Source organism: Adiantum capillus-veneris, chromosome 22 (genome assembly GCF_014529385.1).
Source record: "Adiantum capillus-veneris isolate H3 chromosome 22, ASM1452938v2, whole genome shotgun sequence".
Classification (NCBI taxonomy): domain Eukaryota; kingdom Viridiplantae; phylum Streptophyta; class Polypodiopsida; order Polypodiales; family Pteridaceae; genus Adiantum; species Adiantum capillus-veneris.
This window is the reverse complement of record NC_140952.1, coordinates 61,997,786-62,141,964: the sequence shown is the minus strand read 5'-3', so window position 1 is coordinate 62,141,964 and position 144,179 is coordinate 61,997,786. Positions and strand designations below refer to the sequence as shown.

The 144,179-nt window shown below is 43.6% G+C and overlaps 1 protein-coding gene and 1 pseudogene across 3 annotated transcripts; both read left to right on the top strand.

Moving 5' to 3' along the window:
* Nucleotides 1-43,856: 43,856 nt before the first annotated feature.
* Nucleotides 43,857-44,484, top strand: LOC147429462 (uncharacterized; annotated as a pseudogene).
* Nucleotides 44,485-59,588: 15,104 nt separating this feature from the next.
* Nucleotides 59,589-141,041, top strand: LOC147429461 (lipid transporter). Of its 3 annotated transcripts, none has more exons than XM_086495723.1 (15): nt 59,590-60,193; nt 60,285-60,356; nt 116,482-116,573; nt 116,655-116,815; nt 116,895-117,046; nt 138,626-138,774; nt 138,850-139,007; nt 139,083-139,166; nt 139,240-139,293; nt 139,371-139,508; nt 139,624-139,779; nt 139,860-139,912; nt 140,043-140,221; nt 140,358-140,516; nt 140,601-141,041. In XM_086495723.1, exons 4-14 carry the CDS (start codon nt 116,692-116,694, stop codon nt 140,419-140,421), a joined length of 1,311 nt encoding a protein of 436 aa, XP_086351849.1. In that variant the 5' UTR covers nt 59,590-60,193; nt 60,285-60,356; nt 116,482-116,573; nt 116,655-116,691; the 3' UTR covers nt 140,422-140,516; nt 140,601-141,041. The 3 variants fall into 3 exon arrangements, with proteins under 3 accessions (XP_086351848.1, XP_086351849.1, XP_086351847.1); XM_086495721.1 differs by having other exon boundaries at nt 60,277-60,356; XM_086495722.1 differs by lacking the exon at nt 140,601-141,041 and having other exon boundaries at nt 59,589-60,193; nt 60,277-60,356; nt 140,038-140,221; nt 140,358-140,510.
* The last annotated feature ends 3,138 nt before the right edge of the window (nt 141,042-144,179 follow it).

Here is a 144,179-nt window from a genome sequence, read left to right as displayed (position 1 = left end):
GGTGTTTTCTGAGAGGATAGGGGTATTGTGGATACCCTGAGCTATAGAGAGGCCCTTGTGTTTGTGTTGGGCATGTTCCCCCATCCCCCCCCCCCCCCCTCCATCTTTTGGTGCCCCCACTGAGGAGCATGTTGATGCTCCTAGTTGATGTTGAAGCGGTGATTTTGGTGATGCCAAAGGTGTGGCCTTTGAAGAGCAGGTGCTGCTAGTGGTGGCTTGGGTGAAATTTCCCATTTTCACTTGGGTCAAAGATGCATAAACCTGGCTTCAAGACTATGGATTGTTCGTGTTGGAAAGCGGTCTATTGAGAGAAGACGGTGCGGTACAAGTGTTCCCGCTCCTAGTTCGTGGTAAAGTGAGGCTATGGTTTGATAGCCTTGGTGAAGAAGAAAAGGTAGATTGCAAAGCCCTAGAGGTGGCTTTCAAAGCACATTTGTAGCAGATGCGCATCTGGATGAAGTAAAGCGGAAGCTGGACGGGTTGAAGCAAAGCTTGGAGGGTGATTTTCAAGCGTTCGACTGGGAGTTCGAAGCCCTTTGGGGGAAATTGATCAAGGTAACTGTTGCAAAAAATGCCAGTTTTTTAAAGTTGAGTAAATTCATGGATTGCATGCATGAGGAAGTGTGTGATAAGGTGGAGATAGATGGCCCAATGTCACATGAAGAGGCAGTAGCTCTAGCGAAAGGGCAGACCAAAAAGATTTTGAAGAAGCGCAAAGCTAGGCAGGGCTTGCCAATCACTGTGATGCCAAAGCAGTGTGATGCGGTGGTAGCCGAGCCGCAGGTGGTGCAAAGAGAAGTGCAAGTGTGAGAAGAACCAAGGGTTCTTTGGGTACAAAAAGACAGGGTGGTTCCTATGCCGAAGATGCCGGCTAGAGGGGCTCCAATTGTGGAGGAAGTGCAGGTGGTTCCAGAGTGGACAAGGGAAGTGCTACCAAGTTTGAGTGCAGCTTTAGAAGCTCCATTGAAGTGTGATAAAGGGCAAAGAGTTTGGTTTGCAGACGAGGTCAAAGCAGTGAAGCTAGAGGAGATTCCCGAGCTTGAAACAAAAGAGGAGATTGAGTCGAGTGATGGTAGGTCTATGGATGCAGATACAAGTTGGGAGACTGAGTCGTCTCAATCCAGGTATGACGAGTTTGACCTCTTGCATGTAAGTGGGGAAGCAGTAAATGTGTGCGAGGAGCAGCATGAAGTGCAAGCCAAGTTGCCTAGTGGATACCAAGTAGAGCAATCTAGACGTACTGGTGAAAAGCAGGTAAAGCTGGTGTGCAGTGCCATGCTAATGGCCATGTTGGTGAACGTGGCAGTGGAATGTGCCATAATGGTGCAACAGGTGCAGAGTTTTGCCAAGAGGGATAGAGCAGTCGTGCCTATGGTAGAAGACAAGGATGATGCGATGGAGAACGAGTTTCTCTCTTCCTTGACAGAGCATGATGCGATAGAAGAGTAGGCGGTTGCAATCGACAAGCAAGTGGTGTTGTTTGACCTTGAAGGGCCAGTTGAAGAGGAGGAGCTCAATGATGCTAGCATTGAGTGCATGGAAGGTGAGAAGGGTAGTGCGAAGTCAAAGATAGAGGTGCTTCCTATGCATCAAGTGAACTTTGTGACAGGTGATGCGGATTCCAAGGTGGTGTCCAAGCTTTCCAAGGAGCTTTGTGAGTGGTGGTTGAAAGGGATGGTAATAAAAATGGATGTGCATTGGGCCGTTGAAGAGGTATAGGATCTGCTAGATGAGGATCTAGCTTTACTCGGATGGGAGGGTGGGTCAGGTATGCCAGGTCTATTTGGTGCAAGCGATGGTGCAAGTATGTCTTTGAATGGTGAGCAAGATGGTGCTCTATTTGGTGTTCTTGGAAGTGCATTGTTATGAGTGAGTAGTTTGCTAATGAATGCTTGGAGTGGTAAAAGTACACTTCTGGAGGTTTGGGTATGGAGTTGGCTATGTGCCCTAGTATGGCACTATGCAAGGGTGTTATAGGTGGGTCACAAGACCAGTGCAAGGTGTTTGACCTTGACGGTTGATGGCAGGGGGTTGGGCAACCCGCTTGAGCAACAACGGAGGGTCACTCATGCCAGTTTTGTACATATGCTAGGTGGTTTTGTGGTGTACAAAGAGTTTGTTTTGGGTGTAGTTTTTTGGTGCAATAAGCCTATGTGTGGTTGAACATAAATGTTCAACGAAGGAGTGGGCAATGATGGTGCAGCCAAAGTTGGTATGAGCTAGAAATTAGTCTATGCCAAGCAAAGGTTGCATGCAAGTGTAGTGCAGAAGGCTAGGGCATGTACCAAGGTCCTGGGCAACCAAAGGGCAGCAGGAATGTGTGTCTAAAGCGGTTTTTTAGGCCAAGAGAGCTAAAGGATGTTCCAGATGGGATGACAAATCAGAGTGCCCAAAGTGCCAAGTTAGTGCTCCAGAATGTATTGTTCGATGTGCTCTAGAATCCGATCCAGACGGCTCGTCAAATGGAGCCCCGGTGCTCAAGATATTGAAGCTCAAAGTTAGAAGGTGTTGCAGATTCCCGACGGACAGGGTTGCTGGGGATAGATGGCTCAAACAGATGTCAGTAGATAGATGCATAGAGCTCAAATTATGGAGCATGCTTGTCTTCTCCGATTGCGGATCGAAGCTCTGGATAGCAAGTTATGATCAGTTGAAGATTTTTCGGGGGCGGGTCTGTGCCCACTTGCTCGCATTGGAGGATGCACCCTCTAGCATCTTTTTGCCTTGCCAAGGCTCTCAGTGATAGTGTGCATCAGGTGAAGGTAGCAAAAATCAATGGTCTGTCCATCAGATGCTCGGTCAGCAAGATACAACAGGATGAAGTTGGGAGCATTTGGCGGTGGTGAGCTGGCAGGTGATTTTTTTTGGTTTTGACGGCCCCGGTTTGCAACCCCAAGAATTTTGGAACGTGGCCAAATACTTGTGATTTGAGGTCGGTATGGTAAAGCTTTGGCCAAGCCTTATGGCTTGGGAATCCCAGCCCGATCCATAATCTAGCATGCAAGGTAAGCAGGGCAAAGAGTTGGGTTGCAGAGGGGATTTTATTTAAAAAAAAGATATCTTGGAACCTTTTGAAGGCTTGGAGGCCATGGTCTATAAATCTGCCACATGGCTGGCATTAGTCCCATATGCAGAGAAGGGAGACAGTTTGGCGGGCTATATGAGCCAAGGAGCACCCACATATGGGGCCTCAAAGAGAGAAAGGGAGAGCTCCCTGTCCGTGGGTGATGGCGGCATTGTGTGCGCGCGAGCTTGGCATTAGCGATGTCGCTAATGCACCCCCTCTTTAGTGCAAAAGAAAGAGAAAAAGAGCAGATGAAGCCAAAGGTGGCTACCTCCTCCCAAAGTTACCAAATGTGGATGCAAAGTGGACCAATCAGAGCCCTGATGCCCAAATTGAAAGCTGCACCCCTATATAAACCATTTTTGAGCCATTTTTCAGGTGTTTTGCCAGAGTAGGCTTTTTGCCAGGGCCGTGAGCCGGTGAGCCTACAGAGAGCCAAGATAGAGAGTATCTGTGAGTTCTTGGATTGGCTTCTTTGTGCAGAGGTGTGTGCCTACAAAGCCCCAAGTGTGCGTTTTCTTGCTAGGCGACTATGTGGGTGCACCATTTGATGTAAATGAGTTGTAAAGAGTGTTTGAGCAGTGCGGAAGCCTCCATTGTGTATGTTTTGTTGTTGTTTCCCCTTCTCTTTCTCCTGTTCTAGTGTTCCCCCTTGGTGTCGACAGTGTGGATGTGTGTGCCCCCCCTGGACTGATGGTGTTTTGTGTGAGAGAGTGAGATTGAGTGGTTGTGTGTGTGTGTGTGTGTGTGTGTGTGTGTGTGTGCGTGCGTGTGTGTGTGTGTGTATGTGTTTGTGTGTGTGTGTGTGTGTGTGTGTGTGTGTGTGTGTGTGTGTGTGTGTGTGTGTGTGTGTGTGTGTGTGTGTGTGTGTGTGTGTGTGTGTGTGTGTAAAGATGGAAACAGACCATGGCATTAAGTGTGCATTGTGTGGTGGACTTGTGGAGTGAGTGAGCAGTGGAAATTGAGCAGGCGGTGGTCTGCTAGTGAGAAGTGTGTTTTTTTAAGGTGTTTTCTGAGAGGATAGGGGTGTTGTGGATACCCTGAGCTATAGAGAGACCCTTGTGTTTGTGCCGGGCGTGTTTCCCCTTTCCCCTTCTCCAACGTTTGTACTTGTCACCTTTCACAATTGATACAAAATCTTCCAATCCTTTCTTAACCATACATGCTATCCCTCCTTGCCCTTTTTGTTGCTTGAGATTCTTTGACCACATAATGAATGTACATTGTAATCCTGCAAGCCGTTAATCCTTTGTGTAACATTCTCCCAAGTTTCAACAAGAAGTAGAACATCGGCTTTTCTTGTTAGTTCATCAATGCCAACCCCCGCATTCCATGGGTATCCATTACAATTCCAAAAGTATATTTTCAATTGTAACTCAGCCTCATAGGTCGTGCATCCCTATTTGCTCAAGGAACTTGCCTTCTCCTTGGGCACATTTTCTTTGTAAGAGATCTCCTTGTTCTTATTATTTGCTTCATATGCCTTGCAATGCATATTTTGTTGCTTAATAGTGTGATCTTCAGATACAAAACATTTTGTATCCCTCAAATAGATCCAACTATTATCAAGAATAATCTTTCGTTGTCTCATCTGGCATGGTGCATACAATTGGTCGTTCTCTCAAGCGAGGAGCTCCTTGCTTACCCACTCTATGTGCTCCATAAACCATAACTCCGGACACGCCAAAGTGGGTTTTGAAGAAATCTTTGATAACAATGGCAAGAGAAGGAGGTGTCTCTAACTCCTGTTCGGGAATTCCACAAATAACAATGTTCTTGGAACGTCTCTCTCGTTCCTTCAACTCCTCCACATCCACATTCTCAACATTTTTTGTTTGAGCCATAGCTTGCATGAGAGAGGAATTAGGAACCACATTGCTACCACATATATCAGCCCAAGACTTGTTTGTGCATACATTTTTCATGTCCAATACATCCCGACTCATGGTGTCAAATTTCTTCTCTTTCAATACATGGTCATGCTCTACTTTGCGCATGTGCTCCTTCAAAGCATTCAAGTCTACAAGAGAGCGGTTACATTCCTTGACTTCCTCTTCAAGTTACATCAAACATGTTTTTTGCATCTCAAGTGTCCTCTTGATATTCTCATTCTCAACCACAAGAACCCTTAGCGTGCCATTCTCCATTGCAACAAGTGCCTGTAAGTCTTCACCTTGTTTGTTTCCAATGTCGTTGGTTGAGTGGTTTGTTGGGGTATAAAGCCCAATGTGGTCGCCCAGGTAAGTGGGCGGGCCGCCAAGTATGTACTCACTATGCTCTACACATTACAGTAGAGCGAGTTCACCATATCTTCGTGCTCTTCTTCTCGCACTCTCTCTCGCGTCGCACTTCCGCTCATACTCCTTCAACTGGTATCAGAGCTCAGATCGAGGCTCGAGGCAGCATTTGCAGGTAGCCAGAGTCACCTGCTCAGATTGGAGTGAGATTCGACAGGCGAAGACACGGCCCAAATTCCTGTGGGCGATTCCGATGGGCTCGGTGTTCTCATAATTTTATTCTGAGATCATCTCGGCCACCGTTCGGCTTCGACAAAGTTCTGCGCAGGCCATTTTCGACTACGTGGTCTTGGCGGGTGCAGATCCCGGGTGCAGATCCGACTCTGCAAATTTTGGGTTTTCGGCCTACGACTATAGGTTCTGAGGATATCGGCACTCCCAGAGTGTTGATTTGTGGTTGTCTACACATCTAAGGACGGCTCACAGTTCTTGGAGGAGTGTCACATACGACACGGGCGTATCTACACACAGACTGTAGGCGACATCCACTAGTTCATCAGGTAGCTTGGTTTTGCTGCTTCATATTCCAGATTTCATCCTGACATTGCAGATACTTCCACATGGGATGTATTGTCAGAGATGATGTATGGCTGTTGAGGGTTTGCTGGTTGTGAGTCACGCAGCAAACAACCGCTGCAGCGGTTATAGCATACAGTGGGAAATTTGTGGATGTATGACTTTGTGGGAAGTCTATGTATTGTCAGATTTACTGCAGCCTTTGTTGAGGGTCGAGTGAGGTTTTATTGAGCTGGGGGATTCTCGAATGTTGAGATCCTTTCCGTGATACAGGTCTTGGAGCGATCCCTCGAGCACCCTTAGATAGGCAGCTAGGATATATTGACTGTGAGTTAGACAGTTGGGATTACATCTTTGCTTTACTGCCGTTGAGGCATTGTCGCAGTCTATGCTTACAGGACAGTGAGAGACAGTACAGGTGCAGGACAGGTTTACCCACAGCTTACAGTGTTAGAGAGATAGTGGTTTTTTGAGCTGTTTTTGGTCTGTTTTTGAGTACACCAAAGCCATTTTACAAAGGAGACTCTGCCGAAATTTCTGCAGAATCTGAAGCTTTCTTGGTTCATTTGACATGTTGATATTGGTTCAGAGGTCAGTTTACAGGGGAAACTCTGCCGAATTTTTCCCAAGAAAGTAAACTACTGTGAAGCATAGCTATGGCTGGATCACAGGACACTTCTCTTTACAATATCAAGAAACTGGATGGAACCAATTTTCCATTGTGGAAGAAGCAGATTTGGCACGTGTTGGTACAAAAGAAGCAGATAAAACCTATAAAGCTCAAGGGGATAAAACCAGAAGATATGGACAAAGATGAATGGAGCGAAATGGATGAATTGGCACTTTCTACCATTATGCTGACTTTGGCAGAAAGCGTTTACTTCAATGTAGCAGACGAGATGTCGGCTTATCAAGCATGGTTAAAGCTGAGTGATCTTTATGAGAAGCAGAGTGCAGCTTCACAGGTATACTGGCTTAAGAATCTTGTTGACTTGAAGATGAAAGAAGGGACACCTATGTCCAATCATCTGAATGAATTCAACACAATCTATAGTTAGTTGTCAGCTCAAGGTGTCAAGTTTGATGAACCTGTTAGAGCTATGTTCCTGTTGATCACATTGCCGGAAAGCTGCGACACTTTTCGCATAGCTTTGACTAATTCTGCACCTCCAGATGGTTTGAACATAGCAAGTGTAGAAGGAAGTCTGCTTACTGAAGAAACCAATAGAAAGACAATGGACAAAGGCAAAGGAACAGCCTTAGTTGTCAGGGGAAGGACCAAAGAAAAGTACAAAGGTGGAAAGAGGAATCAGTCTCGTAGCAAGTCCCGCAGTGCTAAAGGCAAGAGTGACATAGAATGCTACCATTGTGGCAAGAAGGATCACATGAAAAGAGATTGCAGAGAATGGAAAGCAGAAAAAGGCAAAGAGAAAGCTGAAGGCCATGGTGAGAAGAACAAGTCCTCAGTGAAGATTCAAGAAATACATGTGACAAAAACTGTTGCAGAGGATGACAATCTAGTGTCAGGAGACATCTACTTCTTGAAGAATACAATGGACTCAGCTCTTCTTACAGTATCTGATGGAAATACACTGAGTGACTGGATTATAGACTCAGGGGAATCACTTCATGTGTCTCCAAACAAGGAGTGGTTTACCTCTTATGTGACCACTAAAGATCATGTTCGGCTAGGCAATGGGCAGACATGTGAGATCTTAGGTGTTGGAGATGTTCAATTGAAGTTTCAGAATGGCTCTTCTTTCACGCTGAAGAATGTGAGACATGTTCCCGCCATTACAAAGAGCTTGATCAGCACAGGTTTACTTGATGATGCTGGCTACGTCACCACTTTTGGACAGAACATGTGGAAGATATCCAAGGGTTCTATGAAAGTAGCACATGGAGTAAAGTCTGGAGGACTTTACATGATTTATGTATCAAATGTCTCTAAAAATGTAATCAATGTAACCGAGCAGCCGAACGTTTCTTTGTGGCATAGCCGGTTAGGACATATGTCCAAGAAGGGAATGGAAATCTTGTCTCGTTCTGGTTATTTGCCTGGCTTGTCATTTAATGATTTTGAATTCTGTGAACATTGTCTGTATGGTAAGCAAACACAGCAGCCACATAAGCATAGAAGTAGTAGAAGAGATACACAGTTGGCACTTGTTCATAGTGATTTGTGTGGACCTATGCCTAACCTTCTCTAGGGGGAGCTTCTTACTTTATGACATTTATAGATGATTACTCGAGGAAAGTATGGGTTTACTTTCTCAAGCACAAGGATGAAGTGTTTAGTGTTTTCAAAACGTTTGTGACACTTGTGGAGAATCAGAGTGGCAAGAAGCTTAAATGCTTACGCACAGACAATGGTGGAGAGTATGTTTCAAAGGCCTTTCAGGACTTTTGTGATTCAAAAGGTATAAAACTTGAACTTACTGCTCCTTACAATCCTCCTCAAAATGGTGTTGCTGAGAGGATGAATAGGACCATACAAGAGAAGGTCAGAAGTATGTTGTCTAATGCACAGCTGCCAAATGGGTTTTGGGCTGAAGTTGTATCAACAGTTGTTCATCTTGTAAATAGATCTCCTAGCAAGGTTTTGCAGAAGGATTCAGTGCCAGAGATGGTATGCTCAGGCAAAATGCCCTCATACAAGCATCTCAGAGTCTTTGGCTGTGAGGCATATACTCACGTTGCAAAGGAATTTAGGAACAAACTTGAGCCAAAGAGTAGAAAGTGCATCTTTCTAGGCTATGGTAATTCTGGTGAAATGGGGTAAAGACTTTGGGATCCTGAATCCGGAAAGGTTATCCGCAGCAATGATGTTCACTTTACATTAGGAAAAATATGAACCCTCTAGGGGCCCTTTGGGATTAAGGTTAATTAGAGGCCAGCCAATGAGAAGAGGGTGGTGGACACACTCTATGCCCTCAAAAATGTAGGGGGACAAAGTAGTCTTACACTTTTTAAATGGGCTCTTACCTAGTGAGAAGGTGGGGTGGGGGGGGGGGGGGGGGGGGGGGGGTGGGCCATATGGAACCTCCAACTTCCCTCCTTTTTGATCCGGTTTTGAAAAAATCCCAAAAATTTGAAATTTTTCAAAAATTTCAAAACTCAAATTTCATCTTCTGAAAACCCCCCTAAAACTATTTTATGGTCAAAAAAGCATTTTTTGATCTCAAAAAGTCAAAACGTGCATCCAAAAACCCTAAAATTCAAAATTTTTAAAAAACTTTTAAAAATCTTTTTTTGCTATCCAGAGCTCCCCCAAAATTAGTTATTAGGCAAAAAGGGATTTTCTCTCTCTAGAACCCCTTTTCCAACCCCTCCTTGGTTGCAACCATCACACTCATCCTCTACTCCAACACTCTTTCTCTTTACACCATCTCCATTGCTACAGCAAGGAAGCTCCTCTCTCCTCCCCTACCACCTTCCATTGCCACACCAAGCAAGGCTTATCCACCTTCTCCTCCCAGTGCAACACCAAGCAAGGGTTGTCCACCTTCTCCTCCCATTGCCACAAGGGTTGACCATTTTCTCATATCACTTTATCACACCTACATTGTAGCAACAAGCAAGGTTCTTCTCCTCCTCCTAGTTTGCTTTTCTCAACCATGGCCAACTCTACTTCGCAAAGGTGACCAAAGGATGAGGTCACAGCACTTGCATGCCACAACACTAGAGGTGTAGATGATGAGTGGGTGCCACAAGAGTTCACCAAAGGTGCTTGGGTATACATGCAACCATCTACTGTTGGCCCTCATCGTGTGCGGAATCGTGCAAACTTGGATCTTCATTGGAAAGGAAAGCTCCTTGGCTTCAAGAACCGCAAAGACAAGGGGACCATAGCCATTGTGCAACATGTTTTCTCAATGTCAACCATGCACTTGCAACAACCACCTCGATTTCCAACACATTGTAAGTACATGTTTTGAGAATACAAAGGTAGGTGTGAAATCACAGTGTAATGTTATTATGGATTCATACTTAACATTTGTCATGCATTTATAGTCATATTTCCATCCACGTTGGTGGAGGAGCAGCCACTACATAGTCTCTCCAGCACATTCAATGCTATACATGCGGATATTGGAGCAATAATGTTCCCGCATCTTTGCCCAACCAAACTGGTTCAAAGAAGGATTTTCTTCTATTCTCACTCCTATATTGTCCCTACTTCTACACAAGCATTTGGAACGCTTGAACCCATCAAAGTAACTTCCTTATTAAGTATGGAGTGGCCGGTCCCAGATTTGTGGTCGGTAGCATCTTTCAAGCAAAAGATGATAATGGATGTCCAAAACTCTTTGAAATACTCTAAAGCTTCTAGGTCTGTGGGCTTGAGTTGGTGTTTGCCTATTCATTGTTTTGTGCACATTTTTAAAGAGTTTGGATTTGTGGAGACTACCATAATGCTTGTATGTAAAGATGCGCATTACGAGGAATTAGGAAGGCTTTTAGAAGAGAACTGGGGTTTTGTGGAGGGCATACACAACGGGGACCGGTACCGTTGTAAGGTTGGAGCTTCAGGTATTGGAATGCGCTATTTGAAATCCCGCACTTCCTTGTACATACGATTTCACTATGATCGTTGGATGTGCAAGCTTGGAGTGTGGACTCCCTTACAGAGTGTAGACGGTGCTATTGCAAGCTTTGACATTGCACTGAAGATGCCCAACGATGCTTCGGAGGCAGTCCAAGTGAACAAGCATTGGACTCTCAGTAATGTTCGAGAACATTTGGTTATTATGGGTTTTGAGGCCCTTCAACAAGCACAATTTCGTTTACAAGGTCACAAGGTGAGAATCCTTCCACCACATTTTCAATACATCATGGTTTGTCGATCATTAGATGCTTATTGTAATGAATGTCCGCAGATTGGGAAGAGAATGGAAGACAAATTGAAGGTCGAGGAGGACTGGGGGATAGATGGAACTATGCTATCGATCTTATAACTTTGTAACTCTTGAAATTTTCATATTGATCCCCGTTGTAATCAACATGATTTGCTTCGGCAAATCATGCCTTTGAATATAATTTTTTGCATTGGGATGAGAAATCATTTTTTGGTGAAAGTGCCTTTTTTTTTTAATGCCTTAAAAAAAGGGTACATTATAAAAGGGGGGCCACCTAACTCATTCACTATTTTCACTTTTGCAACTCCTGAGCTCCTCCACTTTCTATCCACACCCCAGGCTAAACATGGATGCTGCCACAGCCTCTGCATCTGTACCCACATCCACCCCTTTGTCACGCTTCATCCTCTTCCTCGAGGACACCAAATACAAAGGGAAGTTGGACCTCCACACCTTTTTTACTCGTCTCCCTGACCTTGACGCCACAGTTGCCCTTCACATGGATGCATTTGAGGAGATTTCTGCGTTCATGGAGGAGCACATCATAAAATATTCTGTATCTATCCCCCCACATGCAGGGATCTGGGTGCCTTGCGATCTTTTGCGCTATATACACAAAGGTGATCGCCCATTCGCCAAGCGGTTGCAACGATTCCAAGAAATTGAAACCAATGCAGGCCATTACTTGGACGAGCAAGCCCCTGGGGTGTCAGCGCTCAAGAAGCGCAAGTTGGGGGTGGAGTACCTTTCTCGGCTCGCAACATTTATCTTCTTGGTGAGGGAGGAACCTGATTTGGAGGAGCTCCGCTTACTACACCTTCAAGTTGGGTCCTTTATCAAGGACACCAAGGAGCAGCAGGTTATCCCCATGAACCTTGCAGCGGAAGGAAAAGCACACCAGCTCGAGTACCCTAGGGGTCTTGAGGAAGTGGTTGAGAAATGCATAGTTGCGGCTGGCCCTAGTGACACTCCAGTGCCACTACCACTGACGGATGAGGCTATCCCAGAGGTAGAAATTAGCCGCTTCTCCTCAGTGTTAGTGGATAAGGAGGAGTTTGTGTTCCTGCATGATTTGGAAAAAGCATTTGGCCTGCGCATGGATGAATGCTTGAGCGTGCTATACAACAGCAGCAAATTTCCCTTAGACAATACGCCAGATGCCCTAGAAAGCAAGCTCTTGCCAGATGGGGACTCTGTTGCTGACACTATTGCAGTTGTATGTGCGGAGGTCCTGGCAACAGAGCAGTTGCACGTGGCTGATGAAGATTTCCAAGCCACGCAAGCCAAGGTTGAGGCTGCTAGGATGCCTATGCCATTATGCAACCTCCCATCTGATGATCCAAAGCTTGTATCTGTGGTGCATGGGACCATTGACTTGGATGCAAAGGGCAATAGGGAGGAGGATGACAAGGAGCAGGAGGTAAACTGTATCCTAATTTTCATGTTACTATTTTATCCTTCATTGTCTTTTTTCTCAACCTTCATCGGTTTATGACAGGATGTTGTGGAGGTTGATGATTTTGCTGCAAGGACGGGTGGCAAGCGGACGGGCTTTGGACCTCAAGCTTCCCTTGCGCATTACCTCGGACAACTCCCCCCTGGCGATGTGGCCATTATCCATAATGAATTTACTCCCCAAGCCCATTTTATGACTTGGTCGTTAAAAGCTTTGAGCAAGTTTTTGTGTTTGAGTACCATTGCTCAAACTGCGCATCAAGTGTTCCTACTGCGTAGATCCCTTGTATGCACAGCATTTGGCACTGGCTTTCGTGGTAAAGTGCTTGCCCAGATAGGGATACATGCTTCCATTGGCTCAACTGACCCAAATGCCATAGCGCAGTCCCTCTTGACTGGGGAGTTGCCTTACGCGCAAAATAGACGCCAGGAAATGGTCAAAAAAATTCTGAACTCCTCAGATACATGATGTAAAATCACCGTGCTAGAAGGAATAAAAAATATTTGAAATTGTCTCCATATTGCAAATTCTTTTCAATCTGATTTGTCAATCTTGAAAATTGTTTCAATTGGTGATATGAATTGTGTTTTGACTTTGTTATTTCAAGGTATGTAATTGCAGTCAATTTGAGTATAATTGTGATTTTTAAGTACCCTAGGGGGTTAGATTAGCCTATAAGGGGCAAAAAATGCCTGGCCACAAGGGCGCGCAAATGGCCCATCCATCAGTTTTGGATGGGCCATTTGCGCGCCCTTGTGGCCAGGCATTTTTATGCCCCTTATAGGCCAATCTACCCCCTAGGGTACTTAAAAAGCACAAATTTATTGCAATGGATTGGTTTTGCATCATTTATTTAAATGCAACCTTTTTATGGCAATTCCAGTATATGTTCACACTCAAGGACACTAGAAAAGCTCAAATCAATTATGAAATGAAGTTTCCAGCAAACTATCACTTGCTTTAGTTCTACCTACTACACCCTTGCACCAAAAGTCAAATTACATTGGACACTTGGTTTCACAATATGTTATTAGTTTTGATATCCTATAAGGAATTCAAAGCTTGAAATGACAAAAAAAAGGTGTCCATAAGGATCCATATAAAATATTGATGCAAAACCAATAGGTTTTAGTAAATTTGGTTATTTTAAGTACCCTTGGGGGTAGATAAGCCTACAAGGGGCAGAAAAAGGCCTGGCCACAAGGGCGCGCAAATGGCCCATCCATCAGTCTTAGATGGGCCATTTGCGCGCCCTTGTGGCCAGGCATTTTTTTGCCCCTTATAGGCCAATCTACCCCCTAGGGTACTTAAAAAGCACAAATTTATTGTAATGGATTGGTTTTGCATCATTCATTTAAATGCAACCTTTTTATGGCAATTCCAGTATATGTTCACACTCAAGGACACTAGAAAAGCTCAAATCAATTATGAAATGAAGTTTCCAGCAAACTATCACTTGCTTTAGTTCTACCTACTACACCCTTGCACCAAAAAGTCAAATTACATTGGACACTTGGTTTCACAATATGTTATTAGTTTTGATATCCTATAAGGAATTCAAAGCTTGAAATGACCAAAAAAAGGTGTCCATAAGGATCCATATAAAATATTGATGCAAAACCAATAGGTTTTAGTAAATTTGGTTATTTTAAGTACCCTTGGGGGTAGATAAGCCTACAAGGGGCAGAAAAAGGCCTGGCCACAAGGGCGCGCAAATGGCCCATCCATCAGTCTTGGATGGGCCATTTGCGCGCCCTTGTGGCCAGGCATTTTTTTGCCCCTTATAGGCCAATCTACCCCCTAGGGTACTTAAAAAGCACAAATTTATTGCAATGGATTGGTTTTGCATCATTCATTTAAATGCAACCTTTTTATGGCAATTCCAGTATATGTTCACACTCAAGGACACTAGAAAAGCTCAAATCAATTATGAAATGAAGTTTCCAGCAAACTATCACTTGCTTTAGCTCTACCTACTACACCTTTGCACCAAAAAGTCAAATTACATTGGACACTTGGTTTCACAATATGTTATTAGTTTTGATATCCTATAAGATATTCAAAGCTTGAAATGACCAAAAAAAGGTGTCCATAAGGATCCATATAAAATATTGATGCAAAACCAATAGGTTTTAGTAAATTTGGTTATTTTAAGTACCCTTGGGGGTAGATAAGCCTACAAGGGGCAGAAAAAGTCCTGGCCACAAGGGCGCGCAAATGACCCATCCATCAATTTTGGATGGGCCATTTGCGCGCCCTTGTGGCCAGGCCTTTTTCTGCCCCTTGTAGGCTTATCTACCCCTAAGGTTACTTAAAATGCACAAATTTACTAAAATTGACTACAATTACATACAGAACTTGAAATTACAAAGATAATAGACAGAGTAGACACAACTGTTGATCATATTGTCATTGGAAAGTCAAATCATTACAAAGATAAGGGTGTGCAATACAAAAAGAGGGGTAACTTCGGCTAATGCTCGAAGTCTCGTCGCAATCGTCGTGCAAGCTGCATATCTTTTGGCTATATTGTCACTCGCTTTGCATGAATGGCACATAGGTTGGTATCTTCCAACACTGAAATGATGTGGGCCTCTGCAGCTTCTTGAATAGCCTCTAGCGCTATTGCTTGCATTCTATACTGATTTCCATAGCTTTGAAGCACTTCCTTCACAGTGCGAGCAAAGGGGGCGCATCGAATCAAGAGCTCCGTCGTCTTCTGGTAGTGGAGGATTTTTGCAAATGCCCTTGCTATTTTTCGGCGCCGCTGTGGTTGTCTTGGGGGCACTTGCACATTTGCTGGCGGGCGGCGTGAAGGCTTCTTGAAAAACTTAGACTTGCGTCTGTTTACATGCTTAGGGGCTGGTTCTGCAGCCTGTTCTGATTCTTCCTCTTCCCTTGGTTGCCGATCTTGTCATGTGGGGAGAGCTCCCTTGCCTTGAGGCAATGTCTTTCCCCCAACGGCCACCCGGTGTGTGCGTGGTATGTTTTCTCGCAGCCATGGTGACTCACTCTCTGATTCGGTGTCTGTATTGACCACTCGAGTCCTGGATGGTCCTGCTTGTGATTGGGGGCGCGGCAGCTGCTCCCTATCGGACTCTGATGTTTACTGGCCCTCTGCTTCTCTCCAGCGCTGGGCACGTTGCTTCATTCTCTTTCTAGGTGTTATATCTTGAGGAGGTGGAGATTCAACAGTCCTTGATGACTCTCGTGCCCTACCACCATGCCCACTACCAGAAGAGTTCCTGGAACGGCCAGGTGTTCGTGGCCGTTTTCTTGTGCCTTTAAGCTATGATGGCTTCTCACATCCTTGGAGGGTGTTTTTGTTGGCAGGCGGATGCTCTTTCGCGGTTTGTTTGGTGCGCGCCATTTTGTTGGTAAGATCTCACGTGTTCTTAAGAAATGAGTGATTTATGAGAGCATGCAATATTTATAAGGGCCCATTTAAAAAGGGCCCTGTTCACACTAATTTTTTTAAAAGAAGTATTATTTTTTAAATAAACATGTCGCTAAGAGTTGGACCCTGCGTTCACGTTTAGTGACTCGCGCAGTATCCACTTTGATCCTTGTCGCACTCTGCATCGCCGCCATGCAGCATGCTTGGTGGGACCTTGCGACATTTGCCACTTGTTGCTATGCTCTTGACGACTCCATTTGCGCACTTCAATAGCAATCTTGGATTGTCGCGCACGCTCCATTGTGAGCTTACGAGCAAATGTTGTGCGAAAAAACCAGTTGAACATCTCCTCCAAATAATTGGATTGCACCATTCCACCACCATGTCGAGTATTTTTGAAGTACACTCCCCTTGCTCGATAATGGGACTTCTCCATGCCTTGAGTGCTAAAAATTTCAAGCGATCCATACTTGTGCATAAAAAATGCACCATGCGCAAACAAGATATGCTGTTCACATGAGCAAACGATCCACATTAGTAAATAAAAACAATCCCTTGTAATGAATACACCATGAATGACTTACCATGTAATGTGTGATGTTATTTTCACCCCAAGAAAGGGTGAAGACCTTGGTAAAATCCACCAAAGCTTCTTGAAATGATTGCCGTTGTTCTTTTGTTGTGCTGTTAAGGCTCATAAGCTTGACCATTTTATCAAAATGGGCCCAAACTTGCTTGCGCTTGTTTGCAAGCTCGCCATTTGAATCATTGTCAGTAGTAGCTTTGCATAACTCCTTCCAAAGCTCCCAAAGGTTACCTGCCTACTGGTTGGAGCTGCTTTGAGCATCATATCGACTTGGCTTTCCTTGGGAAACCTTTTTCAAAAAGTGTCTAGATTTTTGTCCACTCATTGACACTTGTTGAGCAATTTCATGGGCCTCCCCTGTGTTCTTTGCAGCAACTATAGACACATTTCCACCATGACAGCCAATGGAATTCAAGAGTACCTCCACTCTTTCGATCGCTTCCTGGGACTTTTCCAACGGTTTCATTGTGAAAGCATAGTCAATGTGGAGCTTCAATAGCCTATCAAAAATACGCATGAATGCGTGTAATGTACAAAAATGTACATTCGATAGAGGAAATCGAAAGATTGGATTCCAAGTGTGGTCCTTTTGATCACGGTCTACGGCATTGAGCATGGGACATCTCAGAATAGACGCTTCCCATTCTCTACCTTCATCTCCGACATCATGACAATCTAACCCTTGTTCTCCATGCCCTTGCCATGGAAGCATGTAACTGGCCTTTGCAGTGCTCTTATGTGATTTTTGTCCATTAGGTTTGTACCCTCGAGTGCAAAATGGACAAGGCATGAGAGAAGAAGCCCCTTGTTTACAACCAAGCAAACACTTTATGGTCTTCAAATCCCCACCTAAGTGCCACTCCACATCATAACTACCAAAGCCCTCAATCTCCAACTTCTGACCTGCAATTTGGGAGTATATTACTTCTGTGATCCATGGAGTTCTCTCAAAAATCCACGAAAGTACTCCATTGGTCTCTTTGGGCACCTCAATAGCACCCAACCACCAAATGTCTTTCTCTGATTGCACGCTAAAAGATAGGGTGGGATATGGCTCGACTGAATCCCTTCGTTTGGTTTGCAGAATGGCTTCGTTCATTAGAGTGACACTTACCCTCTCTAACCTTCGGCCTTTCACTATTTGACACTCATCGAGTTTCAGCACAAAAGCGACTTTTGTACCAAGCACTACAAAATAAATAGTGCTAAGACCTTAAACTTCAGCTTCTATGAAAAGAATAATACCAAAGAAAAAAGTAAAGTGTGTCACCTTCTTCAGGTAACTCGTAAAATCTAAGCATGGCTTCTTGAAGCCTTCTAAGATCCACGAAAATATTGTTCCACATTGTGTAAGGAAAGCCCTTATTCGAAGGTCTTATGGATTGTTTCTTACCTTTTCCCCTTGTCTTTGTTGCGCACGAAGCATAAAGGGAAGTTGGCATTGTGTCCTCAATGTGTAGGTATGTCCCAATGCGAGAGAACACATCTTCGTTTGTGGCCTTCTTTGCGAGCTTGACCTTGTGAGGAACGGGAAATAGGTTTTTCACAATGCCATGTTCTTTGAGGGCATCCTTTAGGAGTTGAAAAATAGCCTGATAGGCTTTGGTGCTGATTCCAGCCTCATCACAAGCTTGTTGAACGTCATCATCATTAACCACATTTCTTAATTTACGCATAAGGTCCTTGGTGACTGCATCCTTAATGTGCTTACCTCCAGGTGATTGTAAGATAGAAATAACGTCCTCGGTATTGAGACAACTAGTGAGAAGGTTGACTCGATTATCTTGGCTTGTTCCACCGCATGCCTCCTGGATGAAGTTTCTAGCAACAAATAAACATACATGTTAGAAAATAGTGTGAAGTAAGAATGCAGCATGCAAGTAAAGACCAAATCACCTTGTGGCTGTAACTCGTCGTTTGCGTGCTCCTCCAGAATGTGCAAGAGTTTCAATGGATGAATACGGGCGTTTGCGTTCCCTTGCACCAAGGGGTGTTTCTTTCAAGTATGTGATGGTGTTGGTAAGCTTCTGGATGTGGGACTCCTTTTCTTGCATTTGTTGTTCAAGACTTTTAACTACCCTCTCGGAAGAGGCAACACTCTCTTGTAATGCCGTCGTCTTGAGGTGAAGAGCTTGATATTCGTGCATCCACATATGCAAAGAAGCACCTACACCCATACACAGCCGCTTGCAATAGCCTAACAAGCCTGCTTCTCCCCTCCCAAGAAATTGAAGAAATGTGGAAAGGCTATTAAACGGTGGATGGAAGCGGCTTATAGGATCGTAAGGGTACAAATGGCCATCCACCCAAATGTCAACATTGGTCTCACAAGCGGTGGATGGGAGGAGAGAAGGAGGGAGGGAGGGGAGGAGGAGGAAGGTAGGGGCATAGAGGGAGAGGAGAGGGAGAGGGAGAGAGGAGGGAGGAGGGAGGAGGATGAGAGAACAAAATGTTTATTACTTTTTGGGGGAAAAGATTTTTGAAAAAATCGACTTTCTAAGCTTGTGGGTTAAAAAATGGGTCAAAAAATGATTTTTGGATATGTATATATGTTGGGAGGGAGTTTTAAGTAAAAAATAAATAAAAATAATTTGTTTTAAAAAAAGTCAAATTTTGACTCTTTTTGACCCACGGAATTGCTGATGTGGACACACCCCTATGCTTCCTTCACTTTAAAAAAAGCTAGAGAGAGAAAGCAACCTTTTAGGTCCACATCCTACATTTGTCTTAAAAAAAGGCTAGAAAAGCCTACTCAAAACTACCTTCTTCAATGCCCTTGTCCCCTAAACCCCACACAACATTAGTCTTCATCCCTAAAAATTAGGATTCCTTACAAGGCCCATGCAAGGTTCATATTTCTCCTAATGAATGAAGCCAAATATCATTCTAAACCAGAGAGGGTTGAGGAGATTAGAAGAGTTGTCTTCCAAGAAGATGGACCTGCACGTGCAAGAAAAAATGTCAGGGCTCAAGAGGAGCAAGGACAGGATAGAGTGGAACCACAGGTTGTGGCTGAGCCTGAGCCACCTATTGTGCGTAGATATGGACGTATCATGCGACCTCCTGATAGGTTTGTTCCATCTATGAACTATGTCATGTTGACCGATTGCAATGAGCCCTCATGTTACAAGGAAGCATTGCAAATGAAGGACTCCGGGAATTGGCAATTGGCCATGCAGTCAGAGATGACAGCTCTGCATAAAAACCAGACATGGAAGCTAGTTAAATTACCACAGGGCAAAAAGGCTCTACCTTGTAAATGGGTTTACAGGTATAAGATCACCACTCATGATAGTAAGCCAAAGTACAAAGCAAGGATTGTTTCCAAGGGCTTTAAGCAAGAACAAGGCATTGACTTTGATGAAGTCTTCTCTCCGGTGGTCAAGATGACTACATTGAGATGCTTTCTTGCATTGGTTGCCATATTAGATTTGGTGTTGCACCAAATGGATGTCAAGACAGCATTCTTGCATGGTGATTTAGATGTGGAAATTTTACATGCAGCAGCCAGAAGGGTTTGTTGAGAAAGGCAAGGAAGATTGGGTATGCCAGTTGTTAAAGAGTCTTTATGGCTTAAAACAATCACCGAGGGCATGGTACCATAAATTCCACAAGTTTATGCTTTCTCAAGGCTACAAACGTAGTGAGTTCGATCACTGTCTATATACAAAGAAGACTAAGGATGGTAGTTGGCTGATCCTTATTTTGTATGTGGATGACATGTTGATTGCTGGCAAGCACTTGGAAGAAATTTCAGCTTTGAAGTCAAAGATGGCAAAATCGTTTGACATGAAAGACATGGGTGAGGCAAGTCATATACTTGGTATGCGCATTGAGAGAGACAGATCAAAGAAGTTGATTTGGTTATCTCAAACAGAGTATATTGACAAGGTTTTGCAACGTTTCAATATGGAGAAGGGAAAGGCATTGAGTGTTCCATTGCCACCATATGTGAAACTTAGCAAACAAGATTGTCCTGAGTCTGAGGAAGAACAGGCTGAAATGGATAATATTCCATATGCGTCTGCAGTGGGTAGTTTGATGTATGCAATGATTGCTACTCGCCCAGACATTGCATTTGCATTGGGAGTAGTAAGTCGATACATGTCAAACCCAGGCAAGAAACATTGGAAGGCAGTGAAAGGAATATTGAGATACCTGAAAGCTACAAAGAGTATGCGCATATGCTATGGGAGTCAGGAGCTAAGTGTAAAGGGTTTTACAGACTCAGATTATGTAGGTGACTTAGAAAACCGAAGGTCTACGTCAGGGTATGTCTTTACATTGGCTAGTGGAGTAGTATCATGGCGTTCTAGATTACAAGATTTTGTTACTCAGTCTACTACAGAGGCTGAATATGTTGCAGCATCAGAGGCATCCAAATAATCAATTTGGCTTAATCGACTAGTAATAGATTTGGGAATCAAAGAAGAGATGCCTGTGTTATATTGTGATAGTCAGAGTGCTATACAATTGGCTCGCAATCCAGTTTATCACTCAAAGACAAAGCATGTGGATGTGAAGTATCATTTCATCAGGGAAATGCTCGAGGATAAGCAAATTCAGCTTGTCAAAGTTCACACCACAAAAAATCCTGCTGATCTACTTACAAAAGGACTTCCCTCAAAGAGCTTTGCGCATTTTCGCAAGCAGTTAGGTGTAGGGTAGTACATCGCTCTCTACATCTCTTGTATATTAGCTTGTATAGTAGCTTCTCTCACACTGAAAGTACCACATTGGACTTTAAGTGGGAGGTTGTTGGGTATAAAGCCCAATGTGGTCGCCCAGGTAAGTGGGCGGGCCGCCAGGTATGTACACATATTCTTTTGTAAAAACCTAATAAGAACTCACTATGCTCTACACATTACAGTAAGGCGAGTTCACCATATCGTCGTGCTCTTCTTCTCGCACTCTCTCTCGCGTCGCACTTCCGCTCGTACTCCTTCATGGTTGTGTTTCTATCTCCACACTTAGGAGATTTTGGATCATTTTCTACAATGGTTGTGGACCTTGTTGAAGAAGAAGAACCCTTGCGTGTGCCGGAAGACATTGTATGTAAAAGAAGAGATGAGAGTCAACTTTTTTGAACCTGCTCACTTTGGATATGCTGCTACAGAAACATCTTCCATACCTTTGATTTTTTTTTTTTTCCATACATCAATGCATAGAGGACATTGTGCTCTTTGATTGAGGCTATAGATCACCCAAGTCGGAGTTTGGATGAAGAAGTTATGATCAAAAGAGTGAACTGTTGTCTACTATGTCAAAAAACGGATGCACTGGAGAGAGAGAGAGAGAGAGAGAGAGAGAGAGAGAGAGAGAGAGAGAGAGAGAATTTGGAGGACCTTCCAAAAAGAAGGATCCTTCAAAAACCTTGACATGACCACAATCAGTGGAAAAAAATGTAGCAGCCACCAATTGATGACTTGCCACTGCTACCATAAGCATAATGACTTGGAGACAGTTTGTTATAGACTTGGACACTCCTGTTGGAATTAGGGTTTCAAAGAAACACGAACATCTTGGAAAAGACAAAGGAAGCTCAAGGCACACGATAGAGAGAGAGTGTTACTTAGTGTGCAATGGAAAGATAGATAGCCCTAGAGTGATGGGCGTATATACAATGCACGGGGGAAAAACATCCTGAAGAGGGAAAACATTCCCCGGCGGTCCTAATGCGTTCACACACATCACTACCACATGTATATGGTAACAAATCCCCCCCTGGGGTGATGTGGTGAACAAGAGCTGGCACATGAGTAAAGGGAAGTGCCATGCCCTGAGGACATGATCAGTTCACAAAGGGGAGTAAGCCCAAAGCTTTCCGGAAAGCTTCGAGCTTCTTACGAGACAATGTCTTCGTGAAAAGATTTGCAAGGTTGTCTTCTGGTTGCACATAAGCCAAGCTGATCTCTCCTACTAAGAGCCTCTCCCTGACATAGTGGTAATGCACCTCAATGTGCTTTGTGCGAGCATGAAAAAGTGGGCTCCTCACAACTACCAATGCGCTCTGACTATCAGTATAGATAGTGCTGGCAGTGTTCTGTCCAACACCCAAATCATCCATAAGGTGTATGAGCCGTACACACTCAACTGTAGCTATGAAGACTGCCCTATACTCAGCCTCACCACTTGAAGTGGCCACAGTAGGTTGCTTCTTCCTCAACCATGATATACATGAACTGCCAAGCATGAAACAGAAACCACTTATGGACACTCACGTGTCAAAACAACCAGCCCAATCTGAGTCCAAAAAAGCATGTAAGTTTGGCGGCAATGATCGCCCCTTGGGATAAAACAAGCCAAGATGTAAAGTGCCACTAAGGTAGCAAAAAATCCACTGGACAACCTGCTAATGCTTAGACCCTGGGCTATGCATAAATCTGTTGACCTGTGAGACTGCAAACTGAATATATGGCCTCGTGTTGCATACATAAATGACGCATCCAACAGTAGTTTGGTAAAGAGTGACATCAAGAGAATGACTAGCATCATGTAGACTCAACTTCAAGCATGTTTCCATAGGAGTGGCAATAGGTTTGCAATCCTCAAGTCCAAACTTACATAGCAATGTCTCTATGTGACTTTTCTGACACAATGCAATACCACCATCACACTGCTTAAAATGTATACCCAAGTAATGATGCAACAGCCCCAAATCTTTCATCTTGAAAGTAGCATTCAAGTTAGCCTTAAATTCAGCAATATACCTCTCATGTGGTCCAATGATCAACAAATCATCTACATAAAGAACCACAATGAGAAGTACATCACCCTCACGCTTTACATACAATGTGCTTTCTGTTGGACTGTTACGAAAGTCTTATTTGACCAAATGAGTGTCATCTTTCTCATACCAAGCATGAGGAGATTGCTTCAACCCATACAAAACCTTGTTACATTTGCACACTTTGTCCTCTTGTCCTTTCTTGACAAAACCGTGAGGTTGCGTTACATAAACTTCCTCAAATATGTCAACATTCAAGAAAGCAGTAACAATGTCTGATTGATGTACATCCCAACCAAAATGAGCTACCAATGCACATAGAAAACGCACAGTAGGCATACGACAAGTGGGAGAAAAAGTCTCTTCATAATCTATGCCTTTTTGCTGTGCATAACCCTTTGCAACAAGTCTAGCCTTATGGCGATCGATCTCACCATCCGGCTTGCGTTTCAACTTGTAAACCCACTTCGTACCAATGGCCTTTTTTCCAAGAGGCAAATCACATAAAGTCCATGTGTCATTTTCTATACGTGCATCATATTTTGATTGCATGGCAGCCATCCAATTTTTTGAATTTTGTGCTTCATCAAAAGATAGAGGCTCCTCAACATCATGTAAGCTAGACACAGCCAAAGCATAACAATCTGATGCATAAGATGTACGGTGAGAGCCTGAACGAGGACGACTAGACAAAGGTACATCCAATTTACTGTCACGCAATGTATGCACCAGCCATTTTGGCATACCTCTACCCTACTCATTTTCAGTCCTTTCCTCATCAAGTACATCATGTACATATGCATCAGTAATAGGATGATCGGTAACATTTTCAGAAACCCCCATACGTTGTACATTTGCCTCATTGGAGTTTGCATTCGAACTTCCACCACTGAAAAGAGGCAACAAAGTGTCATAAATGTCCTATGAGCTTACATTACTGTCTCTAGTACATGACAGCAAGGGCTGAACAAAATCCTCCACAAACACTACATCCCATGAAACCAGAATACGCTTTGTTTGCAGATATTACAACGTGTAACCTTTGCTTTCAACACTATAACCAACAAAAATACATTTGACAGCCTTATCATCCAATTTTCTATGATGTGTTTGTGGCACCAAAGCATATGCCAAACAACCAAAAACATGCATGTGCTCAATAGAAGGCTTTCTATCATGCCATGCTTCATATGGAGTAATAGACTGCAAAGCTTTCAGAGGACACCTGTTTAGTACATAAGTGGCACACATGATGGCCTCAAGCCAAAAAGAATGCGGCAAAGCTTGACTTTTGACCATACATCATGCCATTTCCGTAAGTGATCTGTTTTTTCTCTCAGCAATACCATTTTTCTTAGGTGTATAAGTCACTTTACATTGGTGTTTTATCCCAGGACTAGCCAGAAATGCATTGAATTCATGAGACATATACTCCCCCCCTCGATCGAAACGGAGGGTGCCCATAGTACATTTCGAGACATTTTCTGCCATAGCCAGAAATTGTTTGAAGCATATAAAAAATTTGGACTTCTCTTTAAGTGTGAGGACCGGTGAACTGACACACTAATCTCCACCCAGCCATGCCCTATATAGACCCCTGGCCTTCTAAATATAGGGACCCCCTTGACTGCATGTCCGTCCTGGCCCTTGGCCCTGGCCCTGGCCCTTGGCCCGGACCCGTGTCCTGACATTACTCCCCCCTTAAAGAAGATTTTTTGTCCTCAAAAACAAAAGTGGGAAACTTCTTCTTAAGAACACTAATGTTTTTCCAAGTGGCACCTTCTTCTGGTCGGTTGGAGCGGAACCCGATTCAGTAAGAGGTTCAATGAAACCAAGAGTAACATCTTGATTTTCTACATTGTTGTCCATTTGTAACCATCTGATGGTACTGGTTCCTATCCCAACGAAGTGTGTAGACTCCATTTAGAACGCTCATGAGCATGGTAAACGAGTTTATCACAACTCAGGTGTACCAAAAGAGTACCTCTTGTCACTTTCCATGAAAGTAACTTGCTGACATAACTCATCAGCCCATTTTAAGTCCTTGACTTGATCTTAATTTTCATCATCAGTAAACAACCCCACTCTAACCAGTGTTCAAGGTTGAGAACTTGAGTTATACATGAAGAGACTACCTAGTCGCAACATGCGTTAACTGATAGTAAGTAAACTCCAAAAAGAGCATTAAATGCTTATGAATTTGATTGCTTGGTGCTAATGTACGCACTTTGCATATCCTTTAGCCCAAGATTACACTTTGTAATCTGTCAATCCCCTTGGATACTGACAGTACTGAGGTGTGTTTCCCCCATGGTTTACAGATAGTCTTCCCAAACGACTGCAAACGGGAAATCACAATAGCGTAGAACATTGTTGAGGAATCAACAATGTGCGAAATAACCATCGTGGTTAACGTGAAAATATTTACAAACACCCAAACTGAGCCATGACCTCTATTGGTGATTAGTAGACTCAAAAGTAATCTCATAGAGATAGTGCACATAGAGTGAAAAATGCTTCATAAGCAACAGCCTGAGGAATATGCATGCCGTTCCAAATCAGTCTTTGCTAAAAACTAGGGCTCGTAACACCTAGTGTGCATCCATTTAGCAAAAACTAACCCGAACCTGTATATCCATAATGATCCTTGCCAATACTTATGGCAAATGTGATGCGCCTAGCACACATTAAAGAGGAATGTAAATAGTTCGGAAAGAAACTAAATACTTTCAGTTGCAATCTTTTTGCAAGCCTTGCGGAAACGTTTGAACCATAATAGAAGGTGAAACAGTGATCACTTCTAGGTACAAACAACGAAACTTTTTCATTAACAATTTAGAGCCTTGCTATATGTATGAACAACCATCTGTCATGTTGTTTAGCAGTACTTGTACCTTAACAAGTCATTCTAAGTATCCGACAATTTTTGCCACGAAATTGCTCCTGATACGTCGTGCTGAAAATGGTCTAGAACACAGATGTGACCAGCACCTAGGGACTTTGTCGTGACACAATTGAAAAAAATGGCGCCAGTGTCAGTCTAGAGACTCATATTCTCCACATGTGGAATATGTCTCAACTAAGGATGTCTAAAAAAGAACATCCTACAAGTACAATATGTACTTGTGTGTGGAGGTAGCTCTAAACACTTTACGACAAGAGTGAGAGGGACCCTCAGTATCTTGCTCCACACTGGCTAAACCGAACTCCTGGAGTTCCTAGACCATGTTGTATCCCATGTGACAACATGTGCCAAATTGAACCCTACAAGTAGGTTCGTAACAGCATAAGGCAGAAAAATAGATTGGACCCTTGGCCCAAAATACTTTGTGCTGACATGCCCTTGGCATGGTTCTGTAACATTCAAGCGTAGTTATATGTCTTGAAAAACCAAGTAAAGCATACTGAAAAAGGAATAACACCAAATCAATAGATACGTACCTGGAGATTTGAACATAATGTTCACTTACCCGTATTCAAACGGAGAGGAGCACGTCTCCTACCTGAAAAAAACAAACAGTATTGCACTGGGAACCATGGGTGTTGCCCTCGCAATCCAGCCCCTTTGGTTAACATCTACGTAGTCAAACCCCTTGGTTTGATCCTCTGTAGAAACTGTACAACTAGAAGTTAACGGTAACCAACATAGTTAACCGTGTACATACTGATTGGTATCAACTTGAAAAGTTGAGTTTGTCTGCTACCGCGTGGTAGATTGCGGAATTCTTTCCTTGAAAGTCTAACTGGGAGAGATCAAACTATGATCCTCAATGCCTATGGGATGATGTAGCAGTCACTCACCGGGTCGTACCCCAAAACAGTATGTCCATAGACACTCCGTAGAGCAGGAAATCCACACAAGTGAACTGCCTAGCTCTTGTGGACAGCCTTGCTGTCTCAACTGCTTGCTTCATCTATACTCTGTGGTAGAGATCAACTGATGTGAGAAACTCGATTCGAGTGTCACACCAAAACAAGTTGTGCTTACAGAACACCCAAAAGGTCTGGAATGGCGAGACTCTTGCTTGGCCATTAACATCGATGGGGACGTCACTGAGTAGCTCTGTTCAAGTTGAAGAACAATCACCCAAGACATGTAAGCATTGGGATCTTACCCTAGGGCTGACAATGGCTCTTAGCCTGTGTGGCTCATAGCCCTTATGCTAGTAACAAATTAGTATTCAATCGAGGAACCGATAAAGATGAATTGGAGTGGCGTCTTAGCCACTTACTAGCTGAGAGTTAGAGCACCTTGGCTCAGGCTGACGCACGAGCAAAACATGTAGCAAAATATTCTTAAAAGTTTTCATTATTCTTGTAGAGAAATAAGAAATAAAAGCATGTTGGACTGAGGACATGCTCTTGTGCATCTTATGCCGAACGTGCAGCTTATCCTATAAGCATACAATGGTTTTCTGTTATGACTCTCTCATCGAGAGAGGTAACAGGAAAACACAAACAAGTCACAAAGTGACCCACTTACCATATAGGTGGTTGTGACAACCCAAAAATCATGGTAAACAATCCAGAACTTATCTTGTCCTTGACAAAGTATCTGGTGTTATAGCGGAAACGTGTTTCATGAGGCGGTAGAAGTGAATCCACCTAGCTAGCATGCCGTGCATAAAGAATTTGAAGCCCTTGGCAAAAAGTGATGGCCTCAAGCGTGAGAGCCAAAACCGTAACTGCCTTGCACAGTCTAAACTAGTCGGGATTCTGTGAGATGACAACATGATTAACATAACCTCGGCCCCCTTCATGTCAGCAAGCAACAGGTTGTGCCAATCTCCTTGAGATTCTAGACCTTGGCGTTGCCATAGCAAGCAATCACATCCAAATAAAAAATGTAAAACAATTGCATACCTCATGAATTGCGTGATGACGTGGAGTAACATGGTGTCAATCTCTAGCAGCATGCATGAGCACTCATGCCCAGATATGGCGTGCCTTGACACCTTGCTTCCATGCCATCATAACTTACCCGCACAACTGTTGTTGTCATCGGGCATGTTGTGGTAACATAAATGCCTCAAACTTGATTGCTACTACTCTTGACGCCAAGTCAATCGTAGCAGAAGTGGAAGCCTGGTCATCCAACAATTGTCTGGAGATGTCGGAAGAAAAGATCGTTCAACTGTAGCTCATAGCCATTTGTGTTGCACCAGAGAGAGTTGACGTATGTATCATAAAAAGTTCAATGCAAGATTCCAAAATGGAAGTCGTACTTCCAATAAGTACTTTAGCGTCCTTGTAGACTGAGGTGTATGTGAGAAACTGGAGCCCTTCTGGCTCATAGCCATGGCTTCCAATAGAGAATGAATGCCCCTTGGCTTCACGCATACTGAAAGATCCTCCATAAATACTTGCAAAGTGTTGTCATGTCAGCACTTTGAAAATCAATATGCGAGAGATCGGGAATCACCTCTATCGTCGGCTGTTGCAAATGGTGACAAATAGTCGCCCATGCGGAACATATTTGACATCATCAATCAAGTCTAGACGTGAGGAAAAGAGCTTTGTCGAATCTACAAAGAAGCGGCCCTGCCAAACAACTCTGTACCCTTGAGTAGTGAGAGTTATTGGCCGTGCCGATCCCTGTAAGTATCAGGTACTTTTTCATGGCTTGAATATTGTGTAGTCAAGCTGGGCTCTTTGCAAACAAAGCAGTGGAAAAAAATTGACTGCGTACGGAACTTGTCACAAGCTGTGCTTGTGCTTGCATGCAAGAGCTACATAGCATGTTTGAAAACGTGATCAAACCAAAACAAAAGCGATTGCATACCTTGGCGATGATGTCTGTTGATGCTCGAGTCTTGCTTGAGGAAATGTTGTAGCCCTAACCATGGTCCTTCCCATGGTATGGTATATCCTTGTCGATTTTCCACCCTGCCGGGTGTTGTATAAACTTTGCTCACACAAAATTGTGCTCCATGCTGGAAGACATGGCCTTGCCATTGGCTTCCCAAATGCAAATTCTAACATGAGTGTTATCCGCCTTGATCCGGATATCATTCGTTGAAAATTGAGAGTCCCTTGATATGTTTGAAAGCTTGTGTTCGGGCCACCACGTCAAAACCCTGCACCATTGCTGCCTTGCCAAGCTTATGACGATGGTCTTTGCCGCATAATGACATGCAAGGGTCGAATGCAGCCTCTGCTGCTTGGATGTCATCATGAAACTCGTAGCTTCTCGGCCTCGGATCTCCAAACTTGGTAGCTCCTCGGCCTCGGATCTCCGAGCTTGGCATAATCAAGGGCCAAAATCTTGACGGGTGTGTGCCCGGGGTGGGCATGCACCCTTGCTTAGGGTTTAATGTAAAAAAAAAAAACAAAACAAAACTTGGAAAACCTGCACAGTATGACGGCCGCCTGTGTGCGCCGATGAAGAAGATGAGTGACGCGTCGCTGCAGGCCCAATCAGGGTGAGCCCCTGTGTCGACAATTTACCAGCAGGGCCGGGCGACCTCAACGAGCCCGACACCCGCCGTTTCTGAGAGTCCAAAATTCCTCTTCCTCCGGACATAGGGGCGGTTTCCCGCGGCCTGTGCCCTTTGTTCTTGTCGACTTCCCATGCAAGGACTCGGTCCCGCGACCCTCTGTCCTCTGTCGATTGCCCCTTCCTCGGTTGAGCAACCCCGACTTTGCATGCCTTTGCATGTTGCTCGTTCCTCCTTCCTCAAGGCCAGAGATAGAGAAAGGGACGTCATGCTTAAACATGCAGCCATAGCTGGGCTTTCCCCTTCCTTGCAAGCTCGCCCAAAGAGAAAAAGATAACGAGAGAGAAGGCCATGCTTTCTCTTTCACCTTGACTCCACCTTCCCCCCTTCCTCTCCACCTTGCTCTGGTACCAGTGTGAGGACCGGTGAACTGACACGCTAATCTCCACCCAGCCATGCCCTATATAGACCCCTGGCCTTCTAAATATAGGGACCCCCTTGACTGCATGTCCGTCCTGGCCCTTGGCCCGGGTCTTGGCCCTTGGCCCGGACCCGTGTCCTGACATTAAGTGGAAATACCCATGCATGCCTGGAGTAATCATCAATGACAGTCACGAAGTACATGTAATTGCCCAAGGACGGAGTTTGCATGGGCCCACAAACATCATTATGCACAAGCTGCAACCTGCATGTGGCCCGAACTGAGCATCCTTTGGAAACTTAGAATGCCGCATCTTACCCAAAATACAGCCTTCACAAACATGTTTGATAGGTGCTTCACGAGGTGGCAAAGAAGCAACCATATCAGATTTCTGCAAACGCAGCAAACTGGCAAAATTCAGATGGCCAAAACGTGCATGCCAAAGTTTTGCATCTGAAATAGCCCTTGAATATGCAACTGCATTTGCAAAATTTTGTCCACACTTGTCATACAAGGTGATCTTATACAGCCCATGGCACAAAAGCCTAGATGTAATGATTTCATCACCAAAACTGAGATCATGAATTGTACATCTGTCATCCACAAATTTGACTACAAGTCCAAGTCTAGCAAGTGCAGATACAGACAAAAGATTCTTCTTGATCCCAGGTACATAAAGTGCATCAACAAGTGTGAAAGAACTCCCATTAGCAGCAGTAAGCACAATCTTTCCAACTCCCTAAATTGGATAAGAGGCATTGTTGACACAAGTGACAAAATTCCCATGAGGGACAGACTTGAGAGAGGTGAACAATTCACGATGTGAGGTAATGTGCTTTGTAACACCATTCTCGAAATACAACACATGTTAATTTGCAGCAATTGACATGCATGCATGCATCATAGACAGCAGGATTGTAAGTGCACTCTACCCATTCTGCATCAACATCAGTATTATAGTCTCCTTTTACAGAAGACTCAACAATGGCTGCATTTGTAGTGGAACCAACATTTTTAGTGGAACCACCCTCTTTCTTCTGAGCCTCTTTTGCCTTCAACTTAGGAAACTGCTTGATCAAGTGATCATTAGCTTTACAATAATGACAGTGTATCTTCTTTTTTCCCTTATCACCAGAATTGCCATACGAAGTGCTGCCAACAGAAGCATTGGGAACAGAAGTTTTGCCACTCGCAGCAGAACCATAAGAAGTGGATGCATTGCTGTTACCGCCCTTTCTTTGAGAAGCAATAAAAGCCTATTCAACTACACGATGTCTAGTCCTATTCTTTTTTGGAAAGTGACTCTTGCAACAGCAATGTGCATAATGCATCAAACTTAACAACTTCAGGATTTCCTTGGGTCATAAGTCTCCCAAGTACTAGCAAAAGTCTAGTAAGAATCTGGTAAGGCATCAAGAACAGTCTGCACAAGGGAACTGTCTGAAATGACTTCACCTGCAGAAATAAGTTGGTCATTGATATCCTTGAAACCAGCAAGAAAAGTGTCCATATCATCTTCCTCATGCATAATCTTCGACTCCAGCTCTTTACGCAGCAAAGAAATTTTAGCCTCATTCGGCTTGCATAAAGACCTGCTAGAATATCCCAAGCCTGTTTTCCAAATTTTATTGAACGAATGTGAGGAACAATGGTGCGCTTCACAGACAATGCAATCAATGCATGAGCTTGCGCATCCTTTTCATCCCAACTAGATTGTTCTGCCGTAGGAAAAACAACTCTAATAGCAGCAATCCTTGTAGCAAGACCTGCAACATCCTCAACATTGCCTACATCCTCAAAACCAGGATGTACATCAATGCCTTGCACAATATTCTAGACGCCCTTCGACACAAGAACATGTTGCATCATGTAAGCCCACATAGGGTAATTGTCCCTATCCAACCTGTCCTCAGCAGCAAACATCTTGAACACATCTGTGTTGTTTTCAGCCATGGTAAATGTTGCACCTGATATGAAAACTGTCGAAAAAGAGGAGAAACAGAGTGGGAACAACACGTTCTATATAGCACAAACCGTAGAAGACTGTTAGGCACGTGGTATGAAGAAAACGGCACTGACAGAAATTTTGCACAAAATGACAAAATTGCCTGTGCATACCTACCTGTAGTGGAAACGAAGACCTAAATGAGCCCAAATCAGAAATCTGAGCAGACTAGCTCTACGAGCCATCCCAAAATATTTATCGACCTACAACGCTCGCCAAACCTCACTCAAATCAAAGAAAGTGAGCAGGCATGTGCTTGAGCAGCTGGCGACTAAGCCCCGGGACGATGCAACCTGCTCTGATTCCAATTGTTGGAATTAGGGCAGAGAAACGCACACAACTTGGAGAAGACGAAGGAAGTTCAAGGCACACAATAGAGAGTGTGTTACTTAGTGTGCAATGGAAAGATAGATAGCCCTAGAGTGGTGGACGTATATACAATACACGGGGGGAAAAACCTCCTAAAGAGGGAAAAAATGCCTCGGCGGTCCTAATGTGTTCACACACATTACTACCACATGTATATGGTAACAACTCCAAGGAAGAAATCAATAGCAACACACAAACAAAAACTTCAAAATCACTAAAGTTTAATATATATATATATATATATATATATATATATAGAGAGAGAGAGAGAGAGAGAGAGAGAGAGAGAGAGAGAGTAGACACAGCACCACGAAGTTCCGTGCCCAAAAGCATTGGCCCCAAATATTTGCCCCCCTTTTGGTATTTCTTTATTATTGATCACATCAAGGTACAACTCATGAGGGCCCTCTGCTCTCAGACTCTACGTCTAGATGCTCTGCAGAGTGAGAGGCCCAAGGGCTCTTTTATTCTTACAAGGGATCCTCAAAAGCATGAGATCAAAAGCACTTTAACCCAAAAGCATCTCATCTATTGAAATCATCCAATGCAATTTGCAGAAATTATTACAGCCTACCACATGGCACCTGCAGTGCAAATCGCAGGAAATTCGTACACCATGCCACCTCAACATCCATACGACATGCCACGTTAGCAAGTCGGAGTGTTTTACAAAAATCATCTCGAGAGTTCAAGCTTCATGATTTTTAGGGTTAGGCCCCACGATCGGTGCTTCATAATTTCTTTTCAGCTTGTAGTCCCACGGCCCATCTTCTGGCCTGGGGAGGTCACCTAATAAAAATGAAACCTATCAGGTGAGTTCAACAGAAGGGTATTTAAAGCTCTTGAAACTTACATAAATATATATACAAAAGGGCATTCTTTTTTCAAATTTGAAAACAACTTACAGATTTTGAGAGAAAAGGGTATATTATATTCCTAACAAAATTTACAGATAAGGGGTTTTACAAACATGTCTTGAACGCACGTGATATGGTAGTTTTACACATAGTGAACCCCTCGAGTCTTCTGGGTTCAGTTCCTCTTGTCCACTCGGCCATTTCTCTTCCAGTTGGACATGCCATGTCATTACTTTGTGACATTCCCCCCTCTTGAAAGAATTGCAATCACCCTCAACTATGCCTGCAAAAATAGCCAAAGGAGAGAAACTATTGTCAGTAGACATTGATTCTATGTACTGATGCACCAAACTCCACCAATCGAGCACTTCTACAAAGACGTCATTCACACTAATCAATAACATTTCCATCAAGAGTCTCAGATTCAAAGCCTGATCATTGTAACCATCTGGCAATCACATCCAGACCGCATTGATCTTTCATGGATGTCTTGATCTACTAAATCTTCTAACTATTAGATTCATATCTTTTCACATTTCAATCAATCAAACCATGCCCATCACCATGCTCACAAGACAGTACATCCACATAGCATGCGGTGTCGGGGATAATGTTCGCGAGGTGAGTCAGGTCATCATCGGGCTGCTCGTTGTGGGAAATAAGAGAGACAACATACACAAAACAAAGCAAAAGACTCTGATGACACCTTAAATGCTTAAAATTGACAACTTGAATGCTTTATGTTGCTAATGATTAGCCGAAGTGGAATTCGATTACAAATGTTACCATTAACAGTGTTGATAGAATTAAGAGAGTTTAATGCTCCCTAATTTGACCAAGACTACAAATTTTCCACTTATGCTTGCCATTAGAGCTTTTTGAAGCTAATTAAGAAGGAGGTATATGGAAAAAATTTCGTGCCTGATGCTCTTGTATCTCCCAAGTACGGTAGAGAGAGGTTATCCTCTCTCCTTCTTGCCTTACTGCTCCTCATGCCATAAAAAACCTCTTCCCTTCGTTATTTACCCTCATGCTGACATGCCCTTTTTAATCCTTATCCACCGAAGTCAAGAGGGATCGTGCTTGTTTGAAACCCTCAAGATAGAGATAGATTCTTCCATGGCATGGTTCCTCACTGAGCTTGTTGACCTTTTCTTGCTTCACTAAGTCGACAAAGAGAGAGACGGATTGTGTGTGTGTGTGTGTGTGTGTGTGTGTGTGAGAGAGAGAGAGAGAGAGAGAGGGGGGGGGGGTAATCAACCAATCCCTTCTTCCTCTTCTTGTTCTTTACCTGCTCTTGCTCCCTACAAGTCTTGAGAGAGCTTTTCTTTGCTAAGCCGAGAGAGAGGGAAAGAACTTCCTTCCTCTTCTTCTCTGAAGTGGAGTGAGAGAGATTATCAAGTTGGGAGAGAGATTGAGAGAGAGAGAGAGAGAGAGAGAGAGATTTCCTTGCTCCTTCGCTCGAGCTTGCCTTTCCCTTTCTTCTCCCGTTTGTCTTCCTTCCGTATGTTTTTTACACACCTTATCTTGCTCCAAGCAAGATAAGGTTTCTTGCTATTGATTTCTTTCTCCAAGCAAGAAATCAATAGCAACACGCGAACAAAAACTTCAAAATCATTGAACTTTAATACACACACACACACACACACACACAGAGGACACAGCACGATGTATTTTTGTGCCCAGAAGCATTGGCCCCAAAGATTGGCGCCCCTTTTGGTATTTCTTTATTACTGATCACATCAAGGTACAACTCCTGAGGGCCCTCTACTCTCAGACTCTATGTTTAGATGCTCGGCAGAGTGAGAGGCCCAAGGGCTCTTAAAATTCTTACAAGGGATCCCCAAAATCAAAGCCTTAATTTAACACTAGGTTGGTAATGGGACACTTTTATGTCCTGTTAAGTGACCATTTTCCTTGAATTATGTCAAGAGTTTCAAAATGGATTTTGAGGTGCTATCTATCTAGAAAGTTGTCTCATGAGCTGAAAAAAACTCGACATTTTTTTGGAATATCAATTCCATCTTTAATCTTGTCCTTGCACAACATTTCACAACCTAAACTGTGTGAAAAAACGGGTCCTGTTTTTGGCTTTTTTCAACTTTTTGCAACTATACCACTCTAGAATTCATGTTTGTGAGGTCTATAATGCTAGAGAACTATGTTTAGTAGTCCTCAACATGTCCTGATGCTTCTAGGGAGAAATAAATGTTAAAGTTGTAAGTTATGACCAAATTACAAAAATTGTCAAATCCTATTTTTTAGCCAATTTTAGCTCTTCTATGATTTTTTTGGTGGCTTTCATGATATCCAAATGCAGTTTTGATTTTCTATGTCGCATATTGTAACATAAAGCTAATATTCCTTGAGTTTTGGGGCACCTAATACCCTATTTTGCATAGTAGACAACGATGGTTGATTTTTTCAATTATATAAGAAAACGAAACATTCTAGTATATCAAGTATAGCTTTTTCAATATTGTTAGTTTCTTGTGACAACTACATGCATTTTGTAGGTAGTAACCATATCTAGTCATAAGGATCAAATTTGGCTAGATATTGAATTCTATGGGATTCTACAACTCATAATGTTGAACCCAGTTCTTTCATGTTTGCTGTATTTAGCACTTCATCTTTGTCCCCAAGATTCCCCTTAGTAAGAGATGTATTATTCTTTTGACATGCTCCATGGCTCCTTATGAACCTAAAGGACAATAGGGAACTAAGAAAACATGCATATATTATTTGTATTGAGCGTGGCTATAGAAACTTTGATGATAGGTTTGCAGAATGGTAAAAATTCAACTTTTTTGTACCTATTTCTTTTGGAAAAACAAAAAATAGTGAGTGAGAAGCAATCATATGTTCTGATCACCAACCCATTGAAGTTAACTAGGGAATTTATCTCAAGTCCTACAAAAATCCCTAATCTTATTTTTATGCAACAAAACGTAAGAAATGACTGTTTTGATGAAAATGTACTGGTCCATCAACTTTGGAGGCTTGGTGTGACCAAAAGATGAGAAATTTTACAAGTTTCTTATTTTTTCCATGTGTAGTAGGCCTTGAACTATAACCTCATGAAAGGATTTTACAAAATGAGTGGATCTACTACGGTTTTGGAGGTTTTTTTCAAAACCTTGAAAGGACACTTTTATGTCCTGTTAGGTTACCAACCTAGTGTTAAAAGCATGACAACAAAAGCACTTTAACCCAAAAGCATCTGATCTGCTAAAATCATCCAGCACAATTTGTGAAAATTTCTACATCCTGCTACATGGCAGGTATAGTGAAAATTGTAAGAAATTTGTATAGCATGCCACCTCAACATCCATACAACATGCCATGTTAGCAGGTTAGCCTGTTTTATGAAAATCATCTCTAGAGTTTAACCTTCAAGAGTTTTAGGGTTAGTCCCCACGATCGGTGCTTCATAACTTCTTTTTCAGCTCATAGGCCCACGGCCCATCTTTTGGGTTCAGTTCCTCTTGTCCACTTGGCCATTTCTATTCCAGTTGGGGATGCCATTTCATTACTTTGTGACATTGCCCCCTCTTGATAGAATTGCAATTACCCTCAATTATGCCTGCAAAAATAGCCAAAGGAGAGAAACTTTTGTTAGAAGACATTGATTTTATGTACTGATGCACCAGACTCCACCAATCGAGCACTTCTACAAAGACATCATTCACACTAATCAATAACATTTCTATCAAGGGTCTCAAATACAAAGCCTAATCATTGTAACCATTTAGCAATCACATCCAGACCGCATTGATCTTTTATGGATGTCTTGATCTACTAAATCTTGTTACTATTAGATTCATATCCTTTCACATTTCAACTAAGCAAACCATGCCCCGTAGGACCATGGCCCATCTTCTGGGTTCAGGTCCTCTTGTCCACTTGGCCATTTCTATTCTAGTTGGGCATGCCATTTCATTACTTTGTGACATTACCTCCTCTTGGAAAAATTGCAATCACCTTCAATTATGCCTGCAAAAATAGCCAAAGGAGAGAAAATTTTGTTAGAAGACATTGATTCTATGTACTCATGCACCAGACTCCACCAATCAAGCACTTCTACAAGACATCATTCACACTGATCAATAACATTTCTATCAAGGGTCTCAAATACAAAACCTAATCATTGTAATCATTTAGCAATCACACGTCCAGACCGCACTGATCTTTGATGAACATCTTGATTTACTAAATCTTGTTACTATTATATTCATGTTCTTTCACATTTCAACCAAGCAAACCATGCCCATCACCATATCCACAAGACAATACATCCACATAGCATGCGGTTCACAAAATCACACACTTAGTTCACACTGAACATCGTGTTCTAAATCATTCAATCTAGCCATCTCATCTCGTCCATAAATTTCTTGATGCACTCACATTTGTATCGAATCATTTCGTCCAAATACACATCTTGATGCACCAGAATATCATTCACTTAGGCATCACATCTAGATCTCACCGATCTCTAACAGATATTGAGATGCACTAAGTTCAAATCACATCCATTCTTCATTCACTTAGCATCACATCCAAATTTCACCAATCTTTGACGGATGTTGAGATGCACTAAGTTCAAATCACATTCATTCTTCATTTAGCCATCACATCCAAATCTCACCAATCTCTGACAGATGTCTAGATGCACTAAGTCCAAATCATTCATCAAACAAAATGTTGTAGACATTTCATCTTTCTCTACGTGTCTCTAACAATACTCACATGAAAGAGCACATATTTTCAATTCAATCAAGGAAATTTTCAATTCAGTGCTGCACAGGATTCATAAAGTCATTCTGCAAATACTATCAGCACATCAGTACCCTAAAATCTCAAAGAGACATCAGTGACTTTATTCAATCCAGGCAATGTGTGAGAAATGAGTGGAGTGGCTCCCCTCTGGTGTAGTCTGCATTTCACCAAATTCAACCTTGTTGATTCATCGATAATTTCTGGCATAGACACTAATAATAGCCCAAAAAGCTTCAAGGTACAACTCTCTTCGAAGAGAATTTGCAAGGTTCTCTTCCTTCATCCTCTTTGCATCGAGGGCCAAAAAGTACCCTTGACCAGATTATCCAATGGACTTAGCTTACCTTTCTATTCCTTTCTCATGTATTGGGACCTGTTGGTAGCCCTTCTAGTCTCCCTATGCTTGGAACCTCAATCTTGATCTATAGAATTCTCTGATCTACCAGTAGCTGATTCCCTTTCCTTTCTTCCCTTGTACCCTAGGACCTGGGTAGCCTCACTAGCCTGCCCTATCCATTGCCATGTCATTCTCAATCATCAAAAACTTGAGATGCACTATCATCTAATCCCTTTCCTTCTCTAGAATCCTCTAAACCTGCATCTGGTTCCCTTAGTTCGTCGGAACCCTTGTATGTGCTACCATCTAATCCTCTTACTGCTCCAAAATCCTATAATGAGCTATCATCTGGTGCTCGTGATTCAGACTCTTGCCTGGTGAGGTGGATATTATCATGTTAGTAGGATAAGTCAATGAGCCGGAATGCATTCCAAATCCTTGCTTATCATGTCCCATAAGTCTCTAAATAGAGTTAGACTTCTAGCTTAGACAATACTCTTGAATCTCTTTTGAAAATCGATAGTAAAACCGCTCCATTTGGTCTCTCAAATTAATCTTCCAAAACAAAGACACTAGCAAGTAAGTATCCCAAAACCTTTGCCAGTAGTCATCCAATGTATCTTTCTTAGTCAGTCTCAAGTGATGCCAAGCCATGATGACATCTCTTTCATATTCATATGATATCCAAGTTGATGCAAAAAATTTCTTGGATTTTACCCACATTGCGGGTGCTTCTTTGTGTAACAACAAAGGAGCCCACCATGTCTGTGCAATTCCTTTCAAGTAAGATGTCACCCTTTGCACCTAGGAATGTTCTGTGAACCAACCTGTAGAGAAGGCAAAATCAAATTGTTGTACAAATTCAAGGGCTTGTGGGTGTCTTGGTAGCCTGCAAATGTCTCAAACCCGATGGCCTAATCCCCTTCCTTGAACTCCTTGGTCTTCTTGCTCATCCGTTCACTATCAGAAGAGGATCGGCTCTCCTCCTTTGAATTGCTAGATGGCCTCTCATGCCTTCTAGACTTTTTCAAAAATCTACTTTTCTTGCTTCTTCCACCTTTTCTCATCCTCTCTAGAACTAGAGGATGACAAACTATCGAAAATCTTTAAATACAAAGAAAAATCTAAGTCATCCTCAAAACGAGCATGCTTGTTGGATTTGCTTGCCACCTCAAAACTCAACTTCCACCCCAAAAAACTAGGGAAATCCACTAATTTCCTCTTCTTTTGAGAGTGCTTCAAGCCTTTCCTTACATGGTTGATCTTCTTGTCAAGAACCCACTTTTGTGCACTTGTCTGTCCTTTCAATTTTCTTCCCGACCTGATAGGATAATCAATGGCCTCTCCCCATCTCATGTGAATCTCAGCCATCAGGTAAGTCTTCAAATAATTCACATATTTTGGGTTCTGGGAGTACTTCATTAATCTTCGCACACATGTGTCAACATGCATTTTGATGTTTGTACTCCGCTCTGGAAAACTTCCCCGCCAAAAATTTGCCCAATTCTTCATTCTTTTCTTCATTTCCCGTGCCGGATTTCTTCATCATCCCACTAAGAGGTGTTATTTCTGTTAGATTCTCTACAAGAACCCATGTGTACTCTTGGGTTCTATATGGCTTATTCCCCTCAAGACAGAGCCATGAAAACGAGAGCATGCCCGATGCGCGATGGACAAAGGGTGGGAGTGGCTAATAAGTCCTAGATCGGGACACAAATATTCTTTCACAAACAAAATCTTGATTGCTCTATCAGATTCTCCTTGAGAATTGGTGTGTACTACAAAAGCGATTGGATCCTCCATAGAAGAAGAATCTTTGTGAGCTTTGATACAACTGTTTGCAGGCTTGGACACACCAACCAAGAAATCATAACAACAAACGAATAGATTTTAGGGTTAGGCCCCACAATTGGTGCTTCATAATTTATTTTCAGCTCGTAGGCCCACGGCCCATCTTCTAGGTTCAATTCCTCTTGTCCACTCAGTCATTTCTCTTCCAATTGGGCAAGCCACATCATTACTTTATGACACAGTTGACTTGTTGTACCTTGTCACATGGTGCATCTCAACGTTGGAGGGTGATTGAGACACCGTCTAGTTTGGAGGTGATTGCAAGTAGAGATATCATCTGATAGTACCTCTATCGGGTGTATGTGCCTGCAACTCTAAGTTAGAAGGCCAGACATAGGCAATTTTAGAAGGCTTTTGGGAAGGCTGTCTTACTGCATCATCGTCAATGCCTCCTACTCATTTTAATAGTTTAGGGGTATTTTGGAAGTTCTCACAAAAATATAAGAGCAAGGTCTGGCTGTTTATCAACAATATTAGTGAGATTAAATCCTTGAAGTAAACTTTTCAAAGAAGGCATTGTTCTATTTTTGCATCGTGGAACACCCACAAAGGGGGGATACAATTAAGGCTTGAGTTCTCATTGGTTAATCATACAAGAGGCCTCTAAATACAAGGGAAATAATTCTATACTATATAGGCCCGCTCAGATTGTTCAATCACAGTGATAGATGCCTTAGACGACAAAGAGCCACAAGCTGTGTAGAGATGCCACCAACGAGGATATTTCGACGATCCAGATTAGGGTTTCCAGCACCTGCAAGGACGCTGGGCTGACTACGTGCAAGCCGACCGAACACATTACATATTGAAGAGCGAGCGAACCAATGCTCCTTGAGGTCGAGGGATGAAGATGGACACGAGAGGGACTTTTGCTTTTGAAATTGTTTTAAAAAATGGAATCTTGCAACGTAATTAATGAATGGATTCAAAGTAGACCCGTATGTGGGTTCAATTTTTGACACAAAACCACAAATTTTGCTTGAAACATTGTGAGAAATGTTTTGGTAATGAGGTTTCTCAAGATCTATCCTCACATACTTAAACATAGCATGAAAAGTTTGCGACCCCTTTTGTTTTAGAGGTGCATGTGAGAAAAATTATGTTAAATCAAAAAGGATACAATTGCCCTCGAGCACTACATGTGCCTTGGGGGGACTAAAATTCCAACAGAGGCTTGTACACAAACACAAGGACCAGGACCAGGCCAGTGATAGGATTTGACGCCCATCTTCCCTTCCTACGGCCCTCAACCCTTCGTATGATGGGCTAGCAAAAGATGTTTCCGTCTTTGTACGTGTTCAAAGGAAATTTTTCTTTCAACCAAGACGGGGTATCTTCTCAATAATCTATCTTTGGAAGGGCAATCTTACAAATTGTCCGTCAAAAACCAATTTGCATGTTAAACATTGTGGGGACTCAGCACTGGGAACTCGAGGGTTGGGAGTCGGAGCCTGACACGGAGGTTGGAGCCTAGAGGGACTAAAATATGTGTGGGACTTGGACCTAAACCTTGGAAGTTGGCCCTTAAGGATTGCAAATTTGCATCATGCTACTGAAAGTGCTGATTCATGCATGCATGCAACATTCAATGTCACCCAGGGGCTAGGACAACATCTCTTGACTCCTGAGTCCTCGTTGCTCGAGTCCCGACTCCCCGCTCAATCAATCTAAAGTTCTAAACTTTAAAGACTAAAGTCTAAAGACTAAATAGTAAAGACTCGAGAGGCCACTGCCAGAGTCTCGATGCTATCCAGATTCCAGAGGCCTCCGGCCATTGAAGATTTTGAACTACCTGGGCACAACTCAGTAGTCCTCAGGACTCAGGAATCGACAGAGTCAGGACTCAACAAGCAAAGTGCAGGGGCCTTATTACCAGGCAATCACGATTCGCAAGAGGTTGTTGCCTTATTAGCAAGCAGAACATAGATGGCAATGGGCACTGTCTGAGTCACGGCAAAGGCTCAAAGATATCGAGTCCTAGGCTCTAGCGACTTATAGGCTCAAAATCTGGGGGGTAATATGTAATCGAAGACACGAGACTCAGGACTCGTGTGCTCAGAATCTGGGGAGTAATCTGTAATTGAAGACACAAGACTCAGGAGTTGCTTGACGCCGACATAGGTTCACCATGCATGCATCGTGAGGGCATTTGTCAGGAGTCCTGGCCCGGGGCCCTAGAGTTTGGACTTGCACAGTACACAAGTCTGAGCCTTGAGGGCAGTTTTTGGAGGGCGTTGAGATTTGGGCACCATTGAGCTTCTCTTCTTTGAGCGCAAGAAATCCACACATGATACAACATACAACCTTACAAGTTACAAAGTTATAAGCTACAGGTAAGTTCCCCATCTTTCAAGTTATGACTTGGTATGCGTGTGATTTTAATGTTAGTGTATATCAATGTCAATGCTTAAGTTGTCTCCTTTTTTGGATTTTAGCATTTTGTTATTTGTTAAGAAGGAAGTCTATTAAAATGCTTATGAAAAAGAGGAGCTCATAATGCTGCCATGCATGTTTGTGGTTTAAAGATCGGAAGAGATTGTCAGGAATCAGGATACACATATCTTTATGCATCATAGATGCATCATTGCATGCATGATAGAGAATGAGATAGGGCTATGGAAGAGGAAAGTATATCAAAATTCAAATCACTAATTCTCTTCTTTCAACGTTATAGATGACACAACATGGAACCATCAAGAGAAAATGAAAGAGATAGAGAACAATGGAGCAAGAACTTGGCCTTCACAGTACACTTGTGAATGCAATCACACAAACATCAACACATCTAGGATAAGGTGAAAATGCCAATGAAGGTGCTGGTACATCCTCTTGTGTGACCACTAGTGCATCTGTAACAGCAGTTGAGGAGGCACATCAGGCAAAGAAGAAGTACAAGCGCGTATTCCTTCAGAGTTGGAAGATAGATTACCCTTGGGCCTTTCCAATTCTAAACAAGGCTGGAAGAGAAAGGGTAAAATGCAAGTGGTGCATTGATGCAAAAAGAAACACCCCATTCGCTTCATCAGAAGGAGCTTCAACAAAGCAAAAAAGTGCTCTATTTGACCACAACAACTCAAAAGAGCACAAACTAGCTGCAAGTATGTGGATTGAGAAGGAGAAAAGATCTACAATGCCCATGGAGAAGCACATTGACACAATGGCAGATGAAGAGAAAGAGAGGATTGTTATTGTGATGCAAACCATGTGGTACGTTTTAAAGAGGTATTTGCCTTTAGAAGAATTTCCATATCAATGCAACTTCCAACGCTTCTTTGGACACCAAGTATGCCAATAACCAATGAGTATTCAGCTTATACAAGTAAAGATGCAGGGATCGCATTTGCAAGGGCATTAAAGTTTGTCTATTGGAATCATTTGAAGAAAGAAATCAGTGAAAGTCCCTTACTCTATCCAGATCGTTGAAAGTACTGATATCAGCAATCAGCAGTGCATGATCGTCTATGTTACTTATATGCAGGGTTCAGGAAAAGGATTGGTTTCAACAAGGTTTTGCGATCTTTTGCAGGATGAAAAGGGTAATGCAAAATCGTTACATTTTATACTAGTTTCATTCTTGAAGTTTGCACATCTATCGAAGAAAAAGATGATTGCAATTGCAACAGATGGAGCCAGTGTCATGACAGGATTTGCAACAGGTGTAGTCACAAGGCTAAAACAAGACACTCCACATTTATTGAGCTTTCATTGCATTGCCCACAGGGAGTCTCTTGCAGCCGGGGATGCTTTCAAAACTTTTCAAGAGTTCAAGCTTGTGGACAAGATTGCCAAAAAGTTTTATAAATGGGCATGCAGATAAGCCAAAAGGCATGCTATCCTTGCAGATGTTGTAAAAGACTTTGGCATTGGTAGACATGGAAAGCTACAACTATTGAAAATGCATGATGTTCGATGGCTTTCAAAAGTCCAGGATATCATAAGGCTTGTCTAAATCATGCCAGCATTGCTTTCAATTATGCAAAAGGAGGAGCATGAGTTGTACTCTTCATTAACAAGTTATAAAGTTCAATTTATCATGCATTTTTTTGCTGACATACTTGGAGAATTGAATGTGCTTAGCTGCAAGCTTCAAGAGGAGCATCCAGACATCTCCTCGATTGGAAGTCATCTCAAATCAGCAGTAGAAATGTTACAACTATCATTTCTTAGTGGCACCTTTGGGTCAGATGCAAAGCACACCGCAGGCTTTATCAAGATGGTGTATGAGCAGAATGGAGCACTATCTTTTCAAGATAAATCAGGTGTAGCACATTATCATCCTCTCCATCTGGGTCCAATTGTGACAAAGAACTTGTGAATTCACATGAAACACTTAACAGTGTCGTCAACAAGTTGGTGTCAATGTGTGGTTCATACATAAGAAGCTTGGTTCAATCTTTATCTGACCGTTTTTTGGTAGACTTCAACTTTTTTGAGGCAACAAAGTATTTCAGCCCAAAAGACTATTGTGAGGACTTGTCAAAGTTGGAGGATGCATCAAGAGGCTAGCTCAATACAGTATGTAAGTACTTTGCTGAAGGATCAAGCACATTAATCAATGATGTTGAATGCAAAGGGGAAAGGCGATCTTTCATCACAAGAATGAGAAATTTCTTTCATGGTAGGAGCATGCACTTTGCATGGCAGGAGTGTTCTGATCGTGTTGAATGGGAGCAATCATTCCCTTGCACAATGATTCTTTGGCGGATCTTGCTTGTCTTACCTCTTTCATCAGTAGCATGTGAGAGGGGTTTCTCCAAAATGAACAAAATCAAAGATAAGCTACGAAATCAATTATCCTTGGACATGCTGGGACTCATCATGTTTGTTGGGATGAATACACCAAAGCTTAAGCATCCAAAAGAGGTATCATGGGAGGAATGCTTTGACGCTTGGAAGTTGATGAAAGACAGGAGACCAGCAAGACTGAAGACAACGTCAACCTTGAAGGCTTAAGAAAAACCTGCTTTTTGTATCCGAAACTTGTGTTATTTATTGTGAGGTGCCATTGTAATATTGTTTTGGCGAGCAGGTTTTAATCATATCCATCTTCCATGTACTTATATGTATATATGTGTGTTGGAGGAAACTCAATGACATTGTTTTGAAATCATCTAATATGTAGTGACTCGCTTATTTAGTTTACCTTGTCTATTTGCCATTTTGTTAAAGTTTGAGTCCGAGTCTTGAGCGTTGTTGGTCCAACTCTTGCAACACCTCCTACCAAGGTAACTCTAAAGGTTATCCTATGGCTAACTCTTCGAAGATACTCAAAGTTATAAATTGTAAGCTTTATATATATGCATTCTTTTGAAAAATGAAATGTACAGGTGATGACAGTCTAGATATTCTTGGTGAGGAGACCAAAGAGGAAAAGCAGGTTGTAGTTAAAGGGAAGCACAAAAGATGGCTGATGCAATTGAAAAGAATGTATTCCTTTGAGCTTTCTTACTAGATTGTTTAGACTTGTAATTTTGTAGATAATGCAGGGTTGATTAAGTTGTTAAGTGCATGAGATTGGAAATCATCAATCAATGAATTCAAGCCTTGTGATGACAAAATAGCCATTGTGAAGTGGTTGTTTGAGTATATTGTTGGGCAATCCTTTTATAGGGGCTTTGGTAACCAGGCAACAATTAAATACTCTTTGATGGATCAAAATTTGATGCTAGTTTTGTGGCTAATTATGCTCCATGATATCTCAGGATTGGAGCTAGGATTTTAGTCCGAGAGGTCTAAGGATGATCAGCTAGGCATTGTGGCTAGCTAAAGCCACTTGTTGTTTGATGTTCATCTCCAAACTTCAGATATTGTGAGTCTTGACTGGATCTCCTTTTAATGTCAATGTATGTAAGATATCATTATGATATAAGTTCAATGCTAGGTCATGTTTTGAAGGCGATGAGGAAGTAATCTTTACATCTCATCATGGCGAGCTCGAACAAATGCAAAATTGACCTCAGGTAAGTACCTCACAGAATTTATGATTAACACAGGTGCATGAAAGGTAGAACCAATTTATATGTGTTATGTTGTTTCTTCCTACATTACTGATCTAAAGGGTACCTCAAGGATTTGTGATTGACAAAAGTGTATGAAGGTAGAACCAAGTTATATGTGTTATGTTTCTTACTTCATGCATTGTAGGAATTTTTCTTTTAAATGGAAAGGTAGTTTGAACACTCTTTGAATAGTTTACATAATGTGTGAAATAGGAAATGTTTAGGGAGAGATCAAGGCATCATTATCAACGTAATTTACATTGCAAAAAGGTTAGGTAGAGCCGTACTTAGATGAGGTGATCTCGTTACTTGACTCCTAAATCCCAATTAGTGCTTTTGCTTGTAAGCTAAAAGAGCACAAGGTTGAAGATATTGCATTCAAACACCTCTTGCAAGAGGTTATAAGCATATTTATGAGGATCTATAGGCTACAACAAGAATAAATACTAAAGTTGTACAAAGTACAAGTTTAGTATGAGTTGCATGTTAACTATGGAGCCTGATTTACCCTTGTAATTTTCTGTGGTAAAAGCACACATTTGTAAGGCCCCCATTATAAGTAGAAGCCATCGTGCGTGAAGGAAAATCACTCACCGGAAACCAAAATTTTCACGGACAAGAATCAAGGGCAACTTTAGAGGCCTCGGGGGCGGAGGCCCCCGAGACTTTTTTTTTTTCGCTGGAATATTATGGCTGGAAGACAGCCGAAAAGTGGTCGAAAAACAACCGGTCGGTTGGCCGGCCAGTGGCCGGTAGTCGATGACCAATGGCCGGTGGCCGAATTCAAAAGCGGACTTGTCTTCTCAAGGGCGGCCACACATGGGCGGATTGGAGGGTCCGATTTGGACTTATTCGCACAAGGGCGGCTACACATGGTTGTCTCTCATAAGAGAGGACAGCCCTTTTGGCCTATAAAAGGAGGCCATTTCTACACACATTTCATAGTGTGAAGTTGATGCAACAAGGTGAGTGTGAGGTGGTGAGAGTGAAGCAAGGCGGGAGCTCTATCAAGGGTTTAATCCCTTTGTCAACTACTTCTTCTTTTGAAGTGCTAAAGCCATTGAGTGGCTGCTTTCCCGTGGACGTAGCCCACATTGGGTGAACCACGTATATCGTGTGTACTCTCTCTCTCTCTCTCTCTCTCTCTCTCTCTCTCTCTCTCTACTCTATAATCTCTTGTGTGTGAAATCTATCTCTCTCCATTAAGTAATCTACTCAAAAATCTATTTAGCTACGTCTTTTTTTTTTAACAACTGGTATCAGAGAAAGGTTTGCTCGTAGCTAAATTATCTCAAGGAAAGGATTCCTTGAATTGAGTGGGAGTTATGGCGGAGGAAGGGAAGCTCAAGATTGAGAAGTTCAACGGAAAAAACTACCAACATTGGAAGATGCAGATTGAAGACTATCTCTACCAGAAGGACCTCTATTTGCCACTAGGCGGTCTTGCGCAGAAGCCCGCAACAATGGCAGATGAAGCATAGATTGTCCTTGATCGAAAGGCACTGGGAACAATCCGGTTAAGCTTGGCGTCAATGGTGGCCTTCAATGTTTCAGAGATGAAGACCACGGAGGACTTGATGAATTCACTTGACGACTTCTACGAGAAACCATCTGCATCCAATAAGGTATTTCTTATGAAGCGCTTGTTCAATCTAAAGATGGCAGAGAATGGTTCAGTTGTAGAACACCTAAATGACTTTAACACAAAAATAAGTCAACTTCGATCAGTGAAAATCAATTTCGATGACGAAGTGCGAGCTCTCCTTATACTATCATCTCTACCGGATAGTTGGGACAGCCTTGTGATAGCTGTAAGTAATTCTATCTCTGGCACAAATACTCTTAAGTTTGATGATGTTGTGGGTGTTCTCCTAAGCGAGGAAATGCGAAGGAGAAGCGCAGGAGAATCATCAAGTGTTGCACTATCAGTGGAAACAAGAGGAAGGCCTAGGGAGAGGTTCAAAAACCAAAAGGGTCGTGATCGCTCAAGGCAGAGCAAGTCACGCACAAAGTCAGTTCTTGAATGTTGGAACTGCGGCAAGAAGGGCCACGTCAAAAAGGATTGCTGGTCCAAGAAGAAGAAGGAGACAGAGTCTCAAGACAATAAGCCAACATCGGAGGCCAATGTGGCAGGTAAAGTAGAGCAAGATGCTCTAATTCTCTCATTAGACAATGTGTTTAATTCCTGGATAGTAGATTCCGGGGCTTCATTCCATGCGACACCACACAAGCAACATTTCCAAGACTACACCAAAGGTAATTTTGGGTATGTATACTTGGGAGATGATGAAGCTTGTGAGATTGTCGGCAAAGGTACAGTTTCTGTCAAAACTGCTAACGGAAATGAATGGAAGCTTAAAGATGTTAGGCATGTTCCTTCTCTTCGCAAAAATTTGATCTCTACAGGACAATTGGACAATGAAGGTCACAACATTGCATTCGGAAACAAACGGTGGAAGATCTCAAAGGGATCTTTGGTGGTTGCCAAGGGAGAAAAAGTCGGTACACTTTACTTGTGTACTGTTAGCACGAAACCTTCAGCTTGTGCAGCAACTACAGAAGTTGACAGTGCGGTGTGGCACTACCGACTTGGGCATATGAGTGCCAAAGGAATGCAAATCCTTCAAACAAAGAAGCTTCTACCAGGTTTGAAAGAAGTGGACTTAGAGTTCTGTGAAGATTGTGTTTATGGTAAACAAAAGAGGGTAAAATTTCAAAAATCACGAAATGAAAGAAAAAATTAAAAACTTGAGTTGGTTCATTCTGATGTTTGGGGTCCTGCAAGTACACCATCACTTGGTGGCTCATTGTACTATGTAACATTCATAGACGATGCGACTAGAAAAACATGGGTTTATGTCATGAAGAATAAATCCGATGTATTTTCCATATTTCAAAGGTGGAAAGCCTTTGTGGAGAATGAAACAGGTACCAAGGTTAAATGCCTCAGATCCGACAATGGAGGCGAATATTGCAGCCAAGTTTTTGAAAGATTTTGTGCTAGCAATGGCATTCGGAGGCAAACGACAACCCCAAGGACACCTCAACAAAATGGGATTTCGGAAAGGATGAACAGGACAATCATGGAACGAGCACGAAGCATGCGGCTACATGCAGGCCTACCGCTTGAGCTTTGGGCGGAAACTGTAAGTATGTTTGTGTACTTAATCAATCGATCACCCTCAACGGCATTGGATGGGGGAGTTCCAAAAAAGGCATGGACAGGTAAACCGGTGAATTATGCATTTCTCAATGTGTTTGGGTGTGAGGCTTTCATGCACATAGATAGAAGCCTAAGATCAAATCTAGATGCAAAGTCCAAAAAGTGTTTCTTCATTGGCTATGGAGAAGGAGACTTTGGGTATCGCCTATGGAATCCTGAAGATGGTAAAATCTTAAGGAGTAGGGATGTAATTTTTAACGAACAAAATATGTACAAAGATTACTTGGAAAGAAAACAAACAAAAGAAACAGGTGATGAGTACATGGAGCTTGAGGACGGTGCAGACTCGAGGACTGCAAACGGTGACAATTGAAGGAGTACGAGCGGAAGTGCGACACGAGAGAGAGTGCGAGAAGAAGAGCACGATGATATGGTGAACTCGCTCTACTGTAATGTGTAGAGCATAGTGAGTTCTTATTAGGTTTTAACAAAAGAATATGTGTACATACCTGGCGGCCCGCCCACTTACCTGGGCGACCACATTGGGCTTTATACCCCAACAACCTCCCACTTAAAGTCCAATGTGGTACTTTAAGTGTGAGAGAAGCTACTATACAAGCTAATATACAAGAGATGTAGAGAAGTGATGTACTACCCTACACCTAACTGCTTGCGAAAATGCGCAAAGCTCTCTGAGGGAAGTCCTTTTGTAAGTAGATCAGCAGGATTTTCTGTGGTGTGAAATTTGACAAGCTGAATTTGCTTATCCTCGAGCATTTCCCTGATGAAATGATACTTCACATCCACATGCTTTGTCTTTGAGTGATAAACTGGATTGCGAGCCAATTGTATAGCACTTTGACTATCACAATATAACACATGCATCTCTCCTTTGATTCCCAAATCTGTTACTAGTCGATTAAGCCAAATTGATTCTTTGCATGCCTCTGATGCTGCAACATATTCAGCCTCTGTAGTAGACTGAGTAACACAATCTTGTAATCTAGAACGCCATGATACTGCTCCACCAGCCAATGTAAAGACATACCCTGACGTAGACCTTCGGTTGTCTAAGTCACCTGCATAATCTGAGTCTGTAAAACCCTTTACACTTAGCTCCTGACTCCCATAGCATATACGCGTACTCTTTGTAGCTTTCAAGTATCTCAATATTCCTTTCACTGCCTCCCAATGTTTCTTGCCTGGGTTTGATATGTATCGACTTACTACTCCCACTGCAAATGCAATGTCTGGGCGAGTAGCAATCATTGCATACATCAAACTACCCACTGCAACGCATATGGAATCTTATCCATTTCAGCCTGTTCTTCCTCAAACACAGGACAATCTTGTTTGTTAAGTTTCACATATGGTGGCAATGGAACTCTCAGTGCCTTTCCCTTCTCCATATTGAAACGTTGCAAAACCTTGTCAATATACTCTATTTGAGATAACCAAGTCAACTTCTTTGATCTGTCTCTCTCAATGCGCATACCAAGTATATGACTTGCCTCACCCATGTCTTTCATGTCAAACGATTTTTCCATCTTTGACTTCAAAGCTGAAATTTCTTCCAAGTGCTTGCCAGCAATCAACATGTCATCCACATACAAAATAAGGATCAGCCAACTGCCATCCTTAGCCTTCTTTGTATATAGACAGTGATCGAACTCACTACGTTTGTAGCCTTGAGAAAGCATAAACTTGTGGAATTTATGGTACCATGCCCTCGGTGATTGTTTTAAGCCATAAAGACTCTTTAACAACTGGCATACCCAATCTTCCTTGCCTTTCTCAACAAACCCTTCTGGCTGCTGCATGTAAATTTCCACATCTAAATCACCATGCAAGAACGCTGTCTTGACATCCATTTGGTGCAACACCAAATCTAATATGGCAACCAATGCAAGAAAGCATCTCAATGTAGTCATCTTGACCACCGGAGAGAAGACTTCATCAAAGTCAATGCCTTGTTCTTGCTTAAAGCCCTTGGCAACAAGCCTTGCTTTGTACTTTGGCTGACTATCATGAGCGGTGATCTTATACCTGTAAACCCATTTACAGGGTAGAGCCTTTTTGCCCCGTGGTAATTTAACTAGCTTCCATGTCTGGTTTTTATGCAGAGCTGTCATCTCTGACTGCATGGCCAATTGCCAATTCCCAGAGTCCTTCATTTGCACTGCTTCCTTGTAACATGAAGGCTCATTGCAATCAGTCAACATGACATAGTTCATAGATGGAACAAACCTATCAGGAGGTCGCGTGACACGTCTAGATCTACGCACAATACGTGGCTCAGGCACAGCCACAACCTGTGGTTCCACTCTATCCTGTCCTTCCTCCTCTTGAGCCCTAACATTTTGTCTTGCACGTGCAGGTCCATCTTCTTGGAAGACAACTCTTCTAATCTCCTCAACCCTCTCTGGTTTAGAATGATATTTGGATTCATTAAAGTGAACATCATTGCTGCGGACAACCTTTCTGGATTCGGGATCCTAAAGTCTGTACCCCATCTCACCAAAATTACCATAGCCTAGAAAGATGCACTTTCTACTCTTTGGCTCAAGTTTGTTCCTAAATTCCTTTGGAACGTTAGTATATGCCTCACAGCCAAAGACTCTGAGATGCTTGTATGAGGGCATTTTGCCTGACCATACCACCTCTGGCACTGAATCCTTCTGCAAAACCTTGCTAGGAGATCTATTTACAAGATGAACAGCTGTTGATACAGCTTCAGCCCAAAACCCATTTGGCAGCTGTGCATTAGACAACATACTTCTGTTCTTCTCTTGTATGGTCCTATTCATCCTCTCAGCAACACCATTTTGAGGAGGATTGTAAGGAGTAGTAAGTTCACGTTTTATACCTTTTGACTCACAAAAGTCCTGAAAGGCCTTTGAAACATACTCTCCACCATTGTCAGTGCGTAAGCATTTAAGCTTCTTGCCACTCTGATTCTCCACAAGTGTCACAAACGTTTTGAAAACACTAAACGCTTCATCCTTGTGCTTCAGAAAGTAAACCCATACTTTCCTCGAGTAATCATCTATAAATGTCATAAAGTAAGAAGCTCCCCCTAGAGATAGGTTAGGCATAGGTCCACACAAATCACTATGAACAAGTGCCAACTGTGTATCTCTTCTACTGCTTCTATGCTTATGTGGCTGCTGTGTTTGCTTACCATACAGACAATGTTCACAGAATTCAAAATCATTAAATGAAAAGCCAGGTAAATAACCAGAACGAGACAAGATTTCCATTCCCTTCTTGGACATATGTCCTAACCGGCTATGCCACAAAGAAACGTTCGGCTGCTCGGTTACATTGATTACATTTTTAGAGACATTTGATACATAAATCATGTAAAGTCCTCCAGACTTTACTCCATGTGCTACTGTCATAGAACCCTTGGATATCTTCCACATGTTCTGTCCAAAAGTGGTGACGTAGCCAGCATCATCAAGTAAACCTGTGCTGATCAATCTCTTTGTAATTGCGGGAACATGTCTCACATTCTTCAGCGTGAAAGAAGAGCCATTCTGAAACTTCAATTGAACATCTCCAACACCTAAGATCTCACATGTTTGCCCATTGCCTAGCCGAACATGATCTTTAGTAGTCACATAAGAGGTAAACCACTCCTTGTTTGGAGACACATGAAGTGATGCCCCTGAGTCTATAATCCAGTCACTCAGTGCACTTCCATCAGATGCTGTAAGAAGAGCCGAGTCCAATGTATTCTTCAAGAAGTAGATGTCTCCTGACACTAGACTGTCATCCTCTGCAACAGTGTTTGTCACATTTATTTCTTGAATCTTCATTGAGGACTTGTTCTTCTCACCATAGTCTTCAGCTTTCTCTTTGCCTTTTTCTGCTTTCCATTCTCTGCAGTCTCTTTTCATGTGACCCTTCTTGCCACAATGGTAGCATTCTATGTCACTCTTGCCTTTAGCACTGCGGGACTTGCTACGAGACTGATTCCTCTTTCCACCTTTGTACTTTTCTTTGGTCCTTCCCCTGACAACTAAGGCTGTTCCTTTGCCTTGTCCATTGTCTTTCTATTGGTTTCTTCAGTAAGCAGACTTCCTTCTACACCTGCTATGTTCAAACCATCTGGAGGTGCAGAATTACTCAAAGCTGTGCGAAAAGTGTCCCATCTTTCTGGCAATGTGATCAATAGAAACATAGCTCTAACAGGTTCATCAAACTTGACACCTTGAGCTGACAACTGACTGTAGATTTTGTTGAATTCATTCAAATGATTGGACATAGGTGTCCCTTCTTTCATCTTCAAGTCAACAAGCTTCTTAAGCCAGTATACCTGTGAAGCTGCACTCTGCTTCTCATAAAGATCACTCAGCTTTAACCATGCTTGATAAGCCAACATCTCGTCTGCTACATTGAAGTAAACGCTTTCTGCCAAAGTCAGCATAATGGTAGAAAGTGCCAATTCATCCATTTCGCTCCATTCATCTTTGTCCATATCTTCTGGTTTTATCCCCTTGAGCTTTATAGGTTTTATCTGCTTCTTTTGTACCAACACGTGCCAAATCTACTTCCACAATGGGAAATTGGTTCCATCCAGCTTCTTGATATTGTAAAGAGAAGTGTCCTGTGATCCAGCCATAGCGACGCTTCACAGTGGTTTACTTTCCTGGGAAAAATTCGGCAGAGTTTCCCCTGTAAACTGACCTCTGAACCAATATCAACCTGTCAAATGAACCAAGAAAGCTTCAGATTCTGCATAAATTTCGGCAGCGTCTCCTTTGTAAAATGGCTCTGGTGTGGGTAAACCTGTCCTGCACCTGTACTGTCTCTCACTGTCCTGTAAACATAGACTGTGACAATGCCTCAACGGCAGTAAAGCAAAGATGCAATCCCAACTGTCTAACTCACAGTCAATACATCCTAGCTGCCTATGTAAGGGTGCTCGAGGGATCGCTCCAAGACCTGTATCACCGAAAGGATCTCAACATTCGAGAATCCCCCAGCTCAATAAAACCTCACTCGACCCTCAACAAAGGCTGCAGTAAATCTGACAATACATAGACTTCCCACAAAGTCATACATCCACAAATTTCCCACTGTATGCTGTAACCGCTACGGCGGTTGTTTGCTGCGTGACTCACAGCCAGCAAACCCTCAACAGACATACATCATCTTTGACAATACATCCCATGTGGAAGTACCTGCAATGTCAGGATGAAATCTGGAATATCAAGCAGCAAACAGCTACCTGATGAACTAGTGGATGTCACCTATAGTCTGTGTGTAGATGCGCCCGTGTCGTATGTGACATGCTCCATCTCAAAACTCCCTTCACGTTCTTTGATGATATTTTTTGGGTTAACAATGAGCAACCGAGGTATTTCACTATCACCATCCCCATTTATCCTCCCTGCCTCTCCATAGATGACAGAAATACCATTTTTTTCGAAGGCAAAGGTATCATCACAACTTTCCTTTCCAAGAACTGTGAGTCGTCCTTCGATGTGTAGACAGCCACAAATCAACACTCTGGGAGTGTCGATATCCTCAGCATCTGCAGTCGTAGTCCGAAAACCCCAAATTTGCAGAGTAGGATCTACACCCGCCGAGACCACGTAGTCGAAAATGGCTTGCGCAGACCTTTGTCGAAGCCGAACGGTGACCGAGATGACCTTAGAATGAAACTCTAAGCACACCAAGCCCTTTGGGCGCCCCCACAAGATTTAGGTCCGTGTCTTTGCCTGTCAAATTTCACTCCAATCTGAGCTGGTGACTCTAGCCTCCTACAGTGCTGCCCCGAGCCTCGATTTGAGCTCTGATACCAGTTGAAGGAGTACGAGCGAAAGTGCGATGCGAGAGAGAGTGCGAGAAGAAGAGCACGACGATATGGTGAACTCGTGCCGATGAAGAGGATCTTTTAGGACTGAGTTAATGTAGTTGTATTCCAATGCATGTAGGTAAAGGTTACACCAAATGAAAGAGCATGCAAGTCCCATGGGGATCCATTAATCTGCCTGTAAATCTTCCCATAACATTGGATGTACATATTGTTAATCAGCCAAGAGTTCAGTTCTAGGACTTGTCTTTTGTCAAAGGATAACTGATTTTTGTAAGGTTGCTACGACCAGTTTCCACTTGCACACTTACTTGGAAATGGTTGAGTGAGTGTGCCCTATTTTTTAGGCATGGGATACATGTTTTGAGAATACATGCTAAGAGCAAAGAAACCTCCGAAAAACAACAATTAGACCCACATGTGATCCACCTAAAGGCGTTTTTATGGGCTTTATAAATAGCCATTAGGTAGGGTAAAGGAGAGAGGTTTTTAATTGATACTTGGTGAGGAAATCACCAATTGCTTGCAAATGTCAGTTTGGGGCATATTAATGGGCGGAAAATCAGATTCTGCTAGCCTCTTCTTGGCTTCTTGAGTCATGAAGGCTGGACATATGAAGACAGGGTTATTGGCAGCTTTGTCCAAGCATGTAATAAAATATTTGCTTTTGAGGGCCTCAATGTGTTGATCCATAGGGGCAATCATTTTTGTAGAGTGTTTAGATGGCAGTGTAGTTTCACAGTATGCCCAAAATAGGTTTTTAATCCTATCTTCTTGAAGATGGGGAGGTAGGGGTAAAATGCCACTCTTAATTATGTTGGAAAAACATATCGAGAGTTCATTTATGGCAATATGTTTGCACAAAGGTTGGGAAGGGATATGATTAAGCCCTTTCATGAGAATGCTTCTCATATTTTGATCATCAATGTACTTGAGATTAAAAAATAGTACATGCTTTAGACTGCTCAAATAACCGGGGGTAGCATCATTGCACTGACATGGAGGTAGTTCAGTAGTGGAAAAAACTTCCTTAGCATTGCATATCTGTAGTTTAATGGGGTCCATAAAGGACCAGGCAAAACATAGTTTGTCCCATAGCTCATTAGTTGGAATATCTAATCCATACAAAAAAAGGCCAAAAAGGCATGGATAGACCTTACATCCATAAAGGCATTTCTGTAGATAAGATGCACGAAGGTATAACACTTGGATGGCTGATTTGATACCAGACAAAATCTACCAACTTCATCCTTGGTAACATCCTGCAATCATTAGAAATACATCAAATTCTTAGCACTAAGAACACATCCTGGGGTGATAGCAGAGCAAGCACGAGAAGTAGCAGTAGGGGTAGGGGTAAAACAAGGGGTAGTAGGGGATGGTTTGGTAGCTTGTGCCACATGGCGGCTAATAGTAGAATAACTAGCTGAGGATTCAAAGGGTTAGAATACTGGGTTCCAAGGGGGGGTAGTAGGTGGTTGAGTTAAGTATCTCGGGTTTTGACCCTTCCTCGGTCTACCTCTTCCTTGGTCAACTCGTCCTCTCTTGCCATGCCTAGAGTCAAAGCGAGACTCTCTGGTAGGCAACACAGCTTTTTGAAGGAAGGCTTCCATCTCATTATTTGGAGCATCAAGAGGGGTTTGTTGGAATAAGGCAGCTTGTTTGATATATACTTGGAGCCTTTCCCTATACATATGGTGAATGAGAAGTGCTTTGATTCCTTCTTGTTCTTCAGTAGACACCCATTTCAGGAATTTTAGGGTGGACAGAGTCAACTGGAAAAAATGAAGCAACTTCAAACATTATTAGCCATAGAGCATGATCAAACCAAAGAACGTTGCCGTCTCTGCATTGATCTCCTTCACCATTGAGATCACAACCACATTTGATGAAGGGGCGGTGAATGTTCCATAGCTGTGTAGTATAGATAGGGTCCCTCCCAGTTAGGGATATAACACCTTTAACTCCTAAGACACACCCAAGATTGATGGGGCATCATTGTGTCTCAAACTGCACCATGGTGAAGGGACATCCAATAAGATAGGGCTCAATGATATTTGAAGAAATCGTCATGAGGATTTGCTGCATGCCAATTCTTGCTGCCTCTTTGTCCTTATCATTGAGAAGGGTAAGTAAGAATTTCTCATTGATGGGGGCAAGTAGGGTTTAATTGCCAAAACCCCAAACTTTCTAATGAGTGCCATGTAACATAGGTTCCAACCGTCTATGTGGAATGAAAGGGTCAGTATAAGTTTCCATTGGTTTTGAAGATTTTTCCAAAGCTGCCCCTGCAACAACAAATTCCTCCTTGACTGCCTTGCTCCTCCTCATCCAATTCGTCAGGTATTAGGTTGCTCATGGGGTTAGAGGGTGGTGAGAGGATGAACATGGGGGCACCCTGCAACATGCCCTTCTTCCTTTGTCTCACCAAAGGGTCATTCCTAAGCTTCTTCCCATGCATCTCCATAAATCTTCTCATGATAGAAGGTGATCCTTCCCACCATTCCCTCCTTTTTCTGGTATCCTCATTAGTGATGTTGGGGATAATGTCACTAATTTCTCTAACTTTATCAATAGCCAGTGCCGGGTTTTCCTTGGCTAATGCATAGATGCAAAGCCAAGCGGGTATGTCCATAGTAGAGTTCTAGAAGCATACTCTCAAAACCTGCACCAGTAGTGAGACATGCCAAATCATGCTCAATGATAGTAGTATGGAAAAGAGGGTCTCTGATATAGAGAAGAAGGCCTTGTATGAAGGATGCAACAATCGGTAATTGCTCAGAATAGCCCAACCTTATAAGATCCTCATGCCAGGAATTAGGAACATCCTGTAATAGGAGAATTAAAGGTTATGTAAACTCAGAAATTTAACAAAGGATCTTGGTCAGCTTGGAAGGCTGCCAAGACCATTAGTGTGTGTAGGATGAATTCAACCATTAGAGCATAACACAGACAATCATCCATAGGTAAAAAAGTCCAAAAAATGTATATTCATCATGTGTAACTTGGGCAATGTACAATCAAGGAAGAGAAAACACTCCCATTAAACCACTTACATGCAAGATATGGTAAGTCCTTCAAATGTTACCTCCCACAATCACAACCAACAACAAAAAAGAGTTAGAATTGGTAGGCAAGTGTCATTAATGAAGGACACTTGTTATCGATGTTCGCCATAGCTTAAGGCAAGAAATTTAAAGGGGAAGTAATCCTATGATGAATGCCTAGACCTGATTGGGAAGCTCCATATTGAGATGGTTAGGGAAGTATGGTCCAATCAAAAAGTCTTGCAAACTCAAGCTCTCAATATCCCACGCTGCAACCTTCATATAGATCTATAGATCTTCATGTAGGCGGGAGTGGTTTACTCACGCAGAGTGGGGTGGTGGGAGTAAGGGGCGATGTGGGAGAGGTGGTAGGTCTCCTTCTTTGATATAGCCCTGACTTAATACCTGCCATGCAAGGATGTATGCCAGGGTAGTGGTCTAGTGGAAGAGTGTGAAGGTGATTTGTAATACTTCCTATTAAATCCACTCACTTTAAGCCATAGATTCCATAGGAAAACAAATTCAAAGTGATTAGGTATGTGTGTGTTTGTGGGCGCCACAAGCAAGGACCAGGATTGCTGTGACCAAATTCTACATGGCATACCCTCCTTATGCACGACCTCTGTCATTATGACCAAATTTTACATGGCATATCCTCCTTATGCACGGCCGCATGCAAAGTGTAGTTTGGCGCTAATCTTCAATAAGTTTGGTGATCTTTAGAGTCATTGTAAATTATAAATGATTTTGTTATGCAACGAGGTCCAGGATCTCTCAAGATTCATCCTTTTCAAAATGTGTAAGACATTAATAATTAATTGCTGTTTAATCAAAGGGAAAATTACCAAAATACCCCTCTAATTTGTGAAAATTCCCAAAATACCCTTGTATCTATTTTGGTTGGGTTGCTCAAGATTTTCTAATCTTTATTTCTTTTTGACAATCGAGATCCATGTTTGAGTGCTTAGCATGTAATTTGTCACATGTTACCTTGCAAAAAAAGGCAATTATGTCTAAAAATAATAAAGCAATTCATCTCTGAAGCCTACATAACCCACTCAAATTCTAGTTTTTAATATCTTGTATTGATAGACAATCAGTCTGCTTATGAAAAGCTACAATTTTTTTAATCTTTGGAGAAATTTAATCTCATAACCAGGGGTATTTTGGGAATTTTGGAAAATTTGAAGGGAATTTGTGACAAAATATTGGGGGTATTTTGGGAATTTTTGAAAATTGAGGGGTATTTTTACAAATTTTTTTTATCTTTGGAGAAATTTAATCTCACAACCAGGGGTATTTTGGGAATTTTGGAAAATTTGAAGGGAATTCTGGGAATTTGTGACAAAATATTGGGGGTAGTTTCGGAATTTTTGAAATTTGAGGGGTTCTTTTACAAATCTGGTTATCTTTGGAGAAATTTAATCTCACAACCAGGGGTATTTCGGGAGTTTTGGAAAATTTGAAGGGAATCTTGGGAATTTGTGACAAAATATTGGGGGTATTTTTGGGAATTTTTGAAATTTGAGAGGTATTTTGGAAATTTCCACAAATTAGAGGGGTATTTTGGTAATTTTCCCTTAAACAAATTGGAGGAAGAGCATGGAACAGCTCGACAAATTCAAGAACCGCTCGTAGTTGGAGTGGTGCAGTTTGCAGTGTTCCAACAGCAGACCAAACGAGAGAGAGAGATGAGATTTTTTAGCTTGGTTGTTACCAATGACGGGTGTTGAACGAGAATTACGCAGGCGGTGATTGACACAAGGGTGCTGCTGTGTGGTGTCTGGGTTAACTTGTCAGGAAAAAGTACAGTTATATATGCTCTGCACGAAAAGATTTAGTCGATGCTGTATGCATGGAGGTGACCGCAGTTGACGCTGATTGAGGGGCTAAAAGCCTTGCATCACGCAGCTTATTAACGTATTTACTCCAGGCTGCACTAGCGACTGTTAATGTTGATTCATTAATAGCCCTGACGCAGGCAGTTGAACTTTAGTCGGCGCTGCGCTGGTTAACATTATCATTAACAGTGAGTGCTGCAACGCTTGATGTGTCTGGAGCTCTTTTGAATCTAATGGCTAATGGTTGAGTTACGTGGACGATTGTGAGGACTCATTTGAAGAAAAGCCCACCAAGTAAAGATGGCTTTTCCTCAAGAGGGGAGCTCTGCCCTCCTCCACACATTTTACCATCTGATGAGTAAGTGCTTCAATTTGTGGTGTCTCATTGAGGTTTATTTCGGATGTTTTGAATTCTTTCTAAGAATTCACTCACTTGTTCAGTTTCGCAGGTTACTTCCCGAGTCTTTTCATTTTCTTTGAACCTCTTAATTGCCCGGCGTCTCTCACAGGAAGATTATGCGGTAAAATAAAACTTTCTCAATCTAATTGCATGATTTTGTGTCATAAATTGTGCTTGAATAGTTTTGATTTCGATGTCTTATGGCGATGTTCGAGCTTGAGTAGAAATGATGGGCTTTGGTTATGAGCTCAAACTTGATTGGCCATGCACATCATTCATTTTTTCAGTGTTGTTTTTACCAATCTTAATGGGGTGGTCTAGTGTGGCCCTTCCCTGGTGCAGGTTATATTTGTTTCAGAGTGATAAGAGGTGGTGTTGTTAAAGGTTGACTGCATTGCATTGGGTTCAGTAGAAGGATGACTTTGCTTTCGTGTAGAAGGACTTGTGGAAAGAGTTGTTAAGAGTTTATTTCCTCATTTGGGCGGAGCTGCCAGAGCCTCAATATCTCCCAAGGGCGGGATGTAGGGAGTGGTGGCTATTTTGTGGCTATGCTCATGACCTGTGTTGAGGTAGTTTCTCTCCGGTGGGACACATATGCCATGTATGCCCGGTCGTGTACTTTTTGCAAAGTGTGTTTTGCGTCTTTGTGTATCCCCGATCAAGACCATATTTGGTTAGTTTGCAGGGGCGCCGCCCATTTTTCCTATTTGTGGTGATTTTGGGGGAGTCTGCAGGCAGCCATCTTTTTTGCTCTTTATATGAGGGGTGGGGGGACGCCCATTTGGAACATTGTCCCCCCCCTCCTCTTTCTCTCTGTCTAGCGATTTTGGCATCTACCAGCACTCCTCTCTTTGCCTTTCCATTATCGGTGTAGTAGCCTAGAGGCCCTGGTGTCTCTTCCCTTCTCTTGCAGGTTCAAGGCGACCCCACAGTAGGTGTTTTCCTATTGTTGCAGAGTCGGTTCGACCCGTGTTGTTGAGATCCCGTGAGACCCTTGCCACAAAGTGATGACATGGCATGAGTCATGACTTGACCAGACCGTAAGTGGGGAGCAAGAGCTGCTGGACTGAAAGAGAAGGCGAAAATTTGAGGTGAGTCACGTGGGAAACTGGGTGGAAATTTGTGGTGCGATTTGCGGGCTGCTGACATAGCAATCCGTACGGATGTGGTAGTTTGATGCTGTATGCTTTTCGATGCAAGTCATTCACTTTTGGGCTTTTGGGTGCCAGTTATTGTCTGCAATTGCTTTTGGGAGACTTGCAAAAGCTGGGTCAGTGCCTATCAAAGGAAGAGGAAGAGGAAGAGGCTGTTGAAGAAGAGGAAGTCGAAGATGAGGAATTGGCACACGAAGAGGAAGGTGGTACTTGACCTTATTTGCCTCTTCATGTGCATCCTGCTCTCTTTGATGGAGCACAATTGTTGACATTGAAGACTAGATTTATTCTGGGCAAACCATAGCTTAAACCCGTATGTCTTCTATCTGATTTTGTGAGCATTGAGCATTGGTAGCAAGTTCCTTATTTCTAATGCACGATGTAGAAAGAATATGTACAAGTGTTCTAGACTAGGGTCTACAATCTGAATGACCAAAGGGACAAAACCCGGGGGATGGAGTAATTATGCCATTTGGAAAGTGACTATGATAGCGGTCTTCGACTCTTACGAGCTTGAAGGCTTTGTTTTGTGCAACTTTCAAAAGCTTAGGGATCCTATGTTTTGCAATTTGCATCGGATCAGATCACTTCTGTTGTTTTTGCATTAGATCAATTCTTGAATGATGCACTAGTATTTTAAGTACTCAAATGTCTCCAACGAGAAAACCCTCACTCTTATAGATCCAATATTTCATTTATAAAAATACGTTCACTTGATGCCCGGATTTGTGGGTTGGTCCGTAGAGATCTACGTCTCAATTTTTATGTCTTTTCCTCTTGGCCAGTTAGTCTATAAGTTAGAATTACCTCGTCATCGTCGTCATCGTCGTCGACATAGAACCCATCAATACCTCTGAGTACCCCTCAGTACCCATCAGTACCTCAACACCTCTTAGTACCCCGCAATACCTCAGTACCTTCAGTACCTTGTCGTCGTCGTTATTATCGTCACCGATACAAAACCCATCAGTTCCTCAACGCCTCTCAGTACCCTGTAGTACCTCAATACTTTCAGTACCCCAATACTTGTCACAAACTACTGACGTGTCAAGCCATTGAAGAATGGAGCCAACCTTCAGATCTTGGCCAAGGGCCTAACCCTAAGAAGCAGAAGTAGTAGAGGAAGATGACGTGGCAAACTGTACAGAACTCCGGATTTCGCACTGGATTGCTGACGTGGTAGATTGTACAGAATCCCCCGTTTCACGCTGCCTATTGACGTGGCAGACTGTACGGAATTCCGCGTTTCGCACTGACTGTTGACGTGGTAGACTATACGGATTTTCGTGATTTGCGCTGACAGGCGCTGACGTGGCACCGTACGGATTTTCGTAATTTGTGTTTGCAACTTTTGGATAAGATGCTTTTCTACTAGATGCTTTTGAGTTCAAGGCTTTTCATGTAAACTGCTTTTGGGCCTAGAGCCTTAAAATATGAAGCCATGGGCTCATTTTCGGGGATGCTTCTGGACGAAGGTGTAGAGGATGGAGTACCGGCTTGTACTTTGATAATGCAATATAAAGAAACATGGAAAGGGGTGCCAAGGTTTGGGGCCAATACTCTTTGGGGTGGAATTTCGCGACTCCGTGTCACGTGTCGTCTCTCTTTCAGTTCAGTTGTTATTGAAGCGCTAAAAGTCTGTTCAGTTTGTTCTTTTCCGTTGGCACGTGGTGCCCCGTCTTGTGACAGTGGTATCAGAGCATCAGGCGTGTGCTTTTGTGAAAGCATACTGGTCCTACAAAAGAGCAGACAGAGAAAACCAGAGACTATTGGAATTTTATTTGAAGTATCTTGGGGTTCCGACCTCGGGCCCCGGGCTTATTAGCCACTCCCACCCTTACTTCATCGCGCATCGAGCTTGCTCCCATCTTCACTGCTCATGTCTTACAGGGCATAAGCCAAAAAGATCACTTGCAAGAGAAGGATCCAATATTTGTTTTGAGCTGCTGTTTTTCTCAAAGGCAGTGAGTGCCATGCAGTGGTGAAAGTCTATAGCTACCAAGCCGCACACTCCAAGGACTTGGCAAGCTTTCAAGAAAATATTTACCCGAAGGTATCTGGTTTCTACAGATATAGATTTTGCAAATATTTTCACTCGGATACGGAATGGGGAGATAGTAGCGGGATATACCATTCGGGATGGCTACTTGATGAAGAAAACCATGTTGTGTGTTACACAGCCGTTGAGGGAAAAGGTTCTAACTGAATGCCACTGTCCGTCTCTTACGGGTCACTGCGACATTGCTAGCACCTTGAAAGGTGTGGAGAGATACTTCTTTTGGCCTAGACTCAAGAAGGACGTGGACGATTTTGTACGCAGTTGCTTGGTATGCCAGAAGGTCAAGTTGGACAGGCATAAAGCACAGGGATTGTTACAACCTTTATCCATACCCAGCCGCCCTTGGGGAAATATTGCAATGGATTTCATTTTTGATCTCTCGAGAACACAGAGTGGTCACGATGGTATCTGGATTGTTATTGATAGATTTAGCAAGCAAGCTTATTTCATTCCATTGAAGAAAACAGTTAAGCCGGATCACTTAGCAAGAGTGTTTGTGGCCTAGATCTTCAGATTACATGGCATGCTTGATACGATTATCTCTGACAGAGACCCCCTGATTCACAAGTTTGTTTTGGAAGGCTATTTGGGAGAACATTGGCACGCGGTTGCAGTTCTCATCATCGTTCCACCCGCAGACTGACGGGCAATCAGAGATTGCTAATTCAGTGGTACTAGATTTATTGAAGTCTTACATCTCGGATCAGAAGACTCAATGGGAAAAGTATTTACCTTTGGTGGAATTTGCCTACAATAACACGATACACTCTTCGACGGGGAAGGCGCCATTTGAGATTATTGAAGGTGCTACGAAGGTTCCACCCTTCCTAAGCACGAAAGATAAGATTTTTGAAGCCAACGAGTACACGCGGGACTTGGACACGGCTTTTGCCAAGGTCTAGGAGGCTTTGCAGAAATCTTACGAAAGACGCAAAAAGGCAGCAGATTGACATCTCGCGATTTGAAATTATAGGAGAACGATTGGGTGCTCTTACGTTTTGAGAAGGCACGCTTGAGAAAGAAAAAGGGAAAGGAGCGGCTTTTTCCAAAGCTTAGCATGAGATACTATGGACCTTTCCAGATTTCCGAAAAGATAAATGATGTCTCCTTTCGACTCAAGGTGCCCGATACTTGGAGGATTCACAATGCTTTTCATGTGAGTTTCCTGAAGCCTTTTAAAGGCGATGTGATCGATGATGGGGAGCCTGATGAGCAACCTGAAGGGAGGAAAACGCGGAGATGCTCGTTTCAGAATAGATTTTGGCACATAAAGAACGAAAGGTAAAAGGTAAAATGATAAGGCGGTTCTTGGTTAAATTCAAGAACTATCCTGCATTGGATGCGAAGTGGATGGAGCAGGAGGACCTGGCAGATACTCTTCAGATTGTGAACCTTTACCGTGAAGCATTTGGTTTAGCATAGTCTATTCCAAAATTGAACCCCGAACTCAGTTGGGCAGAATTTGGTGCAGTGGGTATGCACAAGAGGGGAGTCGCTCCACTCCTTTGTCAATAGATTGCCATGATTTTGATACTAAAGTCATTGATGTCGCTTTTGAGTTTCAGGGATACTGTGAGCTGACAGTATTGTGCTGTATGACTTTTGAAATTGGAATTCCCGATAATATGATACTGATTGTTCTTGACTTGTCTAAGTGCAGGAACTGATAGACGAAATGACTGTAGCATTTTGGTCTGAAAGATCTTGATAGACGTGATTGCAATAAGGATTAGTTAATTGAGCATCTATGCGGTCCCGAGATGCGATTGCTAAATACGTTGCCGATTAATCATGGTCTAAGATCCGAATGAATTTTTGAATGTGATTTGTCATGGTGATGTCCTATGATGTGATTGTCGATCGGTACATGTGCTAGATGTCTATTCCTAGTGCATCGGTACTAACAGTCAATGTATGCTAGACAGTTTATGGCCTCTGTCTGTTTTGCAGGTGTAATCGAGGGCGATTACAATGCTTTCAAGAGGGGGGTATGTCACAAACCAGTGACGTTGCAGCCAGCAGCGCGCGCACGCGCGCACACACACCCCCGCTGGTAGTCCCGGAAAGAAAAGCACGCTGCAATGCTGACATGGCAGGCCCGCAATTTGTGGTGGAAAACTCGGAATGCTGACCTGGCATGGTTGTACGGAATTCCGCGTTCTACGGCAGCAATACGAATGCTTTTTCTTCTGCGCACGGCTCGCTGAAAATCTACGCAAGTTGCTTTATTTTACCAAGCAAGCTTGTGAGATGAATTGCTTTTATTTTTGAATGCTTTTAATTGGCAGCTTTTGGGACTCTGCTTTTAGCATCCCTTGTAAACTTATAAATTAGTGGGCAGGGCTCCTACTCTGCAGAGCATCTGGATGCAGAGTTTGAGAGTGTGACCCCTCCCACTCCTTGTACTTTGAGTTGCAGATTAATACAAAAAGATACCGAAAGGGGCGTGTCACATGACACATCCCAACCCTATGTGTCCGTGGACAAGCTACACCACAGCAGGGTTCAGTCAGTTAAGTCAAGTTTAGATTAGCAGTGATCTGGCACTTTTGTGAGTCTATTCGTAGACCGTGCATGCCCAGTCACTTAGCATAGATGCATATCCTCCGGTTGCACACAGCATGATCATCGGAATTCCCATCCGAATCCATTAGCATCAGTTAGGGAAATTTTCCAGTGCATTTAGCCTATTTTCCTATTTTTGGTTATTTTCACTTATTATTTTTAAGTGACTTTCCAACAAAAGTAGGTAGGGCAATTTTGCTAAGTTAATATATAAGCAAACCCAAGTTAGCACTTTTTGGCAGAAGAGGCAGCAGGAGCTTCCCGCTCAATAGGCAACTTCTCAGCAGTACAACCCCCCCCCCCCCCCCCCCCCCCCCCCCCCCAGGAGTAGACCCTCGCCATCACCACCACTTCCTTGGCGTTTTCACAGCATCAACCTCGCTTTGAAGCTTCCACCTTCTGGCGATAATCCCCTTGCAGATCAGCCCCATCCTCGGTGTTTTCCCGCGACCAAACCACCTCAGCTTTAGCGTTTTTGTCCCCTGCATGCTCAGCGTTTTTGCAACCAATCACTAACGCTAGGCAGCCAGCAAGTCATCAGCGATTTCAGTTTTCAAGACCAGCGTTTTTCAGTTTTAGTGAACCTGCTGTGGCAGCGTTTTTCAGCCAAGGTTGTCCACCTAAAAACGCAGCCTACAAAGCAGCAGCATCAGCGTTTTCACCATCAGCAAGACCCCCGATATAGCCGCTCATTTTCAGCCATTTTCAGCCCCGAAAACAGTCCATTTTCAGCCCGAAACAGTCCAAGAATTTCAGCATATAGAAGATCCACAGTTTCAGCCCAAGTCGTCGTCGTTATCACCGTCGTCGTCATCGGCATAGTCCCATTGCATCAGTCCATTGCATACGCATTGTACACCTTTGTGCAATCAAAGTAGACCACTCTCGCCGACGAGAGTGGGGCCTTCGGAGGAGGGTTTTACAACCTCTCGGGTGTCGTATCTCTTCTGTAAGGTGCAGCGGAATGAATGTTGTATTTTCTCAAGATTAGTGGTCTTTATTTGCTCAAGGTTCCTTTTAGTTCTTAGGGAAAGAGAGAGCTTTCCGTCTTATGGAGAGTGCTATGATCACGAACAAGTGAGTGGATTGTGCGTGCAAGTGAATGAGACTCAGAGAAGGAGAGAGAAGAGATACGACACCGAGAGGTTGTAAAACCCTCCTCCGAAGGCCCCACTCGTCGGCGAGAGTGGTCTACTTGATTGCACAAAGGGTGTACAATGCGAATGTAGTGGACTGATGCAATGGGACTATGCCGATGACGACGACGGTGGTGACGGCGGCGACTTAGGCTGAAATCTGGGATCTTCTTGGTGGCTGGAAATGACTGTTTCGGGCTGGTTCTATGGCTGAAATTTACTGTCTTTGCCGGGCTGATATTAGGAACAAAAACGCTGCTGAATTCTGCTTTTTGGCTGCGTTTTTAGATGGAAGTTTCTTGCTGAAAAAACGCTGGGACAGCAGTAACCTTCTTGCTGAAAATGACTGGTTTTGCAAGCGTTAATGAACCCTTACCGGCTGCGGATGGTCTGCTGCATCTGATGATGAAAACGCTGATTGTACTGAGGTCCTGTCGGCTCCAAAACGCTGGCACTTAAGGCTGAAATCGCTGAGGTCTTACTGCTCCCTAGCGTTAGTGATTTGATGAAAAAACGCTGAGCATGCAGGGATAAAATTGCCAGGGCTGAAGTGAGTGGTCGCGGGAAAACGCCAAGGATGAGCTGTCTTGTTGGGGAACTAACGCCAGAAGGGGGGGGACTCCAATGCCAGATGGGGGAAGATGGATGGCGATGGATCTTGATGCTGAGGGGGGTACTGCTGAGAAGTTGCCTGTTGAGCGGGAAGCTCCTGCTGCCTCTTCTGCCAGAAAGTGTGAACTTTGGTTTGCTTATATATTAACTTAGCAAAATTGCCCTACCTACTTTTGTTGGAAAGTGACTTAAAAATAATAAGTGAAAATACCAATAAATAGGAAAATAGGCTAAATGCACTGGAACATTCCCCTAATCGATGCTAATGGATTCTGATGGGAATTCGGACGATCATGCTGTGTGCAACCGGAGGATATGCATCTATGCTAAGTGACTGGGCATGCACGGTCTACGAATAGACTCACAAAAGTGCCAGATCACTGCTAATCTAACTTGATCGGACTGACTGAACCCTGCTGTGATGTAGCTTGTCCACGGACACATAGGGTTGGGATGTGTCACGTGACATCCCCTCCTTTTCAAAGTTAGGTACTGGTACCGAACTGTATGGCGTCGAGGGAGATCGCCAATAGCATCCGGAATCCTGGAAGGGACTCTTCGCCGGCCCACTCTGATGTGCGGGTCGTGCGGTACTTGAACTTCATAAAGGTCTACAATGCTTGCTTCATTGGGCCGCGCCGAAAGCGACACAAAGTCTTCTGAATCTCCTTTCTTGCTTCAACTTCGTCTAGAGTCCTGCTTCTTTCGTCCTCAAGAATCTCCATGGCTGAAAATTTCTGAAACCATCTCCAACACAAAACCATGAACATACCCATTCCATGTAAAGTGAAGGAAAAGAATCTTGTCTTCTCTAAAGACTGTGCATGCAATGTAGATGAACAGATAGACGGAGTGTCAACCCGTTCATCAAACACATGCAAACAATGCGGTCGAATCTTTTCTGTTTGATGGAAATCAATCAACTGTGGCAAATCACAATGGAAATGCCCATGCTTGGTGCTCATACTATCATGTGCTCTTTTGGAAACTGTGTCATGCCAAGGAAGAGACATGGAATGTGACTTCGTGTCATACAAACTTTTCAACTTTTCACGAAAAATCCGCATACATTCGTGCTCATCCATGAGAGAAACGTGCTCAACATCCAATATGTCATGCCTAGTAAAAGGGATCACATAACGATGCTGATTAAAATACATGAAACCGTCACGAATGAAACATTCGAACAATGCGTGCGTATCCATCATGCAAACACATAATACTTCCTGTGATGGTTCCTTGGACCAAGGCTCGAGAGCCAAGATCGGTTCTTCGGGATCTAGCAAATCTTCTTGTGGGGGATCTGTGGACCTCGACTCGAAAGCCAAGATGGATTCTTGGTGTGATCGAATCTACAACGAGGTTAGTTTCGCTAGAAAAAGCATCAACTAACACATCATCCTTGTGAACAATCACATTATCTTCATGCAAATCATCATGCTTGTGAGAAATCACATCTTGATCATGCAAATCATCATGCTTGTCATTGTTATCCAAATCATTGGCATCCAAATCATCATGCAAATCATTATCATTCAAATCATCATCATGCTTCACACAATCATGCAAATCCTGTGTATCATGCTTTGGAGAAGAAGAGACTGAGAGAGTCTCCTTTTCCCGAATCTCTTGCATCGGTGCTGGCACTGGAGACAAGAGTCGCAAGAACTCTTGCATGTGTCGGTCGCGCTGTTCTTGTCTTGCCTTTCTTGCTGCTTCTCTTTCTACTTCTCTTGCCTTTCTTTCTACTTCTCTTTCTGCTTCTCTTGCCTTTCTTTCTGCTTCTCTTTCTGCTTTGTCTGCGTTTCATTTTTGCCATTCTTGTTGCATTTCTTGCTTCGCGTTGTAAATTCTGTTCCATAAACAACAGCTTCAACTCCTCCATTGGAGTTAGTGCAATCGGTGTCGTAGATGGGGAAGGGTCAGAAAACCCTCATGGTGGGGAAAATTCTTCTTCGCCTCTCTCATGCTTATCACCTCCAAGCGAAGTATCCATTCCGCTTCGAGTGATGACCATTCTGCAATCGTGGGTTCTTGTGGGTTCTTGGGGTCTTGGGTTCTCAAGTCCACGAGGAACTTGGGTTCTTGCGGGTCTAGGGTTCTTAAGTTCACGAGGAACTTGGGTTCTTGGGGTTCTTGGGTTCTGAAGTTCACGAGGAACTTGGGTTCTTGGGGGTCTTGGCTTCTTGAGGTCCTTGATTCGTGAGAATCTTGGGTTCTTGAGGTTCTTGAGTCTTGAGGGTCTTGGGTTCTTGGGGTTCTTGAGGTTTTCTTTTGCTTGCAAATTGCGTTGGAGAAGGATCTTCTCTTCACTCGAGTTCTACTCCTTTCTGCGGGCGCACCCCTTGGCGGCCTTGCGCTCACACCAAGGTTGCTTTTTCCCACCTCACGTTGATTGGCCGGCCGCTAAGTGCACGGTCCGCTCTCGATGAGTGAAAAGAGACACAAGGGGAGGCTGGACAAGCCCTTCTTTCTTGGGATTCCTGTCACTCTTCAACAAAACACGATTAGGAATCGCCACGCCCAAGTAAACTTAGGTTCGTGTGATCGCAACAAGCAAAAAAATTCTTGTGGTTCTTTCATTGAGTAATGCAGAACACTTCCAAAGCTCTGATACCAATGTAAGGTGCAACGGAATGAATGTTGTATTTTCTCAAGATTAGTGATCTTTATTTGCTCAAGGTTCCTTTTAGTTCTTAGGGAAAGAGAGAGCTTTCCGTCTTATGGAGAGTGCTATGATCACGAACAAGTGAGTGGATTGTGCGTGCAAGTGAATGAGACTGAGAGAAGGAGAGAGAAGAGATACGACACCGAGAGGTTGTAAAACCCTCCTCCGAAGGCCCCACTCTCGTCGGCGAGAGTGGTCTACTTGATTGTACAAAGGGTGTACAATGCGAATGTAGTGGACCGATAAATGATGTTTCGGGCTGGTTCTATGGCTGAAATTTATTGTCTTTGCCGGGCTGATATTAGGAACAAAAACGCTGCTGAATTCTGCTTTTTGGCTGCGTTTTTAGATGGAAGTTTCTTGCTGAAAAAACGCTGCGACAGCAGTAACCTTCTTGCTGAAAATGACTGGTTTTGCAAGCGTTAATGAACCCTTACCGGCTGCGGATGGTCTGCTGCATCTGATGATGAAAACGCTGATTGTACTGAGGTCCTGTCGGCTCCAAAACGCTTGCACTTAAGGCTGAAATCGCTGAGGTCTTACTGCTCCCTAGCGTTAGTGATTTGATGAAAAAACGCTGAGCATGCAGGGATAAAATCGCCAGGGCTGAAGTGAGTGGTCGCGGGAAAACACCAAGGACGGGCTGTCTTGTTGGGGAACTAACGCCAGAAGGGGGGGGGGACTCCAATGCCAGATGGGGGAAGATGGATGGCGATGGATCTTGATGCTGAGGGGGGTACTGCTGAGAAGTTGCCTGTTGAGTGGTAAGCTCCTGCTGCCTCTTCTGCCAGAAAGTGTGAACTTTGGTTTGCTTATATATTAACTTAGCAAAATTGCCCTACCTACTTTTGTTGGAGAGTGACTTAAAAATAATATCAATAAATAGGAAAATAGGTTAAATGCACTGGAAAATTCCCCTAACTGATGCTAATGGATTCTGATGGGAATTCCGATGATCATGCTGTGTGCAACCGGAGGATATGCATCTATGCTAAGTGACTGGGCATGCACGGTCTACGAATAGACTCACAAAAGTGCCAGATCACTGCTAATCTAACTTGATCGGACTGACTGAACCCTGCTGTGGTGTAGCTTGTCCACGGACACATAGGGTTGGGATGTGTCACGTGACATCTTCTCTCTTCTTCTCTCAGTCTCATTCACTTGCACGCACAATATCCAACCACTTTGTTCGTGATCATAGCACTCTCCATAAGACGGGAAGCTCTCTCTTTCCCTAAGAACTAAAAGGAACCTTGAGCAATAAAGATCACTAATCTTGAGAAAATACAACATTCATTCCGATGCACCTTACATTGGTATCAGAGCTTTGCAAGTGTTCTGCATTACTCAAGGAAAGAACCACAAGAACCACAAGAATTTTTTTTTGCTTGTTGCGGTCGCACGAACCCAAGTTTACTTGGGCGTGGCGATTCCTAATCGTGTTTTGTTGAAGAGTGACAGGAATCCCAAGAAAGAAGGGCTTGTCCAGCCTCCCCTTGTGTCTCTTTTCACTCATTGAGAGCAGATCGTGCACTTAGCGAGGTTGGAAAAAGCAACCTTGGTGTGAGTGCAAGGCCGCGAAGGGGTGCGCTCGCAGAAAAGAGTAGAACTCGGGTGAAGAGAAGATCCTTCTCCAACGCGATTTGCAAGCGAAAGAAAACCTCAAGAACCCCAAGAACCCAAGACCCTCAAGACTCAAGAACCTCAAGAACCCAAGATTCTCACGAATCAAGGACCTCAAGAACCTCAAGACCCTCAAGAACCCAAGTTCCTCGCAAGCTTAAGACCCCAAGATCCTAGTGCATGGTCGTCACCCGAAGCGGCATGGATACTTCGCATTCAGGTGATGAGCATGAGAGAGGCGACGAAGGATTCTCCCCACCAGGAGATTTTTCCAACCCTCCCCCTTCGCCATCTACGCCAGACCCTATGGAGGCAATGATGAAGGAGATGATGGCCATGATGGATAGACAGGAAGACAAGCGCATTGCTTTAGAACGCGAGCGCGACGCAAGAAAAGAAAGAAAAGAACCAAGGAAGGAAGAAGCGGCAGCACGAAAGGTAGCATTGGAGGCCGATCGTGCCACTCATAGATTGGCTTTGGAGACCAAGCGTGAAGCTCGTAGATTGGCTTTGGAGACCGAGCGTGAAGCTCGACGAGAGCTACGCACTCAAGAATTGATTGCCCGAGTCCTAGCCTCGAAGATCGAACCACCCAAAGATCGTGGGAGTTCGTCAAGTGGCGCAAGCCACGACGCAGATTCCAACCATCCAGTCACAGAAAAGTTGATTTTCAGTAAGTATGACGGTAAGATGGATGCTACAATCATTCATTCTTGGTTGCATCAATTTAATGCTTATTTTGCGACAACTAAGAAGACAAGCAATAGCAAAGTTTTGACGGCAGCTATGTACCTTGCCGGTGATGTCATTGATTGGTACCACGCATGGCAAGAGGCACAGCTAGCCGCGCACCTAGAGGCAACCGACGATTTCACGCCCCTCTTTTAGTTGGGCTGATTTCCAAGACAAGCTCAAGGCGCGGTTTATGCCACCTCAGTACCTTGCACGATTGAAGGACGATTGGCGAGCTCTCAAGCAAAATGGTATGTTGGTTATGTCTTTTTCTAATCGTGTTTTGTAGCTAGGTACCCAATTACGCATGTCGGATGAAGAGCGCAAAGAGGCTTTTCTCTCTGGATTGGACGAGTATATCAAGCACGATGTCGAGGTACTCGATCCAATCGATCTCAACAAAGCGGTAGCGATTGCTCTCACCTAGGAGATGAAGCACAACAAGGGAAAGCCTAAGGAGAACAAGACTTCCACAAGTACCTCGCAGACTTCTCAAAACGGTAAGAACAGTAAGAATGATAACTCTTCTAACCAATCTTCCAATAGTCTCTCATCAAAGAATTCTTCCAATGAATCTAAGGGTAAGGCTAACAGAATTGCTAAACCTAAGCTTACTCCAGATGAAAAGGTAGCACAAGGAATTGGAGGAGGATACATCACTTCGGAAGAACAAAGCACTTATTCTAAGGAAGGTCGTTGTTTTCATTGTCACATTAAGAGTCACATAAAAAGAACATGTCGTAAGCTTGAATCGAATGAATCTAAAGAACCCACAGCACCCACTACATCTGTCAATGCAATGAATGATAACACGATAGTGCCCAAAGTTTCTCAGGACCCTCTTATTGATGATTCTCTCATTAAATGTTATGGTCGTACGTCTGGGCACCGTTTTGTCATATTGTTTGACCCAGGTAGTATGCATGGTGTGATCAGCCCCTCTCTTGTTGAGAGAGCCCGCCTCAAAGTTAGTCCGAGATCTCCTATCGAGGTCTCTGGCTTTCGTCCTGGTATGGACGCTCTCATCACGAAGGAGTGCCTTGATGTGTTGTTTGCAATTCAGCAGACTGCCTTCACTAGAAGATTTTTTGTTTCTCCTCTCTCAGGATGTGATATGATTTTAGGCATGAAATGGTTTTCGTGAAATTAACCCTCTCGTTGATTGGGAGGCTAGCACTTTAACTCTCAATGCCAAAAGTGATTCTCCTACTGTCTTTCATGGAGTGGATACTTCTTCTTCTCCATCTCTCATTGCTAATATGCAGGACAAGGTTGAAAGGATTCGAGATAAGGAGACTCTCTTAGTCTCTTTTTCTCCACATCATGACACACAAGATTTGCACGATTATGAGAAGCATGATGATTTGAAAGCTAATGATTTGCATGATGATTTGGATGAAAAAGACAAGCATGATGAATTGCATGAAGAAGATGTGATTGTTCACCAGGATGAGGTGTTAGTGGATGCTTTTTCTAGCGAAGCTAACCTCGTTGCAGATTCGATCAATCACGAAGGATCGATCTTGGCTCTTGAGCCTAGGTCCCAAGAACCCCTTTAGGAAGACCCGATCTTGGCTCTCGAGCCTTGGTCCAAAGAACCATCACAGGAAGTATTATATGTTCGCATGATTGATACGCATGCATTGTTCGAGTGTTTCATTCGTGAAGGTTTTCTGTATTTTAGTCAGCATCGTTATGTGATCCCTTTTCTTAGGCATGACATATTGTATGTTGAGCACATTTCTCTCATGGATGAGCACGAATGTATGCGGATTTTTCGTGAAAAGCTGAAAAGTTTGTATGAAAGAAAGTCGCATTACATGTCTCTTCCTTGGCATGACACAGTTTCCGAAAGATCACATGATAGTATGAGCACCAAGCATGGGCATTTCCATTGTGATTTGCCACAGTTGATTGATTTTGATCAAATAGAAAAGATTCGATCTCATTGTTTGCATGTGTTTGATGAACGGGTTGTCACTCCGTCTCTATGTTCATCCACATTGCATACACAGTCTTTAGAGACGACACAATTTTTTTCCTTCACTTTACATGGAATGGGTATGTTCGTGGTTTTGTGTTGGAGATGGTTTCAGGAATTTTCAGCCATGGAGATTCTTGAAGACAAAAGAAGCAGGACTCTAGACGAAGTTGACGCAAGAAAGGAGATTCAAACGACTTTGTGTCGCTTTAGGCGCGGCCCAAAGAAGCAAGCGTTGCAGACCTTTATGAAGTTCAAGTACCGCACGACCCACACATCAGAGTGGGCTGGCGAAGAGTCCCTTCCAGGATTCCGGATGCTGTTGGCGATCTCCCTCGACGCCATACAGTTCGGTACCAGTACCTCACTTTGAAAAGGAGGGGATGTCACGTGACACATCCCAACCCTATGTGTCCGTGGACAAGCTACACCACATCACGGTTCAGTCAGTTAAGTCAAGTTTAGATTAGCAGTGATCTGGCACTTTTGTGAGTCTATTCGTAGACCGTGCATGCCCAGTCACTTAGCATAGATGCATATCCTCCGGTTGCACACAGCATGATCATCGGAATTCCCATCAATTAGGGGAATATTTTAGTGCATTTAGCCTATTTTCCTATTTTTGGTTATTTTCACTTATTATTTTTAAGTGACTTTCCAACAAAAGTAGGTAGGGCAATTTTGCTAAGTTAATATATAAGCAAACCCAAGTTAGCACTTTTTGGCAGAAGAGGCAGCAGGAGCTTCCCGCTCAATAGGCAACTTCTCAGCAGTACAAACCCCCCCCCCCCCCCCCCCCAGGAGTAGACCCTCGCCATCACCACCACTTCCTTGGCGTTTTCACAGCATCAACCTCGCTTTGAAGCTTCCACCTTCTGGCGATAATCCCCTTGCAGATCAGCCCCATCCTCGGTGTTTTCCCGCGACCAAACCACCTCAGCTTTAGCGTTTTTGTCCCCTGCATGCTCAGCGTTTTTGCAACCAATCACTAACGCTAGGCAGCCAGCAAGTCATCAGCGATTTCAGTTTTCAAGACCAGCGTTTTTCAGTTTTAGTGAACCTGCTGTGGCAGCGTTTTTCAGCCAAGGTTGTCCACCTAAAAACGCAGCCTACAAAGCAGCAGCATCAGCGTTTTCACCATCAGCAAGACCCCCGACATAGCCGCTCATTTTCAGCCATTTTCAGCCCCGAAAACAGTCCATTTTCAGCCCGAAACAGTCCAAGAATTTCAGCATATAGAAGATCCACAGTTTCAGCCCAAGTCGTCGTCGTTATCACCGTCGTCGTCATCGGCATAGTCCCATTGCATTAGTCCATTGCATACGCATTGTACACCTTTGTGCAATCAAAGTAGACCACTCTCGCCGACGAGAGTGGGGCCTCCGGAGGAGGGTTTTACAACCTCTCGGGTGTCGTATCTCTTCTCTCTCCTTCTCTCAGTCTCATTCACTTGCACGCACAATATGCAACCACTTTGTTCGTGATCATAGCACTCTCCATAAGACGGGAAGCTCTCTCTTTCCCTAAGAACTAAAAGGGACCTTGAGCAATAAAGATCACTAATCTTGAGAAAATACAACATTCATTCCGCTGCACCTTACAGGGCGCCAGTCTTTGGGGCCAATATCTCTAGGCACGGAACTCCGCCGGGTCGTGTCGAATAAAAAATCAGCACCTATCAGCGCAAAACACGGACATCCGTACTGTTTGTCTCGTCAGCATGTCAGCGCAGATTCCGGAAATCCGTACAATCAGCCATGTCACCTTTTAGTACAGTCAGTCCGCGGGCAATCATGCCACGTCATCATTTTGTGACAGAATCTGCAAGTGGGACGAGGCTCTGGCTGATCCGCTATCTCCGGGGACGGCGATGGGCTGAAAACTGAAAAACGCTGATGATGTTTATGGCTGAAATCTGAAAACGCTGGTAAGGCTACTGCAGAGACTGTGATTGTAGCGAAGCTATGCTGAAAAATGCTGACGATCTGGCCGAAAACGGCTGGTGGTGGCTGAATGCTGTGGGTATGACGAGGATAAGGGCTGAATTCTGAAAACGCTGGTGCTGATGTCTAAAAACGCTGAGGTTATTGGTGCCAAACGCTGATACTGCTGGGAGAAAACGCTGGAGATGAGGCCGATGCTGTGGGTCCTGCGGGTACTGCGGTTACTCGCTTCTTCTCTTGCCTCTTCCTGCCCTTCTAGCGCCCAAGGGGCTGCATTTATAGGTTGCAAAAGCTGGGTCGAGCAGCCTTCAAGCTGACCCCACGATTTCATTTAGAATGCCATAAGTTACTTAATTTTTTGAGTGCACTATAGGCGTGGGTTCACATGCGACTAAGATGGTGAATCGGGTTTCACATGTGGTGAGATGCTTATGCTCGGTGCTAATGGGTTGTGCAATCAGAGGGTATGCAACTACTCTAAGTGCCTGGACATGCACGTCCTGCGTGGAGGCTCACAAGGGTGCCAGAACACTGCCTAGGCTGATCTAAACCCTAGAAGTAGGAGTTACAGCCACATGCACATAGGGTTAGATGTGCACGTGACATCCCCCCCTTTTCAAGGTGAAGTAATGGTACCGAGCTGTATGGATTTCGTATAGAAGAACTCTTCGCCGGCCCACTCTATTGCATGGGTCCTGTCACAAGACAGGCGCCACGTGCCAATAGAAAAGAACAGACTGAACAAACTTTTAGCACTTTAATAACAACTGAACTGAAAGAGAGACGACATGCAACACGGAGTGGCAAAATTCCACCCCAGAGAGTATTGGCCCCAAACCTTGTCGCCCCTTTCGGTATTTCTTTATATTGCATTAGCACAGTACAAGCCGGTACTCCAGACTCTGCACCTTCTCCAAGAAGCATGCCAGAGAATGAGCCCTAACCTCATATTTAAAGGCCCTAGGCCCCAAAAGCAGTTTACAGTAAAAAGCCTTCAAACTCAAAAGCATCTGGTCCAAAAGCAAAGCCAAAAAGTTGCCAGCGTAATTTACGAAAATCCGTACGAAAATCTGCCATGTCATCAGTTTTTGCGCGTAGCTCCTGCTTTATTTTAGTTTCTTTATGTTATTGGGGCCCCATCGGACGGGATCCCCATAAGTTGGTAAGACTTCTTCTGTTACTTGTTCTTCTTAGGGTTTAGGCCCCTCGGCCAACATCTGCAAGTTGGCTCCATTCTACAGGGCTTTGACACGTCATCAGTTTGTTACAGGTCCCGTGATACTTGAACTTCAAGAAGGTCTGCAATGCTTGCTTCTATGGGCCGCGCTGAAAGCGATGCAGAATAATTTGTTTCGTCTCCATGTCTTCAACTTCGTCTACGATCTCCGGTTCATCTTCAAGAATCTTCTTTGGGAGATTTCCCTGAGACCACTTCAAATACAATATCATAGACACATCTGTTTCTTGTCGAGTGACTGGAAAAAGACTATGCTTCTGAAATTACTGCGGATGGAATATAGATGAAAATGTGACGGAGTGCCAAACCTTTCACCAAGTACATGCCAAAACTACAATCTAAACTCGACTTTCCGACCTAAAACTATCAACTTTGGCAAACCACAAAGAGAATACCAACGCTTAATGGAAAATTGTGCGAGTACTTTTGTTGTGACTGTGTCCTGCCAAGGAATGAGCATGCAAAACTGACTGACATTGTGGATTTCTTGAATGCAAATTGTTTACCTTTCCTAGAGTGCTGTTCATGCTTTTGTGCTCATCCGTGAGTGAATCATGTGTATCCTGCAATATGACTTTCCTATGAGAAGGTAACACACAAAGGCGGTGACGAAAATACAAGAGACCGTCATGAATGAGAGTCTCAAACAAAACATATTGACTATTCATAGCGAAGGAAAGATACTTCCTAAATGGGTATTGTGGACCGCGACTCAAGAGCCAAGATCAGTCCTGCGTGACTGATCGTAGCTGCAATTGGGTTATCTTTACTAGGAACACAATCAATCAAACCACCAAATTGCTCACAAAACTAGAACCATCTAGCTTGACGGTCACCCCAAGGCGTACTCGGTACAGATTGGAGCAACTTGAAGGCTTGATGATCCTTACAAACAATTAACTCTCTATCAGTCAAAAAATGTGTGTCGTGCTTAGGAGAATGAATGACACAGAGAGGTTTCTTTTCATGCAATGACTGATTCTTTTTTGGAGTGTGGGATTGTGTATTGAGAGAGACTATGGGACAGTGTGTTTTATCCTCTTTCAAAACATGAGAGTGAGAGATTAATGACAAAGACGGAATGTTCTTGTCACAACAAATAACCATGGGAGCGGCACCTTCGACTGCGAGAGAGAGAGAGTGTTTTCTTTCCAACTAACTTGTGGATTATATTCTCTAAACCACTTGATGCCAAATATCAAATCACATCCTTTGAGAGGAGAAACCACAAACTTGCGAAGAAAACCGACATTTTGAACTAAGATTGTCACATTAGGACATTCATACGTGAGTGAGGAGTGCATGGATCACCATGGGATCTATTGGAAGAGCTTCTAAACGAGCGCTATTCACGAGAGTCACGAATGACATCATGCATACTACCAGAATCAAACAAGATCATAATGCGTTGACTATTCACATGACCATAACAGTGCATGAGAGACATCTACATGGTCATTAGAAACTTCGGACACATTAGTGCTCTTATTTATGGCATTAACAGACGATGTGGATTCTGTGGGTTCTTTGGGTGCTTTCTTAGGACAATCTTTTTTCATGTGACCTTAAGTGTGACATTTAAAACTTTTCCATATTCGATTCGTGACCATGCATTGTGTACTTGGGTATTTGGGTTTCTTGGGTACTCGGGCGCTTGGGTACTTGGGGTACGCAATCTGCGTTTAAGAAGGCTTTTCTCTTACCCAAGCTCAACTTCTTCCTGCAGGTACACCCCTTGGTGGCCTTGCGCTCACATCAAGGTTGCTTTTTCTCACACGTCAATTGACTTGCTGCTAAGTGCGAGGTCCGCTCTCAATGAGTGGAAAGAGGAACGAGGGGGTGTCACGTGACACATCCAACCCTATGTGTCCGTGGACAAGCTACATCATGACTAGGGTTCAGTTCAGTCAAGTCAGTCTAGAATAGGAAGTGATATGACACTTTTGTGAGTCTGTTCGCAGACCATGCATGTCCAGGCACTTAGAGTAGATGCATATCCTCTGGTTGCACACAGCACGACCATCAACATTACCATCAGAATCCATTAGGAGCATTTTCCAGTGCATTAAACCTATTTTCCCTATTTTTGACATTTTTCACTTATTAATTTAAGTGACTTTTGTTGGGAAATGGGTAGGGCAAATTCCATAAGATAATATATAAGAAAACCAAGGCTAGCATTCCACAACAGAAGAGGCAGCAGGAGCATTGCTCAACAGGCACCTTCTCAAGCAAGACTACCCCAAGAACCTTGGCGTTTCCAGCCCAGAAGCCCTAGCGTTTTCAGCATGGGAACCCAGCGAAATTCAGCCATGAACAACAACGTTTTTCAGCCTTGAAGACTCAGCCATTTCAGCGTTTTTGAACATAGAAATCCAGCGTTTTTAAGCCTGCAAACCCAGCATTTGAAACCCAGCAGAACCAATGTTTTTTGTACCCTCAAATCAACGATTTGTAGCCGCAGCATCTCAGCGTTTTTACAGCAGTAAATTCAACAGGAGATCTAGCAAATTCAGCAGACAAAGAACAACTTAGAACATAGCATTTTCAGCCGTCGTCACCGTCGTCTACAGATTTAGATCTACATTGGATCATAGCCTCACAACTTGCATCAGCATCTTGTATCAGATTGTGCAATCAATAGCATAGACCTCTCGCGCCATTGAGAGAGGGGCCCTTGGAGGAGGGTTTGACAACTTGTGTGGTGCCGTATTCTTCTCTCTTTATTTCTCAGTCTCATGCACCTTCATTCACAGTGTCTATTGACTTTGTTTGTGTCCATTGTACTCTCTCACTAAAGGAACGGAAGGCTCGCCCTTGCGTAAGTAAAAGGAACCCTTGAGCACAGTTCAGAGCACTCATGTTGAGCAAAGTTCAACATTCACTTCCGCTGCACCTTACATTGGTATCAGAGCTTTGACAGTGTTCTGTATCACTCAAGGAAAGAACCACATGATTTTTTTTGCTTGTTGCAGTTGCACGTAACCCAAGTTCTCTTGGGCGTGTCGATTCCTAATTTTGTTTTTGAAGAGTGACAGGAATCCCAAGAAAGAAGGGCTTGTCCAGCCTCCCCTTGTGCCTCTTTTCACTCATTGAGAGCGGACCGTGCACTTAGCGGCCGGCCAATCGACGCGAGGTGGGAAAAAGCAACCTTGGTGTGAGCGCAAGGCCGCCAAGGGGTGCCCCCGCAGAAAAGAGCAGAACTCGGGTGAAGAGAAGATCCTTCTCTAACACAGATTGCAAGCGAAAGAAGAACCGCAAGAACCTCAAGAACCCCAAGACCCTCAAGAACCTCAAGACCCCCAAGAACCCAAGAACACAAGACCCACAAGAACCCAAGTTCCTCGTGAACTTAAGAACCAAAGATCTCAGTGTATGGTCATCACCCGAAGCGGAATGGATACTTTGCATGAAGATGATGGGCATGAAGAGGTGAAGAAGAATTTTCCCCTTCCCTATCTACGCCACGGTTTGCACCGAATCCCATGGAGGCTTTGGTCAAATCAATGATGGACATCATATGATGGCTCCACAAGAAGCGACTCGCGTTGCCTTGGAACGCGAGCGCGATGAACGAAAAGAAAGAAAAGCAGAAAGAAAGGCGGCTATTGAGCAAGCGCACTTGGAAGTCGAAGACAGACGCGAGGTGCAGAGAGACCTATGCATGCAAGAGTTGGTCCGACAAGCTCTCACCTCAAAATCCGAGTCAGCCAAAGATGTTGGCAGTTCATCAAGTGGTGCAAGCCGAGGTTCGGACTCCAACAACCCCGTCACAGAGAAGATCTAGTTTAGTAAGTATGATGGTAAGATGGATGCTACGGTTATTCATTCTTGGTTGCATCAATTTTAATGCTTATTTTGCGACAATTAAGAAGACAGGAAATAGCAAGGTTTTGACGGCAACTATGTACCTTGCCAGCGATGCCATTAATTTGTACCATGCATGGCAAGAGACACAGTTGACTGCGCACCTTGAGGAAGCCGAGGATGGCGCGCCCCTTTCTTTCAATTGGGCCGACTTCCAAGACAAGCTCAAGGCGCGGTTTATGCCACCTCAGTACCTCGCACGATTGAACGACGATTGGCGTGGTCTCAAGCAAATTGGTATGCCAGTTATGTCTTTCTCTAATCGTGTTTTGCAGCTTGGCACTCAATTACGCAAATCGGATGCGGAGCACAAGGAGGCATTCCTTTATGGATTGGACGACTATCAGGTTCTCGACCTAATCGATCTCGGTAGCGATTGCTCTCGCACAGGAGATGAAGCACAACAAGGGAAAGCCTAAGGAAAACAAGACTTCGACAAGTACCTCTCAGACCCCTCAGAACGGTACGAACGGTAAGACTGGTAAGAACGGTAACTCTTCTAACCAATCTTCCAATAGTCTCTCTGAAAAGAACTCTCAAAATGAACCCAAGGGTAAGCCTAACACAATTGCTAAACCTAAGCTTACTCTAGATGAAAAGGTATAACAAGGAATTTCAGGAGGATACATCACGCTGGAAGAGCAAAGCACTTATTCTAAGGAAGGTTGTTGTTTTCATTGTCACATTAAGGATCATATAAAAAGAACATGTGCTAAGCTTGAATCTAATGAATCTAAAGAACCCACAGAACCCACTTCCTCTGTCAATGCAATAAATGAGAACACGAGTGTGACCCAAGTCTCTCATGATCCTCCCATTGACGAGTCTCTCATTAAGTGTTATGGTCATGTGAATGGTCAGCGTTTTGTTATATTGTTTGACCCAGGCAGTATGCATGACTTGATTAGTGACTCTCTTGTCGAAAGAGCCCGCTTGGAGGTTCGCAAGGCATCTCCTTTGGAGGTGTCTGGCTTCTCTCCCGGTATGGACTCTCTCATTACGCAAGAGTGCCTTGATGTTTTGTTCATTGTTCAACAAGTGTCCTTCCGCAGAAAATTTGTTCTCTCTCCTCTTTCAAAATGTGATATGCTTTTGGGCATTCGATGGTTTCGTGAGCATAACCCTCTCATTGATTGGGCAGAATATACATTCATTTCAAAGCCAAAAGTGACTCTCCCCTTGTCATTTGTGGAGAGCAAGTTGTTCATTCTTCATCTCTCATTTCTAATGTGCAGATGAAGATTGAAAGGATTTAGGAGAAGGAGACTCTCTCAGTCTCGTCTTCTCCAAAGCACGACACACAGGAATTCCATGATTTGCATGATAATGATAAGCATCAAGATGTGATTTCTCACAAGCATGATGGTTTGCATAACCATGATGTGCTTGTTCACAAGGTTGATGTGTTAGTTGATACTTTCTCTAGTGAAACTAACCTCATTGCAGACACGATCAATCACGAAGCACCTATCTTGACTCTCGAGTCAAGGTCTAAAGAACCCCCTTAGGAAGAACCGATCTTGGCTCTCGAGCCTAGGTCCACAAAACCCCCACAGGAAGTACTATGTGTTCAAATGATTAGTCAGCACGCTTTGTACGAGTGTTTCATTCGTGATCGTTTCCTGTATTTTAGTCACCGTCCTTATGTGATCCCTTTTCCGAGGCATGACATATTGTACGTTGAGCACGATTCCCTCATGAATGAGCACGGATGTATGCGGATGATTCATGAAAAGATAAAATGTTTTCACCCAAGGAATTCACATTCCATGTCTCTTCCTTGGCATGACACAATTTCCGAAAGAGCACAAGAAGGATTGAGCATCAAGCATCGGCATTTCCATTGTGATTTGCCACAGTTGATTGACTTAGATCAAAAAGTCAAGATTCGACCCCATTGTTTGCGTGTGTTTGATGACCGGTTTGACATGTTGAGCACAGGGAGTGTGTGAGAGCAGGAGGAGATGGGCACACACTGTAGGAAGTAAGGTGCGCAGCAGATCGAAAGAGAGAGAGAGAGACTCCAACGTAAGAAACCCACGATTCTATATTTTGAGGGTTCTTTGTTTTATTTAAGTACACTTATAAGACTTTGGCCGGACACTTAATAAAAAATGTGTGTACTCACTTATAAGTGAGTTTTAAGTATAAGTATGTGTACACTATATAAGAAGGGGGGCCACAGGGGGCCTTTACCCCCAACAACCTCCCACTTAAAGGCCCAATGTGGTACCTTTAAGCAACTCCCACTAAGCGTATGCAATGCTCGTGTTGAGACTTTGCAAGACTTTTAGTGAGGACATTTGCAAGGTTGTCTTGTGTTTTGATCTTTGTCATTGAGACAAGACCATCATCCAAGACTTGTCGTATAAAGTGGTACCGCACATCTATGTGTTTGGTATGAGCATGAAACATGGCATTCTTAGCCAGTCATACAGCACTTTGACTATCACAACCAAGCACTGGAGCATGTGCAGGAAGACCAAAATCCTTGATCAACCTGCCAAGCCATATGGCTTCCTTAGAAGCCTCTGTGGCTGAAATATATTAAGCCTCTGTAGTGCTCAGTGCGACAATCTTTTGCAACCTTGAACACCAAGAAATAGCACCTCCAGCAAGTGTGAAGACATATTCACTGGTAGATTTCCTAGTGTCAAGATCACTTGCCATGTCCGAATCACAATAACCCCGCAGCGCAAGTGTACTCCCACCATAGCATATACATATGTCCTGTGTACCTTTCAAATATTTAAAGATGCATTTTACTGCCTCCCAATGTGGTTTGCCAGGGTTGGACATAAACCTGCTAACAAATCCCACTGCATGAGCAATGTCTGGACGGGTAGCAACCATGGCATACATCAAAGAACCACAGGCGGATGCATAAGGAATCCTTTTCATGACTTGTTTGGCAGCATCATCTTTTGGGCAATCAAGCTTGCTAAGCTTTGTGTGTGGCAGTAAAGGCACACCAAGAGGCTTAGCATCAGCCATATGAAAACGTTCAAGTACCTTCTTGATGTACTTGTCCTGTGAGAGAAACAATAATCGTTTCTTTCTATCTCGTTTAATGCACATGCCCAAAATATTTTCAGCTGCACCCAAATCCTTCATAGAAAAGGCTGAATTCAGCTCTTTCTTCAATGCATCTAATGTCTCTCTATGTTTTCCTGCAAGTAGCATATCATCCACATAAAGGACTAACACAATAAGGCTTCCATCCTCATCCTTTTTAGTGTAAAGACAGTGATCTGCATGACTGCGTTTGAACCCATGGTTGAGCATAAAAGTATCAAACTTCTTGTACCACTGTCTAGGGGATTGTTTCAACCCATACAAGCTACGTTTCAATTTGCATACCAAATGCTCTTTCCCTGGAATGACAAAACCCTCAGGCTGCTGCATATACAGCTCCTCATCCAAATCACCATGTAAGAAAGCAGTGATCACATCCATTTGATCCAGCTCCAAATCCAAGATAGCACATAAAGCAAACAACACACGGAGAGTGGACATCTTTACCACAGGTGAAAAAATCTCCTGGAAATCAATGCCTTCCTTCTGTGCATAACCTTTAGCAACGAGACGTGCTTTGTACTTGGGTTTGTTATCAACACATTTGACCTTATAAACCCACTTGTTAGGAATAGCTTTCCTTCCTTTGGGCAAAGGCACAAGCTCCCATGTATTATTTGCATACAATGATTGCATCTCAGATTTCATAGCAAGCTCCCACTTATTCTTATCTTCACATGACTGGGCCTCTTTGTATGTAAGAGGCTCTCCCTCATCCGTCAACAAGACACAATCCAAAGAGGGCTGAAACCTTTCTAGTTGTCTTCTTACACGTGTAGACCGCCTCACCCAATGATCTACATTAACCGGCAAGGGTTCTACATCATGCGGAACATTAACCCCATCAATTAAAGGCTGATTTTCAGCATTTATACCCTGCTGTAATTGATTTTCAGGCTGCTGTCATTGATTTTCAGCATGCTGATTTTGACCCTCAAGCTGAATTTCAGCATCCCCTTGCTGTCCATTATCATCTGGCTCAATGATAACACGCTGACCTTCATGACCAGCATCAAAAGGAGCTGAATTTTCAGTAGAAAATGGCTGTGAAAGTGACCGATCATACTGAAATTTCACCTTTTTCTTATCAAAGTCACTGGATGTGGCATTTTTCAACAGCTTAGGTTCATTAAATACCACATCCCGGCTGCGAATTACCTTATGTGACCCCGGAATCCAAACTCTATATCCCATTTCACCTTCATCTCCATAGCCCAAGAAGATGCCTTTCAAGGATTTCATATCGAGTTTGGTCCTCAAGTCAACAGGCACATGTACATAGCATTCACAACCAAAGACTTTCAAGTGGTCATATGAAGCCGGTTTGCCAGACCAAACCTCTTCAGGGATGCCACCATCAAGTGCACGATATGGAGATCGGTTGCATATATGCATCGCGGTTTTAAGTGCCTCTCCCCAAAACAATTGCGAGAGATTAGCTGTAGACAGCATGCACCGAATCTTCTCACATAACGTGCGATTCATACGCTCAGCCACACCATTTGAAGATGGATTATAAGTGGCAGCGAGCTCTCTTTTAATCCCATTCTCATCACAAAAAACATTAAAATCTTTAGAAACATACTCCCCCCCATCATCTGTATGTATGCATTTAAGTTTCAAACCCTTTTGAGTACAAACAAAGGCATAAAACTTTTTAAAGGCATTTAAAACCTCACTCTTGTCCTTGAGCAAATAAACCCATAGCTTACGTGAACAATCATCAATGAAAGGCACAAAGTAACGAGAACCACCATGAGTTTTTATTGGCATTGTGCATACATCAGAATGTACAAGATCCAAAATACTAGCCCTTTTAGAGGCTCCATGAGAGTAAGAAGCTTTTACATGCTTCCCAAGTACACAATCGTCACAAAAATCAAGTTTAGAGCTTTTTACATCAATCCTACCAAGGGAGGAAAGAGTCTGCAGTCCCTTATGACTCATATGTCCAAGACGCTTATGCCAAAGCTCCATGTGTGATTGCACTTCTGCAATTGCAACAAAACGACCAGGTAATGCCTTGCAATGCAGATAGTATAAAGTACCCTTCTTACTGCCTCTAGTCACAAGCATAGATCCCTTTTGGATCTTCCACATGCCACCACCAAATGTAGTGAAGAAGCCTCTGCTATCCAACTGCCCAACTGAAAGCAAACTCTTCTTGATACCAGGCACATATCTAACATCATGAAGAGTGAGTTCCTGGCCATTATCAAGTGCCAGGTGTATGGTGCCAACTCCCTCAATGTCACAAGCATAGTTATTACCCAAATACACTTTTCCAAGGTTTCCTGCAGTGTATGAGGCAAAACACGCCAAAGAGGGAGTTACGTGAAAAGAGGCACCACTGTCAACAATCCAAGATTGTGACAGGCCATCATGAGTAGAAAGCAAAGCATCTATCACATCATGCTTAGTGATATGCATATCCTCAACAGTCATGACATGTGGATCTAAAGATGCAACATAAAGATCACTAGTGTCTTCATTTTCATCAATCTCTTTAATGACAACACTAGAGATCACATTTGCCTTTTCAGGCTCACTTTCCTTAGGGGTAGAGCTGCCCTCTTTGTCATTTTTCTTGCCTTTTGCATTCATTTGCTTCTTGCGCTCCTGCTCTTTCTTAAAATACCTGCAATCGGGCTTTTTATGCCCCTTTCTTCCGCATTGATAGCAAGTGATGTCTTGCTGTTTTTCCTTGCTTTTGCTGCGATTTCTTTGCTTATTTGCAACATTTTGCCTTTTTTCATTGCGTCCACGCACATTATAGGCTGATCCACTGCCACTCCCACTTGACTTGCGTCTAATCTCCTCATTGAGGATAGAACCACGCACACCATCATAGGTCAAGTTGGAGTTATTACTCAAAGAAACAACCAATGCTTCCCAAGACTCTGGTAGTGTCATAAGTAGAAAGATAGCCTTGAGCTTATCTTCCTCAAAAGCCTGCAAACCTGAATCACTCAACTGACTCAAAATCCCACCAAAGGCATTCAAGTGATCAGAGACAGATTTGGACTCATCAAGCTCTAAGCTTACAAGCTTCCTCATGAGATGGACCTGATTTACAGGAGTCGTATTCTCATAAGTAGCTTTAAGCTTATCCCACACAGCCATAGCTGTGTCAAGTCCCTTGATGTCAACAAGGATGTCATCAGTCACAGCCATCTTGATGTAAGTAATGGCTTTCCTGTTAAGCTTAGTCCAATCTGCATCTGACATACCCTCTGGCTTATTTGCAGACAATGCATCATCGCACTCTTTCAAGAAAAGAATGCCCTGTATGCGATCCTTCCACAAATCAAAACCTGTACCATCAAACCTACGGATCTCAAAGAGGCTCTTAGAGTTCGAGGATGACGAAGTGTCAGCCATAATGAGGCAAAACAAAAAACTGATAATTTTCAGCCAAGAAGTACAATCACTGTACCGCAAAAGCAAATGCGAATATACAATGTAAAAGTGTCTACAAGAGCAAATATAATGCTGTAATTTACTTCAAAAGTAAAATTTTCAGCAAGATGACATATTGAGCATGTCAAACTCAACGCATAGAACAACCTCACATCAAGTATACATCACCAAATGCATTTGCAATGACCCCAATGTTGTACATGCCACAGTTTCACTGCATAAAGTACATTTGGCAATACACATAAGAGGTGAAAGTTGCTCAAATAATTGAATAAACACATGTAGGCTCCACAAGCTTCAGTCTCTCTGCTCAAATTGACCACAAATGTAAAGCACATAAGTGAAATTTTGCCGAATTTTTCAAAATTCAACAAAAACCCCAATTCTCACTACTCAATTCTCCACTGTAGCTTTGCCACCTGCACTTGTAAGGAGTAAACTTGATAGTTTTTGCCGAAATTAGCAAAAGCCCCAAGTTTTGTCGCGAATAATTGCTGAAATTTGACAAATTTCAGCAAAGTGGTAGAAAATCCCAATTCCAAACGTGAAATTGGGTTCCCAAAGTGCCCTGTGACAACCTGTAAACCTGTTTTTGTTGTTTTTACACCTGAATATGCAGAAAATGGCTTGTTTTTAGCCAAAAACAGCCCAGAAACACCTGTTTTGGACCTGTAATTCCCTGATTTCAGCGTGTAAGCAACGGTAGTCGATGTACCGTACTTGGAGAAGAGAGAGAAATCTGCTGCGCTGCTGTTTCTAGAGAGAGAAAATCTGCACAGGAGAGAGAAACTCCTTCCTACGCGCGAAAGATTTGCCAAGGCACGTAGCCTTGCTCTGATACCAGTTTGTTGAGCACAGAGAGTGTGTGAGAGCAGGAGGAGATGGGTACACACTGCAGGAAGTAAGGTGCGCAGCAGATCGAAAGAGAGAGAGAGAGACTCCAACGTAAGAAACCCACGATTCTATATTTTGAGGGTTCTTTGTTTTATTTAAGTACACTTAGGCCGGACACTTAATAAAAAATGTGTGTACTCACTTCTAAGTGAGTTTTAAGTATAAGTATGTGTACACTATATAAGAAGGGGGGCCACAGGGGGCCTTTACCCTCAACATGACACTCCGTCACTTTGTTCATCTGCATTGCATGCACAGTTTTTTCGAAGGAATAGTATTTTTCCAATCACTTTATATGGAATGGATATGTTTATGTTTTTGCGTTGGAAGTGGTTTCAGGAATCTTCAGCCTCGGAGATTCTTGAAGAAGATAGACGCATGACTATAGACGAAGTTGAAGTATTGAAGGAGCCATAGAAGACTTTGTGTCGCTTTTGGCGCGGCCCAAAGAAGCAAGCGTTGTAGACCTTTATGAAGTTCAAGTATCGCATGACCCACGCATCAAAGTGGGCCGACGAAGAGTCCTTTCCAAGATTCCAGACCCTGTTGGCGATCTCCCTCGACGCCATATAGTTCAGTACCAACACCTCACTTTGAAAAGGAGGGGACGTCACGTGACACATCCAACCCTATGTGTCGGTGGACAAGCTACAGCATGACCAGGGTTGAGTTCAGTCAAGTCAGTTTAGAATAGGAAGTGATCTTACACTTTTGTGAGTCTGTTCATAGACCGTGCATGTCCAGGCACTTAGAGTAGATGCATATCCTTTGGTTGCACACAACACGACCATCAGCATTACCATCAGAATCAATCAGGAGCGTTTTCCTGTGCATTAAACCTATTTTCCCTATTTTTGACATTTTTCACTTATTAATTTAAGTGACTTTTGTTGGGAATTGGGTAGGGCAAATTCCATAAGATAATATATAAGAAAACCAAGGCTAGCATTCCACAGCAGAAGAGGCAGCAGGAGCATTGCTCAACAGGCACCTTCTCAAGCAAGACTACCCCAAGAACCCTGGCGTTTCTTGCCCAGAAGCGCTAGCGTTTTCAGCATGCCATGAACAACAATGTATTTTAGCCTTGGAGACTCAACTATTTCAGTGTTTTTGAACATAGCATGGCAGCATTTTTGAACACAGCAATCTAACGTTTTTAAGCCTGCAAACCCAGCGTTTGAAACCCAGCAGAATCAGCATTTTTTGTACCCTCAAATCAGCGATTTGCAGCCGCAGCATGTCAGCGTTTTTAAGCAGTAAATTCAGCAGGAGATCCAGCAAATTCAGCAGACAAAGAACAGCCCAGAATATAGCATTTTCAGCCGTCGTCGTCCCCCTTCTCGTTGTCACCATTGTCTACAAATTTAGATCCACATTGCATCATAGCCTCGCAACTTGCATCAGCATCTTGTATCAGATTGTGCTATCAATAGCATAGACCTCTTGTGCCATCGAGAAAGGGGCCCTTGGAGGAGGGTTTGACAACTTGCTTGGTGTCGTATTCTTGTCGTAGGCAAGTTGTCAAACCCTCCTCCAAGGGCCCCTCTCTCGATGGCGAGAGAGGTCTATGCTATTGATGGCACAATCTGATACAAGATGCTGATGCAAGTTGCGAGGCTATGATGCAATGTGGATCTAAATCTGTAGACGATGAGAACGGCGGCGATGACGGCTAAAAATGCTATGTGCTGGGTTGTTTTTTGTCTGCTGAATTTGTTGGATCTCTTGCTGAATTTACTGCTGTAAAAACACTGAGATGTTGCGGTTGCAAATCGTTGATTTGAGGGTACAAAAAACGTTGGTTCTGCTGGGTTTCAAACGTTGGGTTGCTGTGTTCAAAAACGCTGAAATGGTTGAGTCTGCAAGGCTGAGAAACGCCGTTGTTCATGGCTGAATTTCGCTGGGTTCCCATGCTGAAAACGCTAGGGCTTCTGGGCTGGAAATGCCAGGGTTCTTGGGGTAGTCTTGCTTGAGAAGGTGCCTGTTGAGCAATGCTCTTGCTGCCTCTTATGTTGTGGAATGCTAGCCTTGGTTTTCTTATATATTATCTTATGGAATTTGCCCTACCGAGTTCCCAACAAAAGTCACTTAAATTAATAAGTGAAAAATGTCAAAAATTACGGAAAATAGGTTTAATGCACTGGAAAGATGGATTCTGATGGTAATGCTGATGTCGTGCTGTGTGCAACCAGAGGATATGCATCTACTCTAAGTGCCTGGACATGCATGGTTTGCGAATAGACTCACAAAAGTGCCAGATCAGATCACTTCCTATTCTAGACTGACTTGACTGAACTGAACCCTGATCATGCTGTAGCTTGTCCACGGACACATAGGGTTGGATGTGTCACATGTCAGGAAAGGCTGGACAAGCCATTCTTTTATGGGTTACTTGCCACTCTTCAAAAACATAGATGAGGGATTGACACACCCAAGTAAAATAATTCTGTGGTTCTTTATGATTCTTTTCCTTGAGTAATAATACCGAACACTGCCAAAGAGCTCTGATACCAATGCAATGTGCAGCGGAAGTGAATGCTCAGAATGAGTGCTCGGGTCGTGCCCAAGGTTCCTTTTACTGAAGGCGAGAGAGAGCCCCCTCTTTTACTTCATGAGAGTTGTGCAATAGACCAAAACAAGAGAAAATGAAAACTATGAGTGAAAGTGTTGTGTGTGTGTGAGAGAGAGAGAGAAAGAAAGAAAGCTTTATTAACGTCTACTAGAGGCCGAACTCGACCTATGAGACAAAATCGATGTACAACTGTCAATGCCCTTTGGGTGACCAGAAAAAGGAAAAAATTTAACATGAAATAAAATAAAATAGGACTGAACTAGTAGGATAGGAGTGATGAGTGGAGTGGGGTGGGAGATGGAGCACTAACACTAAGGGTATGTGAAATATATGCGTAGGGGTGTACAAGAATGCAATGCAAACTAGCTAGCTCCATCCAGTCCCATAATGAGGATGTAATATCTGATACATAGGCGATGGCGAAGTAAAAATCCCCTTTAGCATGATCTCCGGATGTAGATGTAAATGAGCGATCTGCTCCCGGATACGGCGTTGATGACGAGCCCGAATCTCAGTAATCTCCCTCTTATGTAGTACAGGTGTCTGGTAACCAGATGTTCTCGGTCTCCGTCTGGCTCGGAGGTCCTCAGCTCGCTGAAGGGTAACCTCCTCCTGTGTTGGTATATGCACTGTAGTAGATCTCTGAAAGAAGTCAGTGAGCTGGAGCTGCCGTCTCTCCCTCCCTGTAATAGGATCCTGTAGTAGCATCTCCCTATGACGTTGTATCTCCGTCAAGAACTGGCCAAATCGGCGTTGGTCTGTAGACTCCATGATCTGGTGTAGTGTGGGGTGTCCACTGAGCAAGGAAGTGTATCTGTCTGTGATGTCACTGTATGCTCTGCACCTGCATACGTAATGCTCCTCGCTCTCAACCTCCTCCTGACATAGTGTGCAGATCCTCTCTGCTCTAATGACCCGTGCTGAAACCGGCCTGTAGGGCGGTAGGCGTTGGCTTTCACCCGAAATTCTTTACTTTATACACACACACAGAGCACTTTGCAAAGAGAACCTGCGACGGGAGTTAACACTTGAATACACACACGGCTCGGAAGCTAGAATGCTCCGAGCAGACGCCGACAACCTGTAGGCCCCAAAATTGGCGCCCCTTTCGGTATTTCTTTATTCTTTAGGAGGGTAAATTACAAGGTAAGGTCCTGGGAATCCTTCACGTGTATCCACCTAGATACCATTTGATTTGGCCAAATTTCGGCAGCATAACAGCCCCAAAACTTGCGCGAAACCAATTCCCCTGCTGGAACTCGCTTGCACTGTCGAATACCTTCTGATTCCTGTCCAAAAACAGTAAATTCAGCACGCTGTATTTACTGGTTTTTGCCCTGTTTTCAGCCCCAAACAGTCCCCTAACTGTCCTTTGCCAGTGGGGCACGATTCCCAATGATCCTGGCGTCCGTACGGCTGAAAAACAGTGAATTTACAGCGCATACACAGCGCTGATTTTGCACCTGTACGGTGAGGTTATGACCCTCACCAGTGCCTGCTTTGGAGCAGCAGCTAGCTACCCCTGTTCCTGCTCAAGGAGGCTCTTGCCTCAGCACAAAAGCATGAACCCACACAACTGTACATCAGTCAAATGAGGAGCCCTCTTGTGGGGCATCACATAACTGCACGTAGGGGAGAGAGAGAGCAGTGTGTAGTGTGCAGGGCATCACTCCTAGCACCACACTGTACATGAGAGGTAAAGAAAGCACTCCATAGCTCTTAACCTGTGACAAAAGCTGAAATGAGGCCTCTCCCAGCATAAAATTCAGCGCCACTTCTTCTGCAAGAGGAAAGTGCATGAAAATTCGACACTTGGCGCATTTACAAGCATTTGCCCGTTTCGGGTTCGCCGCTTAAAAATATCCTGACCGGTTGCCCAGTTGACTTCACGGCAGAGTTATAAAATGTTCCCCTAGTCATACCGGAGGTAATGACGCGAACACATTTCACGGCCCAAAATAGCAGTTCTCTAAATTTTAGGAGATGCTTCCGTTGGGTTCCCATTGGTCTTCTGACCATCTATCCTCATTGGAGCCGCATCCAAAAGTGTAATGTGGCCCAACTGTCGGATACTTTTTGTTGGTAGTTCCACCTTGACTTTACGCCTTAATTGAGTTCACTTCCTAGTATCCACCAACTTGCTAAGTGCGACGGGGGGACCTGTATGATCTTGCTCTGAGCCTAGACATCCTCTTACCATACGAATTCCAGTGCAGACCACTTCCCGTCTACGGGTGAATCTAACGTTCACATTGGCCATACAATGTCCGACCGTTTGCTACTTCAAAAAGAGGGTCTCAAAACAAATAAAATAAACCCCATTGGAAAGAAACCAACAACCAAGGTTAGCAGTTGCCACATCTCCGTGACATGGTTAATAACTGCCACGTCCTCGTGACACGTGCCGCTCTGCCTGCCTCAATCTCAAGCTGGTGTGATGATACTCTGAGCTGGCCAATCGCTACTCGGGCACTGTGGGGCATGTATACATCCATATATCTGGGCCTCTGGATAAGTCCATCCTCGGAGATGCTCAAAAAGGAGTCTCTGTAGTATAGCATCTTCGTGGGCAGGGGCTGGTGGGGTGTGATCCAGGTTCGTGTCGTGTATCGCTGTAATAGGTTCTGTCTCATAACTCTGTTCCTCTCACTATGTGAGAGCTGTATATGTGGGGCATCTAGATCGTATTGAAGAGGTGGTAAGTGGTCTATGTCCCACCCACATCGAGTCAATAACTGTATCATCTGTGCATACCATGATCCTGTGTCACCATCCTCCGCTAGCTGTCTAGATGCCTCAAAAGCTCTGCGAGATAGTCTATGAGGGTCCATATCTCGTACTCTGTGAATAAAGCAAACCACCTGGAAGAGAGCCTCTACTAGCATGGGCGGGGCAGCAAACTCTGCTCTGATAATGTCATGTGGTACTGAAGGTTTACTGCGAATCACCCGTGAGAACATCAAGATTTGTGGTCTCTCAATCTGTGTCCAAAAGGAAGTAGAGAGCCCAGGTGCCCAAACTGCCGCTGCATACATCAATGCTGGTGTGACCAAAGTATCAAAAAGCCACCCCTTTGTGCGGGGTTCCTGAAAGTGTGCTTGATGACACTGCCGCTCAAGCATGGCCAGAGCAGCATATCCTCGTGTCAATCTATCGCTCGCTGCTCTTGTCATAGAGAAGCGTCCGGCTGTGCTAGCAAATGTGATACCCAAGTATACATATGAATCCACCACCTCAATCTGGCCTCCTGTAAGGGTGAAGATCGCCTGTCGTCTAATGTGTCCAGATGTGTGAAATATCATAACCTTGGTTTTCCCAAGGTTCACTGACAGCCCTCTCTGTGTACAGAAATCATCTAGAGCCTGTAGATGTAACTGGAGTCCTGCCTGTGACTCAGACACTAGAATGATGTCATCAGCATATAGCATAACATGGTCAAGTGTACCTGAGATGTCAACTCCTCCTCCTCCTCTGTGTATGATGAAGTCAGCTACCTCGTCGATGTAGAGCCCCAAGAGAGTGGGAGACAGTGGGCATCCTTGCTTCACACCAATAGTGCTAGCAAGGGTCTCAGATAGACCTCCTGGACAACGTACTCGACCCAGTACCTTCTCATACAATGCATAGATGCCCCATATCATCTCCGTGCGTATCCCTAAAGACTGAAGCCGATGAAAGAGGCGCTCCCGTGGTACTGTGTCAAAGGCTTTGCAAAAATCCACAAAGCAGCAATATAGCCTCTTCTTCCTCGCCTTTGCCTGGTCAATCAAACAACGGAGAGTGAAGATATGATCAATAGTGAAGATAAAAGGTAAGGGTGCTCTGAGGTATTTCCAATGGTTCCATGTCGACGGAAGTGGATGCGCACTACATGCAAATGCGAATGCAGAAGAGGGTTAGGGATCCTCGCAAAAACTCTTTCTATATCCGCATACAAGGCAAGCAAATCTTGGTATTCAAGATCTGGATTTTCGTGGATCCGATGTTGACCTTCGTTCAAAGACATAGCGATGAAGACGGTAGTATGCTCGATGCGCGATGGACTAAGGGTGGGACTGGCTAATAAGTCCGGGATTAAGACACAGATTCTTTGAGAGAAAACTGAGAGGTTCTCTTGGGTTCTTGGGTTGTGCTTGGGTTCTTGGTTGAAATGCAAAAGTGCTAATGGAATTGATGGGATTTGCGAATGACGACGAGGCTATGGGCTGAACTGCTAATGCTGATGTCGGTGATGGGCTGAAAACTGAAAAGGGTGATCTGATCTGAATCTGAAAATCTGAGCTGAATCTGAGAACGCCGATTTAATTTGAATCCGAAAACGCTGAAGTGATTTGAGGCTGAATCAAAAAACGTTCGTCTGATTTGAAAGGCTGAATGAGAAAATGCTGTTCTGATTTGAAAATGCAAGATACTCAGGCTGAAAACGCAGGTACTGATTGGAAATCACTAGTGTGATGGGCTGAAACCGCTGGTCTGAAAACGCTGGTACTGATGGGCTGAATTCTGAAAACATTGGCTGATTTGATGCAGAAATGCCCGAGGGTTGCTGAGGTATTGCGGGTACTTGGTACTTGTACTTTGGGTAATGACTTTTGATTGAGAAGCGACCCCTAGGGTCACTTATAATGGGATAAAAGGTGATCGGGCAATGCAACCTAAAAACGCCATGATATCTAAAATAATTGCTTGTTATTATTAAGTGGCTTAACTGACTGTCTGTATGCCTATATGCTGAAATGACAGTACTATGCAAGTGAGGATATACAATTATGACCTGCTTGAACATACAGGTCCTGCTAGAGGGTCACAAAGTTCCAGGTGAGATCCTATGCTAAACTAGGACTGACACTAGAGTGTAGCAGAAGCTTGTCCCCGTGGCGCAACTGCAGTGCGCACGTGACACCGGCTAACAGCAGAACGATCAACGATCTCTCTCTCTCTCTGTAAGGTGCAGCGGAAGTGAATGTTGGACTTTGCTCAAGATGAGTGCTCCGAATTGTTCTCAAGGGTTCCTTTTACTAACGGAAGGGAGAGCCTTCCGCTCCTTTAGTGAGAGAGTGCAAATGATCACAAACAGTGGATAAACACTGTGAATGAAGGTGCTGAGACTGAGAGATAGAGAGAGAAGAATACGACACTAGAAGGTTGTTAAACCCTCCTCCAAGGGCTCTACTCTCTATGGCGAGAGCGGTCTACTATTGATTGCACAAATCTCTACAATGCAATGGGCTTGTCGACGATGTCGACGACGACGAGACAGGCTGGAGACTGAAAACGCTAATGGCTGAAATCTGCAAATCTTGTATCTGCTGAATTCTGACTCTATGTTGGTGACGACGACGATGATGGCTTTGACGATGCGCTGAAAACGCAGATGCTGAAATCTGCAAATAGCGGGCTGAATCTGCAAACGCTTGCTGATCTGACCGTATGGCGAGGATCTGCTGCGGGATGGTGAGATCTGCGAGGTTTGGGGACTATGGTGTGGAGGCTAACTGCTGAAAACTGAAAGCGCTGATGCAGAAAAGGGTCTTGTTGTCAGGAATCTGCAAAACGCTAAGGCTGATTTGCTGTCCCAAAACGCTAGGGTTGAAGATGGTGTCTGCTGCAAAAACGCTATGGTATTTGCTGTCGCCAGACAGATCTGCAAGTTGCAAAACGCTTGGGCTGATCTGCACTTGATGAAAACTCCAGGCTGATTCTGATGGTTGAAAACGCTAGGTGTTCCATCCCGGGGGAAGGGGTCTTGCTGGGAAGGTGCACTGTTAGACTTTGTGGTCTCTGTTGCTGCTTCTGCCAGAACACTAGCGCTAGCTTTTCTTATATACTACCTTAGTCAAATTGCCCTACCCAGTTTCCCAACAAAGTCACTTTTTAATAATAAGTGAAAAATGGCTAAAATAGGGAAAATAGGTCTGTGCATTGTAAATGTCACAAAACGGGAGCGTACACGAGCACTTAGAAATCTGAAAATTATAATACTTTGCAAAAGGGAGAGAAGGGAGAAGATCGACACAGTATTGGGGACCGGAAGATGGGCTGGTCCCCCCCCCCCCCCGTTAAGAGTATTCTTTTATTCAGGGAGAATTCTTATACAAGCACGAGAACCCGAGGAAACCCCTCCGTTCTGTAACCTTAGACCCGAAGGTCGTGCTTTCCCGTAAAGGGCTTAGGCACAAGGCCGTTCCTTCTCGTAAGGGACTTAGGCGCGAAGCCGTACTTTCCCGTGAGGGACTTAGGCGTGAAGCCGTACTTCCCGTGAAGGGCCTTCTTGAAAACGGGAGATTCCTGCAAAACCAACCACACAGAGCAACAATTCTCAATGCGTATCAACACCTTATACCTGTCGCTCCTTGCTCCGAGAATCGACCTCCGTACTCAGTCGTCACGCGAACACTTGCAGTTTCCGTCGCCAGTCTCTGCTCCAGAATCCCAGCGCTAGTGCTTTCTGCTGCTTCCGGCTTGCTTAGAAACTGAATGCTGGCTGTCCTTTTATAAGCCCTGGCACCCGGCGGGAATAGGGGCCCAAAAAGTAGAGCTTGGCGCTCCTAGAGAGAGGAGAGAGAAAGATCGCAAATTCAGCCCCCCCCCCGCGTAGCTTTTTAGCGTTGTCTTTTTTTTGAGGGACTTGCTTTATTTTATTAATAAAGGCCTGGTCACTTAAAAGTGACCGGCCACTTTAATAAAATAAAGTGTGAACCTGTTCAAACTTTAAAAACTCACCTAGTTAATGAAACCAATGCTACACGGACACGTTCCAGGCGTCCCTGGGTGCAGGACACGACACAGATGCAATGCAGACACAGATTCCTCGCGGGAAAACATCTGCCCTCCCGCGAATGTTTCTGCTTTTCGTAAAAAGCTTCATTGAACCCATCTTTATTCTTGTGCTTGCGTTCTTACGCGTATTTTCTTACTCAGTTCGGATTTCCTCCTTAGCCTACGGGATGCCCCCTTACTGATGCACCCGTCACCCATCATGTGACGCATCAGGGGCACTCGTAACCCGGCCCTTTCCACCGAACTTACGGAAACTCCTTCGCGATGTTTACCGTCACCCATCAAATGACACATCAGAGTTGTCCGTTCTTGATGGCAGTTCCTGTAGCTACAATCTTTTAACAGTTCCTAGTGCACACAATAAAATATCCTAAAAAAGAGATTAATCATTTAAAATAAGGAAATAGTCCAATTAGCAACATCCCTCTGGCTTCTAAACAGTTGACCTCAACTGTAGTGCTTGGACATATACCTCCAGTATCTCGGGATAAGTTGCTAATTCCTCCTGCGTCATCCACTGAGCATTTAGATTCGAATAGTTCTTAAACTTAACCAAATACTTCCGTGTTATCTTTCCGGACTTGAGAGACCGCTCCTGATGACTTACTATCTGCTCCGGTTGGAGTATTTCTTATGTTTCCTCAACCTCAGGAGGTTTCTCAGCACTAGGCTGGCTTGAAGGCGGTCCCACATACGGCCGGAGTAAACTGACATGGAAAGCATTATGGATCTTCCAATTAGGCGGTAGCTCTAATCGGAAAGTGACATCATTCACTCGCTCAGTAATCTTAAACGGCCAATAATAATGGGTAGAAAGTTTCACCACTTTCCCCTTATGAAACGCTTGTTTCTTAAGTCTTGCCTTCTCAAACTTGAGTAAGACTAACTGTCCGACTGTTAAGTCTAGATTCCTTTTGTGCTTGTCTGCAGCTTTCTTATGCTTTTCCTGAGAGCGTAGAATAGCTCTCCTAACTTGCCCGTAGGCTGCGTCCAAATTCCGGACAAATTCATCTGCTGCAAAGATCTTATCCTTAGTTAAAAGGATGGGTGGAAGCAAAGGCTTACCATAGAGAATCTCAAAAGGTGCTTTCCCCGTCGATGAGTGTATGGTATTGTTATACGCATACTCGACAAGAGGCAAATATTTCTCCCAGTCAGATTGCCGGTCTGACACATAAGCTTTTAACATATCCAATACTGTGGAATTGGCTATCTCACTTTGCCCGTCCGTTTGAGGATGGTAGGTAGATGAGAAATTCAGCTTTGTACCAAGATTATCCATCAAGGCACGTCAAAAATTTCCTGTCATGCGAGGATCTCGATCGCTCACAATAGACTTAGGCATTCCATGATGCTTAAAGATCTGTGCTAGAAAGACCCTAGCCATATGATCTGCTTTAATCGTTTTCTTGACTGGTATGAAGTGTGCTTGCTTGCTAAACCTGTCCACAATGGTCCAGATCGCGTCATTTCCAGTCTGAGTTCTAGGGAGGTCCATGATGAAGTCCATGGCAATACTTTTCCAAGGTTCATTAGGCACAGGCAAAGGTCGTAGCAATCAGGCGTCTTATGCCGATCATACTTCACTTTTTGGCAAACCAAGCATTCCCTGACATACTTATCAATGTCTGCTTTAAGGCTAGGCCAAAAGAAATATCTTTCCATTGCTAAGGTCGTAGGGAGAATACCCCAATGACCCGCATAAGGCGAAGCGTGTGCTTCATCCATGATCTTCTTTCTTAATGGTTCCGCCACACATATGGCCTGATGGTGGTAGAGATAACCGTCCCGAATGGAATAGGGAAACTCATTCTCTCCACGATGTAGCTTTCCCCAGATGGTGGAGAAGTTTGGATCATTCGGATACAAATCCGGTAGTGCTTCTAATTCTTGGTGATACACCGAAGTGATAGCGTTCACCCTTGGCTGCCTAGACAATGCGTCTGCGACTACATTCTTACTCCTAGCCGTGTGAAGGATCTGGAAGTGAAACATAGACAAAAAGTTTGCCCATCTCATCTGCTTTTCAGATAGTTTCCTTTGCGTAAGAAAATACCGCAAACTCTGGTGATCAGTCTTGATCACAAAATCCGCTCCTAGAAGATAGTCCTTCCAGTTGGATAAGGCGTGAATCACAGCCGAGAGTTCTTTTTCGTAGATTGATGCATGCAACTCTGCATCCTTCAGCCGTCTGCTTTCGTATGCCACTGCATGGCCTTCTTGGTTTAACACTGCTCCGATGCAATCGCCTGAAGCATCGCAGTGAACCTCAAATGGTTTCCTTAAGTCAGGCACTATCAAAATAGGTCCATGGCTTAGCAAGTACTTGAGCCGATCAAAAGCTCCTTGTTGTCTCGATCCCCATCTGAAAGGAATCTTCTTCTTTGTCAAGTCATGAAGTGGTCCTGCTACATGAGCAAATCCTCGGACAAACCTTCGATAATACGAACATAATCCCAGAAAGCTACGTACATCATGTACCATAGTGGGAATAGGCCAATCTTCTACCACTCGGATCTTGGCAGGATCCATACTCACTTGATTGTGAGAGACTATATGGCCGAGATAGTGTATCTCTGAGAGAAAGAACTCGCTCTTCTTTGCATTCACATGCAACTCATGCTTTCGCAATTCTTGAAACACTAAGTCCAAGTGCTTCCGATGTTCCTCTTCTGACTTAGAGAAGATGAGTATGTCGTCAAAGAATACTCCCGTAAAAGCTCGATACGGGCTGAAAATGCGGTCCATCATGCGATTGAAGGTCGCAGGAGCATTGGTCAAGCCGAAAGGCATTACCAAAAATTCATATAGTCCAAAGGTTGTGCGGAAAGCAGTCCTATGGACATCCTTAGGGGCGATCCGTATCTGATGATACCCACTCTTTAAGTCTATGCGACTAAAGACACTTGCACCTTGCAACTTATCAAGTATATCATCAATCCGAGGGATCGGAAAGCGATTCTTGATTGTGATCTTGTTTAAAGACCTATAGTCTATGCACATTGGAAACGTGCCATCTTTCTTCTGCACCAGTAGAACTGGAGAGCAGTAGGGTGAAGCACTTGGCCGTACTAACCCTTTCTCTAGAAGCTCGTTGACTTGCTTCAGAATCTCCTCTTGCTGAGCAAGACTCACCTGATAAGGGGGTTGATTGGGAGGCGAGCTACCCGGTATGAGATCTATGCGGTGATCTTCCGGGCGTACCGGAAGGAGTTCATCGGGGGAAGTGTTTCCGCGAAACAATCTTTGTACTTTTCAATAAATTGAAGACGCTTAATTTCCAAACTAGAGAGAGAGTCCCTACTAGTTTTATCCTTCTCACGTGCAAAAATCAAGTAAGCAGAAACACACTTCTTCATTTCTTTCTTAATGGAGATATGGCTTGCAATTGGGAACTGCCAATCTCCTGCATCAGCTTGAATCTTTATTTTCTTACCCCCATGATCAAACGTGAGGGTCTTTTCCACATAATTGGGAATAGGTGTCATGTGAAAGTGCCATGGCATACCCAAGATGATATCACATCCCTCGATGGGTGCCATCAAAAATGATTCGCGGTCCTTGTACTCGCCAATCCGAAGATTGAGCTGTCCTTGCACGGGAGTTGCATTGGTTGTCAACCCCTCGAATGCCGATCCGGATGTAACCGGTGTGCCAAGCTGAGCCGGTGTGAGGCACAATCGTTCCGCAGTATCCAGGGAGATGAAGTTATCCGTGGATCCTGGATCATAAAGAATGAGTACTCGCTGGTTGTTCAAAGACCCCCAGCCCTTCAGAAGTTGACGCTTCCCTTTCTCTGTTTCTGTGTTTCCTTGAACATCTGGGATTGAGTTCGAGCTTGGCGGTGCGGGGTCCTTCCTTGCTTTTTCTTGCCTCGTAGAGGCTTGTTCTTGCCGTTGCTGCTTTAGCGGGCAATCCGGTTTCATATGTCCTTTCTCGCCACAGTAGAAGCATCTTCCTTCCTCTCTGAAAGTTTGAAGTTGAGTAGGAGAAAGATACTTAGTTCGCTTGCCAGTGCCCTCTGGCTTCTTAGAATGATCATCGTCCCTAGATAGAGGACGTTTTCTTCCTTGGCGCTCCCATGGTCATCGTAGACCCCTCTTTGTCTTGCACGGTAAGTGCTATGCTCCATTTTTCTGGGCGTCCCAGTTGAGTGCAAATCCTCAGCAATGATTGCTGACTCCATCATCCTTTGAAGAGTATCATGCGGATACACCTTCATACTCTTTCGAAGCTGCGGTAGGAGACCCGCTTTGAACTTTCTTTTCTTTTCCTCGTCGGCAATCTTCATGAAGGGAGTGACCTTCAGAAGAACCGACCAATACTTGTCCACATAAGTCATTACTCTTTCATGTTCCTTCTGGGCAAGCCAGTCCCATTCCTTCTGTATGTCCTGCTCGAAGTCATGCGGAAGAAATTGTTCATAAAATTCAGATTTGAAGCTCTCCCAAGTTCTGGCCCGAGAACCTTCCAGAATCTTGGCTAACCACCAATTACTTGCCGTTTCCTTGAGGTGCATCCCCACATGGCGTAATTTGGATCTTTTTGTGAAGTGCCCATTGGTAAAGGCGACTTCAAACTGTCTGATGAAGGACAGTGCTTTGGAGATGTCTCTCCGTCCGTTGTAAGTTTCGAACTTGATGTCCTTGTCGCCCGGTTTGAAGACTCTCATGCGATGTTGAGACTTGCGACCATGCTTCTTGAATCGAGGCTTATCTTGAGCGAAGAAGACAGAAAAGGCAAAGAGCGAAGCAAAAAGCAAAGCTTCGAAAAGAGCAAGAAAAAGGCAAAGAAGTCTAAATCTCACCCAGTTGTTGACAGTTCTACAGAGGACTTGTCTTCGGATAATTCGGACTCTGACGCCAGCGGCTTTTATGCAAAGAAGAAAATTTTTTATAAAGCGAACCAGTGTGACTTTCTGGAAGATAAAAGCAAGAAAGTCCGAGAGTTCAAAGAAGGTGGACAGTCAATCCTGAACAGATTTTGGGCACATAACGATACGAAGAAAGGTAAAGTCCGAAGGCGGGTTCTTGGTTAAGTTCAAGAACTTTCCTGCATTTGATGCGAAGTGGATGGAGGAGGAGGACCTAGCAGATACTTCTCTGATTGTGAAACTTTACCTCGATGTTTTGGTTTAGCATAGTCTACTCCGAACGGAACCCAGAATTCAGCTTGGCCGGAGATTTGGTGCAGTGGGATGCACAAGAGTGGAGTCACTCCGCTCCCTTGTCAACAGATGGCTCGATTTTGATACTAAAGTCACTGATGTCTCTTTGAGCTTCAGGGATACTGAGAGCTGACAGTATTCTGCTGGATGACTTTATGAAATGGAATTCCTGATAATGATACTGATTTGTTCTTGACTTCTTGTGAGTGCAGGAGCTGATAGCCGAAATGATTGCAGCATTTTGGTCTACTTATCTCGAATAGACATGGTTGCAATGGGGGTTAGTCAATCGGACATCGATGAGGTCCCGATTGGACCTAGATGTGATTGCTAGCTACATTGCCGATAAATCATGGTCTAAGATCCGAATGAATGTTGAATGTCATGTGATGTCCTGTTGTCTGGTGATGTCCTGAGATGTCGTGTGATGTGACTGTCGATTTTGTACATGTGCTAGATGTGTGTTCCTAGTACGTAGGTACTAACAGTCAGTGTCTGCTAAGATGGTTTATGGCTTTTGTCAATTTTGCAGGCGTCATTGCTGTCGATTACAATGCTTTCAAGAGGGAGGTATGTCACAAAGTGATGACGTGGTGGATAGCAGAAACCCTAATTTCCGGAAATCGCGGAGGCTTTGAAATTTTTTTTTAAAAAAATAAAAATAAAAAAATGATGAGCGATGCGAATTTCGCTTTTGAAGAGAATGTTTTTTTTTAACAAAAAAAAAGGAGAACTTGAGAGAAGAGCTTTTGAGCTCTTATGCTTTTTATTTTAAAAGCTTTTGGGCATCCCTTGTACCTTTAAATATGTGGAGAGGGCTTCACTTCTCAGGGCATCTGGACGTAGAGTCTGAGAGTGAAACCCTAGCCACACTGTTATACTTTGATCTAATTAATATAAAAAGAAATATCGAAAGGGGCGCTAGTCTTTGGGGCCAATATCTCTAGGCACGGAACTCCGCCGGGCCAGTGCAAATCTATTGTGATCTGTGAATTGTTTTGAAGTGGTTGTTTGGTGCTATCGTGGTTGATTCTTGACTTGGAGTGTCCAAGTCTGTTATAGTAGAAATTAGGGTTTTTGCTATCCGCCACGTCATCACTTTGTGACATGACCCTTGATATACAATGATAACATCGACCTTCCTTAGAATAAATGCTTTGTTCTTCTGACGTGATGTACCCTCCTAAAATTCTTGTTCTGTCTTTTCATTTGGAGTGAGCTTAGGTTTAGCAATTGTCTTATCTTTACCCTTAGCTTTACATGGAGAGTTTCTTTCTAGAGAGACTAGAGGAAGATTGGTTAGAGGAGTTACCATTCTTACCGTTCTGAGGGTTCTGAGAAGTCTGAGTAGTACTTGGAGAAGTCTTGTTTTTCATAGTAATGCTTCATCTCCTGTGCAAGAGCAATCGCTACCGCCTTGTTGAGATCTACGAGGACTTAAACATCAAACCTAATATAGTCGTCCAACCCGAAAATGAAAGCCTCCTTGTGCTCATCATCTGATTTGCGTAATTGGGTGTTGAGCTGCAAAACACAATTAGAGGAAAACATAACTGGCATACTATTTTGCTTGAGATTGTGCCAATCGTCTTCAACCGTGCTAGGTACTGTGGTGGCATAAACCGCGCCTTGAGGCCCAATTGAAGGAAAGGGGCGCGTCTTTGTCGGCTGCCTCTAGGTAGGCGGCCAACTGTGCCTCTTACCAATTAATGGCATCACCGGCAAGATACATGGTTGCCGTAAAAAACCTTGCTATTTCCTGTCTTCTTAGTTGTCGCAAAATAAGCATTAAATTGATGCAACCAAGAATGAGTAACACTAGCATCCATCTTATCGTCATACTTATTGAACGGGATCTTCTATGTGACGGGGTTGTTGGAGTTCGAGTCTCTGCTACTTGATGAACCACCAACATCTATGACTGACTTGGGTTTCGAGGTGAGTACCTGTAGGACCAACTCTTGCATGTGTTGGTCTCTCTGCACCTCACACTCCTAACTGCAAGGCCTCTCATCTATCTTCGGCCGCCAAGCGCGCTTGCTCACGCTCGTGCTCCAAGACTACCCTCCTGTCTTCGGCCGCCAAGCGTGCTTGCTCGCGCTCACGCTCCAAGTCGGCCTTTCTTTTTTTGCGTTCGCGATCCAATTCTGTCTTTCTTTCTTCGGCGGCCAAGCGCGCTTGCTCGCGCTCACACTTCAAGTCGGCCTTTCTTTCTGCTTTTTTTTCTTTGCGGTCGCGATCCATTTCTGCTTTTCTTCCTTTGCGCTCGCGCTCCAAGGCGATGCGTTGCGCTTCTTGTCGTTTTATCATGTCCATCATTGTCTTGACCAAAGCCTCCATAGGATTTGGTGCAATCGTTGGCGTAGATGGGGAAGGGAGAGGGTCGGAAAAATCTCCTGGTGGGGAAAATTCTTCTCGCCACGTCCATGCTCATCACCTCCATGCGAAGTATCCATTTCGCTTCGGGTGATGACCATACACTAAAGTCTTGGGTTCTTAAGTTCACTAGGAACTTGGGTTCTTGTGGTTCTTGGGTTCTTAAGGGTCTTGAGTTCTTGAGGTTCTTCTTTAGCTTGCAATGTGTGTTAGAGAAGGATCTTCTCTTACCCGAGCTCTTCTCTTTTCTGCGGGCGCAACCCTTGGCGGCCTTGCGCTCACAACAAGGTTGCTTTTTCCCACCTCACGTCGATTGGCTTGCCGCTAAGTACTCGGTCTGCTCTCAGTGAGTGAAAAGAGAAACAAGGGGAGGTTGGACAAGCCCTTCTTTCTTGAGTTTCTTGTCACTCTTCAAAAACACGATTAGGAATCGATACGCCCAAGTGGACTTGGGTTACTTGCGACCGCAACAAGCAAAAAAAGTTATATGGTTCTTTCTTTGAGTGATACAGAACACTGCCAAAGCAATGTAAGGTGCAGCAGAAGTGAATGTTGAACTTTGCTCAAGATGAGTGCTCCGAATTGTGCTCAAGGGTTCCTTTTACTTACGGAAGGGAGAGCCTTCCGTTCCTTTAGTGAGAGTGTGCAAATGATCACAAACAAAGTGGATAAACACTGTGAATGAAGGTGCTGAGATTGAGAGATAGAGAGAGAAGAATACGATGCCAGAATGTTGTCAAACCCTCCTCCAAGGGCCCCACTCTCTATAGCGAGAGCGGTCTACTATTGATTGCACAAATCTCTACAGTGCAATGGACTTGCCGACGATGTCGACGACGATGAAGATGACGACGAGATGGGTTGGAGACTGAAAACGTTAATTGCTGAAATCTGCAAACCTTGTATCTGCTGAATTCTGACTCTATGTCGGTGACAACGACAATGACGGCGATGCGACGACGGTGCGCCGAAAATGCAGATGCTGAAATCTGCGAATAGCAGACTGAATTTGCGAAGGCTTGCTAATCTGACCGTGCAGGGAGGAGCTGCTACGGGAAGGTGAGATCTGCGAGGTTTGGGGGCTGCGGTGCGGACACTAACTGCTGAAAACTGAGACGCTGATGCAGAAAAGGGTCTTGTCGTCGGAAATGTGTAAAACTCTAAGGTTGATTTGCTGTCCCGAAACGCTAGGGCTGAAGATGGTGTCTGCTGCAAAAAGGCTATGGTATCTGTTGTCGCCAGGCTGATCTCCTAGTTGCAAAATGTTGGGGCTGATCTGCACTTGAAAACTCCAGGCTGATTGTGATGGCTGAAAACGCTAGGTGTCCCACTTGGGGGGTTGTCACAAACTGGTGAAGTGGTTGTTGTACACACATGGTTGCCCGGTACACACACACACCCGCCTTGTTGTCTGATAACGTGGCATTGCCGTACGGATTGCCCGGAAAAAGCGGCACCAATTGCGGAATGCTGACGTGACAGCAGCATACGGAAAAGCAGAATGCGTGGGTTGCTTTTGGCTACGCAGTAGCTACGCAAGAGAGAGAGAGCTTTTAATTTTTTAAAGCCTTGCTTTATTTCCACTAAGCAAGCGAGAGGAGATGCTTTATTTTTACAAGGCTTTTAATTTTCAGCTTTTGGGGCTCTGCTTTTGGGTATCCCTTGTAACCTTTAAATAAGTGGGCGGGCCTCCCACTGCTTAGAGCATCTGGACATAGAGTTTGAGAGTGAGAGCCTCCCACTCCAGCAAATTAATAGAAAAGAAATACCGAAAGGGGTGCCACTCTTTGGGGCCAATATCTATGCACGGAACTCTGTCGGGCCAGTGTCGAATCAATTGTGAACTGTGAACTGTTTTGAAGTGAATTCTTGTCAAGTCGCGGTAGAATCTCGACTTGGAGTGTCCAAGTCTGTTACAATGGTATCAGAGCCCTGCGGATTTCTCTCCTACCGAGAAATCCGATCCTTTTTACGCGGCACTTATGGCTTCAAATAGAGATCAATTGACTTCCTCTGCATCCAGAGATGCATGAAGAGATCACGAAGAGGATTTACACGAGTACGGCCCACCTAGGCCTACTCAGGCGGAGCTTGAAGAGATGGAGCGTCGACGATTGATCGGCGATGCAACAAAGATGATGCTAAATTTTGTGAAGGACCCAAAATTTGCAAAATTTATGAGCCAGACCTCCTTCGACGAGGTGCACTCAGTGGCGGCAAACCACTGAACCAGGCACTGAAGAAACCTCCTACGCCAAGGATGTATACAGAGCAAGAGTTGGTTGATGCACGTATTTCTCAGCTTTTTGACGCGCATAACAAAATAGAAAAGCACGACAAAAAGCAGAAGAAAGGAACCGACTTCGGGGGTTATTTGGGTCATCAATCTACATTTGCATTGCCAAGAAAGCAGAAGAAGCGTGTTCGATTGGAAGGAGTACCCAGTTCTTCTTCTTCTTCTTCTTCTAAGAGTTCTTCCAGCTCCTCTGACTTGAGCGAAGAAGACAGAAAAGGCAAAGAGCGAAGCAAAAAGCAAAGCTTCGGAAAGGGCAAGAAAAAGGCAAAGAAGTCTAAATCTCACCCAGTTGTTGACAGTTCTACAGAGGACTCGTCTTCGGATAATTCGGACTCTGACGCCAGCGGCTTTTATGCAAAGAAGAAGAATTTTTATAAAGCCAACCAGTGTGACTTTCTGGAAGATAAAAGCAAGAAAGTCCGAGAGTTCAAAGAAGGTGGACAGTCAATTAAATTTGACACGTTTTCTGGTTATCGAGATGCTTCGAAGGCTTTGGCTTTCATACAGTAATTTGACATAGCTTTCTCTGGAGGGCGTTACTGAGAGCACTCCAAGATTCGGAGGGTTTCCTCTTACTTTAAGGGAAATGCTCGAACTTGGTGGTCCACGCTTCTATTAAACAAGACAGCGCCAGTTAAATGGCTGAAATTTAAAAGGCTTTTTATGTCTTGTTGGCTGACTTGAGAGTACGAACACGACATACGAATTGCTTGGAACCATCTTTGGATGACCAAGAAGGATACATTAGATGCATATTGTGAGAGATTTTGGAGCTCTTTTCTACCAGCCTCTTCATTTAAGAAGATCTCGTTCAAAGAACAGATTGAGCGGTTTACCTTGGGACTTCCTATAGAGATCCGAGATCACTGCTTAGAGCAACAGTCAGATTCCCTTGAGGAACTGATGAGTCATGCGAAACGGGGTTTTGCCATTCATTCAGGTAGTTTGACGTACCCACAGATAAAATCATGACGCAAAGGACCGAACAAACTTTGAACAATGAAAGTAGAAAGAGGAAGAGCAACCCAAAAAAGAAAGAAAAGGATGTACGACCCAAACTCACTCCTTGAGAGAGAGCTCTCTACATCAAGGAGGGGATCTTTGATCGGGAAAATTGGGCGCATCTCCGCGAAGTGCCCTAAAAAGGCACCGAAAGAAAAGAGTGACAAGGATGAAGACAGGCCTGAGGGTCCGAGAGCAGCTGAGGAACGTGGACGAAAAGGCAAGATGAAAATACGACTGGTTTGAGATTGCGTGGGTACTGACCCAAGCATGATGGACGAGAGTACAGATCTTTGCTGAGCATGGGGCAAAGTGAAAGACCAAGAAGCCCTTAACTTCTTTGATGGAGGAGCCAAGGCCAACTTCATTTCACTTGAATTGGCGGCGCTGCTGGAGATCACACCGGATCGGATGGGACCACTAGCAGAGGCAGTTCTAGCGGCAGCCAGCAGGGACGTAGCCTTTACTCCTGTCATTGGCAGATTTCGGTTGCATTGTCAGGGGTATTTGGGGCACGAGGACTTCTACATAATGCCCTTGGAAGGTTGTGATGTCCTCTTGGGAATTCCCTGGTACCACAAGAACAACGTCGTGGTCGACTATCGGGCGAGAAAAGCGACTTTGACTACAGAGAAGGGCATAACCATTGTACTTGATGTAAAACTTAAGGGCGAGTCTGTCCCTATTGTATCGGCTTCGGCCGTTTTAAAATTAATGAAATCCATCTGTTTGTTTACTCGATCTTTTTGAGAGAGATGAATGATGAGAATAGGACAAATATGTCTGAACTTGATAAAGAACGCCAAGATTTTCTTCACACTCATGCCGATTGCTTCTCAGATGGCCTGCCAGGCGAGTTACCACCCACTCGTCCTGAGGATCATACCATTGATCTGATACTTGGAAGCACACCACCGAACAGGCCACCTTACCGTGTGAGCCGAGCCCAGAACGAAGAAATTATGAACCAAGTGAAAGACCTCTTGGAAAAGGGTCTTGTCCAGCCTAGTACTTCACCGTACTACTCTCAAGTGTTGTTGGTTTTGAAGAAAGACGGATCTTGGAGAATATGCATCGATTATAGAGCTTTCAACAAAATCACCATCAGGAACAGATTTTCGATTCCTAGGGTCAATGATATTCTTGACCGACTGTAGGGATCCTTGTGCTTCAGCAGGATCGACTTGAAAAGTGGATATCATCAAATCCGAATTGCGCCGGACGACGTCTATAAGACAACTTTTCGGACGACTTTTGGGTTATTTGAGTTTTTGGTGATGCCTTTGGCCTAACCAATGCTCCTGCAATATTTAACCAGATGATGGACAAGATTTTTCGAGAGTACAGACTATTTGTTGGCACTTTCTTTGACGACATCATTGTTTTTTCCAAGGATGAGGCAGAACATAGAGAACATCTGCTTTAGGTATTTCAGGCATTACGAGATCACAAGTTGGTGATTAATGCGAAGAAAAGTGAAATTTTCCTACCAGAGATACACTTTTTGGGACACATTGTCTCAGCAGCAGGAGTGCAGATGGACCTGGCCATGATAGAGACTATCCGTGATTGGCCTGATTTGAAGAATGTTCATGAAGTTAGAAGCTTCTTGGCCTTGTGTTTGTACTACAGGCGGTTCATTAGAAAGTTTGCAGAGGTTGCTTCCTCTTTGCATATCTTGACACAGAAAGGAATTACTTTCTTGTGGGGACCCACAAAGGTGACTGCTTTCCAGACATTGAAAGAGAAATTGACTACAGGACCAGTTTTGACTTTGCCGGACTTGCAAAAGTCATTTGAAGTATATTGTGCTGCTTGTGGTCGTAGTCTGGGTGCGGTCTTAATGCAAGAAGGCCATGTCATTGCCTACGAGAGCCGATTGTTCTCAAGGCCAAAATTGACAGCACAATTTATGAGAAAGAGCTTTTGGTGGTTATCCATGCTCTTACTCAGTGGCGACATTATCTACTCGGAGCGGATTTTACGGTCTTCACTGACCATGCTACTTCTTGTCGCAGAATCCAATATCAGAAAAGCAGATGCGGTTGGCGAACATCTTGTCACTGTTTCACTTCCAGATTGTCCATGTGCCGGGACAGAAGAATTTGGTGGTAGATGCTATGTCCTAGAAGCCGTTGGTTCTGGCTATTTCCGCGATTCATCATAGGAGCTTTGAGGAAATGGTGGATTAGTATGCCACAGATACAGATTTTGCAGATATTTTTACTCGGATACGGAATGGGAAAATAATAGCAGGATATTTCATTCGGGATGGCTACTTCATGAAAAAAATCATGTTGTGCGTTACACAGTCGTTGAGGGAAAAGGTTATGACCGAATGCAACTGTCCACCTATTACGGGTCACCGCGGCATTGCTACCACCTTGAAAGGGGTAGAGAGAGACTTCTTTTGGCTGAGACTTAAGAAGGATATGGACGAGTTTGTGCGCAGTTGCTTGGTATGCGAGAAGGTCAAGTTTGACAGGCATAAAGCACAGGGATTGTTACAGCCTTTGCCCATACCCACCTGCCCGTGGGAAAGTATTGCAATGGATTTCATTTTTGATCTCCCGAGAACACAGAGTGGTCACGATGGTATCTGGATTGTTATTGATAGATTTAGCAAGCAAGCTCATTTCATTCTAGTGAAGAAAACAGTCGAGCCGGTTCACTAGGCGAGATTGTTTGTGGCCCAGATCTTTAGATCACATGGCATGCTCGAGACGATTGTCTCCAACAGGGACCCCAGATTCACGAGTTTGTTTTGGAAGGCTATTTGGGAGAACATTGGCACGCGGTTGCAGTTCTCGTCATCTTTCCACTCGCAGACTGATTGGCAATCTGAGATTGCCAATTCAGCGGTACTAGATTTATTGAAGTCTTACATCTCGGATCAGAAGACTCAATGGGAAAAGTACTTACCTTTGGTGGAATTTGCCTACAACAACACGGTACACTCTTCGACGGGGAAGGCGCCATTTGAGATTATAGAAGGTGCTGCGAAGGTTCCACCCTAGCACGAAAGATAAGATTTTTAAAGCCGATGAGTACACGCGTGACTTGGACACGGCTTTTACCAAGGTCCGCGAGGCTTTGCAGAAATCTCAAGAAAGACAGAAAAAGGCAATAGATCGCCATCGTCGCGATTTGAAATTGAAGGAGAACGATTGGGTGCTCTTACGTTTTGAGAAGGCATGCCTGAGAAAGAAAATGGGAGAGGAGAGACTTTTTCCAAAGCTTAGTATGCGATACTACAGACCTTTCCAGATCTCTGAAAAGATAAATGATGTCTCCTTCCGACTGAAGCTGCCCGACACTTGGAGGATTCACAATGCTTTTCATGTGAGTCTCCCAAAGCCTTTTAAAGGCGATGTGCCCGAAGATGGGGAACCTGATGAGCAATCTGAAGTGGAAGAAAACGAGGAGATCTTTGTTCTAGAACAGATATTGACACATAAAGATAGAAAGATTAAGGGTAAAGCGATGAGGCGGTTCTTGGTTAAATTCAAGAACTATCGTGCACTGGATGCGAAGTGGATGGAGGAGGAGGACCTAGCAGATACTCCTTAGATTGTGAATTTTTACCTTGAAGCTTTTGGTTTAGCATAGTCTATTCTAATGGAACCCCGAATTCAGCTTGGCCGGATATCTGGTGCAGCGGGTATACACAAGAGGGGAGTTACTCCGCTCCTTTTGTCAACAAATGCCTCGACTTTTGATACTAGAGTCACTGATGTCTCATTGAGCTTCAGGGATACTGAGAGCTGGCATTATTCTACTGTAATGACTTCATGAATTGGAATTCCCGATAATATGATACTGATTTGTTCTTGACTTGTTTAAGTGCAGGAATTGATAGACGAAATGACTGCAGCATTTTGGTCTGAATGATCTCGATAGACTTGGTTGCAATAGGGATTAATCAATCGGGCATCTATGAGGTCCTGAGTGGATCTAGATGCGATTGCTAATTGCATTGTCGATAAATCATGGTCTGAGATCTGAATGAATGTTGAATGTGATTTGTCACGTATGTCTTGTGATGTCAAGTGATGTCTTGTGGTGATGTGTGATGTGATAGTCGATTGGTACATGTGCTAGATGTGTGTTCCTAGTGCCTCGGTACTAAGAGCCAATGTCTGCTAAGACAGTTTATGGCTTCTGTTTGTTTTGCAGGCGTAATTGAGGGCGATAACAATGCTTTCAAGAGGGGGGTATGTCACAAACTGGTGACGTGGTTGTTGTACACACATGGTTGCTCGGTACACACACACCCGCCTTGCTGTCTGATGACGTGGCATTGCCATACGGACTGCCCAGAAAAAGCGGCGCCAATTGCGGAATGCTGACGCGGCAACAATGTACGAAAAAGCAGAATGCGTAGGCTGCTTTTGGCTACGCAGTAGCAAGGCAAGAGAGAGAGGTTTTAATTTTTTATTTTCACTAAGCAAGTGAGAGGAGATTCTTTTTTTTGTAAGGCTTTTAATTTTCAGCTTTTGGGGCTCTGCTTTTGGGCATCCCTTGTAACCTTTAAATAAGTGGACAGGCCTCCCACTTCTTAGAGCATCTGGACGCAGAGTCTAAGAGTGAGAGCCTCCCGCTCCCTTGTTCTTTGAGTTGCAGATTAATACAAAAAGAAATACTGAAAGGGGCGCCAGTCTTTGGGGCCAATATCTCTAGGCACGGAACTCCGCCGGGCTAGTGTCGAATCAATTGTGAACTGTGAACTGTTTTGAAGTGAATTCTTGTCGAGTCCCGGTAGAATCTTGACTTGGAGTGTCCAAGTCTGTTTACAGGGGTCTTGCTGAGAAGGTGCAGTGTTAGACTTTGTGGTCTCTGTTGCCTCTTCTGCCAGAAAACACTAGGGCTAGCTTTTCTTATATACTACCTTAGTCAAATTGCCCTACCCAGTTTCCCAACAAAGTCACTTATTAATAATAAGTGAAAAATGGCTAAAATAGGGAAAACAGGTTTGTGCACTGTAAAAATGCTCCTGATGGGTTCTGATGGTAATCTGATGATCATGCTATGTGCAACTAGAGGATATGCATCTACTCTAACTGCCTGGACATGCACGGTCTGCAAACAAACTCACAAAAGTGCCAGAACACTTCCTAAGCTAGGCTAACTGAACCCATGTCATGAAGCAGCTTGTCCACGTGCACATAGGGTTAGATGTGCACGTGACACTCTCTCCTCTCTCAACCTGCTGCCAGCCCTCCTCTCTCTTCTCTCTATTTTCAGCTGCCCCCCATCTGCTATTTCTGGCAGAAAAAGCACCACCCCCCTCAACTATTCCTGCCATCCTCTGGGCCTATAAAAGCAGTAGGAGCGCCCCCACTCGGTAGTTGAGCCAGTGCCAGTGAGAGGAGACTCTGCCGCAACGGAATTGCAAGTGCTTGCGACTAGTTTGCATACGGAGGTTGGTTGTCCTGCCAGGAGCAACGTGATGGCTATGCATAAGATCTACGAATCTTTGCTACTATGTTTGTGTTTTTGCAGGTACTCCAACATGGAGAAAGGAGCAAGGAAGCCATGGCCTACGCTCGAGGATTCCGGAAACGGAATCCAGGACGGTTTGCAAGGCTTCTTTGCTCTGAGTACAAACCGGAAGGTATCCGAGTTGAGCGCTAGCGCTAGTCTCTCAGGTTCCCGTACAGGAAGGAAAATGACTATCGAGTCCGAAATCTAGAACGGAGGGGTTTTCTCCGGTTCTTGTGCTTGTGAAAAGATTCTTGCCTTAAATAAGATTCTATTTAAGGGGTGGAACCAACCCATCTTTTGGTCCCCAACACTGTGTCGATCTTCTCCCTTTTCTTTCTCTATCAAGTTCTATTTATTTTCAGCTTATTAATTGCTCGTGCGCGCTCCCATTTGTGACAGTCCATGTCCGGTGTAGACATGCCATGTATGATGTTATCACTTGTTGACAACTTCATTAGTTTTGGTGAGAAAAGCATTGTGAATCCTCTATCGATCAGGCAATCACAAACTGTAAGATACTTCATCTGAAAGTCTTATGTTGATCATATTTGACCTTTCTAACATCATCACTCGTGAATATTTTCTAATAAGTACTATCGCTACAACAGTCAGTGGATCCCTTGATGTCGTGCATAAGGTGGAGCATGAAATTCGGCTAAACCTTCCGCTATTGATATTCAACGAAGCAAAGCTTCCATGTGTGAGAGAAGAAATTTAAAGTGTAGCCTTTGGAGAACATAGAATGAGAAGCATGGGGCTGTCAAGAAACAACATGGCCACATGGGGCTGTCAAAAAAGTTTAACGACTACTTTTTGTTTTGCCATCTGGTTAAGGTGTTAAGGTTCTTGTGAGCTGCTTCAAGGCTCAAGCTCCGAATTCATAAATAAACCAATGGCCTGTTTTCTTAGGAATGATCATGTCAAACAAATAAATGATGGATATGGCAGCTTGTGTTCCATTTAGAGTCCCGTTGTCATTTAATAGCGAGAGGGAATGGCTGTTTCCCCCTCCCGTTCTGAGATTTCTAAGCTGAGTGTTTCACTTCATCTTAACCTTCAGTGTCCCAAGTCTTGACCATGCGTAGCAGATATCCATCAATCGCACATCTTGGATGCTCGTTTACAGATTTCAGCAGTATAAGTGACTGACTGATCTGTCCACTGCATTCCATAACCGGTGGACTTCTAGACCTAGGTGATTATTTAAGTACCCATCTGCCAGGTCGTTTGAAGGTCAACTTGCTACTGTGCTTGCGTGCTAGCCTTGTCCTCCATCAAATTAGGGCTATGTACGCCATATGTAAGTGACTGACTGATCTATCTATCCACTCCATTCCATAACCGCTGGACTTCTAGACCTAGGTGATTATTTAAGTACCCATCTGCCATGTCGTTTGAAGGTCAACTTGCTACTGTGCTTGCGTGCTAGCCTTGTCCTCCATCAAATTAGGGCTATGTACGCCATAAGTAGATGAACACTCTATGCAGACATGTGATCACCAGGCTCATGGCCTAGGAAATTCACGTATTTGTGTGTCTGCTTTATTCTAGTGGCCATTTTAACTATCAATGCCTTATGTTTTCACTTTCATCTTTGCAGGTCTTTTCGATACAGTTTCACCTTGTGATAACAACAATTTTATTTTTGAGTCGGGAGGGGTTTCGTAGAGCTTGCTTACGAACTGAAATAAGGTGATTTGTGTTTTGGTTTATTCACTGATTAGTGCTTAGTTTCTCTTGTTTGATTTGACTTCCTTAAGCATCTTGTGACAGATTCAAAGACCTAAAGTCCACCAAACAGGATCAGTTTATGGCAATTGCTTGGCTTACCGTTCCTCTTGGTGTAATGCTATCAGTTTTAACTTGTGCAGTTCTCTTGCAAAAGAAAGGACTCAATAAATCAAGGGAGTCAGCACACGCGTTTGTAGTTTTGGGTATGAATTCATCTGTTGAAAACTGTGCTTTTTATGACTTTATAGGTGACAAACAATAATATGATGTTTCTTTCTACAGGTTTATCATGTATCATGGAGATTCTCAGTGAACCCCTTTACATTTTAGCCCAGAATATGCTGTTGTTGCAAGTGCGCGTGAAAGTAGAAGCTTTTGCCACTTTTATACGGTGTGTTAGCACGTATATGCTTGTTGTACGAGGAATTGGCAAGGTTTGTTCTTGAAGTGGCAGTGTTTTTTCTCCTGTTGAAAGCGAATGCCACAGGTTTTGTATCAATGGAGATGGCCCATGCAGTTTTGATTTATTTTTGCTGATTTGCTAGTTTCAATTTTCTTCAAAAATACCACGGTGCAAGTCCTTCCCGTTCTTGTAAAAATCCACAGGATATTTTCAAATGGCAAAAGAACCATTTCTTACGTTGCACTCTTTATGCTATTCCACACCCTGTTCAAAAGTTATTTGGGAACTTTTAAAGAGAATTATATGCCAATGTTCTGTGACAAATGTAGGAAGCTATATTTGCCTCTGATGCTTGTGCCTTCAGCTTGGAGAGCGTACCCTGTCAGTTGGGGATGTAGCCCCTATTTCCTCTTATGCTCAGTGATGGACGCTTTTCCATTGTTTGGACTGAAGATACTTTGCTTCTTAGCTAGGATGTAGTGGTAGAGGCACGTATTTTGAAGCCCAACTGCGAGATTAAGAGACCAAGAGAGAAAGAGAGAACAATTGAGCGGACACAAGATTTTGGACCAGAAGACCCGCACACCATTCCATTCTTTTTGTCTCGATGGTCTTAGGAGCCCTTGCTCCTGGATCTGAGGATTAACACCCTATTTGAGGGAATCTCTCAATACCTTAGACTTAGCCTGCATAGATGGGTCTCTTGAGTTTAAGGGACTTGCCCTATCCGCGGGAATCTTGAGCCCCTAGTCTGAATCTTGAGGTCTACAACTCTCAGACCTGAGGGACAGAGCCCTATCGGAAAGAGTATCAACTTCTTGGACGAATCTGACTCTGATCTGGGAGTGAACTTCCTCAGAGGCTATAAATTTTTCTTTCGCTCCTCTTCGAAGAAATTATAAAGAAAGAAAATAATTGGAACAAGAAAGCATCGCTTGCCAAGGTTTGGAGCCCAGAAAAGCTACTCTGGAACCGGGATTTCTGCGAGTTCTTCTCCAATCTACCACGCTGGGTAGGTTCTTCAGAGGTCTTATCTGCTATATACAGCCTCATCGACAACCTCTATGGGTTGTAAACAGAGAAAATCAGCAGCTTAAATGGACAGAAACAATCCAAGTTGTCTACTATTGAAAGCTTCTGTACCCTGCTGGGAACAAGGAAACTCTTGGCTCATATGGGAGCGGATTCTCACCATGGGACGGGGCTGAAATCTGTAATCAGCAGGGCAAAAGGCAGCCTGTTGGCACCCTCATAAGGGACTGGCTTCCCTTTAATTTACTGGGGCGCCTAGAGAGAGTGATCACATGTGCATGGCTCTATTTGCCATGTGGACATGCTACGACTACCGTACAATGTCTTCACATCAAAGGTTTGTGTCACGTGCGCACTTTAGTTGAGCCACGTGGACAAGCTTGTGCTACAGTCTAGCGTCGGTCCTAGTTTAGCTTAGGATTTAGCTTGGCACTTTGCGAGCCTCTAGCAGGACATGCATGTCCAGGCAGGTAATAGTTGCATACCCTCTCTTGCACTGTACAGTCAGTTCAACTTATAGGCATATGAAGAGTTTTACCAAACACTGAGCAAACAAAATACCGAGCGATCCATATATCTAATCAAGGAAAAGATTCACTGAAAAACGTAATTTGTCCACTTGTTTATAAAAGGAAGATGGTGTATATAACACAATTTTAATTTATGTTCATATTGCCATTGAAGAGATGTTGTGAGATCATGACATGAAACCCAATCATCAAGCTTGCTTTGGGGAGAGTAGAGACTACTTGTACTAACTAATGTGCATGCTGACATTGAAGAGATTTCCTTCCGTAATGACTTATAAGCCATCTCTCTAGAGATAGTAAAGACTGCAATATAGAATCCAATCTGCAATAAAGTATATTTTGAAAATACTTCACTTCAATTTTTTAGTGAAATATAAATATAATCTAACAATAAAAATCACAACTTTGAACTCATTTTTATGTTCTGTGGATACACTTTGTTCTAAAACTCAAAAAAAAAAAGTGGATGTAACCTAAAACTGTCACAAGGCGGGCACCACGTGCCGATAGAAAAGAATAGACTGAACAGACTTTTAGCACTTCAATAACAACTGAACTGAGAGAGAGAGAGAGACGATACGTGACACGGAGCGGCGGAATTCCACCGCAGAGAGTATTGGCCCCAAACCTTGGCGCCCCTTTCGGTATTTCTTTATATTACTGCTGATTCGCAAAGTACAACAGCTGGGGAGCACCTGCTGTGCAATCTGCGCGCTAAAAAGTGCCAGAGAGGGCCCCCAAGGCTCATATTTAAAGGCCCAAAGCCTAAAAGCATCAAATATGAAAAGCTGACCCCAAAAAATCACTTTCCTAAGATTTCGGAAATTTCCTAAAAATCTACCGCAAATTTTGGAACGTCCGTACAGGTGCCATATCATCATATTTTGATGTGCAAAGTCTTTTGAGCAAGTTTTGCTTTATTTTTAATGCCTTTATGTCACTTGGGGCCCCATCGGACGGGGTCCTCATAAGTTGGTAGGACTTCTTCTTCTGTTACTTGTTCTTCTTAGGGTTTCTAGAATTAGGGTTTGCAGGTTTTAGGGCTAGGGTTTCCAGAATTAGGGTTTGCAGGTTTTAGGGTTAGGGTTTCCAGAATTAGGGTTTCAGTAGTTAGGTTTTTCGGCAAAAATTAGGGTTAGGGTTTCTGCTCTCGGGCAGCCACATCATCTGTTAGTTGGCTCCATTCTTTAGGCTTTGACACGTCAGCAGTTTGTTACATCTCCCCTTCTTGAAAGAGAGTAATCATCCGCGATTACAGCATATTTGCAAAACAACTCAAGTTAGCTCAAAAATTTCCGAGGGACATTCCGAGTGACAATCAGTTTGCTCTTTTTATTAAGGAGTTAGCTTCTCCTTTCTGCTCTTTTGATCAAGGAGTTAGCTTCTCCTTTCGGCTGGTTTGATCAAGGAGTTAGCTTCTCCTTTCGTCCAGATCGGAACTCTTGATATTCCGGCGTAGTAAAATTAGCCATCACACCCAGACCGTACTGATCTTCCACGGGTGTCTTGATGCACTAAAATTACATACCCAGGCAATCTCATCCAATTAGGAATATTCAGTGGTTGGCACATCACAATGCAACACAAATGCTTACATATGCATGTTACATGACATAGAAACATAAAGCCGCCGATGAACACTCCTCCCGCATAACCTAACAAGGTCAGGGCCCCCAAGGCTCATATTTAAAGACCCAAAGCCTAAAAGCATGAAATATGAAAAGCTGACCCCAAAAAATCACTTTCCTAAAATTTCCTAAAAAATCCGCCGCGAATTTTGGAATGTCCGTACATGTGCCATATCATCATATTTTGATGTGCAAAGTCTTTTGAGCGTGTTCTGCTTTATTTTTAATGCCTTTATGTCACTTGGTCCCCATCAGACGGGGTCCTCATAAGTTGGTAGGACTTCTTCTTCTGTTACTTGTTCTTCTTAGGGTTTCTAGAATTAGGGTTTGCAGGTTTTAGGGTTAGGGTTTCCAGAATTAGGGTTTCAGCAGTTAGGGTTTTTGGCAAAAATTAGGGTTAGGGTTTTTGCTCTGTGGCAACCACGTCATCTGTAAGTGGGCTCCATTCTTTAGGCTTCGACACGTCAACAGTTTGTTACATCTCCACTTTTTGAAAGAGAGTAATCGTCCGCGATTACAGCATATTTGCAAAACAACTCAAGTTAGCTCAAAAATTTCCGAGGGACAATCAGTTTGCTCTTTTTATTAAGGAGTTAGCTTCTCCTTTCGGCTCTTTTGATCAAGGAGTTAGCTTCTCCTTTCGTCCAGATCGGAACTCTTGATATTCCGGCGTAGTAAAATTAGCCATCACACCCAGACCGTACTGATTTTCCACAAGTGTCTTGATGCACTAAAATTACATACCTAGGCAATCTCATCCAATTAGGAATATTCAGTGGTTGGCACATCACAATGCAACACAAATGCTTACATATGCATGTTACATGACATAGAAACATAAAGCCGCCGATGAACACTCCTCCCGCATAACCTAACAAGATCCGGGCCGGGAGATATTCAACGACTCCCTCATCACTCCTCCTGCATAACCTAAAAAGGTCCGGGCCGGGAGATATAGAGGCCTTTTACAACCAAACGCCCCCCAGATCGCAGCCTGCGTCGTTTGGAGGTGCTGAGAGTAACCACTGCTCAGACTTCTTAATACTCCTCCCGCATAACCATCCAGGTCCGGGCCGGGAGTCACAACAACAATTATTTTACAAGCATACAACCAAACACTCCCCAGGCATCGGCCTGCGTCGTTCCAAGGTTCAAATAATACCAAAATAGTATTTCTCACTACTCCACCCGCGAGTAAAATCACTAATCATTGAAACCAATATTAAAACTAGAGTCAAACAATTCAAATTGGCACCAAGACAGGTTGAAAACAGATACCATTCATTTCAAACAAATTCCAAACAGGATCATCGAACAAGATCAAACAGAACTCGAACTTAAAAAGCAATCTCGACATCAATCGAGCTCGAAAAGTTGGCTGACTTTCCATCCTGAAACCTGCACCAAAAATTAGGGTTAGGTTCGTTCCATGAAGTCGTAGCCGAGCATAGCATGGTCCATCAGCTCTTAGACAAACAGTGTTTCTTTGACGGCGATGGTAGTCTCAAGATAGCAATCGCATTGGACCTCCAAGGTCATCTGCTCGTGAAGAGACGTCTACTGAGAGATGTCGAGAAATTTCAAGTTATAATCTGCTAGGGTTTCCATGGCAAGCATTCAGGATACCCCACTCTGCCAGAAGTTGCACTCCGAAGGAAGATGTTAGAAACCATATAACTTCGGGCAAATTTTTTTTTTTCCTTGAAAGCTTGCCAAGTACTTGGAGTATGCTGCTTGGTAGCTGTAGACATCAACATCTGCATGGCACTGCCTCTGAGAAAAACAACAGCTCGAAACAAATCTTGGATCCTTCTCTTGCAAGTGATCTCTTATGGCTTATGCCCTGTAAGACGCGAGCAGTGAAGACGGGAGCGCGCCCGATGCACGATGAAGTAAGGGTGGAAGTGGCTAATAGGTCCGGATTGGAGGCCGAAGATCCCTCAAACAATAGCTTTGTGTGCTCTTTTTTTGTAGGATCGGTATGCTAGAAAAGCACACGCCTGATGCTCTGATACCACTGTCACAAGGCGGGCACCACGTGCCAATAGAAAAGAACAGACTGAACAGACTTTTAGCACTTCAATAACAACTGAACTGAGAGAGAGAGAGAGAGAGAGAGAGAGAGAGAGAGAGAGAGAGAGAGAGAGAGAGAGAGAGAGAGAGAGAGACGACACGCGACACGGAGTGGCGGAATTCCACCCCAGAGAGTATTGGCCCCAAACCTTGGCGCCCCTTTCGGTATTTCTTTATATTACTGCTGATTCGCAAAGTACAACAGCCGGGGAGCACTTGCTCTGCAATCTGCGCACTAAAAAGTGCCAGAGAGGGCCCCCAAGGCTCATATTTAAAGGACCAAAGCCTAAAAGCATGAAATATGAAAAGATGACCCCAAAAAATCACTTTCCTAAAATTTCGGGATTTCCTAAAAAATCCGCCGCGAATTTTGGAATGTCCGTACAGGTGCCATATCATCATATTTTGATGTACAAAGTCTTTTGAGCGAGTTCTGCTTTATTTTTAATGCCTTTATGTCACTTGGGGCCCCATCGGACGGGGTCCTCATAAGTTGGTAGGACTTCTTCTTCTGTTACTTGTTCTTCCTAGTGTTTCTAGAATTAAGGTTTGCAGGTTTTAGGGTTAGGGTTTCCAGAATTAGGGCCTGCAGGTTTTAGGGTTAGGGTTTCCAGAATTAGGGTTTCAGCAGTTAGGGTTTCTGGCAAAAATTATGGTTAGGGTTTCTGCTCTCGGGCAACCACATGATCTGTAAGTTGGCTCCATTCTTTAGGCTTTGACACGTAGCAGTTTGTTGCAAAAACCTTGCAAGGTATTTTGTGTCAAATAGAGGTTTTATTATTATAATATTATGTGAGATAAATATTGATAAGTTTGATGTGTCACTGTTTGAAAATGCCCATAATCCTAGAAAAGATCATGGCATTGAGATGTCCCGAAAACCTTGAAAGTAAATATCCATACATTTTATTATAAAGAAAAAAGATTCAAAAAAGCTTTGGCTTAATCTAAATATTTATATTTGTTGAAGGCAAGAAGCAGAAGAACCAACAGTTAGTACCCGCAACACCTCAGCCAGCTCCGTCAGTGTTTTGGGCAGCCATCTGTCCTGGCGCATCAATCAACCCATCGCCATGTAGCAGACCCAATACCTGTAGCACCTCGATCAGCACATCAGTGTTTTCAGCAGTACCTCAGCATCAATGTCAGCGTTCTCAGCAGCCCATCATCTCTAGCTTTTCCAGCACTCTAGTATCCTAGCGTTAGCAGATCCCAAGCTAGCAGATCAACGTTTTTCAGCAAGTAGCAGATTTCAGCCTTCAAGAATTAGCGTTTTCAGCATTCAGCATTTAGCCTTGCAGTACCAAGCATCTACAGCAAGTACCCATCAACATCTCAGCAGTACCAAGCCTCTCTAGCAATTACCCATTAGCATCTCAGCATCTAGGATCATTGTAACAACATTGTGCAAGTAATATAAATTAAGTACTTGCTCTGCCAATAGAGCAAGGGGGCCTTGAAGGTTGTTGGGACCTGACATGCCGTGTCGTCTCTCTTTTCTCTCTCTTTGCCTCTCTCCTTCATTGTGTTTAGTGTAGTCTCTCTTTGAAGTGAAGTTAAGTAACCTTGTGTTTGTGCGGAGTACTAGATCCGAGCTAAATCCTTAAACCCTTCCATTGCACTTGACATTGGTATCAGAGCTCTGTACGTGCTTCGGCTTTGTGAACTAAGGGAAGAACCACCAAGAACTAGACTTATTAGCCACTCCCACCCTTAGTCCATCGCGCATCGGGCATGCTCCCGTCTTCATCGCTATGTCTTTGAACGAAGATCGACATTAGATACACGAAAATCCAGATCTTGAGTACCAAGATCTACTTGCCTCCTATGCGGATATGGAAGGAGTTAGAGACAGGATCCATAACCCTCTCCTGCATTCGTATTCGCATGTAGCATGTATCCACTTCCGTTGACAAGCAACCCTTGGAAATACCTCCGAGCACCCTTACCTTCCATCTTCACCCGCAATGTTTTCACGAGAGGACTATTCGAGTGGTAGTATTTGCTCGCAAGGCAGAGTCAACATCAAGGCTGGTATGCTGCGACAGCAGTAAGGCTACCTAGTAACTCGTATGGTCAGTGGTTACATCGTAGCAGTACCTACATCCGTAGTATCCACCAGTTTGGAGGAGTATATATTGGCTTATGCATCCACAAGCATCAGAAGCATTCGACATTAGAAGTACAGAAAGTATCCGTTGGAAGAAGTTCGGCAGTTGTATCTCAACTTTAATAGCAGGGGATGTCACGTGCGCACTGTAGTTGAGCCACGTGGACCAACTTCTGCTATAGTCTAGCGTCAGTCCTAGTTTAGCTTAGGATCTAGCCTGGCACTTTGTGAGCCTCTAGCAGGACGTGCATGTCCAGGCAGGTCATAGTTGCATACCCTCTCTTGCACAGTACAGTCAGTTCAGCATACAGGCATATGAACAGTCACCTAACTTCTAGCGTATGAACAGGCTCTTAAGTCATGTAATAATAAGTAACATTTTAGCCATTATTTTTCTAGAATCACGGGGCTGATTTATGTATTGACGACCCAGCTTTGCTTGAGTATAGATGTGGCCTGGGGTTCTCTCCTTCGAAGGCAAGAAGTAGAAGAAACAGCAGTTAGTACCCGCAATACCTCAGCTAGCTTGTTCAGCGTTTTGGGCAGCCATCTGTCCCGGCGCAGCAATCAACCCATCGCCATGTAGCAAACCCAAAATCCACAGCACCTCGATCAACACATCAGTGTTATCAGCAGCACCTCAACATCAGTATCAGCGTTTTCAGCAGCCCAGCACTCCAGTACCCTAGCGTTAGCAGATTCCAAGCCAACAGATCAGCGTTTTTCAGCAAGTAGCAGATTTCAACCTTCAAGCATGAGCATTTTCAGCATTCAGCACTTAGCCTCGCAGTACCAATCATCTACATGTACCCATCAGCATCTCAACATCTAGGATGATTGTAACAGCATTGTGCACGTAATAAAAAGCAAGTACTTGCTTTGACAACAGAGCAAGGGTGTGCTTGATGGTGTTTGGGACCCGACATGCTGTGTTGTCTCTGTTTTCTCTCTTTGTCTCTCTCTCCTTCATTGTGTTCAGTTCAATTTCTCTTTCAAGTGAAGTTAAGTAACCTTGTGTTTGTGCGGAGTACTAGATCCAAGCTAAATCCTTAAACAATTCCGCTGCATTGTCTATAGAGCCTGAGGGATTTTGTGTTGGAACTTCTTGTGGTTGTTTGCAGGACCTGCATGTTCGTACGAGTCCATTAGATTAGGTTTTTGTCGTCCATTGATGGGTGTTCTACACATTGGCGGGCATTTGACAACACAAGTTTGTAGATCAAGATAGGAGCAGGCCTCGCATCAAAAGGAGCGAATTGGGAAAATCTCATCCTTTTAATACCCTAAATCTTTGGGTGACATGCACATTTTTGACTAAGTTTTGGGAAAATACGGAACTCAAGGCATTTGAGAGGTCACTGGCAAGTATAAGGGATGCCACATTCTTAGGGAGCTTACTGGCATTCGCAGCCCCTCCTCTTCTGGCGTTTTTGGACCTCCATTGCCTGCCTCTCTAGCAACCTTCGTGGTATCCCATCGTGGCCCCAAAGACTGGCGCCCCTTTCGGTATTTCTTTTTATATTAATCAGATCAAAGTACAAGAGAGTGGCTAGGGTTTCACTCTCAGACTCTGCGTCTAGATGCTCTGAGAAGTGAAGCCCTCACCACTTATTTAAAGATACAAGGGATGCCCAAAAGCAGAGCCCCAAAAGCTTTCCAGTTAAAAGCATAAGAGCTCAAAAGCTCTTCTTTCTCAAGCTCTCCTTTTTTTGTTTTAAAACAAGCATTCTCTTCCTTTTCTCTTGCGTAGAGTAAAAAGCGAAATTTGCGTTGCTCATCATTTTAAATTTTTTTTTTCAGCCTTCGTGATTTCCGGAAATTAGGGTTTGTGGCAAAAATTAGGGTTTGTAGGTTTTTTAAGGGTTTCTAGCAGAAATTAGGGTTTCTGCTGTCCGCCACGTCATCACTTTGTGACATAACCCCCTCTTGAAAGCAATGTAATCGACCGCGATTACGCCTGCAAAACCGACAAAAGCCATAAACCGTCTTAGCAGACACTGACTGTTAGTACCTACGTACTAGGGACACATCTAGCACATGTACCAAATCGACAGTCACATCACACGACATTATAGGACATCACCAGACATCACAAGACATCACACGACATTCAACATTCATTCGGATCTTAGACCATGATTTATCGGCAATGTAGCTAGCAATCACAACTAGGTCCAATCGGGACCTCATCAATGTCCGATTGACTAACCCCTATTGCAACCATGCCTATTCGAGATCAATCAGACCAAAATGCTGCAGTCATTTCGTCTGTCAGTTCCTGCATGCAGAAGAAGTCAAGAACAAATCAGTATCATTATCAGGAATTCCATTTCATAAAGTCATCCATCAGAATACTGTCAGCTCTCAATATCCCTGAAGCTCAAAGAGACATCAGTGACTTTAGTATCAAAATCAAGGCATCTGTTGACAAAGGAGTGGAGTGACTCCCCTCTTGTGCATCCCACTGCACCAGATCTTCGGCCAAGCTGAATATTTGGGTTCCGTTTGGAGTAGACTATGCTAAACCAAAACATCGAGGTAAAGTTTCACAATCCGAGGAGTATCTGCGAGGTCCTCCTCCATCATCCACTTCGCATCAAATGTAGGAAAGTTCTTGAAGTTAACCAAGAACCGCCTTCGGACTTTACCTTTCTTCGTATCGTTATGTGCCAGAATCTGTTCAGGAACAAGGATCTCCTCGTTTTCTTCCACTTCGGGTTGCTCATCAGGCACATCACCCTTAACAGGTTTCAAGAGATTCACATGCAATGCATTGTGAATCCTCCAAGTATCTGGCAGTTTCAATCGGAATGAGACATCATTTATCTTTTCAGTTATCTGGAAAGGTCCGTAGTATCGCATACTAAGCTTTGGAAAATCCTCTCCTTTCCCTTTTTCTTTCTTAGGCGTGCCTTCTCAAACGTAAGAGCACCCAATCATCCTCCTTCAATTTCAAGTCGCGACGATGGCGATCCGCTGCCTTTTTCTGTCGTTCTTGAGACTCCTGCAAAGTCTCGCGAACCTTGGCAAAAGCCGTATCCAAATCTCGCGAATATTCATCCGCTTCCAATATCTAATCTTTCGTGCTCAGGAAGGATACAACCTTCGCAGCACTTTCAACAATCTCACATGGCGTCTTCCCCGTCAAAGAGTGTATCGTGTTATTGTAGGCAAATTCCACCAAAGGTAAGTTCTTTTCCCATTGAGTCTTCTGATCCGAGATACAAGACTTCAATAAATCTAAAATCACTGAATTGGCAATCTCAGATTGCCCGTCAGTCTGCAAGTGGAAGGATGACGAGAACTGGAACCGCGTGCCAATGTTCTCCCAAATTGCCTTCCAAAACAAACTCATAAATCTGGGGTCTTTGTCGGAGACAATCGTCTCAGACGTGCTATGTAATCGGAAAATCATCGTGATCATTTTGTGTAATCGGGAGATTAAAACTGAAATCCATTTCAATACTTTCCCAGGGGCGGGTGGGTATGGGTAAAGGGTGTAACAATCCCTATGCCTTATGCCTGTCAAACTTGACCTTCTGGCATACTGCGCACAACTCTTCCACGTCCTTTTTGAGTCACGGCCAAAAGAAGTATCTCTGTACCCCTGTCACGGTGGTAGCAATGCTGCGGTGACCGTAAAAGGTGGACAATGGAATTCAATCATAACCTTTTCCCTCAATGGTTGTGTAACGCACAACATAGTCTTTTTCATCAAGTAGCCTTCCCGAAGGGAGTATCCAGCTACTGTCTCCCCATCCCGTATCCGTGTGAAAATATTTGCAAAATCTGTATCTGTGGCATATTGATCGACCATATCCTCGAAGCTCCTATGATGTATCGCGGAAATAGCCAGAACCAACAGTTTTCGAGACAAAGCATCTGCCACCACATTCTTCTGTCCCTGCACATGGACAATCTGGAAGTGGAACTGTGACAAGATGTTCGCCCACCGCATTTGATTTTCCGAAAGCTGCTTTTGTGACAAGAAGTAGCGCAAACTATGATGGTCTGTAAAGAAAGTAAAATCCGCTCCGAGTAGGTAATGCCGCCACTGAGTAAGAGCATGGATAACCGTCAAAAGCTCTTTCTCATAAATCTGTGCTGTCATCTCTGGCCTAGAGAACAAACGGCTCTCGTAAGCTATGACATGGCCTTCTTGCATCAAGACCGTACCCAGACTACGACCACAAGCATCACAATATACTTCAAATGACTTCTGCAAGTCCGACAAAGTCAAAATAGGTCCCGTAGTCAATTTCTCTTTCAATTTCCGAAAGGCAGTCACCTCTGTGGGTCCCCACGAAAAAGGTACTCCTTTTTGTGTCAAGGTATGCAAAGGGGAAGCAACTTCTGCAAACTTTCGTATGAACCGCCTGTAGTACGAACACAGTCCCAAGAAGCTTCTAACTTCATGGACATTCCTCAAATCGGGCCAATCACGGATAGTCTCTATCTTGGTGGGGTCCATTTGCACTCCTGCTGCTGACACGATGTGTCCCAAAAAGTGTATCTCTGGTAGGAAAATTGCATTAATCACTAACGTGTGATCTCGTAATAACTGAAAGACTTGAAGCAAATGATCTCTGTGTTCTGCCTCATTCTTGGAGAAATCAATGATGTCGTCAAAGAAAGTGCCAACAAATAGCCTGTACTCTCGAAAAATCTTGTCCATGATCCGGTTAAATGTCGCAGGAGCATTGGTTAAGCCAAAAGGCATCACCAAAAACTCAAATAACCCAAAAGTCGTCCGAAAAGCTATCTTGTAGACATCTCCTGGCGCTATCCTGATCTAATGATATCCACTCTTCAAGTCAATCCTGCTAAAGCACGAGGATCCTTGTAACCTGTCGAGTATATCATCGATCCTAGGAATCAGAAATCTGTTCTTGATGGTGATTTCGTTGAGAGTGCTATAATCGATGCACATTCTCCAAGATCCGTCTTTCTTCAAAACCAACAACACTGGAGAGCAATACGGTGAAGTATTAGGCTGGACAAGACCCTTTTCCAAGAGGTCTTTCACTGGGTTCATAATCTTTTCATTCTGACCTCGGCTCACACGGTTCGGTGGCCGGTTCGGTGGCGTGCTTCCAGGTATCAGATCAATGGTTTGATCTTCAGGCCCTCAGAAAAGCAATCGGCATGAGTCTGGAGAAAAATCTTGGCGTTCTTTTGATCAGGTCAAAACATATTCAACCTTTATCCATCGTTCAGTTCTCTCCCAAAAGAATGAGTAAGAAACTGAAGTTCATCAAGTACAATCTCTAAGCCCTTCATTTATCAAAGTTGCTTTCTCGGCCTGGTAGTCAACCACGGCGTAGTTCTTGTGGTACCAGGGGATCCTGAGTAGAACGTCACTCGCGTACCCTGAACACCCCTGTCATTGCAAACGAAGTTTGCCAATGCTCGGTGTAATGGCAACATCCCATCCGGGTGCCAGTCGAACTACCTCCGCCTGTGGCGTCAGTCTATCGGGCGTAATTCCAAATCGAGCCGCCAATTCCAAGTGAAAAGAAGTTGGCCTTGGCTCCTTCAAAAGAGCTTCCTGATCCTTCACTTTGCCCCAAAAGCGGCAAGGTTTGTACTTTCATTCATTAGATTTGGTGCAGGCCCCACGCCATGTGGTACAAGTTCTGCTTTTCTATCTGTCTTTTCTGCCACATTCCTCAGTTGCTCTCGAACTTTCAGCCCTGTCGTCGTCTTTATCATTCTGTTCTTTCTGTGCCTGTGTAGGGCACTTCGCGGAGATATGTCCATGTTCCCCGCATCCAAAGCACTTCCCCTCTCTGATGAAGCGAGCTCTCTCCTCAGGAGTAAGCTTGGGTCGTGCATCCTTTTTCTCTGGGTTGCTCTTTTTCTTTCTACTTTCATTCCCAGAAGTCTGTTCGGCTCGTTGTGTCATGGCCTTATCTGTGGGGTAGGTCAAACTGCCACAGTGAATGGCAAAGCCCCGCTTCGCATGACTCATCAACTCCTAAATAGAAGCTGACTTCTATTCCAAGCAATGATTTTGGATCTCTGTAGGTAGACCCAAGGTAAACCGCTCAATCTGTTCTCTGAACGAGATCTTCTTGAATGAAGAGGCGGGTAGAAAAGAGCTCTAGAATCTTTCACAATAAGCATTGATTGTATCTTTCTTGGTCATCCGAAGATGGTTCCAAGCAGCTCGTATATCTCATTCATATTCTTGCGTCAACCAAGAAGAAATAAAAAGCTTCTTAAATTTCAACCATTTAACTGGCGCAGTCTTGTTTAAAAGAAGCGTGGACCACCAAGTACGAGCATTCCTCTTAAAGTAAGAGGCAGCTCTCCGAATCTTGGAGTGCTCTGAATAGCGTCCTCCTGCGAAAGCGATGTCAAACTGCTGTATAAAAGACAAAGCCTTCGAAGCATCTGAGTATCCTGAAAAAGTTCTAAACTTGATCGAGTGGCCACCTTCCCTAAACTCTCGGACTTTCTTGCTTTTATCTTCGAGAAAGTCATACTGGTTGGCTTTGTAAAAATTCTTCTTGTTCGCATAAAAGTTTCCGTTGTCAGAGTCTGAACTGTCCGTAGACGAGTCCTCTGTAGAAGTGTCACTCACTGGGCGAGACCTAGACTTCCTTGCCTTTTTCTTGCCCTTTCCGAAGCGTTGTTTCTTGCTTCGCTTTTTGCTTTTTCTGTCTTCTTCGCTCGAGTCTGAAGAGCTAGAAGAACTGTCAGAAGAAGAAGAAGAACTGGGTAAGCCTTCAAACTTGACACACAAATATCCCGGGAAATCAGTGCCTTTCTTCTGCTTTTTGCCGTGCTTTTTGCCTTTCTTTTGCACGTCGAAAAGCTGAGCAATCCGTGCATCAACCACGTCCTCTAGTTCCTTCTCCGCATATTTCTTGGAGGCAGAAGGTTTCTTGAGAGTGGGTTTCGGGAGTGGTGTTGTGGCTCTTTCCCACTCCATCTGTACCTCTTCCAAAGAGGTCTGGTTCATATATTTTGCCATCTTCGGGTCCTTGGCAAAATTGAGCATCATCTTTGTTGCATCATCAATCAATTTTCGACGCTCCATCTCTTGCTGCTCCGCTGGAGTTAGGCCTAGGCGGGCCATACTCCGTGCCGGACTCTTCGTTGTGATCGCTGCCCGCATCTCTAGATGCAGAGGGAGTCGACTGATCATTGCGTGAAGCCATAGCTGCCGCGGAAAAATTTTTTCGGGGATCGGATTTTCCATAGAAGAGAAATCGGCCGTGCTCTGATACCACTGTAATAGACTTGGACACTCCAAGTCAAGAATCAACCGCAACAGCACCAAATAACCACTTCAAAACAATTCACAGATCACAATAGATTTCCACTGGCCCGGCGGAGTTCCGTGCCTAGAGATATTGGCCCCAAAGACTGGCGCCCCTTTCGGTATTTCTTTTTATATTAATCAGATCAAAGTACAAGAGAGTGGCTAGGGTTTCACTCTTAGACTCTGCGTCCAGATGCTCTGAGAAGTGAAGCCCTCACCACTTATTTAAAGATACAAGGGATGCCCAAAAGCAGAGCCCCAAAAGCTTTTCAGTTAAAAGCATAAGAGCTCAAAAGCTCTTCTCTCTCAAGCTCTCCTTTTTTTGTTTTAAAAAAAACATTCTCTTCCTTTTCTCTTGCGTAGAGTAAAAAGAGAAATTCGTGTCGCTCATCATTTTAAATTTTTTTTTTCAGCCTTCGTGATTTCCGGAAATTAGGGTTGTGGCAGAAATTAGGGTTTGCAGGTTTTTTTAGGGTTTCTGGCAGAAATTAGGGTTTTTGCTGTCCGCCACATCATCACTTTGAGACAAGGGCCGTATAGCATACCATGTCAGTATCTTAGTGTGATTTGCGGAGATTCGTACAATATGCCACGTCATGAGCTTTTACACAATTTTGGGTCTTGCCTTTATTTTTGAAGGTTTTAGGCCCCTTGGTCGGGTTCCATATGTTGGGCGGGTTAAATTTTTTACTCTAGCCCCTTAGGCTCCTTGATAGGAATGTGCAAGTTGGTTAGAACTTCTTTTGCTTCTTCCCGAGGGACTTAAGCCCCTTCGGTTCGGGCTCCATCCTCTAAGGCCATGCCACGTCATCACTTTGTGACATACCTCCCTCTTGAAAGAATTGTAATTGCCCTCGATTACACTTGCAAAACAAACATAAGACAAAAACTAGTTTAGTAGACACACGCTCTAAGTACCGACATACTAGACGACAGTCACCAAACATTCAGATCACATTCACATCACTATCCCCGTCGAGATCTTAGATGAGAACAGCATCACCCTGAAACTCGTTTCGACAGTTCGGGGGAGGTGAAACGTCTCGGGCCTTGAAACGTTTCACTCACTAAGTGAAACACGAGCCGTTTCACCAACAACTATTTACCATAAGTTTAGTTTCAAAGTCGCTAAACTCACGTTTCAGTATCACGTTTCATTGTGCTCTAAGTTTGGATTGAAACGTTTCATAGTGAAACATCACGTTTCAGGGTGAAACATTTCGGCCTTGAAACTTTCGCAGTTACGCTGGATGAGAATCATGATCATTGTAACTTATTTAGCAATCACATCTAGACTGCGCTAATCTTTTCACGGATGTCTTGATCTACTAAATCTCGTTACTATTATATCCATATCAGCCCTTAGGTGAACAAGACAAAATGCTACAATCATTTCGCCTTTCAAACATGCACTCAAACAATACACACATGAGAGAACACATGCAACAGATTCATTTTAGAAATTCCCATTTTAAAGTGCTTCTTAATATTAAGTCATCCAAGAAAATACTGTAAGTTCACTAGCATCTGTGAAATCTCAAAAGAATCAGTGACTTTATTCCATGGAGGTAACCTATGACAAAGGAGCGAAGTAACTCCCCTCTGTGCAGTCCGTACCGCACCATTCAACCTGCTGATTCATCAGTAACTCGGTGCTAAACCAAAAGCTTAAGATAAAGCTCTAATATCTAAGGAGTATCTGCTAGGTCCTCCTTCTCCATCCACTTGGCATCAATAGCCGGATGATTCTGACCAAATACCGTCGTGTCAGCTTACCTTTCACTTTCTTTTCCTTGTGAGCTAGGACCTGTTTGGGAATGAGATTCTCCTCTGTCTCTTCCACTTCGGGCTGCTCATATGGCTCCTTATCAACTTGCACTTCACCTTTGAAAGGTCTTAATAGACTCACATGAAATGCATTGTGAATCTTTCCAAGTATTTGGTAAGTTCAATTCGAAGGATACATCATTTATCTTTTCTTGGATCGGGAAAGGTCCATAGTACCGCATACTTAGCTTGGGAAAAAACATCTCCTCACCGTTCCATTTTCGCAGGTGTGCCTTCTCAAACTGTAGTAGCACCCAATCATCTTCCTTTAGCAGCAAGTCACGCCGATGCTTGTCTGCTGCCTTCTTATGCCATGCTCGAGACTTCTCCATAGCCTCCCGTACCTGGGCAAGAGCAATGTCCAGATCCTGTGTATACTGGTCTGCTTCAAATATTTTATCTTTGGTGCTCAAAATAGGTGGAACCTTCCTGACACCCTCGATAATCTCAAATGGTGCCTTGTAGATGTATGAACTGTTTTATTGTAGGCGAACTCCACCAAGGGCAAATACTTGTCCCATTGAGTCTTTTGATTAGAGATCTACGACTCTAACAAGTCCAATACCACTGAATTGGCTATCTCCGATTGCCCATCTTTCTGTGTGTAAAATGAGGATGAGAATTTAAGCCTTGTGTCTATGTTCTCCCAGATTGCCCTCCAAAAAGACTTATGAAACGGGGATCTCTATCTGAAACTATAGATTCAGGGATACCATGTAATTTGAGAATGTGTGAGACAAACAACTTAGCCAAATGGTTGGCTTTAACTGTGTAAAGTGGGCATGTTTCCTGAATTAGTCGATGACTTTCCAAATGCCATCATGCCCACTTGGAGTCTTGGATTGCTATACTCTCCCAAGGTCGGCTAGGAATAGGTAAAGGTCGTAGGAGACCAGGTGCCTTATGCCGATCAAACTTGACCTTGTGGCACACCACACAACTGCGAACAAACTTGTCTACATCCTTGTTGAGCCTTGGCCAAAAGAAATATTGCTCTACACCTTTGAAGGTGCTGTTGATGCCATGATGCCTTGAAAAAGATGTGGACAATGGCACTCTGTGAAAATTTTATTTCGTAACGCTTGAGTAACACACAACATTGTTTTCCGCATTAAGTAACCATCCTTCAGAGCATAGCATGCAACTGTCTCCCCACTCTTCAATAGGTCAAAGATGTCTTGAACATCTGGATCTGTGGCGTACTAATCAACCATATCCTTGATGTTTTGATGGTGAATCACTGAAATAGCCGATATCTGTGGCTTTCAATACAACGGGTCTTCCACCAAGTTCTTCTTTCCCTTAACATATATGATTTGAAAATGAAACTGCCCATCTCTTCTGTTTGTGCGATAGTTGTTTCTGGGACATGAAGTATCTCAAACTTTGGTGATTGGTGAACACTGTAAAATCGGCTCCAAATAAAAGCGGCGCCATTCAGTAAGAGCATGGATGATTGCCAATAAGTCCTTTCCGTAAATCTGTGCGACCAGCTCTGGTCGCGAGAACATTCTCCTCTCATAAACTATAATATAGCCCTCTTGTATTAAGACCACACGCATCACTCAAATAGCTTCTGCAAATCTGGTAATATCAACACTGAACCAATCGGCAGCTTTTCCTTTAGAGTCTTGAATGCTGCAATCTCTGATGGTCCCCAAGAAAAAGGAACCCCTTTCTGCGTCAAAATATGTAGCAATCTCCGCAAACTTTCGGATGAACTGCATGTAATACGAACATAAGCCCAAAAAGCTATGAACTTCCATGTACATTCTTCAAATCTGGCCAATCTCGAATTGTTTTGACCTTGGCCGAGTCCATCTTTACACCCTCCGTAGAGATAATGTGTCCCAAAAGGTGCATCTCTGGCAAGAAAAACTCTCTCTTTTCCCCATTAACCACGAGTTGATGTTGCCGCAGTGCTTGAAAAACGTGTAACAGATGGCGTTTGTGCCCTGCCTCACTCTTGGAGAATACGATAATGTCGTCGAAAAAGGTGCGCCCACAAGTGACCAGTACTCTCTAAAATCTTGTCCATCATCCTATTGAACATTGCAGGAGCATTTGTGAAACTGAAAGGCATCACGAAATACTCTTGCAATCCAAAGGACATCCTGAACGCGGTCTTGTATTCATCTCAAAGAGCGATCCCGAGCTGATGATAGCCACTTTCCAGGTCAATTTTGCTAAAGCTGTCTAGTATATCAGCGATTCTGGGTATTGGAAACCACAAATTGCATGATGTCAATGATCACGAAATTGGTAAATGGCCAATGGGAAGCTGCTGGTCAAAGAAAATCTTATTCCTATTCAGAATCCATTTATGGGCATAGGGTAAAGGGGCGAATAAGTAGATTGTTACCAAAAGGTAGACGAATCCACCCCCAATTTAGAGACAGAAATTTGGAATATGCTTGGAATCTTGCTTATCTGTCCTTGTGATTTGCTAAAAGTTGTACTATTACTGGGGCTGGATCATTCTCGAAGCGCACATGCTTCTTCAGTTTATTGGCAGCGTGAAAGGTAGATTTGCGACCCAAGTAGACTGGATAGTCTGCTGCGCAACTCTTTCTCCACGATTGGGTCTTGGTCTTCATTAGTTTGTTGACTCGTCACTCTACAACTTCATTACATTCATCCTCTGAGTACACTCTGTGTCTAGATACCGCCGGTGTAGGTTTCTTCTCTAGAGCCGACTTGAGAGGTGAATGGATGGTGGCACGCCATCGGGCATCTCGTCAAGTGGATGCTTCGCCGATCCTTGGAGTACAATAGCATCTGTCGAGCACAATTGTTGACCGATTGTCAACGCTGCATCTTCATTCTTTCATAAGCTATGGGTGGAGGCGGACCATACTCCTCTTTCGATTCCTTGGAAAGGAGTCTGTTCCTATTGGAATCCGCGTTAGTTTCTTCTTGACCCAAGTGATCAGGTGTAGCAGTTTCCTCTTGGCGGGATCCGTCGATTGAATCCATGTGTGCTGCAAATAAAGGGATTGGATCCTCCGTAGAAGAAGAATCGCTTGAGCTCTGATACCCGTTGTAAACTAAGAGAGAGAGAGAGACGACACGGCACGGCGGAGTTCCTGGCCCAGAAGCACTTGCCCCAAAGAGTGGCGCCCCTTCTGTGTATTTCTTTATTTATTAGGCTTCAACAAGTACAATGTCCGAGGGTCCTCTCTTTGGCAAGCCCCTAAGCTAATGTGCTCGGAGAAGAGGCCCTTGCACACTTATAAAGTCCCTTGGCCATGCCCAAAAGCAGTTATATGAAAAGCATACGTTCTTAAAGACATTTGGAGTTCCAAAAGCTAGTGCCTCCAAGGATTGTCCGTACGGCATGCCACGTAAGCCTGCCAGCGTGATTTGCGGAGATCCATATAGCCTGCCACATCATCAGCTTTTACGCAGTTTTGGGTCCTGCCTTTATTTTTAAAGGTTTTAGGCCCCTCAGCCGGGCTCTATAAGTCGTCGGGCGGGTAAAATTTTAACTGTAACCAACCTGCAAGTTGGTTAGAACTTCTTTTGCTTCTTCCCGAGGGACTTAAGCCCTTTCTATCCGGGCTCCAGCCTTTAAGGCCATGCCACGTCATCACTTTGTGACATACCCACTATTCGAGCTACAAATCTCTGTGTGTGTGTGTGGGTATACACATCTAAACAGAGCATGCCCACGAATACCTATAGCATGTAAAGGTAGGGATGTGCGCATGGGCTTAGATGGTGCGTCTTCGAGTTACATGTTCATTTTTATGTGTGTGTCTCTTCTTTCTTCCATCATAATGCATATTGCCAAGGATCATTTTGTGCATTCTGGTTGTTCAAACCAGTTTGCCCTTCGTAGACATATAGTGCAGATTGCCACCCTTTTAGTACTCCTTGGACGCATGCTAAACAGCTTTTAGTTGACGTAGCTTGTTGTTGTGCTCATGTGTACGAGAGAATCCCTAGCGTCATCACTTGGCGTTCACACGTCAGAGATCAACAGGATCATCAAACAGGATCTCACACAGATTGATATAGAGAGGACATGGATGACTCCTCGGGAGTCGGGGAAGAAATGACTTTTTACAAAAAGCATTATCTTCATGCGAGTGAGGATGCATTTAAATTGATGGCCAAGATACATGGATTCACACCTCCCGGACGGGCTTTGGTGTGTCATAGGACACCTTCGGACCTCCTCCCATCAGTTGTAGAATCTATATAGTATATACACTTCAGTATCTCTAGAGCAGCAGACATGCAAGGTATGCAGTTTAGAGCCAGAGGCACATGAGCATTACATATGGCAGTGCCGAGTATATTATGAGGTATGGGGACGTTTTCATTGTCTGTTTAGAGAGGGCTTCGGACCTCTGTCTAGGGTGATGGATTATGCTGACTGGCGATGGATTTATTCTAGTGCAGCAGCCCTCAGCAGGCCCCCAGGACATGCCAATTTTCAGCTCATGGGACTCTCCTAGATAGAGCTGCAAAGATTAGTAGATCTCGGTTCCCTCGTATTGCCCGCAGATAACGTCACCAACATATTCACCATTGCTGCATCTAGGCCATTATTGAGAGGCATAGGGCAGTTCCTACGAGGTTCTTTACACAGGATGGATTGACGCCATGATGCATTGGCCCATGAGAGAGTTCATGTAAGGGCACTATCAGCAGTCGCCCATGGAGAGATCAGGCTTTGGCAGATTGGCCACCAGCTGGCTCTATTTGTTCACTTATTCATTCCCATCTAGCTTTCAGCTTTTTAGTTTTTGTTACCTTAGTCTTGTTTTTTTTAATCCGGGACAGTTGGATCATATGATGATGATGTAATTTCTGGTCTCATAAGTCTTTTAGACCTTTTGCAGATGTAAATATCTTTCCATTTCATTTCATTTTCTTTCTCATGAGAGGGAGGGCGGGCTAGAGCAATGGGCCTCGACCTGCTTAGAGGGGCCAGAGGCTAGATCACTTTAGGGTTGAGCATTTTGGTTTTAAAAAAAATGGGCTTATTGAAGTTCTTCGATTTTGTTCCATCTTTTGAAGCCTCACAAATGCTGATAGATGTCTGATGAGATTCAAGTGTTAGCGCTCGGAGATAAAGATATTGATTTTTTTGAAATCAAAAAGGTAATTTGATTTTTTTGGAGATGCTCAGGCTGGAGGAGTTCTGTTTGCTTATTCACAACTGCTGTATGCTTCATGTCTTCTCCTGGGATACTGGGGCTATTTTCTTTCTTCCTCAAAGCTGAAGGCGGAGTTCAAAGGGGACAGAGCATCCACCCTCTCTTATCTACTTCCCAAGTGGTATAGTCTTTGAAGAGAATGCCTAGAATTTCTCCTCTTGACATCAAATTTAATTATGTCATTCTTAATTTCTAGGGGTATGTGGAAGCACGACAAACAGCTGCTGTACATGAGCCTCATGTTTACTTTCCAGTCTTTTCAAAAATTAGTTCTTCAAGAAGGAGAAAAGTTTGTGTTGCTGGTGTTTGATACAACTTACAATCAGGGTATTTATGGCTTTGTCGATAATCTAGGTGCGGCTCCCATTTTTCTCTGAGCATGTCTTTTTGCCAGACCATGAACTCACAGGACTAATAAGCTGTTGGCAGGCAGTTTAGTGGTCAGGTCAGTTTTCCAACCATTTGAAGAAAGTGCATTCACTGTCTTTGCCAAGTCCAGCTCTACGGGTAGTGGTAAGAGTCCAGATTTTAGCAATATTGGTGGATTCTTTTTTTGTGCCCTGAGAAGTTAGGCTACCATATGCAGGTTCAAGATTGAGAGAGCTTCTTACCTCTGCACTCAAGCTCGTAACTCTGATTGGTATTTCCTCCATTTGAAGTCTAGTTTGATGGTGTTTTACATATTGAGTGCATGGATGGTTGTCTTCTTTTCCACAGGTTTGTTTTTTACAACTTTCGGTCCGAGCTACTCTTACGTGCTTTTAAGAATGTTATATGGAATCAAGTGGAGTGAGGGAGAAGCGTCCATAGCATTAGCTTGGTATTGCTTCTATGTGATGATGTTGGCACTCAATGGTGAGTAAGGCTCAAAGCCATGAAGGGGATAAGCAGGTCCATGAAAAACAAAGAAATTCTGTTGGTTATTTTTTGTAGGCACTGAGTTTCACTCATGTCCTTTGACCTAACCTAGGCACTACCGAAGCTTTCTTGCATGCGGTTGTAACAAAAGGACAATTGGCTCGTTCCAATGTATGGCTTTTGGCATTCTCCTTCGTGTATGTAAGCTTGAGTATCTTGCTGATCCGCACAGCTGGAGCTGCTGGATTGATCGTTGCAAATTGTATCAGTATCCTTTCATTGTAAGCCATACATAGATGATAGCACACTCTAATAGTCCACTTAATTGTTCCTCGTCATTACCTCTAGACATGCTGCTGCGAAGTTTATACTCCCTGAATTTTATCATGAAGTATTTCAAGGTAGTTCTCTTTCAGTTCTAGAGTTTTCAATGCCTTACCATTCCTCAAGCTACTCAAATTGTAAGTGCTTTGCAAAGCTCAATGGTTTCTAACAGAACTCACTCCCTGTTTCATTGAATGCTTAGTGCAGGGTGACTTTGAGATTTGGCAGATTCTACCAAATGCACGAGTTTTGGTCATGTTTGCAGTGTCAATGTTGGTAACACGTGCCTCTGAGAAGACGATTTTGGATCGTCATAGATTCTATGTTACAGCTCCTCTGCATGTTGGGGTAGGAGTTGGATGTTTTGCACTGGTGGTCTACCTTCTGTATCCTCAATTGCTGAAGTATGGTTCTTATCATGAAGATTTATTGCTTACTTTTAGCTTTTCAATTCAAGCTAAGTGGTCTTCACTAAAACTTACCTGGTGTTAGCTTTCCAACCATCTTAACTCTTAAGGACAGATACAAACATGAGCAATCTTTCTTTGCAAGGCTGTCTGCATTACATAGGGGCAAACTTGACTGAACAAGGGCGTATGCAAAGGCATGATTGTTGCTGTGTCCAGTAAATAAAGCATTTGTTCTGCAAGCTCAAAGAAGGCTACTCGCGATTCTGAATGGGTAGGGAACTTAAGAGGATTATATTTTTGTCATTTTTTTGGCTTTTACATGTGGTTTTTAAAAGCTTGGTACCGGATGAAGCAGAATGGTTTCCATAAACCTCCAAGCGAATCTATGGCCAGAAATTGGTTATGATACGGCATTGGATCGTTATGATGGACATTGGAGACATGGCATATGGTATATGTCTATGGCTTATGATTAGGATTCATATCATTTATTTGTGTCAGGAGCACAAATCTTTTGAGATCAATAAAAGCCCTCGCTAAACATGCCGCTTGGAAAGAGGAAGACAATCATTCCAAACGTATGTCTTTTGTATTGTATATCTGACTGGTGGTTCTACCTTTGCTATTACCAGACAATATTTTTTCGGAAGACTCTGATGTTGCTTTACATTTCATTCTTTTTGGCTGTCTAAAAGAAGCCTTAAACAGGACAAGAGAGTTAGGTGGACATTTGAAATCTTATTGTTCCAATATTGATTGGATATGCCTTTTTAGTGAGCATTTGATTTTTTCTTTTGTTTAGTTTGTCAATGGGTCTTTTAGTTTTCATTTCACAGCTTTAGCCTTAGATGACATTACTTCTTTGTCATTTTATTCTTTTAGATGGCCAACGTCAACTTGTTTTTATTTGCATTGGGAGAAGAGCACACTTTTTTATGTAGGATAAAATTGCACTTGTCTTGTGGCTGTGAAGAGAGGAAACTTACCGTAAATTATCTGCGAGCTCATTAAATGTGTCCTTAAATGTTGAGATCTCTAACTTGGAGCTTGAAGAGGACCAAATGTAAATTTCCTGGTGCTTAAGTTTGGTAGTAATTGGCATGACTACTATCATGTGGTCACCCACGGTGGCCAAGCAACAATGTTATGGACATGCAAGTTTTTAGTTGTAAATTTGGTAGTAGTTTCCCATAGCCTGTTAGGGTCTAAACCTAATTCCATCCTATGTTTATGTGAACAACCCCTTATGGTGCTACTACATCATTGTGGGAAACATGCTTACACCTAGCACTTCCTTTATATGCCACATGGCGTATACACTTGTCCTAAAACTCTTCATGCACACAACACCTAGCCACATATGTGGATATATTAGCATCGTCACTTCTACTATTTGCATGTATCACTCCATCTATAAATGGAGTTCCAATGTACAAACTCAAATCTCTCTCGATGATATTATAATCTATTGCATCCTTTTGTATAGTATTATCAAGTGTTCTTTTAAGTATTAATTTAGCTTAAGATAGGTTGATCATTATTATGAATGCGAGCAATAATGATTGGGTATGATCTAAACCATAGTGCTTGGGGAGCTCCTCAATATTGAAGAGAGAAGATTGTCAATCTTTGAAGCAAGGATAATTTAATTGATGAATCCCAAACCGGAGAAGAAAGAGAGGTGGTGATACTACATTCAACACTTTCAGAAAAAAGAATTAATTCGGCAAGGTAGGCTTTGAGAATGTCTTAACATTCCCATTCCATGCTTGATACATTTTAATTGGTTTTCTTCCTTGCGCTAGCTATAGAGCGATGAACGCATATACAAGTCTGGGAGGGGAGGGCAATTCCTAAAGAGGAACAAAATGTCCCTACCATCCTAAGTGTGCTCACACAAATCACTAACATAATCTGGTAGTAGATATGTGGAGTAAGCTACCTCAAATAGCATCTCTCCTTTGTATATCTTATCTCTAGAGCATAGGCCTCTTCTCAACAACGTTGGAATTAGGGCTGTAGGAAAACACACACAGTTTGCAGAAGACGAAGGAAGCTCAAGGCACATAACAGAGAGTGTATTACTTAGTGTGCAATGGAAAGATAAGTTAGCCTTAGAGTAATGGGCGTATATACAATGCAAAAACCTCACAGTGGGGAAAAATGTCTTGGCAGTCCTAAGTGTGTTCACACACATCACTACCTTATGTATATGGTAACAAATCCTCCCTGGAGTGATACGGTGAACGAAAGCTGGCACATAAAGAGAAGTGTCATGCTCTGATGACATGATCAATCCACAAAAGGGGAACAAGCCCAAAGCTTTGCGGGAAGCTTTGAACTTCTCACGAGACAATACCTTTGTGAAAAGATCAACAAGGTTGTTATGTGTTGGCACATAAGCCAAGCTGATCTCTCTTGCCGAGAGCCTCTCCTTGACATAGTGGTAATGCACCTCAATCTGCTTTGTGCGAGCATGAAAAATTGGGCTCCTCTGAACTGCTAATGCGCTTTGTTAGTCAGTGTAGACAGTGTTGGCAATGTCCTGTCCAACACCCAAATCAGTCATAAGGCGTTTGAGCCATACACAATCGACCGTAGATGTGAAGACTGTCATATAGTCAGCCTCACAAATGGAAGTTGCCACTGTAGGTTATTTCTTGTTCAACCATGAAACAAAAACCACTTGTAGACACTCGTGTGTCAAAACAACCAGCCCAATCTGAGTGCGAAAATGCATGCAAATCTGGCGGTAATGATCTCTCCTTGGGAGAAAACAAGTCAGGATGTAAAGTTTCACTCAAGTAGCAAAAAATCCTCTTGAAAGGCTGTGACCCTTGGCTATGCATGATATTGATTTGTTAGACTGCAAACTGAATATCCGGCCTCCTGTTGCATACATAAATGAGGCATCCAACAATAGTTTGGTAAAGAGTGACATCTGCAGGATCACCATCATCATGAAGACTCATTTTCAAACTTGTTTCCATGGGAGTGGCAATAGGTTTGCAATCCTCAAGTCAAAACTTACATAGCAATGTCTCTATGTAACTTTTCTGACACAAGGCAATACCACCATCACAGTTCTTAAATTTCATACCCAAGTAATGATGCAACAATCCCAAATCTTTCATCTTGAAAGTAGCATTGAAATCAACCTTAAATTCAATAATATGTCTCTCATTTGGTCGAGTGATCAACAAATCATCCACGTAGAGAACCACAATGAGAAGTACATCACCCTCACGCTTTTCATACAATGTGCTTTCTGTTGGACTGTTACGAAAGCCTCGTTTGACCAAATGAGTGTCAACCTTCTCATACCAAGCACGAGGAGATTGCTTCAACTCATACAAAGCTTTGTTACATTTGCACACCTTATCCTCTTGTCCTTTCTTGCGAGGTTGCGTTACATAAACTTCTTCAAATATGTCACCATCCAAGAAAGTAGTAAATTAACAATTTTTTATTGATGTACATCCCAACCAAAATGAGCTGCCAATGCACATAGACAACGCATAGTAGTTATATGACAAGTGGGAGCAAAAGTCTCTTCATAATCAATGCCTTTTTGATGTGCATAACCCTTTGCAACAAATCGAGCCTTATAGGGATCAATCTCACCATCCGGCTTGCGTTTCAACTTGTAAATCCACTTTGTACCAATTGCCAGGAGGCAAATCACATAAAGTCAATGTGCCATTTTCTATAAGTGTACCATATTCTGATTGCATGGCAGCCATCAATTTTTTTGGATTATGTGCTTCATCAAAAGATAGAGGTTCCTCAACATCATGTAAGCTAGACATAGCCAAAGCATAACAATCTGATGCATAAGATGCATGGCGAGAGCCTGAACGAGTGCGATTAGACAAAGGTGTATCCAATTTACTGTCACGCAATGTATGCACCAGCCATTTTGGCATACCTCTAG

Excerpts from the sequence above, each read along its gene's own strand:
- LOC147429461 (XM_086495721.1), top strand. The coding sequence starts at position 60,136 with ATGGCTTTTCCTCAAGAGGGGAGCTCTGCCCTCCTCCACACATTTTAC. Across the intron at positions 116,816-116,894 it reads ACACGCGTTTGTAGTTTTGG|GTTTATCATGTATCATGGAG; the intron begins GTATGAATTCAT and ends TTCTTTCTACAG. Across the intron at positions 139,780-139,859 it reads GATCGTTGCAAATTGTATCA|ACATGCTGCTGCGAAGTTTA; the intron begins GTATCCTTTCAT and ends CATTACCTCTAG.